Source organism: Acomys russatus, chromosome 8 (assembly GCF_903995435.1).
Source record: "Acomys russatus chromosome 8, mAcoRus1.1, whole genome shotgun sequence".
NCBI classification, from domain to species: domain Eukaryota; kingdom Metazoa; phylum Chordata; class Mammalia; order Rodentia; family Muridae; genus Acomys; species Acomys russatus.
Genome location: NC_067144.1, coordinates 2276083 through 2386277, shown reverse-complemented (window position 1 = coordinate 2386277; position 110195 = coordinate 2276083). Strand labels below are relative to the sequence as shown.

The 110195-nt window shown below is 50.4% G+C and overlaps 6 protein-coding genes and 1 non-coding gene across 7 annotated transcripts; 4 read left to right on the top strand and 3 right to left on the bottom strand.

The window, feature by feature from the left end:
• Positions 1 to 3367: 3367 nt before the first annotated feature.
• Ydjc (YdjC chitooligosaccharide deacetylase homolog) lies at positions 3368 to 5126 on the bottom strand. Its single transcript, XM_051150605.1, has 5 exons — positions 4891 to 5126; positions 4643 to 4802; positions 4331 to 4430; positions 4021 to 4198; positions 3368 to 3835 (listed from the first exon to the last, which is right to left on the bottom strand). Exons 1-5 carry the CDS (start codon positions 5052 to 5054, stop codon positions 3466 to 3468), a joined length of 972 nt encoding a protein of 323 aa, XP_051006562.1. The 5' UTR covers positions 5055 to 5126; the 3' UTR covers positions 3368 to 3465.
• Positions 5127 to 8556: 3430 nt separating this feature from the next.
• Ccdc116 (coiled-coil domain containing 116) lies at positions 8557 to 12991 on the top strand. The gene is made up of 3 exons (XM_051150402.1): positions 8557 to 8663; positions 9534 to 10781; positions 12118 to 12991. Exons 1-3 carry the CDS (start codon positions 8592 to 8594, stop codon positions 12931 to 12933), a joined length of 2136 nt encoding a protein of 711 aa, XP_051006359.1. The 5' UTR covers positions 8557 to 8591; the 3' UTR covers positions 12934 to 12991.
• A 4728-nt stretch (positions 12992 to 17719) lies between these two features.
• On the bottom strand, positions 17720 to 17862 carry LOC127193544 (small nucleolar RNA SNORA28). The gene has a single exon (XR_007831178.1). It is a non-coding gene; the product is annotated as a small nucleolar RNA SNORA28 (small nucleolar RNA).
• Positions 17863 to 20610: 2748 nt separating this feature from the next.
• Positions 20611 to 22855, top strand: Sdf2l1 (stromal cell derived factor 2 like 1). The gene is made up of 3 exons (XM_051150401.1): positions 20611 to 20824; positions 21161 to 21357; positions 22245 to 22855. Exons 1-3 carry the CDS (start codon positions 20638 to 20640, stop codon positions 22524 to 22526), a joined length of 666 nt encoding a protein of 221 aa, XP_051006358.1. The 5' UTR covers positions 20611 to 20637; the 3' UTR covers positions 22527 to 22855.
• Positions 22856 to 32849: 9994 nt separating this feature from the next.
• Positions 32850 to 48908, top strand: LOC127193059 (uncharacterized). The gene is made up of 6 exons (XM_051150400.1): positions 32850 to 33129; positions 33341 to 33464; positions 36371 to 36597; positions 37109 to 37179; positions 37580 to 37684; positions 48618 to 48908. Exons 1-6 carry the CDS (start codon positions 32908 to 32910, stop codon positions 48790 to 48792), a joined length of 924 nt encoding a protein of 307 aa, XP_051006357.1. The 5' UTR covers positions 32850 to 32907; the 3' UTR covers positions 48793 to 48908.
• Positions 48909 to 51745: 2837 nt separating this feature from the next.
• Positions 51746 to 75507, top strand: Ppil2 (peptidylprolyl isomerase like 2). Its single transcript, XM_051150604.1, has 20 exons — positions 51746 to 51865; positions 52836 to 52885; positions 53844 to 53889; positions 59710 to 59772; positions 60572 to 60623; positions 64310 to 64361; positions 66752 to 66843; positions 67394 to 67483; positions 68151 to 68226; positions 69720 to 69880; positions 71199 to 71274; positions 71652 to 71758; positions 72078 to 72167; positions 72416 to 72449; positions 72890 to 73007; positions 73966 to 74022; positions 74639 to 74711; positions 74802 to 74864; positions 75023 to 75159; positions 75398 to 75507. Exons 1-20 carry the CDS (start codon positions 51834 to 51836, stop codon positions 75492 to 75494), a joined length of 1566 nt encoding a protein of 521 aa, XP_051006561.1. The 5' UTR covers positions 51746 to 51833; the 3' UTR covers positions 75495 to 75507.
• Positions 75508 to 79571: 4064 nt separating this feature from the next.
• On the bottom strand, positions 79572 to 97050 carry Ypel1 (yippee like 1). The gene is made up of 5 exons (XM_051150398.1): positions 96846 to 97050; positions 85962 to 86159; positions 83628 to 83671; positions 83190 to 83298; positions 79572 to 80073 (listed from the first exon to the last, which is right to left on the bottom strand). Exons 1-5 carry the CDS (start codon positions 96882 to 96884, stop codon positions 79984 to 79986), a joined length of 480 nt encoding a protein of 159 aa, XP_051006355.1. The 5' UTR covers positions 96885 to 97050; the 3' UTR covers positions 79572 to 79983.
• Positions 97051 to 110195: the final 13145 nt, after the last annotated feature.

Genomic DNA, 110195 nt, shown 5'->3' with positions numbered 1-110195 from the left:
GACTCTCAGCCCCAGGACTGACAACCATGGCCTGCCCTGGAAGCACAGGCCTGGCTTGGAGTCAGTGGTGTCCCTCTCTGGGATTGCATGGCTTGCTCTTCCAGCCCTGCCCTTGAGCAGGCTTTGAGCAAGTTGGCAGGCAGCCCTAGCTGCTCCACAGTGCTGGACCCTCCAGAGAAGGGGAGATCTGTGGAGCAGCCAGCCACCCATCCCTGACCCAAGTTGGCTCAGGAATTCACATCCCCCTGGTTCCTTGAAGTGCCCGGGTCTTGTCCTGCTCTTTCCACAATGGCAGAGAATAGGCTTTCTAAGATGCTGTGACCCCATTCTGTCCTTAATAAAAATGTTCTCAGACACTAGTTTGGATGTATGGGTTTCTTCCTTTGGGGATGGGCATTGCTGGGGACCTATTTGGAGTAGTAGTGCCTAGGTCTCTCTTCTTTCCTCCACTTGCCAGCTTCTAAAACAGGCATGCAGGTGGTGCTGTCCTGCCAGGTAGAAATAGATGGGGTAGTCAACGCTGGGAAAATTGGGAGTCCATGGATATCAAGGAGACTGACACATCACTTCTGTCCTTGTAGCTCCCAAGATAGTGCTGTGAACTGTGTTCAGCAAAAGCGAGAACGAGTCAAAAACAGGGTTGATCAAAGTCTCAGAACTGAAGAGTATGCATCTTAGGCCTTTTGCTTGAATCAGACTTGTCTGGCAACTCCCTGGAGGCAACAGCTGGGCACAGCACCAGTCAGGTCTGGCATGAGCAGCAGATGACGTCAGGTGTACCTTCTCGTTTGGGTCTGCATATCTTTAGGGATGCTTCTGGGGTACTGTAGGCTTTGAACTCAAAGCCCTGTAGTCACCTTTACTATCCCTCCCCACCTTGTTTCCCTTCAAGGAAGTCTCATGCCCCTGTATCGTGACTGTTACCTTCCCACTCCCTGAGGCTCTTCCAGCCAAAGGCCCATGGTTTCCTCACTGAATAAGCAGCTTGTAAGCCGCCCAACTTTTATGTGGTACATCCTTCCCTCTAGTCCGAAGATGCGTCCCCACATATGCTGTGCAATCAAGTCAAGGGTGTAGTCAGTTTGGTTTTTCCTGCCCTGCTCATGTCCATAGTGAGCCAGCAGTGCTACCCTCAGCAAAATGGAGGAAGAGACTGACACAGTGTAACATGGTGCCCAGCCCAGGCCATGCCTGGTGAGTGACATTTCCTGTATGACTAGGGTGAGCTCTCGACAGTGATCCTGGAAAACTAGGCAGTACAGACCACACACCCAGAGTCATGCTCGAGGTCCAGGGAAGGAGGTTTCTAGAGAACCTTCCTTTTCCTCCAGTGTGGCCCAGAGCATACTGACTTCCACCTGTATGCTGGGCAGTATCCCAGCAGAGCAGAACTCAACAAAACCTCTTAGGAGCACTCCAGTGTAGTCACTCCCAAGAGCGGTCTCTACAAACAGGCAGCCGGCAGAATGTGTGCCCAGACCACAGGGGTCAAGGTGAGGCAGTGAAAGGCAGGCAGCAGAACTCTGGACCACAGACATAGGGGTGTTGAGCCCGCCCAAGCCAAAGCCTGGGAAGCTTATAATAGAGCGAATCCTGTAGGGGAAATGAAGGCAAGAGAGAGGAGATCACTTCAGAGAGCCGCAGTGTCCTCCTCAGGCCAGGTGAGAGCTTGCTTCCCTCCCAGCCCCCCAGTTCAGGTTGGACGTAGGCCATGGCAAGAAAGCTCAACGCCCTGCTTTACAATTCCCACTTCTGAGTCTGTAGTGGAGACATGGGACTTGCAAGGGGTGGGGGTGGGGGGTGTAGGCGGGTAGCTTAGTTGATAGGAAGCCTGCATAGCATGCCCTGGGCTTAATCCTAAGACCTAAAACTGGGCGTGATGGTGCACACCTGTAATGCCAGCATTGGGAACTGGAGGCAGAAAGATAGTTCAGTGTCATCATTGGTGATATGAGTACCAACGACAGCCCAGCTGTCCAGCCTAGCATGCATGCGAGAGACTATAGGCTCAATCCCCACCACCAAGAAAAGTACCATGTGGTATTCCACTGTCTTTCCATCCTCCAAAATGACCTAAGGCCATGTTCCACCTTCTACTCCCTGCCCACAGAACATCCATACATCATCAGATTTGGCTGGAATCTTTTTTTGTTGTTGTTTTGTTTTTTGAGACAGGGTCTCTCTGTGTAGCCTTGGCCATCCTGAACTCACTTTGTAGACCAGGCTGGCCTCGAACTCACAGCGATCCGCCTGCCTCTGCCTCCCGAGTGCTGGGATAAAAGGCGTGCACCACCACACCCAGCCTTTTTTTTTTTTTTTTTTTTTTAGATGACTAAAACTATTATTATAGCAGGTGTGTGTGTGTGTGTGTGTGGATTTGTGGCAACCAGCGTGAGAACTTTTGGGAGTTGATTCTTTCCTTCCACCAGAATCCGGGGATCAAACTCAAGCACTTTTACCCACAGAGCCATCTTTCTGCTCCCACAGATAACCTTTTTAATCAAAATTACGGTTATCGTATGACTTCCCTAAACACCCTGAGAGAATTTTTTGTTCCCCTCCCTTATGTAAACATTGCTAGGGCACAGTGATGCATGCTTGCAGCCCCACCTAGGAAAAGGTGGTGTAAGATCCCTTTTGAGCCTAAGACTCGAAGGTCAGTCTGAGCAACCGGGGTAAGACCCCCCCCATCTCAAAAACAAAACACACATGAACCATGAGCCATGGCATGCATGTTACTCACCCACACAAACAAGAGAATAACTTTTTTTTTTTTTTTTTTTTGAGACAGGGTTTCTCTGTGTGTATCCCTGGTTATCCTGTATTCACTTTGTAGACCAGGCTGGCCTGGAACTCACCTGCCTCTGCCTCCAGAGCGCTGGGGTTAAAGGTGTATACCACCACACCCAGCTGAATAACTTTCTTTTTAATTAATTGGAACGTGATTCTGAGCCTCGAAGGAGCTCTCTGTGGGTTTTTTGTTTTTTGTTTTTTTTTTAAAGACAGGGTCTCTCTGTGTTAGCTTTGGCTGTCCTGGACTCACTTTGTAGACCAGGCAGGCCTCAAACTCATAGAGATCCGCCTGCCTCTGCCTCCCGAGTGCTGGGATTAAAGGCGTGCGCCACCACGCCCGGCTCTGTGTCCATTCTTATTTCTGGGAAAGGTGCTTGGACACTTTATAAACCAAATTATTTTATTAACCCACCAACCTCCCCCCACTGCTCCTAAACAAGTGGTTAGAACTACAACATGAATTGCTTGGTACCAAATAAATGCTCAGCAGGTCTCCACGTCCAGATGCCACAGACTGGGCCTGCCTGCAGCCAGACAAGGCTGCCCTTCTGCTAGAGCACCTGGGAACAGGATTACTGGCTTCTCGTTCTAGGAAGTCAGGCCCTGCTGCAAGGCCTGGCTGAACTGGAGCTTCCTCCACAGAGAGAGGCAGTTTGTAGCTGGCCTTTGGTGTCAGCGTGGGGAAGGCTCCAGGAAAGGTTCCAGAGTTGCCTCACAGGGTACCCCTTCTCCCGGCCTTTTAGAATCCAGGTCGTCAATGGCGCAGAGCTGTACTCCATTTTGGGCCAGCCGAGCCCGTAGGGAGGGTGCTGTGAGGACGTGGAGCTCATGAAGCCGCTCCCAAGAACAAGAGAATGCATCGGGGCCCTCACCGCAGCCCCCTGCTGGAGGCACACTGGGGTATCCCGGGTGTGCCATCAGCTCCGCAGTCAGGGCGTGGCCAGCAGGGATTTCTTCCAGTGCTCGCGCCAGGGACCCTAAGACTCGGTGAGCAGACATATGCCGGCCACAGGTGCTCAGACCCACAAAGGCATCGGTCCACCTGTGGGTGCCAGGATAACAAAGATGCTGCCTGAGGACCAGTCGGGCTAGGCAGAGAAGGTCGAGCAGGACGGCAGGTCAATTCCTAACTGTTTTGGTTGAGAAAAGGGCACGCCTGGTCAGGTGAACGCACTGGGGGCCTCTGGGGACACGGTAAGCTTGGAGTTGGGGAGAGGGGGTGCTCACCGCAGGCCGTGGCGGGAGAAGGGGCCCATGGCGGCCCGGGCATCGCGCTCCACAGTGCAGGCGAAGGCGCGCGCTGGCGCTTCGAGCCACGCGCAGCTGCCCACGCCGCGTTCCGCTGGCAGCCGTGTGAAGCGGACCCCGTCCGCCTGCAACGCCTCGGCGAACACCTGACACACGCCTGCTGGGAGGGGCGGGCTCAGAGAGGAGTCTCCCCACCCCACCCGGTAGCACAGACCTCCCTCCCGCCAACCCTGGAAAGAAGCTTCCCCGCCCTCCGCCCCATGACCTGGGCGCTTCAAATCCCGGTTACCTGGGAGCACGTGTACGTGCTGGTGCCCGTCCACGTGCGTGGGGGACCTGCCCAACAGCTCCCGGAAGCGGCTGAGTTGAGCTTCTAGTTCCTCCCTCACCTGGCGGGAGGGGGACAGATGCCTTTGATGAGCTTCTGGAAGCATCCACAAAGCCTGGAGCTCCGTCTGGTGCCACCGTGTGACTGCTCCAGTGTTTGAACTAGGAGAGTATCCAGCGCCCGCTTTTGACCCATCCACTTCCATGATACCCTCTGATTGATCTGGGCTTTGAGGATCAAGATTTGTATCCCCCTGCAGCCACGCCTCCGCACCTGGGGCAAAGCAACGTCTCCAGCCGCTAAGGCCTCCCGAAATCCCATCTTGCCCAGAAAGAAGCCTTCCGGGCTGAGAAGCGACGAGGCGTTGTGGCGGGCCGGGCCCACGGGACGGCCCTCAGACAGGTTGGCGTGGAGGCCCGTGGGAATGCTGTGCCTGCGGGCGGAGCGCGAGAGCGAGCACCGGCTGCCACGGGGCGAGCGGGCCCCTAAGCCCACCGGGTGCTGTAGAGGGACCGCCTCACCTGCGGGCCAGCTCGGCCGCGCTCTCTGCGGCTGTGCCGTTGACCAGTAGTGACACGCTGGTCACAGTTCCTGCCAAGAAGGCCTCCACGATGCCCTCATCGCGCCGCGGGCAATAACCAAAGTCATCAGCCGTGACTACCAGCCGCACACGGGGCCACGCCATGGCTGCCAAACCCTGTCTAGAGACCAGAGGGAATGGGCTGGAACATCCAGACCCCGCCCTTGGACGCTGCCGAGGCCCCACCCGACGCACACGCCTAAATGCGACTGCACGCCGCCATTGTTTTCGCCACCTACAGGTCTTGGAATGTCCTGCAAACGCCCAGGTCCACTGCTCTGCAATATTTTATTTTATTTTATTTTATTGTTTTTAGAGACAGGGTTTCTCTGTGTAGCCTTGGCTGTCCTGGATTCGCTTTGTATACCAGGCTGGCCTCGAACTTACAGTGATCCGCCTGCCTCTACCTCTCGAGTGCTGGGATTAAAGGCGTGCGCCACCACGCCCGGCTCCACTGCTCTGCAAATTTTATTTTATTAATTTTGTTTGCTTTTTCGAGACAGGGATTCCCTGTATAACAGAGCCCTGGCTGTGCTGGAACTCTCTTTGTAGACCAGGCCTCGCTCGAAGTCACCGAGATCCACTTGCCTTTTGAGTGCAGGGCTTAAAGGCGTGCGGCACCACCACCCGGCCTGAACCACGGCCCGGCTGACCTCCAGTCCTTTGCAAGAACAGTTAGCTTTGTTCACCCCTCAGCTATCTCTCTAGATATCTGGAAAAAAAAATTTTTTTTTTAAAGAAAGTGCTTTTTTTTTTTTTTTTTTTTTTTAATGGCGAAAACGAGAGAAATACTCAAGAAAAATTTCGCTTGCTCTTTCTAGTGTTTCCCATCACCAAGTTTCTGGGCACTGTACTGTCCTTCCATATTCTCTTTCTCCCTCTCCCTCTCCCTCTCTTCCTCCCTCCCTCCCTTCCTTCCTTGTTTGATTTGGTTTTTGTTTTACAAGACAGGGGTTCCCTGTGTAGACTTGGCTGTCCAGGACTCACTTTGTAGACCAGGCTAGTCTCGAACTCACAGAGACCCTCCTGCCTCTGCCTTCCTGAGTGCTGGGATTACAGCCATTACACCTGGCTTCCATTATTTTCTTAAGAAAAGAAAAACCCACCTGTCCTTCTCCATCGCTCAAAGATGTCGCCAAGTTATTTCGTTCTTGCAGTGTGGCTGTTCTTTGTTTTGGGTAGTGCCTACCAGCTTTTTCTTGTTATTAGGTGTTCTCACTTAAAAAAAAAAATAGTGTGTTCCTCATTTATTCTAAGGGAAGGCTTTTGCTTAGTAAAAGCACTAAACAGCAGAGCGGATTCACTGGAGAATGCATTAGCACATTTTCCCCTTGCACTTCAGGCAGCTTTTACATCCATCACCTCACTTTTGTTCTTTGTCCAGTAAAGTTTTCTTACCCATGACTTACCAATATCAGCTTGCATTGTTACGTGGCTGTCTAGATATTTTTTTTTGAGATGCAGTCTTATGTATCCCTCACTATTCATTCAGCTAAGGCTAGCCTTGAACAATTTCTTTTATTACTAGTAAGAATAATCATAATAATAATTATTATTATGATTATTATTACTATTTGGGTTTTTGTTTTGTGAGACAGGGTTTCTCTGTGTAGCCTTGGGTGTCCTGGACTCTCTTTATAGAGCAGGCTGGTGAACTCACAGCGATCCGCCTGCCTCTGCCTCCCCAGTGCACCACCACCATCTCCTGGCCTGGGTTTTTTTGTTTGTTTGTTTGTTTGTTTTTTGTTTTTTGTTTTTTGTTTTTGTTTTTTGTTGTTTTGTCTTGTTTTTGTTTTGTTTTGTTTTGAGACAGGGTTTCTCTGTGTAACAGTCCTGGATGTCCTGGACTTGCTTTGTAGACCAGGCTGGCCTCAAACTCACAGAGATCCACCTGCTTCTGCCTCCTGAGTGCTGGAATTACAGGTGTGCACCACTGCACCCAGCCAGCCTTGAACTTCTTATAGTCTCCCACCTCTCCAGTGCTTGAACTATAGGTGTGTGGCACTATGCCTGGTGTATGTGGTGCAGGGACTTGAACCGGTGACTGCCTCCATATTGGACAAGCATTCTGCCATCTGAGAAGCATTCCCAAGCTTGTCTTGGGTTCTCATTATAGAGCAGTTGCTGCTTGGGTCAAGCCCATGCTGTTGGTAGTTTCACTACTGTTTTACAGCCAAGGAACCCGAAGGTTCACATGAGAATCGGAGCAGGAGCCTGCCCTGCCCTTGTTCCCTCTCTCCTACCTGACCAGAGGGGAGAGAGTACACAGTCTGGGTGTAACAGTACCTGATGGTGCTTTGTAAGGCTTGGAAGCCTCAGAGAACCCTTCAGCCAGAGTCTTGGCATAAACGCAGCTTTGTCCAGGCATAGTGATTGTTGAACCATTAGATGTCATCCGGCCACTGTGTCCCCTCTGGGAAGCTGCTCTTAGGGTCTGAGAACTACAGATTGAAAAGAGGGAACTATTAAGTTAAGCACCTCTTGTGTCAAGTATGGAGTTATTAGAGATTAGGGCTGACTGCTTTGACTTCTGCACAAGACAAGCCCGGCGGTGATGGCATGTGCCTTTAATCCCAGCACCCAGGAGGCAGAGGCAGACGGATCTCTGTGCGTTCAAGGCCAGCCTGGTCTATAAAGTGAGTCCCAAGGCAGCCAAGGCTACACAGAGAAAACAAAACAGAGCAAAACAACAAAAAAGATGTGCAGGACAAACTGTGGCAGTGGGAGATGGGCTTGTTGTGAATCTGCTGGGACTTTCTAGCATGGAAGGGGAAAGAAAAAGGTAGAGGTGAGTTTATTCCGAGCTTCCATAGGTGCAAAGTATGTTGTGAGAACATTTTATGTAAGACTCACAGTTGAAGGGCCTTATGAGGGGCTGAGCCACATCAGCAAGAAAAAGCAGGCACAGGAGCTAGGTCTGTGCGGAAACCAGGACTCTTCACTGCTCTCAAAAAGGAAGGACTGTGAAGGAAGATGCTGGCTAGTTCACACTAGAGGAGGGAAAGAGGTTTTAGAAAGAGGACCAGGAATGAGCTGAGAAAGGAGGCGTTTGTGTCAGAGGTTAAGGCTATGGCTTTTGCTCTGAGGATCAGGGAAACGAGCCCCAGATCCAGACCCCTTGCCTGAATAAATTCAAATCTATAAACGGAGGTCAAGTACTGCTTAGCTGCCTTGACAGGGGGGAAAAAAACCCTGCAGGGTGGGGGAGGAGCCAATCTGGGCTCCACCCCCAACCATTGTGTCGGCGAAGGGAGTGAATGAGAGGCCAGATTCTGGCCAATCAGGATGAAGTATGTAAATGAGCAGCCTGGGATGCTGCGGGGCTCGGATTCCAGTGCACTGTGCGGTAGTCCTTAAACGTGTGCTGACTGAGCGAACCCCTAGAAGCACAGCGGAGACTCTGGTAAGCAGGTGGGGGGGGGGGGCGAGCTCCACGGCTCTGGTGTGAACGAAGGAAGTCTGGACACACACCTCAACCCAGACACAGTTGCAAACAGAAGGCAACCATGAGTGGCGGGTCCAAGCAGGGGCCGAGGGAGGCCTGGACCTACCTTTACTTCTCCCTGCCCCATACAGAGGAGTCTGCGTCTGTGCTGTAGAACCTGAGAAAGGAAGCAGAAAACAAAGTTAATTACTCACATCATGGCAAAGTACCGCCACCACTCGGGATATCTGGCTGATGACGAGGGTGGTCACAGCACCTATATGGCTCCGGTAAGTTTGTCCAGCTGACCCAACATTAATGTCTGGACCACATCCCACTGCTTTCTCATTTCCAGTTGTTGTCACCGGGCCACCTGGTGCAATCCTTGTTCTAGCTTTGCCTTTCCCTTATGCCTGCCTGATGAGCCCTGATCCCTCCTTCCCCACTTCCTTTGGCCCCCAGATAGTACTTGGGTGGACTAGGAGTTCCTGAGAAGAGTAGGGAGTCAGCCTGGGGACTCAAGCTGGAGACACAGGCTCAAGCCCTCAAGTGTAGCACAGAAGTGAAGGCAGTTCAGGCCTGTGCTAGAGACAGAGAAGGAGGCAGAGTCGGAAAGGGGCTCTCATAATTGCCCTTTCAGGTTCCCAGCTCAGCCTGGCATATATGAAATACAGGCACTGGGGACCTTCAGGCAACCCTAAGAGACCCCTACATCACAGAGAAGCTCTCAAGGAGGGTTGTTGTGAACACTGTCACACAGCCCCAGGGTAGCAGACCTGGGATTCACACCCAGGAGGACCTGATTCTATAATGTAACTTGGGTGAAGGCATTGAGACTGAAGATAATCTGGGTTCCATTTCTGAGAGCCACAGACTAGAAGGAGAGGACCAATTACAACACCTGCACTGAGGCACACATGTACACATACCCACAAATAAATTTTTTTTAATTAAATGCCATTCAGTGGTTGAACATTTGCATAGCATGTCCAAGACCCCTGGGCTCAACCTCCAGCATCAACAAACCTAAAAAAGAGAAAAGGTTTTCCCATTGTTCAGTCCCAACCAGCTCCTCATAGCCCCCTAGGAGTCCAAAGATAGCACCTCACCCCCTGTAGAGCATCCCGCCTTCTGTGACAAGCCTGTCTGTTCAAATGCAGATGCCCAGGAAGCATCTGTTGCCAGAAATGGGGCCGACCTACAACCTTGGCCGTGTGCCATACCTACCATCACTGAGCCGATGCTCAGAGCACCAGGGGCACCAGCAACCCCTTAGGCCTCCTCAGGCGTTTGGCAGCTTCCTGGATTTTCTCACCGAAGGTCAGGTCCTGGACAGCTTGCAGACGGTTGTGGAGCAGGCAACGGAGCGTGTGGCTGCCATGAAGACAGAGGCTGGAGTGCCACTAATAGATGTACAAGACCCGGTGGAGGTACCAAGTGGTAGGCATCGGGCTCGAGCCAGACTCAGAGCCAACACTGTGGGTCGGCACCGTGCTCAGCCCACCCTGTGCGCTGGACAGCCAAACAACTACCCATCTTGCTCCAGCTCCGTGTCTGACTTCCACAGTGGCGTCAAAGCCGGCGGGCTGGACTCCCACAGCCAGGACAGTGACCCAGGTGCCCGAGGCATAGGGTCACTGCCACCCATGAGGGACAAACTCCTGCTTGAGAAAAACCTCAAGAGGCTACTACAGCTGGAGAGCAAAGGGGTGAGGGGCTTGGTGCTGTGGCTAAGACTGGCGGAGGGTAGGGCTGGGGCTAGGCCTGGTTGGACACTTCTCAGCCTTCCTCTCTCTTTGCAGAAAGGCCTGTATCAGTCCAATTCCCAGAGGGACTCTCTGCTCTGGGACTCTCTGGGTAGCCAGACCAGCAGCCAGTGGACCCAGGAGCCGCCCCTGTCTTGGTTCTCTGGGCTTTTGGGCTCCTGCTCAGCCACCCCTGAAACCTCAGAGCTGCGACTTGGAGAACAGGAGATGATGTTCCTCAAACAAGAGTTGAGCAAAGAGATGAAGTCACTGCTGAGCCAGCCAGCATCCTTCAACCTGCCTACCTACTGCTCGCTCAGGGAGCCTCATCGTACCCTGGACTTCCTGGCTGAGCATCACCTCTTTCCTGCCCTGCAGCGCGTGGTCAGCCAGGCTGTGGACAAGCTCAGCCACGCCTGCCGCCACGATGGCTTTCCCCTCTTCCCCGTTGCCTCAGAGCCCACCCCAGGGCTACCTGTGACCTCCGATCTGCTGCAGCCCAGCTCTAAGGCGTCCGAACCCACCGACAGGGAGGACAGGGAGGACAGGGAAGACTCTCCTACCACAGTCTCCAGCCCTAAGACAGCTCGCAAAAAAAGCAAGAGCAGGCGGGGCTCCCCCTCCACGTCAAATGCCCAGATGTCCACCAGATTCAGGCTCAAGGTGACACCTACAGAAGTACCTAATGCTCGAAGCCCCTCGATTCACTCTATGCAGGAGTCCCCTCACTCTGATCCTAAAGTACAGAAACAAACTGTAGCCCCATGCTCCAACCAGATACCCCAGCCCCTTCATGCTCTGCACCTCACCCTGCCTAGCCCCAGGATCACACTAGAGGTGGCTTCTTACCAGGGCCGTTTCAGGGGCCCGGTCCAGCATCATCTTGATTCCCACCCCCACTTTCCCTCCCATTTCCGGTTCTCTGTGTTCTCCCCACCCCCTCTTACATTGTGTCCAGAGGTAGACTCAAGAGTAGGGCTGGAGGCCTTAGAGGAACATTTGAGGGGAAAGGGCTCCTTTTCCTACCACATCTAGTAGCCACTGTTACTAGCTGGTGCCCAAGGACAAGAGCTCTTGTCCTGCATTGCAAAAATCTCCTGGGGGTAAATACAAGCTGCTGGGAACTAGAAATTCTAGCCTACCAATCCAGGTGCTGTCAAAGACTAATAAAGGCTATTTTTTACCCTGCTTTTTTTTTTTTTCCCCCCCTGAGGCAGGGTGTCATGTAGCCCAGGGTAATCTCAGATTTATTATATACTAGAGTGTGATCTTGAACTCCTGATGCTCTTGCCTCTACCTCCCAAGTGTTGGGGGTCACAGGCATGCATCCCCATGCCTGCGAGTCAGGTGTTTTTAAATGTGAGCCTCAGGCCCTCCTACACTTCTCTTATGGATAGGAGCCTTTTGGTTTGGTTTGGTTTGGCTAGGTTTTGAGACAGGGTTTCTCTGTGTAGTCCAGGCTGGCCTCCAACTCAGAGATGCATCTGTCTTTGCCTCCCTAGTGCTGGGACTAAAGGCATGGGCCACCACATCCAGCCCCATAGGAGTTTTTGCCAAGAGCACAATTCTGTATTCTAAGGTCAAGTGTCCGCTTACCCAGCTGTAGGACTCTCTAGTCTTTCTGCTCAGTTAAGGGGACATTGGTCAGGAAATGAAGACATAGATGGCCTGACCCTTGGAGGTCCCTGGACATCTCTCAAGCTACCATCGTCAGGGATCACAAGCTGGTGTGCAAACTTGCAGGAACACAGCCTCTCTTCAGACTGGTAGGGCTTGCTCTAGACCCGGACAGGTGAGGCCTGTGGAGCGAATGTTACAGCAGAGCAGATGAGGCAGGTCTGTATCCCAGCGGGATGAGTGTGGCTTCCCTGTCTGTGAGGAGGAGGAGGAGGACTGGCACAGCTGCCAAGGAGGGCTTAGCAGTATGAGGTCACTGGGCAGCAGCAGGGCTAACAACAAGGGTTAAAAGTCTCCTTTTCTCTCATTGCCTGTTGCACAGAGCCCCAACACCAAATTTACCAAGAAGAAGCCTCTGCCCTCCATCTCATCTGTGTCCAGCCTGTCCTACATCTCAAACCCCTGGTTTGAGGAACTCACTAACTTCTTGGTTGAGCAGGCAGTATCCTTGCTTGTCTGCAAGTACAAGTTTGAGGAAAGCCTCAGGAAGCAGCTTGGCTTCATCTCTTTTCCTATCACTGAGGTTCTCATGGACATCATTCTGGGCTTCAAGAAGGTGAAGGGCACCCATATCCGTCTGTCCTCGGACATCAACTGGACCTGTCTTCTGCGCAAGCTGGAAGAAGCCGAGTTGGCACGGCAGGCCATACGGCGCGCCTCCAGGCCCGGAGCCTCCCACCACAGCGCCTCCCACCACAGCGCCTCCCACCACAGTGCCTCCCACCACAGCGCCTCCCACCACAGCACAGACTCCCACTCTGCGCAACCCAAGTTTACTGGTGACACCAGTCAGGACCAGACTACAGAGCCCCGCTTCTCCCTCCGCCCTGAGTTGCCAATCCGCCAGCTGCTCAGCCCTCGGGGAGATCCTGGGATAGGCCAGGAACAGATGACTAACAGAAGCCTGTCAGAGGACAGGCCCACGCTGCTCCTCAGTGGTGGTATGGGCTCTAGGCCCTCCCAGTCCAAGGAAGCAGTGAATACTGAAGAGGGTGCGGACGAGGAGGAAGAGGAGGAAGAAGAGGATGGAGGAAGTGAGGAGGAGGAAGTCAAGGATTCCTCTGAGGGTGGGCACACATCTACCCTGCCTGAGCCTGAGTTGGATCTCACTATAAGGAGCTTAAGTGACTCCCTGTGACACACTTGCAAGTCACCCGGAGCACTCCAGTCCTTGTCTTCTCTTGCCCCATCCAAGTAGCTGGCCACTCAGCCAGCCACTGTCCTGGGTTGGGATCAGGATGACTGGATGCTCGGGAGGAGTTCTGCTAATGTTGTCAGGGGAGCCAAAGAGACAAATGGGAATAAATTACATGCCTGTGGACATGGCTAAGTGGACCTGGTGTGAGTTTCTTTCCCTGTACCTGGGTACCCGCCCTTACCTAGCACCTTCAGTGTGAGTCGTCCCTGACAGGCACTAATGATACACCAAAGGGATTTACCCAGGTCCAACTTGGTGACATCACAACTTCATTGAGCCTACAGGAGAATGGACAGGAGTGTGAGTGACCCCCTCCCTAAACTGCTCCATCACAAAAACGTCTCAAAAAACTAAAACAAACAAACAAAAAAGTCTCACCCCAACATGATTCATGACTTTTCCAAAGCTGCGCAGACGGACCCCAACCCAGGCTTCAGTTCCCCACATTGTAAAGACAGTGTAAGTGCGCTCAACCTTCCTAACACCTGAAATTCCTTAATATAGTTCCTCATGTTGTGGTGACCCCAGCCATAAAGTTATTTTCCTTGTTACTTCATAACTGTAAGTTTGTACTGTTATGAATAATAGTTTAAATATCTGATGTTCAGATGGTCTCAGCCAACCCCTGTGAAAACGTTCGATGGCAAAGGGGCATAACCCACAGGTTGAGAATCTACTGGAACAGTATCTTCAGAGACCAGGAGCCCATGTGCACCCTGGGCAGAGTGACCGCTGGGAAGGAAGCACAGGGCGGGGGGGCAGTAACTGTGCTCCCACATGACGCATTCTTCCACTTCTGTGACGGGACATAAGTGGGCTTAATCTTGAGGAGCCCTGTAAGTGGCTCTGTTGAAGACAGTGTCCTACAACGCCTGGTGACAGGCTTCATGACTGCTTTGAACCCAGAGCTGTTTCACTATTTCCTGCCACATTATTATCCCCTACTTGGCAACCTTATGGCTCTTCAAGCCTTTCAGGACACCTAGGTGTCCCTGTGCATCCCAGTCTGGAGGGAGCTGAGAAAGCCCTGAGTGAGCCAAGTCCTGAGTGAATGTGTATTTAAAAAAAAAAAAAAAAAAAAAAAAAGACTTATTATGTATATACTGTTCTGCCTACATGCATGCCTGCATGCCAGAAGAGGGCACCAGATCTCATTATAGATAGTTGCGAACTGCCATGTGGTTGCTCAGGACCTTTGAAAGAGCAGCCCCTTAGCTCTTAACTGCTGAGCCATCTCTCCAGCCCCGTGAATGTGTATTTCTGACATGCATACAGCTAGTCAAGACCAACCAGCCCATGGCAAAACCGCTACACACATAGGTTGGGCTCGAGAGGGCCAGCAAAATTTCCCCGTGGAGTTGAATTTGTTTATGAATGTGTTGGTATATGCAGACACTCTGGGAGAACAGTCGGAGGCCACTCTACCATCTACACACATTTTTCAGTGATCACTGAGAACAGTCAGAATCTCTCTTGGTTTGTCCTAACTACAGTCCTAGCTTGGAATAAGGTCAGGCCAATGGGACGTAGCACCCACGGGATTATGATCACCTCTACTACAAAGAGATCCCTGGTCCACCTACCTCAGGACCTCAGTGATCTTATCTGGGCCACGCCTTCTGCCGGAAGCCTATCTAAGGACAGGGAAGAGGGAGGCTTTTGCTCTTTGCCTGCTTGCTCTTGCCTTTCTAGTAAGCCCATTCCTTCCCTGGCATTATGTGGGGCACATGAAATGTGTGCAACAGTGAGAGCCCAGTGTGGTGGCGCACGTCTTTATTCCCAGCAGTCGGGAGGCAGAGGCAGGCTGATCTGAGTTTGAGGCCAGCCTGGTCTACAAAGAGAGTCCAGGACAGCCAGGGTTCTGTGTAACCAAGAAACCTTGTCTTGAGGGCAAAAGAAAAAGGAAAAAGAATGAAGTCCAGATGTGTCCAAACCCCAAAATCTCAATCTTGAGGCCCACAGGAGTAAGGCTCCCTCCCTCCCTATGTCTTTCGACCCACGACCTCTGCCATCCTCAAGGCAGTCACTTAGCCTGGTAACCAGGGATATGTCCAGCTAGCAGCTGGAACGCCTTCCTCTCTATGCAATGGAGCATTGCTAGCACCTCTGCCCCAGCCAATGATGTATGCTCACCTGATTACTGTATCACTGGAAGAAGGGCAATGTTACTAAAAGGGCTACATTGGCAATGCCTGCAAGCCTGATTCTTCTCTGTCATAGAGCTTGTGCCCTGGCTGTCTCTGATTCTTATTGCAATAGAGAATGTGTTAATAGATTAACTTTCATTTCTTTCTCTTCTTTTGAGGCAGGGCTATCAAAGTGTAGCCCCGACATCAGCTGGGGAAAAGTGAGGTGGGACCTGAATCCTGTGGCTGGCTGGCTGGCTGGCTGGCTGGCTGGCTGGCTGGCTGACGAGCCTGGCGACTTTCCAGGCCGGAACTGATAGTTGTGGCGCCCGCACCACCGCAGTACCGAGTTGAGGGTGAGGGGCTGCGGATTTAACTCATACACACACACACACATACACACACACACAATAACACAGAGGGTCCTTCGTGCTAAGAGAGCAGCAGCCGCAGCAGCAGTTTATTATCCTCGTACCCCTCAGAGTTCCAAAGAGCCTTCTTTTTTGTTTGTTTTTTTGAGACAGGGTTTCTCTGTGTAGCCTTGGCTGTCCTGGACTCGCTTTGTAGACCAGGCTGGCCTCGAACTCACAGTGATCCACCTGCCTCTGCCTCCCGAGTGCTGGGATTAAAGGCATGCGCCACCATGCCTGGATCAAAGAGCCTTCTTATAGGCAGGAAACCTCCTCCCAGGTGAAATCCCTCAAGAGGTGATTGCACACAGGAGGACAAGTCTCGAGGAAGGGAGGGGAGCGTTCTTAGAGCAGTAAACATGACTAGCTAACCAAGATAAACACAGACATGGAAGCTGCTAGAAACAGGACGTGAAACAACAAGACAAGCAAGCAGCCCAGTTGGGCCTGGTTCCTACAGATGGTTACCAGCAATAGCTTCCACTGATGGTGGCAAGCTGGGGCTAGGGTTGATGGCTCCTAGCGGGGGCTAGAGCTGATGGTGGCAAGTGTCTAAAAAAGAAAGGGAAAGAAGGAGAGAAACACACACACACATATGCACATATGAACATGCACACGCACATTTGATGACAGATTCAAGCAGGTAGGTTTCAATAAGCTGCTTCTTCTTTTTATTGTCTTCTCCTTCTTCTTCTTTTTCCTGAGACAGGGTCTCTCTGTGTTATCTTAGCTGTCCTAGACTCACTTTGTAGATCAGGGTAGCCTTGAACTCACAGCGATCTGCCTGCCTCTGCCTCCCAAGTGCTGGGATTAAAGGCGTGTGCCACCATGCCTGGCATTATTATTATCTTCTTATTTTCATCCTTATTCTTATCCTTATTCTCACAGTTTATATACCCCAACAAAATCAAGCAGTACAAAAATCACAATATGTTTACATTCTATTTCTCTATAAATAAATGATCACAATGGATATACGTAGAAAATCATGCCGGGTGGTGGTGGCACACACCTTTTAATCCCAGCACTCAGGAGACAGAGGCAGGTGGATCACTGTGAGTTTGAGGCCAGCCTGGTCTACAAATTGAGTCCAGGACTGTAGCCAAGGCTACACAGAGAAACCCTGTCTCGAAATTACATATTATGGGTGAGAAACAAACATGACTAACAAGTTATTTCCAAGAACCATATACATTTGTACCTAAGCAACTTGTTGCCTATTAACAGAGTATAAGCAAGCAAGGTAATTTCTCAGCCAGCTTTTCTTTATTGACAGGCTGCAATTTCAGTTACAAAGAAGGAATCAATTATAGTAAGAAGTAATCTTATAAAGATCTTAAAAGGATCACAAATCTAAACTCCTATATAAAAAATAATCAGCCACTTCTACTTTAAGTCCTAAAGGTGCTCATCTACTCATTAGTATGTTTTATTTGAGGGCAGAAAAATAGAATAAGCAAATCAATCATCATCACAGTCACCAGCCAATGCTGCTACGGGCCATTGTCCTTGCTTTGCCAACCTCAAAAAGTCCTGAGCTTTACTGATAAGAGTTTACTTTCTCTTAACTTCAATTGTCCCCTAAGATTTCCTGCATCAGGGCCAATAGCAAAAACATCTTTACCTTACTTTGCTAAACAATCTATTTTTCCCTAAGACTTTCTACATCAGAGCCACTAGCAAAAACATCTTTACCTAGCCTTGTCAAACAATCTACTTTTCCAAATCCTTTCTAAGGGTGGTGATCATTGTTGGCAATCTACATCTGCAGGTTGTTTTCAGAGATGGTGGCTGAATCATTAATCTGCTCCAGCACCAGTGCCTGAAAGAGATCAAGCACTGTTATTGCGTATGCCAATGATACTGCCCAGTGAGGGGTTGGGGGCCCCCTTTAAAGTACTCACACAATTCACAAAGTAAAGGGATTATAAGGACCACAAAGGTAACAAGCACCACAACAGCATGATGTCATCAGGAGGGGTAGTTCCTGGGGTTATGCCTCACGGAGACACACCCATCATGGGTTTGCTAACTTGTGGGCCGCGTTCCGTGAGTTCTAAAGATGTTTTGTTGTTCTTCTTGCACAGACCCCAACACAGGATCTCACATGGTCTCAAATCTCCACATGAACAAAGATAGCCTTGGAGTTTTGTTTTTTTGTTTTTTTGTTTTTTTCATTTTTTAAAAAATATTTTTTGAGTCTATATAACGGCTTGTCTCATGAGGAAGAGAACACTGGAATAGGTTAGACTTTTTTGCTATAGCAAGCTCAAATTGTGTCAGACAGGCCCTGGACTTTTTGATTGTTTGTTTTTTGAGACAAGGTTCCCCTGTTCCCTACTTTGTAGACCAGGCTGGCCTCGAACTCACAGGGATTTATCTGCCTCTGCCTCCTGAGTGAGTGGTGGGATTACAAACATCCTTTTTTTTTTTTTTTTTTTAAAGATCTCATTTTAAAAAGATCTCCCTGGGTGTGGTGGTGCACACTTTTAATCCCAGCACTCGGAGGCAAAAGCAGGCGGATTGCTGTGAGTTCGAGGCCAGCCTGGTCTACAAAGCAAATCTAGGACAGCCAAGGCTACGCAGGGAGTCCCTGCCTCGAAAAACCAAACCAAAACAAAACAAAAAAAGATCTCATTTTAGATTTGCCACCCCGCCCCATCTCTATTGCAAGTGTATGCTGTTATGCCTGGTTTACTGTGTTTCTGTGAGCTCAAGGCTTCATGTACGCTAGGCAGCCACTCTGCCGATGTCTGCTTCCTTCACTGTCCTGTGTAGAGAATGCCGCAGAGGGGCCAGCAGAGCACAAGCAGGTAGCAGGTGGTGGGAGGTATCAGAAGAGGAGTGGGTAGCCTGGGTTGGAACAGTGATGGGAGACTTGGAGGAGACTGTATCAGTCCTTGTAGGATAGACAGCCATCCTATCCTGTGGAAGTAGAAGAGGGGTCAGCTGGTGCGACTAGTATGGTGCCCTGCCCTTAGGAGGTAGATGGGGGAGAACCACTAGAAATAGAAGGTGAGGCCAGCCTGGACTACATTTGACCCATCAATACAACAAATAGCAAAATATCAGAGTTGTATTCTTCTTCTTCTTCTTCTTCTTCTTCTTCTTATTATTATTATTATTATTATTTTATTAATTTTTTTGTTTTTGTTTTTTCAAAACAGGGTTTGTCTGTGTAGCCCTGGATTTCTTGGACTCACTCTATAGACCAGGCTGGCCTTGAACTCAGAGATCTACCTGCCTCTGCCTGCCAAATGCCGGGATTAAAGGTTTTAGAATTTTTATTACATTAATCTCTCTCTCTCTCTCTCTCTCTCTCTCTCTCTCTCTCTCTCTCTCTCTCTCTGTGTGTGTGTGTGTGTGTGTGTGTGTGTGTGTGATGAATGGTAGGCACTGCCTTTTTCTGAGCCTTGGCAATTTGAAGAGGAGCAGTTTGAGGGACGAGACACCAGTTCTACCTTAGACACAGCACGTTTCAGCTATCTGCTGACATTCCCGCTAAGGCATCTTTGCGGCATCTTGGACTGTACTGTTAATTTTCCTGGCTGCGCCTAGATTACTTTTTTCCTTTTCTTTCTTTTTATCCACCCCGACTCCTCTTTTTCTTTTCTTTTTTTCTCAAGACAAGGTTTCTCCGTGTAGCCTCGGCTGTCCTGGACTCACTTTGTAGACCAGGCTAGCCTACACCTGGCTTTCTTTTTATTTATGTTTGAAACACAGTCTCCCTCTGTAGCTCAGGCTAGCTTTGAACGCACAGCAGCCCACCTGTGTGAATTGTGGGAGCACTTCTCAGCCCCCCAAGGGCTGGGATCACAGATGTGCACTCGCCTGCTTTTCTACTTCTTTTCTTTTTTCGTTTTTTGAGACAGTTTCTCTGTGTAGCCTTGGCTGTCCTGGACTCACTCTGTAGACCAGGCTGGCCTTGAAGTCATAGCCTACCTCTGCCTCCCTGAGTGCTGAGATTATAGGCGAGCCCCAGTTTTTTGTTTATTTGTTTGGTTTTGGTTTTGGTTTTTCAAGACAGGGTTTCTCTGTGTAGTAGCCCTGGCTATCCTGGCTTTGGTTTGTAGAGCAGGCTGGCCACGAACTCACAGAGATCCACCTGTCTCTGCCTCCTAAATGTGGGGATTAAAGGCATGTACCAATACCATGCATGTTTTTTATTTTTTTATTTTTTGAGAAAGGGTCTCCTGTGGTCCAGGTGGGCCACCAACTCTCTAGGAGGATGACCTCAAACTTCCTCTTGAACTTCCGGCCTCCACCACTTGTGGGCTAATTTGCTAGGGATCAAAGCCCTAGGTACAGCCATTCTCCCAACTGAGCTACATCTGCAGCCCTAAACATAAGCATTACTGAGTAGCTAGCTAATGACGCAGGTAACAGACTTTATCAGCCTCTTAGTAAAGTAGCCCGGAGGCAGTTTCTCCGTGGATGCCCAACATAAGAGTATATACATTATGAGAGCCTCCATCTGTCTTCTGGTGACTCATCCAGCAACCTTGGGATTCTGCCACCGAATGACCAAAGTAGCCTGCATGGCTAAAGGAATTTAGAAACCCGGGGCGGGGGTGGGGTGGGGGTGGTGGTGTCCAGGAGTTGATGTGATTCAGTTCCAATCTGATTAACTCCTGGGGCTAGGAGATTTCAGTAACTTTGGGATCCGTTCACTTTGTGACCATAAACTCTAGTGATTAACACAAGAGCCTGTAGCTTTCCGCCCAGGGTCTGAGGTGGAGGAACACACGACTCAAGTTTAGGGGCCCAGGGGTCAGAACCTACATCCGAGGATCTTTAACTCGGAGCCAAGTGACTAGAGGAAACCAGTTCGGGGGTGCGCCTCTCACAGGCCTCTCCGAGCTGGTGGCCGCAGCCACTGCTCTCTTGGCGTTTATTGGCCGATCCTCGGAAGCGTGGACCGGTCAAAACCCTCCTGGTGTCTCCAGACCCCGCCCAGCGACCCTCCTTGGACCCAATAGTGGCGCAGGAGGAACGCGCGCGCGCAGGCGATTGGCTGCGGCGGGAGGGCGCTGTCAGAGCAGGATTGGCTCGTGTGGAGGACGGAAGCGCAGAAGTCCGGAGCGGCTGGAGTCGGGCCGGCCGGCGGGATGTGGGGCGCGAGCCGCGGCGGGGTGGCGGGGCCGAAGCTGCTGGGGCTGCTATTGGTGCTGTCCGTGCGGAGCGGTGGCGCGTCCAAGGCCAGCGCGGGGCTCGTGACCTGCGGGTCAGTGCTGAAGCTGCTGAACACCTACCACAAAGTGCGGCTGCACTCACACGACATCAAATACGGATCCGGTGCGCGGGGCGGGGGCCGGGTAGTGACCGGGACCGGCGTGGGGCGGGGGCTTAGAGACCAGCTGGCCCTAGCGGGGTCTGTGGGCTGTCAGGGAGGGAGCCGGGTGGTTGCGAGTCGTGGACTTGTTTGCGGGGTCATGAGAGGCAAGCCCCAGGGACTGAGGATGATGATGAGGGTCCACCGGGATTGAGGGTCCGGCCTGGGCTGTGGTAAGCCCTTGGGATCCTGGAGTGATGGGGGATGTGGGGGGGGGGGGGCTTTTTTATTGTTTAAGACGACGGTCCGGAGATCTGTGATTGACAGAGACCACGGTGGGGTGGGCTGTCCCTCTTCAGGCAGCGGCCAACAGTCGGTAACCGGCGTGGAGGCGTCAGACGATGCCAATAGCTACTGGCGGATTCGCGGCGGCTCGGAGGGCGGGTGCCCGCGCGGGCTCCCGGTGCGCTGTGGGCAGGCAGTGCGGCTCACGCACGTGCTCACCGGCAAGAACCTGCACACGCACCATTTCGCGTCTCCGTTATCCAACAACCAGGCAAGCCCCCTCCCGATCCCCGCGCCGAGTCCGCGTGGGGCCCGGAGCCCAAATGGCAGCGGGAGGGGTGTGAGGGCAGGGGTTCAGTCTGAGCTGCTGTCAGTGGGGGTGTTTCTATTCAGAACTTTATGGGGCTTCTGCTCTGGGTCCTGTCCCCAGGAACTTCCACCCCTGAGTTAGGAGAAGGACTGAGAGACGTCAGCGTGACAGCTCCTATTTGGACACAGAGGGGCACCCACACAACAGATAAGCAATAGGAAACTGCAGGAAGGAGAAACTCACAGGCTTCCCTGACTCCTTCCCCGCTGTGGAAGAGATCCTACTCCTGCTGAAGCGCGGGGCTCATTGCAGCTGGCCTGGGATGGGCATGGGAAGAAACTGACAGTACTTTGGGCAGTGTTTAAATTTCAGGGGGAAAATGGTGAAGTTAGGGAACTTGGCCACTGGCTGAGGAACTTGGGGGTGGGGGTGGGGAGAGGCATTGGGCTTTACCGGGTTAGCACAGGGAGCCCGTGGAGAGGAGGCCTTAGTTGCAGGGGCCAGTGGCTACTACACAGACTGATACAAGAGGCTTTATATGCCTGAAGAACCTACAGTGTGTGGGATCTTTTTTTTTTTTTGGAGACCGGTTCTCACTAAGTAGCCCTGGCTGTCCTAGAACTATGTCGATCAGACTGGCTTAAACACCCAGAGATCTTCCTGCCTGTGCCTCCTAAGTGCTGGGCTTAAAGCACTGGCTAGGGTGGGACTCGATGTCCAATTCCACTTCTGTGGGTGCTGAAGGTCAGGGAGAGGCCAGGGTACTAGGTGCAAATATTCCTGGTAGGCATGCAGCTGAGGGGGCTTCTGTGCCCCGTGTGTGACTGCTCTGCGTACCTTGCTCTCAGGAGGTGAGTGCTTTTGGTGAAGACGGTGAGGGTGACGACCTGGACCTGTGGACAGTACGGTGTTCTGCGCAGCACTGGGAACGTGAGGCCAGCGTCCGCTTCCAGCACGTGGGCACCTCGGTGTTCCTGTCCGTCACCGGCGAGCAGTACGGCAACCCCATCCGCGGGCAGCACGAGGTGAGCGGCATGTCCAGCGCCAACGCTCACAACACATGGAAGGCCATGGAAGGCATCTTCATCAAGCCTGGCACAGATGCCTCCACAGGTCATGATGAACTCTGAGAGCCTGGCGGGAGGAGAATCCACGGGGCCATCTGCCGGGAGACTGCAGGGGCCCTCAAGTGCCTTTACGATTACAGAATGTTGGTTTGTGATTACCTTTGCTGCAGCCCTGGGGAAGACCCGAAGGTGCCAGCCATGCCTGTCCAGGTTACCATCTCACCTGTCTCTAAGTACCTGCTCAACCTTTTCTTTCTTTCTTTCTTTTTTGTTTTTTGAGACAGTTTCACTATGTAGCCCTGGATGGCCTGGAATTCACAGAGATCCACCTGCCTCTGCCTCCTGAGTGCTGGGATTAAAGGCATGCGCTACCATACCTGGTCCCAAACTGTTTAATAAATTAAAGTTTTATTACTAGTTGAGTACATGTGATGTGTGTGTGTTGGCATGGCACCTGTGCCTGAGGACATGTGATGTGTGTATGTTGGCATCTGTACCTCAGGACATGTGGTGTGTGTATGTGTGTGTATTGGCACCTGTACCTCAGGACATGTGGTGTGTGTGTGTTGGCACCTGTGCCTCAGGACATGTGCTGGGTGTGTGTTGGCACCTGTGCCTCAGGACATGTGGTGTATGTGTGTTGGCACCTGTGCCTCAGGTGTATGTTGGCACCTGTGCCTCAGGACATGTGGTGTATGTGTGTTGGCACCTGTGCCTCAGGACATGTGGTGTATGTGTGTTGGCACCTGTGCCTCAGGTGTATGTTGGCACCTGTGCCTCGGGACATGTGCTGTGTGTGTGTTGGCACCTGTGCCTCAGGACATGTGCTGGGTGTGTGTTGGCACCTGTGCCTCAGGACATGTGCTGGGTGTGTGTTGGCACCTGTGCCTCAGGACATGTGGTGTGTGTGTATGTTGGCACCTGTGTCTCAGGACATGTGATGTGTGTGTGTGTTGGCACCTGTGCCTCAGGACATGTGGTGTGTGTGTGTTGGCACCTGTGCCTCAGGACATGTGGGATGTGTGTGTTGGCACCTGTGCCTCAGGACATGTGGTGTGTGTGTGTTGGCACCTGTGCCTCAGGATATGTGGGATGTGTGTGTTGGCACCTGTGCCTCAGGACATGTGGTGTGTGTGTGTTGGCACCTGTGCCTCAGGACATGTGATGTGTGTGTGTTGGCACCTGTGCCTCAGGACATGTGGGATGTGTGTGTTGGCACCTGTGTCTCAGGACATGTGGGATGTGTGTGTTGGCACCTGTGCCTCAGGACATGTGGGATGTGTGTGTTGGCACCTGTGCCTCAGGACATGTGCTGGGTGTGTGTTGGCACCTGTGCCTCAGGACATGTGCTGGGTGTGTGTGTGTTGGCACCTGTGCCTCAGGACATGTGGTGTGTGTGTGTGTTGGCACCTGTGCCTCAGAACATGTGATGTGCAGGACGTGTGATGTGTGTGTTGGCACCTGTGCCCCAGGATATGTATGGAGGCCAGAGAACAACTCTTGTGTAGTTGCCCCTCATCTCCCACCTTTTAAATTTTTCTTCTCTCCAGACAGGGTTTCTCTGTAATAGCCCAGGCTGGCCTTTGAACTCATAGAGATCCGCCTGCCTCTGCCTTCTGAGTGCTGGGATCAATTTATTTATTTATTTATTTATTTATTGATGCCTGTCCATGCATTATCACACTTCCATGTACAGTGACCTCATAGCAATTGACCTCAGTTCCCAGGAGTTGATTTTAGGCAACTTTTTTTGTTGTTTTCCCAGACAGGGTTTCTCTGTGTAGTCTTGGAAAATCTGGACTTGCTTTGTAGACCAGGCTGGCTTTGAATTCGCAGACATCCCCCTGCTTGTATGCCTCATGAATGCTGGCATTAAAGGCAAAAGCCACCATGCCTGGCCCCTTAGGCAACTATTCTATTGAGTGGTTTTGGTCTTAGGGCCCTGCCAACTGGGATGGGGCTCAAGCTCTTCAGTCCTCTCATAACTTGCCCAGGACTCCACTCTTCTTGTGGTTGTGGCAGTCTTGAGACTTATCTTTGTTTGTTTGTTTGTTTTTTGAGATAGGGTTTCCCTGTGTAGCCTTGACTGTCCTAGACTTGCTTTGTAGACCAGGCTGGCCTGGAACTCACAGCGATAGTGATCCACCTGCCTCTGCCTCCCAAGTGCTGAGATTAAAGGCATGCGCCACCATGCCCAGCTGAGACTTATCTTTGACTACAGGCCAGTTGAGGATTCTGCCTATCTACTGGAAATTAATACCTCAGGCTCCCACATGCTTTCCCGCCCCCTCCCCCACCTCTTTTTGTTTTGTATTTGAGACAAGGTTTCTCTGTGTAGCCTTGGGCTGTCCTGGACTTACTTTGTAGACCAGGCTGGCCTCGAACTCACATCGATCTGCCTGTGTCTGCCTCCGAGTGCTGGGATTAAAGGCATGCACCTACCCTGGCGTGGTGGTACACGCCTTTAATCTTAGCACTCAGGAGGCAGAGGCAGGCAGATCGATGTGAGTTCGAGACCAGCCTGGTCTACAAGGTGAGTCCAGGATAGCCAAGGCTACACAGAGAAACCTTGTCTCAAAAAACATTAAAATAAAACAAAACAAAAACCGTCCCCAAAACAAAGGCATGTGCCACCATGCCTGGCTTTTATCCACACTCTTGATGGCACTCCTATCTTCTAGGTGCCCACAGTGCGGCACCAAGCCCTCACTAGGACCTTCCAAGGCCTTAAAGAGAGAAAATAAGAGGACTTGGTGGTGGCTCAGTGGTTAGAGCACATTCTCCTCCCTCAGAGGGCTAGGACCTATGTCATGCTCCTCTGATTCCTGTGGGCCCCTGCACACATGTGCACACTCCCATACAGACGTGTAATTTTTAAAAAGAGATCAAGAAGAGCACCTCAAAAGACATCTCAAAGGAAGAAACCTCCCTCCCCCCCTCCCCCAAAAAAACCCCACCCAATCTGGGCAGTCAAGGTTCTACAGTTTAAAGGCAAAAATAGACGGCTCGGGGGTTGAGTTGTGGGACAGTTGGTACTTGGTGTTCATGAGACTATGGGTAGAGCTTTTCTAGCGTGTACAAGGCATGAGGTCCTTTTCCAGCACCAAAATTAGATAAAATAGCGCACATAGTGTGGTGTATGTTTAAATAAGGAAAGCAGGAGCCGAGGCAAGAGGAGGGCGCCCATCAGGCAGGCTGACAGCTCTCTAGTGGTGCGTGTGCGACCTCTAGAGGTGGCGGAAGGAATGACAGATTTCCTGGGTTTGGCTGGGGGGGAGGGCAATAAGGATTTCAGGAAACTGCTGGGCACAGAAAGTGTTGATTTTCTGAGGGCCAGAAAAAGTCCCAAGTGGCTGGCATGACAGTTGGCTAGAAGGGACTTTAAATAGTGTGGGGAGAACAGAGAACACATGGACTTGAGAGATAAATTGACTTTATTAAAGTGTGTGGGACAAGCCGGGTGTGGTGGTGCATGTCTTTAATCCCAGCACTTGGGAGGCAGAGGTAGGCCGATTGATATGAGTTCAAGGCCAGCCTGGTTTACAAAGCGAGTCCAGGACAGCCAGGGCTACATAGAGAAAGCCTGTCTCGGGGAAGAAAAAAAAAGAAAGAAAGAAAGAAAGAAAGTGTGTGGGTGAGAGAAAAGTTGCGGTCACTTGAGTCCTGAGGGGAGGGAATTATATCTTGGACTATTACTGCCACTGAAAGACCCTGGTTTTTCCACTGGCAAGCTTTTACTTATTTGTTTGTTTGTTTGTTTGTTTGAGATAGGGTTTCTCTATGTAGCCATGGATGCTCTGGACTCGCTTTGTAGACCAGGCTGGCCTAGAACTCAGAGGTCCACCTGCCTCTGCCTCCCAAGCGCTGGGGTTAAAGGTGTGCACCACCACCACCTGATGACCAACTTTTATTTTGAGACAGGGTTTTCACCATGTGACTCTAGCTGCCCTAAAACTCACATTGTAGACCAGGCTTGGCCTAGAATTCATAGAGATCCACCTGTCTCTGCCTCCCAGGTTCTGGGATTAAAGGTGTGCATCACCTTTGGATCTACTGCCAAACTTTTTTTTTTTTTTTTTTTTTGGTTTTTCGAGACAGGGTTTCTCTGTGTAGCCTTGGCCATCCTGGACTCACTTTGTAGACCAGGCTGGCCTCGAACTCACAGCGATCCACCTGCCTCTGCCTCCCGAGTGCTGGGATTAAAGGCGTGCGCCACCACGCCCGGCTACTGCCAAACTTTTAAATGTTATTTTTAACAATAAGTGCGCGTGCACACCCTTGTGTGTGTGTGTTTGTGTGTGTGTGTAAATATACACATGAGTGTGGTATCCTCAGAGATCAGAAGAGGGTGTCAGAACCCCTGGAACTGGAGTTATAGATGCTTGTGGGACGTCTTGTAGGTGCTGGGCATGGAGCCTGAGTCCTCTGGAAGAGCAGCCAGCCCTCTCAGCCACTGAGTCTTCTCTCCAGCGAGCCCCATCCTCTTAAACACAGCATTTCCTGTAGCTCAGGCTATCCTGAACTTCTAGCTCCTTTCTGCACTCCACAAGTGCTGGAATTTCAGTGTGGAGAGGCACAGTATGGTAACTGTATCCCTAGCACCACAGAGAAACACCCAGGAGGAGCACCACAAGCACAGGGCTAGCCTAATCTATGCATCAAGTTCCCAGCCAGCCAGGGAGCGGTACATAATGGGCCTTGTCGCCAAAACCTACAGCAGTCTTTTGGTTGGTTGTTTTTTTTTCAAAGATGACGTAGGGACTGAAGAGATTGGGGTTCAGTTAAGAGCACTGCTTGCTCTTCCAGAGGACCCGGGCTCCATTTCCAGCACCCGTGCGCTGGTTCACAGTCCTCTGTAATTCCAGTTCCAGAGGACGGGAGCTCCTAATGACCTCCCTGGACAGTAGGCGTGCAGCGGGTGGCACAGACCAGGCAAAGCACCCAAACACGTAAAATGTAAAATAAGGTGGACAATAGAAGTTCCTGGCGACCAGAAACCAGCTCTGTCTGTTTCTAAACTATTTTCTCTCAGCGGTTGAACTGGGGATAAGGCAGGAGAAGACACAGATGCCAGTTGCAAAAGTGTTTTTTTTTTTTTTTTTTTTTTTTTAAATCTTCCCCAACACACACCTGAGTAGAGCTTTTCAGGTTTGGGGTGCTACATGGTGCCAACGTTTGCCCTTATCAGCCCAGAAAGCTCACTTAAATACAGAGTGGTTCACAGTCTCAGGGCCCGCAGGAGCATTTTCCCCCTCACACGGTGCGTGCGAGGGCCTCCTCCGCCCAGCTGGAGGGTTCCTGATGACACCGTGAAGTCGGACAGGAAAAGGGAAGGCCCCAGTCTTTTCTAAAATCTCATACACAGTAGCGAACAGCCGAGGGCCTATTCAACTGCTGGCTTGGCCTGAGGCTCAGACACTTCCCGGGGACCTCAGGGTCCTCCCTAATTTGGTGAGCTGTGTGGCAAGCACGGGCTACAGTACTTGCGGCGAGGGCTGGGAAAAGGCGGGCAGGGAGCTCTTTTTCCTTACTTATGAATGAGGAGAAAGTGTTTGTAGAACTCATTGTTAAAACTGTGGAGCCAAAACTCGGCGCCTGGCCAATCGGAGCCCTGAGGCTATTTTGAAATCTTTCCAGCAGCAGCCAATAGGTGTGCAGGAGTCGAAGCTTGGTGTTGGCGCAAGCCAATGAGGCTGGCCCTGTGCCTTGAGGCCTGGGGCTCAGCCCTCCGGACTGTCAGGGGGTTAAAGATGGAGCCCAGGGGGAGAGGGCGCCACGAGGTGCGGGCTTGTCTGTGTAGGAATGGGCCTCCGCTGACCAGGATCTCCCACTAATCTTCACCTTGTCTCCGCCGTGGGAACAGGGGGTGTCTTTTCATGTAAGTAGCTGGTCTGGGGGCGTGGGTGCGGTGAAGCCAGGGGTCTCCAGATGGCGCCCCGGCTGTTAGGACAGAGTGCAAAACTCATAGTGGGGGAACGGACCAAGGGCTGGGGCTGGGGGCTCCAAGGGCCTCATCTGCTGGGGCTGAAGCACCCCTCGTATTCTATTTTACGCTCCAGGCTGAAGCAGGATGTAAGAGGGCCCCACGGTGCTGCTCCCACAGCTGAGCACAGGTCCCTGTCCTTTGTGTGGGGAGCCCCCTCAGGTGCACACCCGTCAGCTTTCTCCTGGCAGTGTCTCACCCCAATCAGAATCCTAGTGGGGAAAGTTTAGCTGCCCTGAGGTCCCTAAGACCCGAGAACCACATCCCGGCTGAAAACCCTCCGTGCGCTCCAGGCCCTGGTGTTGGAACTTCCAGCCCTGCGCGTAACTAGGGGCGTGGCCTTTCTGCTGGCCGCAGGTGCTCTGACTAGGTTGCACTACTGTGCTCTGAGAAGCAGTGCAATGGTATTGTCAAAGCATCTGGGACCAGCCTCAGAGACCGCCTCCTCCTCGCCACCGACAATCCCCGCTTCCCAGGCCTGGCCCCTCAGGCCTGCAGGCCCTTCCTCCCCCTGCTCAACTCACTCTCTTCTCCATAGAAACTTGAGACTCTTAGTCGGGCCTCTGTCTCTGGGGTCAGAGGGCACCCTTTGCTCAGGCAGAGGCCCCGCCCAGGTAGGCATGTATTCTAGGTCTCCACCCCCCACCCGGAGACACTAAGCAGGGTTGCTGGATGGACAGACGGACACTCTTTCCCTGTTGCACTACTGAGGTCCCCTGGGAAGCAGTGCAATGATGAAAGGGCATCTGTCAGGCCCCGCCCACCATGCTCGCTACTCACTCACGCCCCGCCCACCATGCTCGCTACTCACTCAGGCCCCGCCCGCCCGAGGAACCTGAGATGCCAAAGGGTAAGTGTTGCCATCAAGGAGGATAAAGGTGGATGCTGGGAATAATAGTTCAAGGCTGGAACTAGTACAAAGGGGAGACCCCAGGTTTGAAAAGGCTCCAGTTTCAAGCTCTTGCCTCCCCCGCCCCAGTTAAGATGGGGGAGTCCACCAGGCATGGTGGCTTATGCCTTTGATCCCAGCACTTGGGAGGCATATGCAGATGGATCTCTGGGTTTAAGGTTCACATAGTGAGTTCTAGGACATCCAGGGCTACACAGAGAAACCCTATGTTTAAAAAGCAAAGGGTGGGGCTGGAGAGATGGCTCAGAAGAGCACTCACTGCTTTTCTGGAGGGTCTGGGTTCAATTCCTCGCACCCACATGGCAACTCACAACTGTCTATAACTCCAAAAGCTGACACCCTCACACAGACATACATGCAGACTAAACACCAATGAATGCAAAATAAAAAAAATTTTAAAAAAGAAAAGGCAAAGAGCAGCTGAGTGTGGTGGTGCATGCCTTTAATCCCAGCACTTGGGAGGCAGAGGCAGGTGGATCCCTGTGAGTTTGAGGCCAGCCTGGTCTACAAAGTGAGTCCAGGACAGCCAAAGCTACACACAGAAACCCTGACTTTTTTTTTAATATTTATTTTTTATTATGTATAGTGTTCTGCCTGTAAGCACACCTGCAGGCTAGGAGAGGACATCAAATCACATCATAGATGGCTGTGAGCCACCATGTGGTTGTTGGGAATTGAACTCAGGACCTCTGGATGAGCAGCCAGTGCTTTTAACTTCTGAGCCATCTCACCAGCCCCTGAGAAACCCTGTCTTGAAAAACAAAAACAAAAAAAAGGAAGAAGAAAAAGATTGGGGAATCCATGCTAGGTATGGTAGCTCATGCCCGCAGGCTAAGACAAGAAGACGGCCTCAGATTTGAAGCTGTCTCAAGAATCAAAATAAAACACAAACAAACAAACAAAAAATTAGGAACTCCAGGAACTTGTAGAGAGAAACAGATGTTCACCTCTGCATGGTAAAAGGTTTTGGTACCTTGCCCAGCCTTGAATGCATCGGGAAGAACAGGGCTGGCCTTCCCTGAAGCCAGAAGCCAACCAAGCTAAAGAGAGACAGCCCCACACCAGGGCACTCACTGCCTTCCGGTTTGGGGCCTGGCAGGCCTGTACTGCTTGGGATGGACGGATGGGCTTGGAAGAGGAAGCCTGCGGAGGAGCCTGCCAACCGTGCCTGCTTGCTCTTTGACAGGAGCGTGTGTCCTGAGCAGGAGGGGCCTGGAGGTGTCTGGCACAGCAGTGTTCAGCAGGGCTGGAGCTGAAGGTTTAAGGACGCCTGACCCTGCCTTTGCTTGCAGGGTTACTTTTAGCATCCAGACCTAGTGGGAAGCTGGGGGTGGTGGCCCACACCTTTGAACCCAGCACTGGGAAGGCATGGGTAGGTGGATTCAAGGACAGCCTGGTCTACACAGCAAGTTCCAGGACAGCTAGGGTTGCAATGACGAGATCTTGTTTTAAGGCCCCCGCCCCCCGCCCTTTAAAAACAAACAAATGAAAACCTAGTGAGAGGTGGTCAAGCCTGTCTCTTTGAGAGGAAGCCCAGGCTTCCAGGTTTGCTTTTGGGAGGAGCCTGTACCCCAGGGTTGAGACAGTCTCACCTTCAGCCCTCCTCCAGCTGTGCAATCCTGGCACCCACAGGGGGACTGTTCTGATATATATGTGGGTCTCAGGCCTGATGGGCGGCTTTGGTGGGGAAGGAGGAGATGGCATCCATCCCGCTTTGTGGGTAGGTTACGTGGGCCAGCAGCAGTTGGTGCAGCAGATCTGTCCCGAGATGTGCAGGACTCCTTACTTGTACCCATCTTGGGTGTGGGCCTGGAGCTCAGGGGTGGTCAGGGCCTCAGAGGACTCAGCTTGGCTAAGTCACATCTGTGAGTTTAAATAGGAAAGCCTGTCAAGAGGCAGGTGAAGACAACCTTCAGAAACATGGCGGAGGGGCAAGAGTGAAAGGACAAAGGTTGGGGATATGGCTCAGGGGTAGAGCACTTGTCTGCTATGCACAAGGTCCTGGGTTCAATCCCTAGTACTACATAAAGGGGGGGGGGAGGGAGGGAGGGAGGGAGAGAGACAGACAGACAGACAGACAGAAAGGGAAGAGCCAAGAGACAGGATGGCATCAAGGCATAAAGCAAAGAAGTGGTCATGGGAAGCTGGCGTGGTGGTGCACACCTTTAATCCCAGCACTTGGAGAGGCAGAGGCAGGTGGATCACTGTGAGTTCGAGGCCATCCTAGGCTACAAAGCAAGTCTAGGACAGCCAAAGGTACACAGAGAAACCCTGTATTGAAAAACAAAACAACAAAAGTGGTCATGGGTCCAGGCATGACCTTTGATCCCATCACACAGGAGGCAGAGTTGTTCCAGATCAGTCTGGTCTACAAGTGATTTCTAGTATAGCCGGAACAATATAGTAAAGAGGCCTTGTCTCGAAAAACAAAACAACAACAACAAAAAAAGTGGTCATGGGGCTGGAGAGATGGCTCAGCGGTTAAGAGGTCCTGCTCTTCCAGAGGTCCTGAGTTCAATTCCCAGCAACCACATGGTGGCTCATAACCATCTATAATGTGATCTGATGCCCTCCTCTGGCCTGCAAATGCACATGTGGACAGAGCACTGTGTACATAATAAATAAAGAAATAAATCTTTAAAAAAAAAAGTGGTCAATCTCCACAGTTGAGTGGAGAGTGGGGTCTGACTTTCACACGTACTCTGGTGCCTCATATTTGACCACGTCCCCTGGATGGGGAGACCTGGTGGCACTCGGAGGAAGGATAGCAGACTACCAAGAAGAGACTTGATACCTATGAGCATATAAAGGGGGAGGAAGTCCCCCTCAGTCACAGTCATAGGGGAGGGGAGTAAGGGGAAAATGGGAGGGAGGGAGGAATGGGAGGATACAAGGGACGGGATAACCATTGAGATGTAATAAGAATAAATTAATAAAAAAAAGTGGTCATGAAGGGGCGTTCAGGACATGATCTGGAGAGGGATGTGTGAGATGCTGCAGAGTAGGACAGGAAACAGGGGGTGCAAAAGCCAAAGCTAAATCCCTTCGGGGGCAGAAGGAAGTCCTTCTGGACATTGTCCTAGTGAACCGGAAGCTAGGTTCAATTACCATGGCCGACTAGCAAGGCTGAGAGAGGGCTCTGTGTTTTGGAACCGAGAGGACCCTGGCTGATTGGTGTCTTCAGAGGTCACGGAGGTGGGGGGCGGGGGGTGGGGGGGGAAGGGGGTTTGGAGCACGCCAGCGCGCATGCCTGAAGAGGTGGGCATTGTCACGTGTACTGGTGCTGGTCCCGCCCCCTGCCTCTGTGGGCATTCCTTGTAGGGGAAGGCCGGGAGGGGGGTGGGAAGTCTGGGGAACTGGAGTTTGCACTACGGCTGTAGGGAGAGAGTGGGTGCGTCCTGCAGGCCCCCACCCCCCCCACCCCAAAGGACTTCCATCACCTTTTGGCACCTGAGTCCTAGCCCTCGGGAGGGTTGCCCTGCCCTGAGACGGTTGCTCCGTCCCCAGGCAGCACCACTCACAGTGAGCCTACCACTCACAATCCATCCCCAATGGAAGTCCTGGACGAGTTCGACAGCGAATTTCCCCAGAGTGTGACCTTCTGCCAGCTCATCTCCGAGGACGACTTCGAGAGGCAAGCAGCGACCTACACGGAGCGCGCGCTGCGCCGCCTCTTCCGCACCTTGGACCGCAACCCAGCTCTGGCGGAGAGGGTCGTGCGCAAGGGCAAGCAGACTGAGATCGAGCAGCGCGGGCTACTCTCCTGCCTCTGGGTGCGGGCGGCGGGAGGCCGCCACCTCCGCCTGCGGTTTCTTAGGGCGGGGCTTTGAGGGTGGGACTTTGGCTGAGGGATGGATGGGGAGGTCATCGAACGGGCGGCTAGGGCAGCCAAACGGGTCTTTGAGAAGCCAAGGATGCCAAGCCTGGGGATGGAGCAGGCGAGCGACTCTCTGGCTTTCCGCCTTTCCTCAATAATTATTGCAGGCGAAGTTTGTCTGCGCTGTCCAGGGGGAACTGAATCAGTGCAACAGCATGGGTGCCCTGGAAATGCATCAGCGCCTGGAGCAGCTGAAGAGGCGCATCCACCGTGTGCATCTATATTCTCAGGGTGAGGCTCTGCTTCTGAAAGGTGCCAACCCTTGGGACGCTGAGCCCAAAGCAGTTGTTCCCATCACATTGCAGTGTATGTTAAGCTCAGGTTGGTGACATCTTACGTGTAGATAAGGTGTCCGCCTCTATTCTCCATGTTGTATTTGTCCTTTCAGATCAGATTTAATGAAGAGTAGGAAAGAGAACCTGGACAGAAAGGAAAGCACACCTCCTAGCAGGATTAGCGAATGTAGCCTGGCATGGTAGCGCGCGCCTTTAATCCCAGCACTTGGGAGGCAGAGGCAGGTGGATCACTGTGAGTTCGAGGCCAGCCTGGTCTACAAAGCGAATCCAGAACAGCCAAGGCTACACAGAGAGACCCTATCTCGAAAAACAAAACAAAACAAAAAATTAGCGATTCTAGAGGCCAATTACTGAGAAGCTGGCAAGGCAGGCCCCTTTAATCCTGGCTTTAGGATGTGTTTTAATTAAAATAATTAATTTGAGACAGAGTACTACTGGCCTCAAAATCGCAGAGCTCCGCCTGCCTCTGCCTTCAAAGAGTGCTGGGATTAAAGACGTGTGCCACCACACCTGGCTCTAAACCAAAATTGTGTGTGTGTGTATGTGTGTGTTCCCACCTGTGGCACTGGTGCGCACATGGAGGGCGGAGGATAACTTGCAGGAGTCAATTCTTCCACTGTGGGATCTGGAGACTCAACTCAGGTTGTCAGGCTTACATGGCAAGTGCTTCTACCCAGTGAGCCAACTTGCCGGCCCCTTAATATTTTTTCTTCTCTCTCTTAATTTTACTTTTTTTTTTTTTTTTTTTTAAAGATAAGGTCTTACTATGTACCTCTGGCCAGCCTGGAACTAACTCACTGTGTAGACCAGGCTGGCCTCAAACTCACAGACCCACCTGCCTAGGACCAAAGCCATGGGCCACCACACCTGGCTCTCAGCTCTCATCTTTCACCTTTGTGTTTTGACACAAGGGCTCTTGCTGAACCCAAATCTCTGATTTGGGTAGGCTGTCTGTCCAGTGGGCTTCCAGAGTCTCTCCATCCCCAGAACGCCAGGATTACAGGTGTGCACTGGCATGGCCTGTGCATATGGACATCTGAACTCAGCCCTTTATGCTTAGGATGTGAGTGCTTTACCAGCTGAGCCAGCTCCTGAGCCCCACCTCCACCCCTCTCTTCTTTTTGTTGTCTCTATTTCTTATAGTTTTTACAAATATTTATGTATGTATATGAGAGCTCCATCTGTATGTACACCTGTGGACCAGAAGAAGCATCAGATCCCAGTATAGATGGTTGTGAGCCACCATGTGGTTGCTGGGAATTGAACTCAGGACCTCTGGAACAGCAGACAGTGCTCTTAACCACTGAGCCATGTGTCCAACCCTAATTCTTAAAAATGTTAAAGCATTTTACTTATTTATTTGTGTGTGTGTGTAGGCACGCGCGCATGTGTGTGTGTGTGTGTGTGTGTGTGTGTGTGTGTTCGTGAGCACGCTCAAACACTTCCCGTTTTGTATATATGGCTGGCTAAAGACAGCTTGCAGAGATTTTGCTCTACCACAGCTCAGGCCATCAGGCTTGGTGGCAAGCACCTTTACTTGCTGAGCCATCTTGTCCGTTCTTATCGTTTGACAAGACCTTAAACTTTTTTTTTTTTTTTTTTTTTTTTTGAGACAGGGTTTCTCTGTGTAGCCTTGGCCATCCTGGACTCACTTTGTAGACCAGGCTGGCCTCGAACTCACAGCAATCTGCCTGCCTCTGCCTCCCGAGTGCTGGGATTAAAGGTGTGCGCCACCACGCCTGGCTTTTTTTTTTTTTTAAAGATTTTATTTATTTATTATTATGTATACAGAGCTCTGCCTGCATGTACCCCTGCAGGCCAGAGGAGGATATCAGATCACATTATAGATGGTTGTGAGCCACCATGTGGTTGCTGGGAATTGAACTCATGACCTTTGGAAGAGCAGTCAGTGCTCTTAACTGCTGAGCCATCTCTCCAGCCCCAAGACCTTAAACTTGTAGTTGGGATTAGCTTTGAACTCCTGATTGCCCTGCCTTTCTCTCTTGAACTCTGGGATCACAGGCATGCACCAGCACAGCCAGCTAGGGAAGTCTTCTGATGGGATGTGTGAAGTGCTTTAACTAAATTAACTGTACTCCCCAGACTCCCAATGCAGTCCATAAGGCCTAAAAGTGGAGTAGGACCTGGCCCAGGGTCCTGCCCAAGCATCACTTACCTTGAACCCACCTTTGTAAAACCTCAGTATGGGTTCTTATAAAAGCAGGACCCTTGCTGGGCGGTGGTGGTGCATGCCTTTAACCCCAGCACTTGGGAGGCAGAGGCAGGTGGATTGCTGTGAGTTCGAGTCCAGCCTGGTCTACAAAGCAAGTCCAGGACAGTCAAGAACACACAGAGAAACCTTGTCCCTGTCTGGAAAAACAAACAAACAAAAACAGGACCCCCTTTCGCCCCTCTGTGCCTCTGAGGCTGGTTTTAGGCTGAGGGCTCACTGTGGGGCTGGATATCTTTGCTGGTGTTGATGGACTCAGTTGTCCACAGTCCCATGACTGAGGGGCCACGGGCCTGGTCCACTCCATTACTCCCATTAAAATACGGGACTTAAAGTGAGACATCACTTTTATGCTTTTATGCAGACGGGATCCGGCTGTGCATGTAAGGGGCAAAGGCTGATAGAAGGCTCTGCTAGCAGAGCTCTTGCCTACCTAGCTCATATGAAGCCCCAAGGTTAATCCTAGGCACCCCGAAAACTGTTCACATACATATAACACCAGCAACTTGGGGGTGGGAGGCAGAAAGATGGCGAGGTTCAGGTGGCCCTCAGCTGCAGAGACCCTTGGATCCTACTTACTGCCCAAGGCATCACTAAAGTATTTGATGCAGATGCCAAGAAGAAGAGGAGGAAGCTGAAACCAAAGAAACCAGATCCCATCCTTTTCCGAGACCGCTCAACCTCCCCAGCCCTGTTACCACCACCGCTGTCACTGCTGCCAGCGCCTCTGCCACCGGCACCACCTACCACCACAGTGGCCTCTGTAGTGGCTGCATCGCCCTCTGTCTACACTATGCCCAGGGTCTTTGGCCCCTTCCCTCCAGTAACGGGCAAGCCGGTCAGTGGGAGCGTGCTCTCCTCTAGGCAGTCCCAGGAGGGTGGCTTCTGTTCACATGTCCTGCAGTGGTTCTCAGGTCTCTGCGGAATGGCTCTTCTCAGACAGGCTTGGGGTATGGATTAGCAGTAGGTTACACAGATAAGAGGGGGCTATCCTGGCCGAGGGCCACAGTGGAGGGGAAAGGCACACGCTCCACCTCTTGTTCTCCGTGAGCCAGCAATCTAGGTATACTTGGCATGTCCCTAAGAACAAGAAGTCTTTCCTCACACCTTTATCCCCATTCCTGGCTCTCAGGGTGTCATCCCTACTCTGCCCCTGTCTGTGTGTTTGGGCTCCTGTTTGTTTTGTGTGTCTCACTTCAGGGGTCCCCTCTCCGGAAGCCCTCTCCTTCCCTGTACCCTTTGCCTCAGCCTCCATCTTCTCTGTATCCCTGAAATAGCTCTTGCTTCCTGTGGAAGGAAGCACTGCTATTCTGCACGGGGCAGTCCCCTCTGTTTTTCCTTTCTTATAGATAGAGAAACCGGATGTTTCAAGGTCTGAAGTGAAGTTAAACTGGAACGGTCTTTCATCAACTTCAAAGAGGTAGAAGAGATTTATTTACTCAGCTTGAAGGAAACAAAAAAATTTGGGGGCCATCTTGGAAGCCAGACTTGATGGTTATTGATTTATTTACTTTGGTTTTTCAAGGCATGGTTTCTCTGTGTAGCCTTGTCTGTTCTGGACTCGCTTTGTAGACCAGGCTGGCCTCGAACTCACAGCAATCCACCTGCCTCTGCCTCCCTGAGTGCTGGGATTAAAGTCATGTGCCACCACGCCCCACCTTGATGGTTATTTTGTCCCACCCACTTAATTATCATAGTTTGGGGTTGTGATTGTATTCCATTCCAAGGCAGAGTCTGGACTCTGATGGACGGATCCTGGCACCCAGGCTGTGAACAGGCCCAAGGCTAACATCCTGTCTCATTTCTTCCATCTTTTACAGCCACATGGTCGATCTGACCCCGTTGGTCCTCAACCCTGGAGGCTTCCATTTCTCATATTTGGCAGGAAACAATGCACACAAGCTCCATTGTTCTGGCTTCTCCTGGTGAGTATCTGTACCTTTGTGACCCTGACCCCTGGGCTCTGGTCCAGTGACACTGTCCCTGCCTCTCAAAGGACTGCGATGGTGTGCTCAAGGGCAAAAGAGAACCTTGGTCACGGTATTTCTTTCACGCCCAGAAGCCTCACACGTACTCAGTGTTTGCAGTGGTAGGAAACGTCAGTGATTGGCCAACCCAAGCCCAACAGAAAGGAGACAGCGAAGGGGCGGCCTTGGCAAAGCAGAGTTCACGGAATGTAGATTTTTTTTTTTTTTTCGAGACAGGGTTTCTCTGTGTAGCCTTGGCCATCCTGGACTCACTTTGTAGACTAGGCTGGCCTTGAACTCACATCGATCCGCCTGCCTCTACCCCCCCCCCCCCAGTGCTGGGATTAAAGGCGTGCGCCACCACGCCCAGCTCCGGAATGTAGATTGTTAAAAATCACTTGTAGAGGGACTGGAGAGATGGCTCATAGGTTAAGAGCCCTGACTGCTCTTCCAGAGGTCCTGAGTTCAATTCCCAGGAAGCACATGGTGGCTCACAACCATCTATAATGTGATCTGATTACACAGAGAAACCCTGTCTCAAAACAAACAAGCAAATAAAAAGAGCTAAATGGCCAATCAACATTTACAAAAACAAAAAATCACTTGTGGAGCTAGCGATGTATGTACCTTGTAATTGTAGCACTTGGGAGGTGGAAGCAGAGGCATCAGACATTCAAGGTCATCTCTGTGTGTGTAGTCATTTTGAAGCAGTTTCAGCTGCAGGAGACCCTGTCTCAATGCGCCACCTGTTCAGCCTTTCCTAAACTCCTGGCACTAGCGGTGTGGGATGTGTGCGTGCGCATGTGTGTGCGTGTGGATTCTGGCTTGTGCACATGTGTGAGGGAATAACACAGTTCCTTATAGAAGGTTTGCCCAAAGGGACTTGCAAACAGGCAAATCTGTAAGAAAGGTCTTAGGCTTCTCTATAGCCGAGGGACATACATCCTAGAGTGCTAGAATGAATGCTGTAGATTCATCAAAAGTCAGAAATAGAAGCTGGGCGTGGTGGCACACACTTGTAATCCCAATGCTTTGGGAGGCAGAGGCAGGTGGATATCTGTGAGTTCGAGGCCAGCCCAGTCTACAAAGTGAGTCCAGGACAGCCAGGCCTACACAGAGAAACCCTGTCTTAAAAAACATGGGGCTGGAGAGATGGCTCAGTGGTTAAGAGCCTGAGTTCAATTCCCATCAACCACATGGTGGCTCACAACTATCTATAATGTGATCTGATCCCTCTTCTGGTGTGCAGGTGTACATGCAGACAGAGCACTGTATACATAATAATAAACAAATAAATCATTTAAAAAAAAAAAAAAAGAAAAGAAAATCTGAAACATAGCCAGGTGTGGTGGCGCACACCTTTAATCCCAGCACTTGGGAGGCAGAGGCAGGAGGATCACTGTGAGTTATAGGCCAGCCTGGTCTACAGAGTGAGTCCAGGACAGCCAGGGACACAGAGAAAAAAAACCCCAAAACAAAAACAAAACAGAGAAACTGTCTCATAAAACGAAAATTAAAAAAAGAAAAACAAAAAACAAAACAGTAAGCAAAAACGAAAGCAGGAATGACACGCTAAGGGAGTGGAGACAAGAGCTTGCTGTGGTGGCTGAGCACTGCTTACATGCGCAGGCCAGTCCTCTGCCTCACCCTCCTTCATGATGGAACTCCAGGTGTGGACCACTAGGCTTTGTTCTGATGGTTGATCCTGTCGGCTTCACTGGACTGAGAGAGACCTAGGAGAACAGCAAGGCATGGATCTGTGATGGCGTTTCTGGAGATGACTGAGTCTTGAGGGCTTGGACCTATTCGGTGCCTAAGGGTCTCCACAGAGGCAGCGGGTCAACGGGACAGGTCTCTCGTGCTGACTTCTTGGCACTGAGCCTTGTCCACTCCTCTTTGTTTCCTGGCTGAAGTGGGCAGCTTTATTCTTCCATTTCCTTTTGTGGTGATGTTTCTGCCTCACTCTCGGTCTGAAAGCCGTGGAATTAGCAGATCATAGACTAAAGCCTCTAAGACTGTGAGCCAAAATCAGCTCCCCTTCCTTTTATTTTGAGATGATCTCATTATGCAGCCCTGGCTAGTCTGGAACTCTCAGAGATCTGCCTGCCTCTGCCTCCCAAGCGCTAAGATTAAAGGCCTACACATCTTCCCCTTTAAATAATTTCTGTCAGCTTTTGTCAGTGACAAGAAGGCAGGTGGATCTCTGTGAGCTCAAGACCAGCCTGGTCTACAGAGCAAGTTCCAGGAAAGCCAGGGCTACAGAGAAACCCTGTCTTGAAAAACAAAACCAAAACCAAAAACCAAACAAACAAAGGAGGAAAAAAGAAAAAAGGAAAAGACACTATATGACTATCTGTATCTAGACTTGGTTAATTCTGAGAGACACAAAATTGAGTAGTGGTTGGGTAGCTGGAGAGGTAGGTAAAGGGGCTGGTGCTTATGGGTACAGAGTTCTGTTTTGAGTGACATTCCAGAAAGAGTCACTGAAAATTTTTCAAAAGGACGCTGGTGCTGTGTGTACTCAGTGACAGGGCCTGTGCTTGGCATGCATGGATCCCAGCATTCTAAGAGAAATGGTTAAGATGGTAGGTTTGGAGCTGGGTGTGGTGGCACGCTCCTTGAATCCCAGCACTCGGGAGGCAGAGGCAGGCAGATCGCTGTGAGTTCGAGACCATCCTGGTCTATGAAGAGAGTCCAGGACAGCCAGGGCTACACAGAGAAACCCTGCATTGAAAAACAAAAACAAACAAACAAGATGTTAAGTTTGGGGATTTAGAAGATGGCCCAGTTCCCTAGCAGCCACATGGAAGCTAGGCATGTACACCTGCACACCAGAAGAGGGCACCAGATCTCATTATAGATGGTTGTGAGCTACTATGTGGCTCCTGCTTCTCCACTTCTTTTCTTCTTTCTTTCTTTCTTTCTTTCTTTCTTTCTTTCTGTGTCAGGATTTCATTGTGTATCCTTGGCTGTCCTAGACTCGCTTTGTAGACCAGGCTGGCCTTGAACTCACAGCGATCCACCTGCCTCTGCCTCCCGAGTGCTGGGATTACAGGTGTGCGCCACCACACCCGACTTCCACTTCTTTTCTTTTTTTTCTTTTCTTTTCTTTTCTTTTTTGAGACAGTGTCTTTCTGTGTAGCCTTGGCTGTCCTGGACTCACTTGGTAGACCAGGCTGGCCTGGAACTCACAGCAATCTGTCTGCCTCTGCTTCCCGAGTGCTGGGATTAAAGGCGTGAGCCACCATGCCCGGCCATCCTTTTTCTTAATTTTTATATTATTTTTATTTCTCAAATGTGAGTATTTTCCTGCATGCATGTCTCTGCACCATATGTGTGCCTGGTCGTGTGTTGCCCCCCCCCTTCCCCACCGCCAGTCAGAAGAGGACATGGGTGCCCTGGAAGTAGTTACAGATAGCTGTGAGCCACCATGCTGTGTTCTGGGGGAGCTGTGAGCCATTTTTCTAGCCCCTTCATCTCATTTTCTGAGACAAGGTTCTCTCGCTGAACCTTTGCTTGGCTGGTTGACCTTTGAACCTGCCTAGTGTGGCAGTGTGACCGATGATACATGCTGCTGTGCCCAGCTTTTAGATGGGCTCTGGGGATCAGAACTCAGGTCCTTGTGCTTGCACAGCGACCTTTTTACTGTGAGCCTTCTCCCTGGTTCCTAATCTTGTATTAGCATCTGTGCATCGTTATGGCTACTAGAAATAATGCTCTGGGAAAAGGTTTAGTGAGGCCACAGCTTTGACCTGAGTAGACATCTAGAGTATATGCTAACTTTAATGTATATATAATGCCCACTGTGTATGTTGTATGCAAATGTGTATACACACATACATGTCTATAAATTTTTTACAGTGTTGGTGATGGAACCCAGGACCTCACACATGCTCGGCAAGTACCACCCACTCATATTCAGAGTCCATGTTTACTATATTAAGAAGCTGCCATATTCTAAAAGTGGCCTTGTATAGACCCGCTAGACATGTATTGAAGGTCCCTTTTTTTCCATAAGCTAGAAACACTCTATTCTCATGAAAACAGTCACACTTTTTTATTTGTGTGTGTGTGTGTGTGTGTGTGTGTGCGCGCGCGCACGCATGGGCGTGCATGAGCATGTGCACCACGGTGTCCCTGTGGCATGCCTGTTAAAGTCAGAGGACAGCACGAAAGGAGTTGGTTCTCTCCCTGTAATATGTGGCTCTGGGGATCACACAGGTCACCAGGCTCAGCAGCAAGTGCCTTACCCACGGACTCACCCTGTGGTCATGGCAATGCTTAGTTCTTAGCATCTTTTTAAAAAATTTTACTGTGAGACATGCCTTGCTGTGTAGCCCTGGCTGGCCTGAAGCTCGCTAGGTAGACCAGGCTGGCCTTGGGTTTTGGGCCTTCCTTCTGCCTAGGCTTCCAAGTGCGTGGACTATCAGTATACACCACCATGCTTGGCATGCCTTTATTCATTTGTTTGCTGGCTTATTTGCTGAGACAGGGTCTCAGAATGTTGCTCAGGTGGCCTGGAACAAACTATGTAAATCAGGCTGGCTTTGAATTCACAGAGACCTGCCTCCTTGCTTTCTCTGAGTGCTTTGGTTAAAGGCATGTGCCTCCACACACTACATTTTATTTTATGTTGGAGGGATCAGGCTTAGCCCTACTAGGCGAGTGCTCCTTCTCCCACTTAGGCTTATCTTTTTCTTTTCTTTTTTCCTTTTTTGGTTTTTCGAGACAGGGTTTCTCTGTGTAGCCTTGGCTGTCCTGGACTCACTTTGTAGACTGAGCTGGCCTCGAACTCACAGAGATTGGCCTGCCTCTGTCTCCCAAGTGCTGGGATTAAAGGCATGCGCCACCATCGACTCTGCTGCTATTTCGAGAGGGGTCTCACTGTGTAGCCTGACTATCCTAGAACTCACTATGTAGACCAGGCTGGCCTCAGACTCACGGAGTCTCCAGAATGCTGTGGTTATAAGTGTGTGTCACTACAGCCAGCTAGATTTTTAAACTTCATGTATGTGTGTGTCTCTGTGGTATGTGGTTGTGAGTGCAGGTGCCTGCAGAGGTCAGAAGAGGGCACCAGATCCCCTGATTCACCTGAGGGGTGCAAGGAAGAGAACTCAGGTCCACTGCAAGAGCAGCCAGTACATGAGTCGTATCTCCAGCCCTGTTTCTTGATATTTATAAGTCTCTTATCAATTTGCAGATATCTTCTCCAATACCTTTTTTCTTTTTTCTTTTTTTAAAGATTATTGCCAGGCGTGGTGGTGCACACCTTTAATCCCAGAAGGCAGAGGCCGGCAGATTGATGTGAGTTCGAGGCTAGCCTGGTCTACAAAGCGAGTCCAGAACAGCCAAGGCTACACAGAGAAACCCTGTCTCGAAAAGAAAGAAACCAGACAAAAATATTTGTAGTGTTCTGCTTGTATGTACACCTGGACACCAGAATTTGGGCACCAGATCTCATTATAGATGGTTGTGAACCACCATGTGGTTGCTGGGAATTGAACTCAGGACCTTTGGAAGAGCAGACAGTGCTCTTAACCTCTGAGCCATCCTTCCAGCCCCTCTTCTCCCATTCTTTTCACTTTGAAATGCAAAGTTCCTCTTTGTTATTAATATTCTGAGATTTAGTCTTACCATGTCGTCCATTTGACCTTAAACACATGAATCCTTCAGCCTCCACCTTCCTGAGTGCTGGGAGTATAGGTTCGTACAGGGGTATAACCAAGGCTTTTTTTTTAACCATAGAGTTTCAGAGAACCTGGCTGTGTAGATGAGGCTTGCTTAGCCTCAAACTCCTGATCTTCTTGCCTCCACTTCCTGAGTCCTGGTGTATTACAGGGGTGCATACTGTGCCCAGCTTTGTCCTGGTGTATTACAGGGGTGCATACCATGCCCAGCTTAGTCCTGGTGTATTACAGGGGTGCATACTGTGCCCAGCTTTGTCCTGGTGTATTACAGGGGTGCATACCGTGCCCAGCTTTGTCCTGGTGTATTACAGGGGTGCATACCGTGCCCAGCTTAGTCCTGGTGTATTACAGGTGTGCATCTGTGCCCAGCTTTGTCCTGGTGTATTACAGGGGTGCATACCATGCCCAGCTTTGTCCTGGTGTATTACAGGTGTGCATACCGTGCCCAGCTTTGTCCTGGTGTATTACAGGTGTGCATACCATGCCCAGTTTTGTCCTGGTGTATTACAGGGGTGCATACCGTGCCCAGCTTTGTCCTGGTGTATTACAGGGGTGCATACCGTGCCCAGCTTTGTCCTGGTGTATTACAGGTGTGCATACCGTGCCCAGCTTTGTCCTGGTGTATTACAGGTGTGCATACCGTGCCCAGTTTTGTCCTGGTGTATTACAGGTGTGCATACCATGCCCAGTTTTGTCCTGGTGTATTACAGGGGTGCATACCGTGCCCAGTTTTGTCCTGGTGTATTACAGGTGTGCATACCATGCCCAGTTTTGTCCTGGTGTATTACAGGTGTGCATACCGTGCCCAGTTTTGTCCTGGTGTATTACAGGTGTGCATACCATGCCCAGCTTTGTCCTGGTGTATTACAGGTGTGCATACCATGCCCAGCTTAGTCCTGGTATATTACAGGTGTGCTTAGTCTTTTTCAAAGACTATCTTTTCAAAATAGGTCATGAACTGTAAATGTTCTCAAACTCAATGAATTGGTTTTTGTGATTAATTGACATCTTGGAAACCGCCCCCAAAGCAAAGGTAAAGCGAGGGCTGGTATACGGAGGTAAGTGGCCTACTACAGCCCTGTAGCCTCAGCCCTCTCTGTGCCTTCTGAGTCAGCATCCCACTGTGTTGCTGAAGATGACCTTGAGCTTGTGATCTTTCTGCCCCAGCCTTCCTAGAAGTGGGGCTGTCATGGACTCACACCCCTCAGAGAGGGGCCTTATGAGTATCATAACTTTGTCTGTTATGCTCATGCAGAAAAGACACTTTTATAAAACTTTATGGTGAGCCGGGCGGTGGTGGCGCACGTCTTTAATCCCAGCATTTGGGAGGCAGAGATAGGCGGATCACTGTGACTTCCAGGATAGCCTGGTCTACACAGCGAGTCCAGGACAGTCAAGGCTATATAGAGCAACCCTGTCTTGAAAAACCAAAAACCAAAAACCAAAACAAACAAAAAACCTTTATGGTGTATCAGTTAAAAAGAGGACATATGGCAGTGCATAGTGTCACACCTTTAATTTTAGCTCTGGGGCAGCAGTGGCAGGCAGATCTCTGTGAGTCTGAAGTTAGCCTGGTCTACATAGTTCCAAGCCATCCAGGGCAACATAGTGACAACCTGTCTTCAAACCAAACCAAACCCAAAACCAAACAAAAAAGCACTACTACCACCAGCAGCAAAGAAATCCCACAGGAGGAGACATGAATCAAGGCAGGATGGTAATTGTCTTAATTCCAGCACTCATGGGGTTGAGGCAGGAATATTGTTACAAATTTGTGGTCAGCCTGTTCAAGGAAGAAAGTTATAGAAATCCAAGCCAACCAAAGCTATGAGGGCTAATATAATGAGACCTTGTAAAAAAAAATCTAGAAAAAAATATGCATTCATGTACTTATGGAATATTATATGGCTAGTCAGGTTATACATAACTAGTTTGTATGGCTTTCCTGGGGAGATTTGAGCAAATGTCTGTTCCTCTTAGATAATATGCTGATGACAGATCAAAGCAAGGATTCCACTCAGAGTTAGCTTGGTGAGGGAGTGTGTTTAGTGTGGTCACTTACAGGAGTGAGGGCCGCTCTGTCATTTGGATCACTGAAGAGCTCACCCTGTGTGGTGTGGCAAAGTGTGGTGTGGTGTGGTGAGGTGTGGTGTGGTGTGGTGTGGTGTGGTGTGGTGAGGTGTGGTGAGGTGAGGTGTGGTGTGGTGAGGTGTGATGAGGTGTGGTGTGGTGAGGTGTGGTGAGGTGTGGTGAGGTGTGGTGTGGTGTGGTGTGGTGTGGTGTGGTGAGGTGAGGTGAGGTGTGGTGTGGTGTGTGGTGAGGTGAGGTGAGGTGTGGTGAGGTGAGGTGTGGTGAGGTGAGGTGAGGTGTGGTGAGGTGAGGTGTGGTGTGGTGAGGTGAGGTGTGGTGTGGTGTGGTGTGGTGTGGTGTGGTGTGGTGAGGTGTGGTGTGGTGAGGTGAGGTGTGGTGTGGTGTGGTGTGGTGTGGTGTGGTGTGGTGTGGTGAGGTGTTGGTGTGTGAGGTTGTTGGTGAGGTGTGGGTGGTGGTGAGGTGTGGTGTGGTGTGGTGTGTGGTGAGGTGTGGTTTGTGTGAGGTGTGGTGTGGTGTGGTGTGGTGTGGTGAGGTGTGGTGTGGTGAGGTGTGGTGAGGTGTGGTGTGGTGAGGTGTGGTGTGGTGTGCTGTGCTGTGGTGTGGTGTGATGAGGTGTGGTGTGGTGAGGTGTGATGAGGTGTGGTGTGGTGTGGTGAGGTGTGGTGAGGTGTGGTGAGGTGTGGTGTGGTGTGGTGTGGTGTGGTGTGGTTGTGGTGAGTGTGGTGTGGTGGTGTGGTGAGGTGTGGTGTGGTGAGGTGAGGTGAGGTGTGGTGTGGTGAGGTGTGGTGAGGTGTGGTGTGCTGTGCTGTGGTGTGGTGTGGTGAGGTGTGGTGTGGTGTGATGAGGTGTGGTGTGGTGTGGTGTGATGAGGTGTGGTGAGGTGTGGTGTGGTGTGATGAGGTGTGGTGTGGTGTGGTGTGATGAGGTGTGGTGAGGTGTGGTGTGGTGAGGTGAGGTGTGGTGTGGTGTGTGTGGTGTGTGAGGTGTGGTGTGGTGAGGTGAGGTGTTGGTGTGTGTGTGGTGTGGTGTGGTGTGGTGTCTGTGGTGTGGGTGAGGTGTGGTGTGGTGAGGTGTGGTGTGGTGTGTGTGGTGTGGTGAGTGGTGAGGTGTGGTGTGGTGTGGTGTGGTGAGGTGTGGTGTGGTGAGGTGTGGTGTGGTGAGGTGTGGTGTGGTGTGGTGTGGTGTGGTGTGAGGTGTGGTGTGGTGTGTGGTGTGGTGTGGTGTGGTGTGGTGAGGTGTGGTGTGGTGAGGTGTGGTGTGGTGTGGTGTGGTGTGGTGAGGTGTGGTGTGGTGAGGTGAGGTGTGGTGAGGTGTGGTGTGGTGTGGTGAGGTGTGGTGTGGTGTGGTGAGGTGTGGTGTGGTGTGGTGTGGTGTGTGAGGTGTGGGTGGTGTGGTGTGGTAGGTGTGTGTGGTGTGGGTGGTGTGGTGTGGTGAGGTGAGGTGTGGTGTGGTGTGGTGTGGTGTGGTGTGGGTGTGGTGTGGGTGGTTGGTGTGGTGAGTTGTGGTGTGGTGAGGTGTGTTTGGTGTGGTGAGGTGTGCTGTGGTGTGGTGTGTGTGGTGTGGTGAGGTTGTGTGGTGGTGTGGTGTGGTGTGGTGTGGTGTGGTGTGGTGAGGTGTGGTGTGGTGAGGTGAGGTGTGATGAGGTGTGGTGAGGTGTGGTGTGGTGAGGTGTGGTGTGGTGAGGGAGGGTGTTGGTGTGGTGAGGTGTGGTGTGGTGAGGTGAGGTGTGGTGTGGGTGGTGTGGTGTGGTGAGTTGTGGTGAGGTGGTGTGGTGGTGTGGTGTGGTGTGGTGTGGTGTGGTGTGGTGTGATGTGGTGTGGTGAGGTGTGGTGTGGTGAGGTGTGGTGTGGTGTGGTGTGGTGTGGTGAGGTGTGGTGAGTGTGGTGTGGTGTGGTGAGGTGTGGTGTGGTGTGGTGTGGTGAGGTGAGGTGTGGTGTGGTGTGGTGTGGTGTGGTGAGGTGTGGTGTGGTGAGGTGTGGTGAGGTGTGGTGTGTGAGGTGTGGTGAGGTGTGGTGTGATGAGGTGTGGTGAGGTGTGGTGAGGTGTGGTGTGATGAGGTGTGGTGAGGTGTGGTGTGGGTGTGGTGAGGTGTGGTGAGGTGTGGTGTGGTGTGATGAGGTGTGGTGTGGTGAGGTGTGTTGTGATGAGGTGTGGTGAGGTGTGGTGAGGTGTGTTGTGATGAGGTGTGGTGTGGTGTGGTGTGGTGTGGTGTGGTGTGGTGTGGTGTGGTGAGGTGTGGTGAGGGCTCATGAACTCAGAATTTCCTCCCCTTAGGAATTGTTTATTGCTTCTATACCTTCAGTGAGGCATTTAGCAATCTTACAGGTTTTCTTTTAGTGTTTGGAATTTTCTTGAGTTTTATGCACTTTTCCCCAGGAGGAAATGTTTCAGTCTAGAGGAAATTGTTGCAAACATGTAGCTACAAATTTATGTTCCAAATGAAAGTATTAGGAAGACATGGTGGCGCACGCCTTTAATCCTAGCACTCGGGAGGCAGAGGCAGGTGGATCGCTTTGAGTTCGAGGCCAGCCTGGTCTACAAAGTGAGTCCAGAACAGCCAAGGCTACACAGGGAAACCCTGTCTCGAAAAACAAAACAAAACAACCCAAAAAACAAAGTGTTAGGAAGCTGTGAGTACATGCTACAAACGCCTATTCACACGGGTGTGTCCAGCTGGAAGTGTTAGGGAGCTGAGGGGCACAGCAAGAAGGGCTTGAAAGGATGGGCAGACAGGTGGCTGGTTACAGGCACACTCCTCTAACACCTGAGAGGCTGAGGCAGGAGGATTACTGCAAGTTCAAAGCCGGTTTTGGACCACATAGTTTGAGGCCACCCAGTCCTCAAAATAAAAAGAGAAACAACTCGAAAGCCACTGGGGCGTTTTTTCTCCTTTAACTAGCCACAGGACAGCCTACTGGTGGTTCACACTGTTTCCTCTGTTATTCATAGGCATTTAGATTTGTTTCAGCTTTTCCACAATCATAGACAGTGCTATAATGCACAACACCGAAGAGACCCAATGGGAGAGGTTTCTAGAAGTAACAATACCTCGGGAGACACCTGTCGCCTGTGTCTTCATCACATGTATGTCATGTGTCACACCTCTCATGCAGCACGGCAGCCTGCAGCGGACCCACCAACACTGATGAGACTCCGTCTCCTGTGGTGAAAGCATCCATCTTCACGCCGTCCGTTCTACTCAAGTTCCAGCCTGTGCCGAGACCTAAAGATGATTCCGAGACTGAGCCTGGCAGCGCAGAGTCCACCTCTGCCAAGAAGAGCCAGTAACCTCGTCCCTACAGACCATGCCCCAGGAATGAATAAAGTTCTCACAGAGGCGCCTCATGCTGTTGGGCTCCCCAGGGCTTGTACAGCCTCTCTGAACTTCCATCTGAAACAAATGGGGGTACAGCGACTTGAGCTCCCAGCCCAAAGTTGCCTATAATGTGTATAGTATGTGGTCAGCTGTCGGTGGCTCATGCCTTTAATCGCAGCACTGGGGAGGCAGAGGCAGGCAGGTCTCTGAGCTTGAAGCCAGCCTGGACTATAGAGAGAGTTTTCTAGGACAATCAGAGCTACACAGAGAAACTTTGTCTCAAACACCACACCCCTCAGATACGGGTAGTATGTGTTAGGGCAGTACTGTAAGACTGAGACTTTTAAAGAGATCTCTAGTCTATTCCCAGAGTCCCCAGAGAGAAACGGAGTCCGATGTCGATGCAAGACACACAGGAATTTTATGGAGCCGATGCTTCGGGGGTCTGTTCAGCTCTTTTAAGCTGCAGACATCCTAAAGCAGGAGCAAGTGCCTTTTTAATATCTTTTTGCAAAAACAGAATTTAGCAGGCCAGCAGGGAGGGGTTAGTACCTTTCAGGGGCAGTGGAATATTTTTAGACACAGCTGGTTGTCCTTGGACGCTGGGCACAGACTGAGACCTTGAGTCAAGTTGGACTTTTTATTATCTTTACACATAAGCTAGCTGTCCTTGGGACAAGCTGGACTCCACAAGGGGGCCAAGTAGCTCTCCCTCATGTCCTGGACGCACAGTGATCAGTGATTTGATACTGGTACCTTGGTTCAATATTGATATTGCTTCCTGGACCCTCCAGTACCATGCCAGGGCCCCAGATTTGCACGCCAACAAGCAACTGCATCATGTTTGAGAGAAGCGGGTGGGAGATGCTCCTCTTCCCTCCCTGGTGCTGACCTTTGGGGTTTTTCCTTTCTGTGAGTTGCAAGTATACTATCTTTTCCCTGCATGTGTTCTCTAAACAAGCCTAGTTTGGTGGGTGTGTTTACCTGAAGGGATAATGGGTGGGTCTGTCCGTTTCCAGCTTGGCCCTTCCCTGAGTTTCAGAAATGCAGTTCTCATTGTGACCTCACATGGTGGCCTTCAAGCCTGTTCTCCATGTCAGATGGGCATTAGTGGATATACTTACCGAGTCATGGTGGATGGGCATCGTCACTGGACATTAGTGGATATACTTACCGAGTCATGGTGGATGACCGTACCTTGCTTGGGACTGTAGATCATAAAAACCAAAACATGGAGGCTGGGTGTGGTGGTGCACGCCTTTAATCCCAGCACTTGGGAGGCAGAGGGTGGTGGATCGATGTGAGTTTGAGGCCAGCCTGGTCTACAAAGTGAGTCCAGGACAGCCAAGGCTACACAGAGAGACCCTGTCTTGAACCCCCCTCCCAAAAAAAACGGTGGGCAAAACTACTATATAATTATAAATTGTGATAAATTATGAGTGGCATGGCCAAGAAAGGCTATTTTTTCTTCTTTTTTTGTCGGTCCCCACCCCCACCTTTGGTTTTTTGAGACAGGGTTTCTCTGTGTAGCCTTGGCTGTCCTGCGCTGGCTTTGTAGACCAGGTTGGCCTCAAACTCACAGTGATCTGCTTGCTTCTGCCTCCCGAGTGCTGGGATTAAAGGTGTGTACCACCACGTCCAGCTCTTTTTTTGTTTTTCAAGACAGTGTTTCAATGTATAGCCATGGCTGTCCTGGACCAGGCTGGTTTCAAACTCACAGTCATCCACCTGCCTCTACCTCTCTGAGTGATAGGATTAAAGATGTGTGCTACCACGACCAGCTTTGAGGTTTTTTGGTTTTTTGTTGTTGTTGTTTATTGTTTTTTTTTTTAATAGCCCTCAAACGGCAAGGCTAGGGGGTTTCCAGTCTTTTATGTTTCTGTAGAAATTTGGCAGAACATTTCAAAATTATTTGGTTGAACATCTCAGGGTTTGGAACATCAAAGTGGATTTGGAACAGAGGACAGGAAAGGTGATAACTCTTTGCTCAGACATGTAGGCTAGACCTTGACATGTAGTTGCCCAACTCCAGTGACCTGTCTGGGAGAGTGGAAGTGGAGTTTAAAACTACAAGCTTAAGCTGGGTGGTAGTGACACATGCCTTTAATCCCAGCACTCGGGAGGCAGAGGCAGGCGGATCGCTGTGAGTTCGAGGCCAGCCTGGTCTACAAAGTGAGTCCAGGAAAGCCAAGACTACACAGAGAAACCCTGGAGAGAGAGAGAGAGAGAGAGAGAGAGAGAGAGAGAGAGAGAGAGAGAGAGAGAGAGAGAGAAACCAAAAAGAAACACACATGCAGGCAAAACACCAATGCACATAAAAATATTTATATATAAACAGCACTCAGGAGGCAGAGGCAGGCAGATCAATGTGAGTTTGAAGAAAGCAAGGTTAACAGATAGAAGCTGCACAAGCCTGGCAAGAACCAGCTCCTGAAACTTTTGTCTACATGTGCTATGGCACCTACCTGACCACACAATTTAAAAAGGAAACTCAGGAGAAACTCGATAGGGTCTTGAGTGTAGACAGGATACCCAGACCAAGATCTGGGCCCTAGTAAGGAGGCAGAAGGAGACATAGGATCAGGGAGTGCTTACGAAGGCTTCGTCACCAACCCTCTGATGGGCCTGGAGGGCGTGGGCACTGAATGAAAGAAGACGGGTATGGTGGAATGGACAAGGTTTTGGAGAAGGGTCGAGGCTGAAGGCCTTTTGAGACAAGGGAGGGCGGGGCAGGTCTGAGCGAGTCTGGTTAGCAAAGAATGGACTAGACAAGTAGCCAGACATAGAGAAGTTGGGGCGGCGGCGGGAAGGCGGACGCAGTTTGGTGGGAGACAGGATAAGTGGATGCTACCTGGCCCCCCCCCACGTATCCTGAGCACCCGGAAACCACAGCTCCCAGAATGCCTACTTCAAACTTCCGGTACCGGGTGAGTCGCGCTCCGGAAGTAGTTGAGAAAGCCGAGGCGCCAGAGTCTTAAGAGTCGGCTGTGTTTGTTTCGGGTTCGTCGCCACGATGGGGAAGCGACAGCACCAGAAAGACAAGATGTAAGTTGGGCTGCATCTCTCGTCTCAGCTCTCACAGGCGCCGTATCGTCCCTTCAGCGCGGCCTCCGCGGGCCAGAGCGTTCTGCTGGCCGTCCTAACTCGCTTCTGGGGTTCGCCCCTGCCGCCCCCTGTTTCTGCCCGCGAGCTTTGCCCCTGAGTTGGTTGGCTGTCCTGCACAGCCAGCCCCGCTTCGTCCTGGCTCTCGCCTGCCAGCCTGTACACAGGCGACAGCCTTGTAGTTTAAGACTAGCAGGCCGTGCCCCATGTTCCCCTCTGTTGTCTCTGGAAACTAGAAACTCGTATAGTAAATGCCCCAGGCCCCCGCGCCAACTGCTTGCAAGGAAGGATACCTTTGACTTCCTGGATTGCCACATCTGGTGGACACCTTTCAGTCTTTGGACTTCTTTCCTGGCCCTTAGTGGGATCTTACATGCGCTTTGTTTTCTATCTGCGTCAATGATACTTTTTTCCCCCTCATTCCTCGTTGCTGGGCGTCCCCTCCCCTGATCCCAAACCTCCCAGGTATGCCCTTAATTTCTGATCTGTTCTAATAGTCTATAAGTAAATCTCGTTTGCCTTGTCAGCTGTTTAGTCAAGTCTCTGCTTGGAAAACTTAAAAGCTTTCTCAAAATTAGTATGTCGAAAGGGAACTCTTGGTCGATTTAACACCTAAGCCTGCAGTGTTCCTGTCCTACCCCATTGGTTACATGGTTAGTCCGTGATTTACTACACGTAATCTGAAGACATTTGTCACAGTAGACAATAACACAGTAGAAACATTTACACAGCAACCCGAGCTTCCTATCACACTGAAGACAAATACAGAGTACTTTCCCTGATCTTTAAGACTCAGCGGGGGCTCAGCCACTGCCCTTGCTTCCGCCTGTCAGTAGCAGTTCTGCGGTAAGTTACTTGTCCAGCTTCGGTCTTCTCTGTGATGGGAACTAGTAACATCCTCTGTCTTCCTCAGGTACATCACTTGTGCTGAGTACACGCACTTCTATGGTGGCAGGAAGCCAGGTAAGGAGATGCGGTCTTCCCTACTGAATGATCTAGAGCAGTGAATAAGAGGCAGGACGCTGACATGACAGTAGATGGCTGGTCTGAGCGCATGGCTCATAAAAGAGGACATGTACTCAACATAGTACATGCTGACATCTTAGAGGAGTTTGTTTGTTTGTTTCAAAAATATAACTTAAAACCAGGCCGTGGTGGCTACTCCTTTAATCACAGCACTGTGGGAGGGGGTGGGGGAGAGTAAAAGGCAAGAGGCAGAAGGATCTCTGTGAGTTCAAGCCCAGCTTGGTCTACAAAATGAGTTCCAGGACAGCCAAGGCTACACAGAGAAACCCTGACTTGAAAAGGGGGGATATATATAAATAAATAAATAAATATATATATATATATATGATTATATATATATGTATAATTAAAAATGACCTTTAGGAAGTGCTATAAACTTTTTGTTTGTTTTTTTTTTGTTTTGTTTTGTTTTGTTTTGTTTTGTTTTTTATTTTTTCCGAGACAGGGTTTCCCTGTGTATCCTTGGCTGTCCTGGACTCACTTCGTAGACCAGGCTGGCCTTGAACTCACAGAGGTCCGCCTGCCTCTGCCTCCTGAGTGCTGGGATTAAAGGCGTGCACCACTACTGCCAGGCAAACTTTTTCGTTATAGGAAGAAAAAAAAGATAGGTAATACCCAAAGTTGCCAAGGTTGTAGAAAAAAGGACACAGTCATAATTTTTGTTTGGTTTTCAAAGCAGGGTTTTTCTGTGTAACTGCCCTGGCTGTCCTGGACTTACTTTGCAGACCAGGCTGGCCTCAAACTCACAGAGATCCGCTTGCCTCTGACTCCTGTGTGCTGGGATTAAAGGCGTGAGCCACCATCTCCGGGCTTAGTAATGTAGTTTTGATGGTATGTATACATAGATGAAATATTTTCTGAATAAGGTTTCTGTGTTTTATTTCATTTTAAACAGATATCACGCAGACAAGTTTTCGACGCTTACCTTTTGACCACTGCAGGTAAGACCTTTTAAAGCCTTCTGTATTCTTTTGGTTGAGTACTATTTCTTCCAAAATATGTGTGTGGGCTGTTTTTAAAGATTTATTTATTAATGCATATACATATTAATGCATGCCAGAAGAGGGCATTAGATGACATTATAGATGGTTGCGAGCCACCATGTGGTTGTTGGGAATTGAACTCTGGACCTCTGGAAGAGCAAGCAGTACTCTTAACTTCTGAGCCATCTCTCCAGCCTGTGTGTGGGTTTTTTTTGTTGTTGTTGTTGTTTTATTTTGTTTTGTTTGTTTGTGGAGACAGTGCTGGACTCACTTTGTAGGCCAGGTTGTCCTCAAACTCACAGATTCACCTGCCTCTGTCTTTTGAGTGCTGGGAGTAAAGGTGTGCATCACCACGCCTGGCATGTATGTGTGTTTTAAAACAGTTTAACTCTGTAGTTTGGCCTAGCCTTGGGCTCCTGATTTTCCTCCTGTTACCTCCCAATTATTAGGATTATAGAGTATCATACTCTATATGGATCTGGAGTATATTTGCGTAGACAGTTGGTCTGAAAATCATGCTTGGTCTGAAAACCAAAATTTAAAAATATCCAAAACTCTTTGGAGCCTGATGTGATACTAAGAAAATTAGAGATTGGAACACTTTGAATTTTCAGTTTAGGGATGCTTAGCATGTACCATCTGGGTGAACTTGACCCTTCAGGATGCATGCAGGGATTTCTCTGTGTGGTATCTGTCAAGATACTGTGAACTGGAGAAGGTGGACCCAGCCATGAGGACAGGGCATCAGTACTTCCTGGTTATTGTGTCTATGTTTACCAGTCTTAGCTTTCAGCTTCACTCATACCTTTTAGGTTGGGTAGACCCTCTTAAGTTATTTTATGGCTGAGAGGCCCACTACCCTGGTGTCTATCCGGGGAGTACTGCTGCTGAAATGCGGCCCAGGTGGCCTGACCGACCCGCAGCCATGCCACTAATGCTGTATTCCTGCTCCAGATTGTAAGCAGCAGCAGTAGCAACAATAATGATTCTGGCAGGCTTGTCTTCCCTCCCTTGGGGACTCAGGTACTGGTGGGAAGGGGAGGGCAGCCTGATGCAAAGCTATCAAGTGTTGCTTTGGGGCGTATTGGTGTCTGGGCAGAGGGAGTACTGTGAAAGCATGTCTAGCACTCAGCAATCTCCACATCCTGCTCCTCCCAAGGTGCCGTGGGGAGGAAGGAGTGCCATAGGGTGGGAAGTCTGCTGTGGTTGCTGTCCCTTTTCTCCCAAGCTCTAACTCTGAAGATCCGATGACTCAGTTGCGCCCTGTCAGCCAGATGCCACAGTGCTGTGAGAAAGGGAGAAAGGCTGCAGCACAGGGAGCCAAGGGAACAGACCACACTGCAAGACGTGGACGTAGTTGTTTTATTCTAGAAACTGGCCTCCCTGCGTCTGCACCCCCAGGACACCCTGTTCTGTGCTCATGGAAGCTCAGTAGCATCTGCTCAGGAAGGTGAAGGAGTAAGGTGTTACTGGGCAGGGAGTCTTCCTCTGTTGTTCCTGGGAGGGTCATCAACTCTGATGGGTGAATATTCTCCGGTTTAGATTGATCTTTGAGAAAGCATTGCTCCCGGACGCCTCTGACCCCACTCGTCCCTTTGGGTGGAGAATTTAGCTCTTCAGGATGTGCTTGGAGCAAGCTCTCTACTATACTCTGTAGAACTTGCCTTGCTGTCTCTGCTCCAGCCACTTACTGGCTTGTAGCTGTGAGCGTTTTCACCCGTGCCCCAGTCCCCCAAAAATGACTCTGAAGCTTATTACTTATTAATGAACCTATACCATAAGCTTTGGCTTGTTATCCGACTAACTTGTAACTTCTTATCCTGTCTGTACTGAGTTCAGCTATATGGCTGGCTACCTCTCCTCCACTTCATACGTCCACTCTCTCTCCCATCTCACTCTATCCCAGAGTTCCTCTCTCCCTGCCACAAGTCCTGCCATCTAACCCTCCCTCAGCTTACTGGCCAGTAGACTTTTATTGACAGGTGGTTTCTACACAGAGCAGGAGAGACTATCCTTATATCGCCCCGTTTCAGGCCAATGAAAGGTTCTTTTTCTAATACCAATAGACTGTATACAATAAGAATAATTATAAAAACTATCAGATGGGCTGGAGAGATGGCTCAGTGCTTAAGAGCACTGTCTGCTCTTCCAAAGGTCTTAAGTTCAATTCCCATGGCTCACAACCATCTATAATGAGATCTGGTGCCCTCTTCTGGCATGCATGAGTCACATGCGGGCAGAACACTATATACATAACAAATACATCCTTTTGTTTTTTTGTTTTTTTGTTTTTTTTTGGATTTTTGAGACAAGGTTTCTTTGTTACACAGAGCCCTCTTTGTATACCAGGCTTGCCTTGAACTCACAGAGATCTGCCTGCCAGAGTGCTGGGATTAAAGGTATACACCACTACACCAAGCTAAATACATAAATCTTAAAAAAAAAAAAAAAACCAAACTATCAGGTAAGAATTACTTTCACAGTAGCCAGTCCATATGCATTTGGCAGTGTTGGAGAAAGTATTCTACTACTTGGTGAGTTCAAAGTTCTGTACCTAAATAATTTTCTATCATAACTTGCATTTATCAGCCTTTACATATCTTTTTAGATCTTAAAGCATTTTCTTTTTCTTTTGTTTGGGTTTTTGTTTTTGTTTTTGATTTTTAGTTTTTTGAGACAGGGTTTCTCTGTGTAGCCCTGACTGTCCTGGACTTAATTTGTAGACCAGGCTGGCCTAGAACTCACAGAGATCCTCCTGCCTCTGCCTCTCAAGTACTGGGATTAAAGGGGTGCGCCACAACTGCCTGGCCTTAAAACATTTCTTTCTTTCTTTTCTTTTTTAAAGGATTTTATGTATATGAGTGCTCTATCTGCATGTACACCTACACACCAGAGGAGGGCATTAGAGAGTATAGATGGCTGTGAGCCACCATGTAGTTGCTGGGAATTGAACTCAGGACCTCTGGAAGAGCAGACAGTGCTCTTAACCACTGAGCCATCGCTCCAGGATTTAAGTAAAACATTTCTTAAATCCTAAACAACTTAGACTTAATGTGAGACTATAACTATCTAGTCTTCACCCCATCAGAGTCCTGCAAAGGATAAATATTACCTGAGTAAACAGAAAGTGCAGAACAGACAACTCCCAAAGCTATGGAAATGACAGAAACAGCTGGGGCTACCTGGACATCACCTGAGATTCTTCTGCTACGTTGGGACATCATCTTCAGCCTTCTGGCCATAGATATCTGACAGACATTTTTGTGAAGCAAGAATTGTGAAGGGCTACCTACCGTGCCTATTATGCTGTCTGTAGTTGAGGCAAGGGCGGTTTCTCGCCCAGTGGCTAGCACGCCACATTTGAAGCGAATTCCATACGGAGGCTCTTCGGTGTCTGTCATTTTCTTTGAAGTATAATGGGGAAGCTGCCAAGAGCAGCCATGTCTCACTGTCTGAAAGGCTTTTTATTAATACAACATCGTTAAATGCCGTATTCTTAGATCTCTGAGGTTTTTGAAGACCATCTGTCTGTCTACAGTATATCCCAATAGGCAAATATTGCTTGTGTCTATTCAATCTGGAAAACCTATTTCTGTAATTAAGTAAACTAGTACCTAACACGACCATAAGTTTGATTAACTATTAACTTGCGTTTTAAAAAAATTATCTTATTTTATGTATATCGGTGTTCTGCCTTCATGTAAATCTGTGTGAGGGTGTCAGATCTCCTGGAACTGGAATTACAGACAATTGAGAACTGCCATGTGGATGCTGGGAATTGAACCCAGGTCCTTTGGAAGAGCAGCCAGTGCTCTTAACTGCTGAGCCATCTCTCCAGCCCCTAGCTTGCTTTTCTTAATTATCCTGTTATTCCTTTATCCCCCCCAACTTCTTCAGCCTAGATGGGGTGCGTTCAGGGTGGTATGGCCTTACACTCCCCTCATCCCAGCCCTTCTCTCCCAGCCTTCCCCAGCACTGGATAGAAAAGAAAGAAGGACAGAGGAGAGAAAGGGGGTCCCTGAATCCAACCTCCTGACCAGGACCAAAAACCACCCACCTCATCTTTTGGTAATGGGGTGTCATTCTCTAAAATTGCTTCCTGCTGTCTGGTGATGACATCTTTTTTTTTGGGCGCCCTAAGATTAGGATATTGGCCAGTCTTTGTTTTTTTGGGTGGTGTTGTTTTCTTTTTGTTTGGTTTGGTTTTTGGTTTTTCGAGACAGAGTCTCTCTGTTACACAGATCCCTGACTGTCCTGTAGACCAGGCTGGCCTTGAACTCCGCAGAGATCCACTTGCCTCTGCATGCTAAGTCTTGAGGACTCTGTAGCAATAGGATTTGCTGGCTGTGTTTGGCTGTGGATGGAGACATGCATGTCTCACGGTTTCAGAGCTGTCCCCATGGACTTCACCTGTCTTGCTCTTCATGTGTGCAGCCTAGCTCTCAGGAGGTCTCCTCCAGTCAAGTCTAATCCTTAGTGATTTAGATGGAATCCATAGCAAAATTTTCTCCTGTGGAAACAAAGTCAAAACTTCTTCCCCAATGCAACACAGTTCCCGCCTTCCATTCTAAAGTGGGACATCCTTAAAATAGATAGGTGGTTCTTATTCAGAAGTTTTTTTTTTAACATTATGCAGTGTCCCTCGGCAGCTGTTGTTTTTTTTTTTTTTTTTGCTCATTTGTTTAAAAAAATTTTAAAGTCAATAAAGCACTATGAAATCTATCTTGGGGGGGTCTTTATTACTCCTTTTTGTTTCTTAGCATCTCTCTCCATTTATTTATTTATTTATTTATTTATTTATCTTTGGTTGTTTGTTTTTGTTTTTCTTTTTTGGTTTTTAGAGTCAGGGTTTCTCTGTGTAACCTTGGCTGTCCTGGACTTGATTTGTAGACCAGGCTAGCCTCTAACTCAGAGCGATCCATCTGCCTCTGCCTCCCAAGTGCTAGGATTAAAGGTGTGTGCCACCACACCCGGCTCTTTTTTTTTTTTTTTTTTGAGACGGAGTTTCTTTGTGTGGCCCTGGCTGTCCTGGACTCACTTTGTAGACCAGGCTGGCCTCAAACTCACAGAGATCTGCCTGCCTCTGCCTTCCAAGTGCTGGGATTACAGGTGTGTGCCACCTTGCCTGGCTGTTAAGCATCTCTTTTAAAGTACAATTAGATCTCTACAACTGCTTGTTTTATATGATGTTTTATAAGATGAACCTGCCTCATCCTCCTGAATTAGCATTAATTAATTAATTAAATTAATTAATTAAAGACTTGAGACCATCACAAGGAAGAAAGAAAAGCAGTGGCACGGGCAGTGCATCAGATGCAGACCCCACATGTGGGAAGTGGTGTGGTAGCTGGGGCTCTCTCCATGTTTTAGAAATTCCCGAGGATCCAGTTCTGACTCAGCCATGTTCCCTGCACACATCAGGGTAGTGTGCATGCCTTGTAGACACAGTAGCCACATTAACCCTTGGCATGGGAGAGGGTGGGTCTTGGGATAAAAGCTTAGTCAGACTGCTGTGGGAGGCTCTGGACAGGGAATCTCAGTCTTGCTTCTCAAGGCCACCATGAGGGACTTCTTTCTGACTTCAGTCTGACAACCAAATCTTACAGGACATAAAATGGGCCTCTGCTGCATCTAGTACTGAGACAGCTCCTGGGTCAGTGCTGTATTCTCAGTGGTGTGGTGTTGGGCAGAGGGTACTTGGAACTGGTGGGAAGGCTGTGGGAACCGTAGCATGCTCAGTGTGCCTAGAAGCTGACCAGGGATCTCTGTTCTTTCCAGTCTCTCTCTGCAGCCTTTTGTCTACCCAGTCTGCACCCTGGAAGGTGTCATCTTTGACTTGCTGTGAGTTTTCTCTTGAATTTTAAAATTTCTTTTTGTGTGTTTGTAGGTGTGGGGGTATGTGTGTGCATGCATGTTGACATGTGAGTGACATGTATGTGGTATTTATTTATGTGCAGTTGTGTTCAGGTGCATGTGGAGGCCAGAGGTTGACCACTGGTCTTTCCTTTTTTTCTTTTCTTTTTAAGGTTTTTCAAGACAGGGTTTCCCTGTGTAGACTTGGCTGTCCTGGACTCACTTTGTAGACCAGGCTGGCCTCAAATTCACAGACATCTGCCTGCCTCAGCCTCCCAAGTGCTGGGAAGGCGTGCATCACTACACCTGGGTCTTAAGATGATGATGATGACGATTATTATTATTATTATTATTATTATTATTATTATTATTATTATTATTATTATTATGGTTTTTCAAGGCAGGATTTCTCTGTGTAGCATTGGCTGTCCTGAACTCTCTTTGTAGACCAAGCTAGCCTCGAACTCATGGAGACCCGCCCAGCTCTGCCTCCTGAGTGCTGTGATTACAGGTGTGTACCACTACCACCTGGCTTTAAGATTTATTTTTATCTTACGTGTGTGGATGTTTTTTGCCTGCATGTCAGTCTGTGCAGCACATTTGTGCAATGCCTGTGGAAGCTGGGAAAGGATATTGGAGTCTTTGGACCTGGAGTTACAGGTGGCTGTTAATGCTCGTCATGTGTGCACTGGGAGCTTGAGTCCTCTGCAAGATCACCGAGTGCTCTTAATTGCTGAGCCATCTCTCCAGCATCCTGGTGATATACTTTTTGTTCTCTTCCTATCAGGAACATTGTTCCATGGCTTAAGAAGTATGGGACCAACCCCAGCAATGGAGAGGTAGGTTGCTGTGAGAGCTACAGGCTGCCAGGGAGAGCTGTGCTCCTGTCTTTGCAGTTAACACATTCTCGGTGGTAGAGAACTGCTCACAGGGTCTGGGAATGACAGTCCTCCACTTTGTAGGAATGCTGCCTCTGTGTGTACACATATGTGCATGTACAGGTGGCCCTCTGTGTGTACACATATGTGCTTGTACAGGTGGCCCTCTGTATTTGAAGGTTCTACTTTCCTAGATTCAATCAACCATGGTCAAAAAGAACTATTTGTGAAAAAGTTTTATTTGAGCTGAATACTATTACTTTTTTATGTTGCTGTTTCCTAAACAATATCAGAAAAAAAAATATTTGAGTAGCATTTAAATGGTAATAGGTAACAAGCAGTGTAGAGACAGCTAAACGTTGATGTGAGGACGCACATAGGATCTGTTCAGCGCACTAGCGTTTTATGCGAGTACTAGGGACTATTTGTGGCTTCTGGTATCCTGAGCGGCCTTGTCACTAATCTTCTGTGACTGTGCAGCACTGTATATATCTGTTTGCTTAGACTGTGTCCTCACAGCAGCCCCGCCTCAGCCTCCCTCTGGCTGGATCATAGTGGGTGACTCATCTGCATCCTGCTCTGTGCTCTGCAAGGTGCTGGGGAGTGTCAGAGGTGTTAGTGCCAACAGCCTCTTGTGAGGCTGTGTCTGTCTTAGTGCCTGTGCTGTGTAAGCTTCGATGTACATCTGTGTGGGTGCATATGCCGTGGCCCAGGGTCAGGAGACAGTTTCAGGGTGGTGAGCCGTCTTTGCTCTTGTGTCTGTGGCTGAACTTTACTGAGTCTTCTGTCATTTGCCGTTGCAGCAAACGTGTAGGGAATGGCCCAGTGTGCATGTCTGGAGCACACAGGTATATTCTTCTAGGACTGCTGAGTCAAAAGTAGATGCATTGTCAGTTTCCACAACTACTGGCCAACTGCCCTTCAAGGTTGTAGCATTTTAAGCTCTTAAGAAAAGTGTACAGCCGGGTGTGGTAGTGCACGCCTTTAATCCCAGCACTCGGGAGGCAGAGGCAGGCGATTGCTGTGAGTTCAAGGCCAGCCTGGTCTACAGAGGGAGTCCAGGACAACCAAGGCCACACAGAGAAACCCTGTCTCAAAAAACAAAAAAAGAAAGAAAGAAAGAAAAATGTACAGAGAAAATGCTTCTTGCCCGTGCCCTTGACAGTTCTTGGAATTGTCAGTTTTTTTGTTTTTGTTTTTTTTTATAGCACATACTTTTAAAATCAATTTTATTGGGTTCCTTATGCCTTTACCTTCCTTCACCACCCAATTCCTTCCAACAACCCAACATCAGATAGGAGTGAAAGAAAGTTAGTGGGGAGAAGGGCTGAGTTCTCTTTAGCGACTTCTGGCATTTTAGCGTTGTTGGGTTCTTTGGGGCAATACCAATTTCAGTCGTCAGGATATCCAGCAGTCCAGCAAACAGCAATGGAGCCAAGAGCCTTCTTCCTTCTCTGATCATCTCCCTTTATTTTATTTTAGAAAAGATGTATTATATATACAGTGTTCTGCCCGCATGTGTGGCTGCAGGCCAGAAGAGGGCACCAGATCTCATTGTAGATGATTATGAGTCACCATGTGGGTGCTGGGAATTGAACTCAGGACCTTTGGAAGAGCAGACAGTGTTCTTAACCTCTGAGCCATCTCTCCAGCCCCACAATTTGTTTTTTTTTTTTTTTAATGGGCAAAAAGAAAGTTGGATGTACATCAGCTAAGCCCCTTCCCATGTGCCCTGCACACAGGTCCAGTACTGGGCTTCGGTGCCGCTCAGGAAGAGTATTTCAGGCTTAGGTAACAGCTCGTTCCCTCACCTCACTTTTTATACATTTTAATCGGCCTCTGGTCCTTTGGTCCCTTTGCGTGGCAGAGGCCTGTTTCCTTTCCTTCTGTGGCCCTAGTTCTCCATCTATTCACTGAATTCCTCTTAAGAAGGCATCAACTTGTGTGCGGGGTCCCAACCTGGGAGGGGGCAGTCAGGTTAGGTGTGTCACTGAGCTGACACAGAGGGCTGCTGAGGAACGAGGGAAGATAGATGGCCGAGGATGTCTCTTAGGAGCTACTGCTGTGTTCAGTCCTGAGGACGAGAGATGATGACATTGAGATGCCATATTGGGGAACCTACCCGGCCCTGGACATAGTCTGGGTGGGTTGGACACCCAGGTAGGGTCATGGTCTGACCGTGTTAAGGACAGCTCTGGTGTTCTAAGGAGCCTGCTGGCCCCAGGGAGAGCGCTCAGGAATCATGAGAGGCGCTGTGTGAATTTGGGCTAGCCTGCAGGCAGAGAGAAAAGAGCTGTGGAGACTGGGCTGGCCGGCTGTTCAAGGATAGAGTGCTTCTGTCCTTAGCGCAGTGGCGGTCTCAGCAGGCGCCTAGCACAGTGGTGTGTTGGGGGCAGGTTCGGTTCAGTGAGAGCTTCCTGAGCAGTTGCAGTCAGCCCAGTTTCAGGACCGGTGGCCAGGCCGATTCCACTGCTGGTGGAGCAAACTTGACTACCTCCTTGAAGTCCAGTCCCATTCACAGGAACATTTTCAACCCAGATCTAGGGAACTCTTTGTGGTTTTGTTTTTCGAGACAGGGTTTCTCTGTGTAGCCTTGGCTGTCCTGGACCCGTTTTATAGATCAGGCTGGCCTCGAACTCACAATGATCCACCTGCCTCTGCCTCCCGAGTGCTGGGGTTACGGGTGTGCCACACTGTGCCTGGCTTCCCTTTGCTGGCTTGTTCTCTGCCAGCCTTTGTTTCCGAGCTGCCGCCTCTGGTTTCTTGTCTACAGTTGCCCTTGTGACCTTTGCCTCTTTCTCGGTGGGCACTGTTGTTAGTGCCACCTGGGTGCTTCTTACGCTTGCATTCTGCATCCCAGGTGCTCTTTGGGCTATCAAATCTTGTCGTTTGGGTTATTTTCTGCAGCTGCCAAACTACATGCATCTCTTACTTTGGTTCTGGCTAGAAGCTGGGGCCGTTTTGCTCATGGAATCCCATGGGGGATGTTTTATCATAGCATTCCAAGGCTGCGGCATGGTCTCCTCTCCTTCCTTACCTTGGTCCTTACCCGTGTTAAGCACACACTCTACCACCGACCTTCTTCCACTTTCTTTTATTCGGGGGTGGGGGTGGGGTGGGGTGGGGTGGTGGTGAGGTGTGTTTGGAGACAGGGTTTCTCTGTGTAGCCCTGGCTGTCCTGGAACTCTCTTTGTAGACGAGGCTGGCCTCGAATTCACAGAGATTCGAGTGTCTCTGCCTCCCAGTGCTGAGACTAAAGGCATGCGCCACCACACCAGGCAAGGTCCTGGTTTTGGTACCTGGCTCCAGAAAGACAAATTCAGACATTGTGGAAATACACACCATTCCTTCCACGGCCTCATCGCTTAGCTCGCTGACTACCCGTTACATCTGGCAGTGCCTGTGTGTTTACAGATCTAGGCATCTTTTCACACTGGGCTTTACAGTCAGTAACACTGCTGGGGCTTGCCATTCCACTAGCCTCGAGCCCTGCTGTGTCCTGGAGACTTCCCAGGGAGACTTTCACTCTAGTGTAAGCTGCAGGGGGTCAGCTGGGCAGAGAGCTCTCTGTTCTGTCTCTGTCCCTCCTGACGTGGCGGCCTCCATGTTACTTCACCCTTTACTCATTATTGTTATGTGTCTTCCAGAAACTTGACGGGAAGTCCTTGATCAAGCTGAACTTTGCAAAGAACAGTGAAGGTGAGAGTCCCTTTCATAGCAGCTGTAGGACTGGTCCACAGACGCCCGAGCGCCTTGTCTGTCATCGGCTTGCCTTTCTTTCTTGTGGTTGGAGATTGAACTTGGAGCCCCAAACATGCTAAACAAGTGTCCTACCTTTGAGCCACCTCTCCAGTCTCACTCTTACTTTCTGAAAGGTCCAGGTAGTTTAAGTAGGGTTAGGTGGATCCCACAAAGGCAGTTAGGCTGTTGTGAGGTGCTGCTGCCATAGCTGAGCCCTGTGCATGTTCGGTACTGGCTGTAGGTGGAAGTTGCTCGGCCCAGCTGAGGTGGTGGGTGTTGGGGAGGCATTTCCAGTCTGCTCTTGTGTAGACCGTCATCATCGTCACTGCTCCGTCCGACCTCTGCCCACTTGCAGCCTCCTGCTCTAAATCCTTCATGGCCTCTCCTTGCCTGCCCAGATGATGCAGCTCTGGTTCCAGCTGCCCTGCCCCGTCCTGGGGTCTGATCTCGTGCAGGTTCTTTGTGGTCTTGGCTAAGGGGTCTCCTTTCACTTTGGTGCAGATACCACAGGTGAGCTTGCTGTCAGTGCTCACTGGGTGTTTTCTAGGGAAATGTTGCAAGCATTGGCAAGGCAGGCATCTTTCTTCATTGTCTGATATATAGCAGCCTTGTGTTCATAGGTTATGTGTCTCATACTGAGATCTTCCCGTAGTGTGTGCAGAAAACATGCAGGTGGGGTGACGTGTGTGTGTGTGTGTGTGTGTGTGTGTGTGTGTGTGTGTGGTGTCTGTGTGCTTGTGTGTCTTTGAGTGAGAAGAGCTCTGGTTGATGGGGAGGCATTGAGGCAGGAAATGAACAGTACATCATATTAGACAGAAGTAGAGGAAGAAAGGGCCAGCAGGACGCCCAGTGAGGGCAGCAGACAGGAGCTGAGAGGAAACGTGCTGAGGGAGCTGGGTGAAGATCAGGGAAGAACATTCTGGGCAGAGCAAAGGCAGACATGCGCTCAAGGGTGTTGGGGCACGGCAGGAGTCTAGCCCTGTTCAAACCATGTAAGCAACGGGTACAACCTGGGCACTCAGAAGGCAGAGGCAGGCAGAGCTCTGTAAGTGCAAGGCCAGTCTGCTCTACAGAAGGGAGTCCCAGGACAGCCAGGGCTCCACAGAGAAGCCCTGTCTCGAAACAAAACAAAACCAACAAACAGAAAAGATAATGACTTACATCTTTGCAATAGCATTGTGAAACTTTAAAAAAGTAAATGAACAGAAATTCCCTGGTCACATCAAATATACACCTAGTGGTATATGGTTAAATTTCCTGTGTGTGTGATTTCATTTTTATTTTGAAACAGTTTTTTAAAAATTTATTTATTATGTATGCATATGTGCCAGCAAGCCAGAAGAGGGCACCAGATCTCATTATAGATGGTTGTGAACCACCATGTGGTTGCAGGGAATTGAACTCTGGATCTCTGGAAGAGCAAATAGTTGCTCTTAATTGCTGAGCCATCTCTCCAGCCCCCCCCCCCTTTTTTTTTTGAGACAGGGTTTCTCTATGTAACAAGCCCTGGCTGTCCTGGACTGGCTTTGTAGACCAGGCTGGCCTCTAACTCAAAGCAATCAGCTTGCCTCTGCCTCCCAAGTGCTGGGATTAAAGGTGTGCGCCGCCACGCCTGGCTGAACCTGAGGTGTTTATGTTAGTCTATCCAGATGCATGTGGATCTCTGTCTATTTGCCCTCCCACCATCTGTCTGCCAGGACTCACTAGGCAAGACCTCTGCTGATGGGAGATCATCTATTGAGGCAGGAAGATGGGCATGCTGGCTAGCTGGCATTTACCACAGAGAGCCAGTTGAGGAAGGCCAGGGTAGTTCGTGGTGGGTACCCTGGATATGAGAGATAGTGAGCAATGGAGACAGGGCCTCTGGAAAGATAAGTCACCTCCTGTCTGGCATGGCTTTATGAGGAAGAGATGCTCACCTGAGCCAGTCTGGAGGTGTCAGACTGTTCTTCTGAGTCAGGAAAACAAGGGCTTTGGTCTGGTAAAGTGAGTAGGAATGTAGGTGTGGAGCTTGAATGGATGCCAGCCCTGTGGGTCCCAGGTCTTGGGAGCTGGCCTAAGGTTCCTGTCAACTTGGGAGTGAACGCAGGGTTAGCACACGCTGGGAGCAAATGCAGGGTTAGCACACGCTGGGAGCAAATGCAGGGTTAGCACACGCTCGGAGTGAATGCAGGGTTAGCACACGCTAGGCAGACTGGACCGCCCTGAGCCCCCTTTGTACACTTTCACTTTGAGACATCTTGTTAATTGTCCAGTGGCCTTGTGCTCTGTTCTTCTGCCTCAGGCTCTAGAGTTACAGATCGGTAGGTGCTGATCGCTTAATCAAAGCTCCTGTGTGCTCTCTCTAGGGCAGTACCACTGTCCAGTGCTGTACTCTGTGTTCACGGACAACACCCATATTGTGGCCATCCGGACAACTGGCAATGTCTACACTTATGAGGTAGACCCCCATTTCAGTGAGTGGGAGTGTCTGATGTTGGGCCCTCAAGTGTGCTTTGAGAATATTCCAACAGCCTGGCTGAGTGCTGGAGGTGAGCCAGGAACAGTGACCATTCCTGTCTTCATGGGCTTTATAGCCTCCAGCACAAGACACCATCTCTGACTAGATAGCCCTCCTACTTTATGAGGGCTTAAAATAAAGATAAGGTGACTCTGGAGGTCTTTGGACCTGAAACCCAGGCAGGCAGTTTGGGCTGCCTGAGCAGGAACATGGGAGTAAAGGGCGATCAGAAGAGGCACAATTCTTAGGAAGCGGGAGGTGCCGAGTTGGTGGAGGGACAGGAGCTGTGTCCCTTCCTGGCTCAGTCTAGGCCAAGGACAGGACATGCGCAGGAGAGCACATGTTGGAGCTCTGGCCTGAAGAAGCCAAGTTGGTTTGGCTAGTCTCTGCCAGGAAGAAGAGAGCACTTGGACTTGTGCACCCCGGGTGGCCCCCTCTTAGCTCCATGCCCAGGCTTAGATGGGACTGTGGCGTCTCTGTCCTGCTGTAGGCAGTGGAGCAGCTAAACATCAAGGCCAAGAACTTGAGGGACCTGTTAACTGATGAGCCCTTTTCCAGGCAAGACATCATCACCCTGCAGGTGAGTAGCCTCCCCCTGGCCCTCCCCTCCCAGCTCTGCTCACCGGGCCTGCTGCTCTCCTGTACCATAGCATCCTTGGCTGCTGCTCCCCAGCTATTGTTTAGTGCCACACCCCTCCCCACAGCCACCATGCTGCCTTCCAGTGCTCATGGCTCCCGTACCAGGGGCCTGCATCTGCCTGTCCCCCCACCGCCCCCAACCCCCCATCGTAGGCTGCAGGACACTTAGGCTGCTCAGCGTATCCCACTCCACTCCAGAGCAGCATCTGGCACGGCTGTCTCCATGGTGGTGGGTGAAGGGCCTGCATGGATGGAGCATTGGCTGAGACAGGCTTAGAGGACTCTGGGGCTTGTGCCTTTCTGATTGACGCCTGGCCCCATAGCTGCCCTGTCCACATCCTGTGCTACCTGGCAGCAAGCCTCGCTCCTTATTTTTGTGCCCTGGAGGCAAGGCATACTGCTTGATGAACAGCTGGGCAGTCTGTGCTTTGGACTCACACCACCTGTGCTTGTCACCGTGTCAGGCACAGCCTCCTTCCCTGCTAACTCCCTAACCCTCACAGCTCACTGCAGCCTCTTCCCCTGGAGGCACCTGTCCAGCCTCTGACGCCTGAAGAGATGCTCGGCTCAGCCCCGGCTGTGCTTCTGAGTTTCTCTTCTTGCCACAGGACCCCACCAATTTGGATAAATTCAATGTTTCCAACTTCTTCCATGTGAAGAACAACTTGAAAATAATAGATCCAGGTATGGACAGCATGGCCGCTGTGAGTATTGTATGGGTGCGTGCTTATGTGTGGGCTCAGACACTGTGGCTCCAGAGTGGCTTTTGATTAACTAGGCTTCAAATTTCTTTATTTTGGGAAGCCCTGGCTGTCCTGAAATGTCCTGTATAGATGAGGCTGGCCTCAAATTTGCAGTGTCCTCCTGCCTTTGCCTTCTAAGTGCTGGGATCACAGGCAAGAGCCATACCTGTCAAGCGGTTAGGGAAGCAGCTGACTGTAGCCTTGGAAATACCAAGACACTCCCTTTTCCTTAGCTCTGGTGACCCTGTGCTTTCTGAATTCCTGTTGGCCGCTGCACCTTTCAGGGCACAGTGATAGAGTGTAACATCAGACCTGCCTAGGGGCAGGCAAGGCTCTGGGTGACATCAGACCTGCCTAGGGTGCAGACTGGGCCCTGGGTCATCCTGCTTTCTGTGGTTGGCCCATGCTCTTGAGCACACCGTAACATACTACGGAGTGGCTGAGCACACCGTGACATGCTATGGAGTGGCCGATGTTTCTGGTTTTCTTTCTTTCTTGTTTTTTGTTTTTGTTTGTTTGTTTTGAGACAGTGTTTCTCTCTGTAGCCTTGGCTGTCCTGGACACTCTTTGTAGGCCAGGCTGGCCTCAAATTCTCAGAGACCCACCTACCTCTGCCTCCCTAAGTGCTGGAATTCAAGGCATGCATCACTGTGCTCGGCTATGGCTGAAATTTCTTTTTCTTTCTTTCTTTCCTTCTTTTTCTTTTCTTTGTTTTTGTTTTTGTTTTTCGAGACAGGGTTTCTCTGTGTAGCCTTGGCTGTCCTGGACTCACTTTGTAGACCAGGCTGGCCTCGAACTCACAGTGATCCCCCTGCCTCTGCCTCCCGAGTGCTGGGATTAAAAGTGTGCACCACCACACCTGGCTATGGCTAAAGTTTCTGAGCTCACTTGTTCCATACCAAGGAGCCAGCTAGACTTATGCCCAGAGCTTAGCTGCCTCCATCTTCACAGGAAGCAGGACTCCTGACTCAGTATTGATTAACCCTGTGGACCAGTCAGGATTTAGAGACTTAAAACACACTTCTCAGGGATAACTGAGCTCAGGAGACCCAGAGGCCAGGCCTAGGGATGCTCACTGCCTAGCAGACAACATGTGGCATAGAAAAATTGCAGTGTGTAGGTAAATACAGAGAACAGGAGACACCTACATCCAGACCATCCTGAGATTCTCATTGGCTGTATGAAGGGCATGCCTCCAGGGCTGGAGCCCAGCACCATGATGTGTGTTCTGTGCGCTCCTACGTTGCTGTACCTACTGGCTGCTGCCAGATGACCAGGGGCAGTAAGTATGGCTGTGCTATGGCCAGAGAGCTGTGCCCTCATCAATCCACTGTGGCTTCTGCTCATGTGGCCAGCTCCATCTCTATCCCTGTTAAACTCATCTTGAGACCCTGTGTGGCCTTGGCTGCTCAGGGCCTGTACACTGTTTTGTAGATGAGGAAAAGGCCAGACAAGACCCATCTTACTATCTGAAGAACACAAACGCTGAAACCCGGGAGACGCTCCAGGAGCTCTACAGAGAGTTCAAAGGAGATGAGATTCTAGCAGCCACCATGAAGGCCCCTGAAAAGAGGAAGGTGGACCAGCTGAACGCCGTGAGTGGTTGTCCTGGCTCTGGGGAAGGTGCCAGCAGGGCCTGGGGTGCATCTGGAAGTGCTGGGACTAACTAGTGCAGTCTTGGTAATAGGGGTAGTAGTTGCTCAGCAGAAACAGGGCTGCCCTGTGCCGTGGCCTTGACCCAGGGTTTAGTGGCCAAGCTACCTGCCGTCTCTGGCATTCCATTTCAGGGGAGGGGCAGAAGGGCTTGCGGATCTGTGATGGTGGCGAGGGCTGTGGTTGCTGGGGCTACCAAGGTCTCAGCGCTCACCTGGGCCTTTCTTGGGGTGAGCATACTTGTCTGCCCTTGGCCAGCCCTATCTACAGCGGTGTCACTGGGATCTCTTCAGCACATTTAGCTGATAGGTAGTGTCTTGTCTTTCTCCCATTTAGGCAGAGTCTGGAGAGCCTGAGCTGTGGTCAAGCATCCCACATGGGGAATTATCCTGGGAAATTAGATAAAAGTCATTGTTTATCCTTTCCCGATCTGAACACAGCCAGGCATTAGTGTCTTGTTGAGCAATCCTGTTTTTTCTCCCTCCTACATGACGAAAAAATACATTTGTTCCCTCTCCCATTAAAGAGCTCGTGGTTACTACAAACTATGTAAACTGGGCTAGAGAGACGCATCAGTGGGGAAGAACCTAGGTTTGTCTCCCACTCGCAGCTATCCAGGGGATCTGACTGTCTCTTCTGACCTTTGAGGGCAGCAGACATGCGTGCTGTGTATAGATGTACACACAAGCAGAACACTCACACCCACAGTCCGTTTCTTAGTTTTCAAGACAGGGTTTCTTTGTGTAGCTCTGGCTGGCCTGGACTCATTTTGTAGGCTGTCCTCGAACTTACTCTGTCTCCTGAGTGCTGAGACTAAAGGTGCATGCTACTACACTTGTTGACATAATTGTTTTTTTAAAAAATTGTGCTTGGTGGTGCACAGTTTTAATCCCAGCACTCAGGAGGCAGAGGAAGGCCGATCTCTGGGTTCTAGGACAACCTGGTCTACAAAGTGAGTTCCAGGACAGCCAAGGCTACACAGAAGCTCTTATCTTGGGAAAAAAAAAGAAGAAAGAAAGAAAGAAAGAAACTTACAAGTGCCTTTGTATTCTTATCCTGGGAGAAGGCTACACTTGTGTGGGTGTTCTTTCTGTCTTGACTTAATATTGTTAGTTGCAACCTATTTGAGGCCTTGGGCCCTGATTGCCTCTTGGGACCAGTAATCTGGTCCTCAGGACTCCGCCAGCTCTCTGTGTGGGCTGGGCACTCCCTGGGCTGTGAGGGAGGCGATGATGGTGTGAGCACATGGTTTCCTTGCAGGCCCACTACTCCACAGGGAAGGTCAGTGCCTCATTCACCTCTACTGCCATGGTACCTGAGACCACGCATGAAGCAGGTAGCTGCCTCTGTGTCTTAAACCTGTTCAAGTGGGGCTTCCTGCTTGCTTGCCTCAGCAGCATCCCCACTGTGCTTTTACTTGGAGTCTCTGGTGGTTGTGGTGTGGTGGGGACTTCTCTGCAGACGGTGTATGTTGAGTCAGGAGGCTGTGAGTACAGGCTGCCAGAAGACATCCTTACCATGTGCTCTTGTCTTTTGTCCTGAAGGGCCTGTTCTCAGGCCCCTCGAGCCTCCAGGGCTGGGTTGTCCTGGATATGGTCCCCTTAGCCTCTGGCTCCTGCACTCTCTTAAGGCTGGGTCCTCATTGGTGCTGATCTTGTGGCAGGCCGGAGGCCTGAATGGAGCAGCTTGCTGAGGTACAGGGCTTGTTTTCAGCTGTCATCGATGAAGATGTCCTGCGCTACCAGTTTGTGAAGAAGAAGGGCTATGTGAGGCTGCACACCAACAAGGGCGACCTTAACCTAGAGCTGCACTGTGACCTGGTAAGGACGGTGGCTTTCTCTGGGTGGTTTCTGGGGCCATTGGATAGTCATGTCTTAAATGTGGAGCTACAGTTAGTTTCCTTTTAAGAAGTCTTGCCTGACTCCAACTGAGAACCAAAGTGTCCTTCCTTCCTTCCAACCCAGCACACCTCCTGGGCTGCTTGGGAGGTATATGTTCAGATCCCTGGAAAGGGACCTGGCTCCCTCTCTGATCTGTTGCTTATCTTTTGGAGATAGCTGAACCTAGGTCTACAGACAGGTATCTTCCTGTGACTGTTGTTGACCGTTGTGCCTCATAGAATGTTGGGATGTTTTGCAGACACCAAAAACCTGTGAAAACTTCATCAAGCTCTGCAAGAAACAGTATTATGATGGTACCATCTTTCACAGGTCCATCAGGAACTTCGTGGTGAGTGGTCCAAGTTGGTGCTGGCTGTAGATGCTTGATGATTCGGGCAACGCCCAGGAGCCACAGCCACTGAGTTCAGACTGCATGGACAGGGCAGGGGCTTCAGGGGTGTCTTGTGCCAAGAGGACTTGGGGTCAGAGAGGAGGTCCCTGTCCCCCCTGCAGCACACGCTTTTGGGGAGCCTGTTCAGAGCATTAGGTGATAGGGACCATGAGAACCAGTGTCCTCACTGGGTTTTGTTTTTGCAGATCCAGGGTGGTGACCCCACAGGTACAGGCACAGGTAGGTTGGAGTAACGCATGTGGTGGTTCTGTGGAGCCTGGTAGGGAGTTGGGTTGGAAGAGCTTTGTATGTGCAATCTTTCAGACTTGGGAATGTGGGGTGTGGGGGTGGCTTGCTACTCAGTGGTTGGCCTTCCGGGCCGCCTTGGGCATTACCCTTAGTTTTCCCACAGTGAGGGTCTGGATCCTACCATAACAAGACAGAGGGAGCTATGTGCTCCTCAGAACCCACTTCTCATGGCTCTACAGGGCATAATAACTTCTCCAAGCCTTTAGCTATGTGGCCAACTATAACTTCCACCCATGTGTTGGAGTGACGCCTTGTAGCTTTAGCCCTTCAGCCCCTGGCCCAGAGGGGTCAGCTTGTGTGAAGGCACTGGCATCTGGGGCTCCCCGCCGCTGCTGACGGGGCTCCCGCTCAACGTGCTCCTTTCGTTCCAGGCGGAGAGTCGTGCTGGGGCAAGCCTTTCAAAGACGAGTTCCGCCCCAACCTTTCACACACAGGCCGTGGGGTGCTCAGCATGGCCAACTCGGGGCCCAACACCAACAAGTCTCAATTGTGAGTCCCAATTGCTCAGCTGCTGGGAGTTCTTCTCCCCTAAAAGTTGTGCCAGGCTCAGGTCAGAGCAAACAAGGCACTGCACGCTCACTGAGGAGGCCAGGTCAGCTGCCAGAGTAGCACGCTAGCTGAGGGTGGGACTTACGGGCAAGTCCACAAAGGCCTCCTGGGGTAGTATGTGGCACACACCTGTGAGTTGGAGGCACTAAATCAATTGTCATCCTTGTTTCCATAGTAAGTTCGAGACCAGCATAGTCAAATGAGTCCTTGTTTGAACAGCAGGAACAAAAATGATGAGTCCAGACAGTAAGAAGGGTTAGGCTAGGTGTGCGGGCCTGATGTGTGGCCTCCAGAGTGCCCGCTCCCTGGGTGATGCGTGTTCACTGCAGACTCAGTCTTCTGTGGCTCACGGAGAGGTGTGGGCTGTTGTCCCAGTAGGACCGTGTCTACCTACCACTCTGGGTAGGATCCTCAGACTGCCTGCTTTCCATTTTATTTAGAGATGAGATCTGTGCAGCTCAGGCTTCTGTGCTGGGATGGCAGGTGTGAGCCCCACACCCACCTGCGCTTCCCTCCTGCTTACAGTCTAGTCTAGAGCTGCTAAACAGCACAAGTCTGGGCTGGTCTACTTCACTTTGGAGGCCTGATTCAGTGCTCATCCCCTGGCAGGGCTCCTGATGGGGTTGCGCCATCCTCCAAGGAGTCTGATAGCCAGCCTCCAGCCTCCAGCCTCCAGCCTCCAGCCTCCAGCCTCTCCTGCTTGGATCCATGTGAGGTTGGCAGCTGAACTCTGGGCTTTGTCCAGGGATGTAGCTATGTGCCTTGGCTGAGACAGACAGTGGGGAGGATCACACAAGGTGCAAGGAAGCTGCCAGATGGAAAGCCAGGCAGCTTCTGCTGAAGTGGTCATTACGGGCGGGCGCCTCCTGCTTCCCTCATCTTCTGTACTTTCCCCTAGCTTTATCACGTTCCGTTCCTGTGCTTACCTGGATAAGAAGCATACCATCTTTGGACGGTAAGTGCAGATGCTGTACAGACTGGAGTGCACTGTGGGCCTTCACTACCATCCCCTAGACCTGCCTGTTACCCCTCGTACTATCCCCACCAAGGACTTATTTCTGTGAGGGAGGGTTGGCTCCCTAGGCCCACAGTTCTAGCTCATGCTCCTTCTCAGGGCACCTTTTTGGACGTCTGAACTGCATTCCTCCTTAGTCTGAGGGTCAGCAGATTTTCCCAGGAAGGTGGGTGGACCAATCTGTACTGACAATTCAGTCAGAGTTGTAGGGGGAAAAAGAGCTTGGTTCAGTGGTGGTCCCAGCTCTTGAGAGTTGGAAGCCTAAGGATTAGTAGTTCTTGGCTTCTTTTAGTTACTGAGTTCAAGGCCAACCTGGGTTAGTAAGACCCTGTGTCAGCAAACTGGGGGAAAACAGTATGGGAGCAAGGACTGTGATGTCTTCCAAGTAACGCTTTAGTCAGCAAGCCGGGCTGGGTATGGCTTGCTGCTTCCTTCCCCGCTGTGGCCCATCCTGTCCTGCCTGGTGACTGGTCTGACCTTGGAGGCCCTACACTGTGTGCCAGTCCTCTTTGGTGAATCTCCGCTCTGCTGTGCTCTGCTCTGTTCTCTGCTGCAGGGTTGTTGGGGGTTTTGACACACTGACAGCTATGGAGAATGTGGAGAGTGACCCTAAAACTGACCGTCCTAAGGTATGTGCCTAGGGAGAACAGAGCACCACTGCCTGCTGGGTGCTGGTTGGGGGAGTCTGCTGCCTGCTCATGAAGCCTTTCTGCCACCAGGAGGAAGTGCGTATATGTGCAACCACAGTGTTTGTGGACCCCTATGAGGAGGCCGATGCCCAGGTGAGGCCTGGGGGAGGGTGCCAAGGAAGTCATGTCCTTGTTGGTCGAGAGCAGGAGGGCATACCCTGAGGCTCTGGATCAGCCACTGCCCTCCCTCTAGCTGGGGGTGAGAAGACTCCAGGCTGGGGCTCTGTCTCAGACACGTTTCTACCTCCCAGATTGCCCAGGAACGGAAGAAGACACAGCAGCAAGTAGATCCAGAAGCCAAGGCCAAGACGAGCCAGCCCCAGCCTGGGAGCCAGGGCCCACAGACATACCGCCAGGGGGTGGGCAAGTACATCAGCCCCACTGCCACGTGAGTGTGACTGATGGGCGGCATCCCCTTTCTCTTCCTAGTGCTGGCAAGGGCACCACAGAGCAGACAGGAGCCTATGGCGCATGGGTCCTGCCTCATGAGAGTCTCGACAAGGATGCTTAATAGCTGGACGGTGGGAGCAGCTCTTTGGAGAGATAGTGCTTCTGAAGGGAAGGCTGCCTGTGAGCAGTTTCCCGGCTCTTCTGTGGCAACTGGCATATTTTTCTTCCTGTCTCAGGAAACGAGCAGCTGAGGAAGAACCGTCAACCAGCACTGCTCTGCCTGCGGCCAAGAAGAGGCCCAGCCGGGGCTTTGGGGACTTCAGCTCCTGGTAGCAGCAGGCTGTGGCTTCCAGGTCTGTCTGAGCTGTTAGTTTGGGCTATGAGCCAATAAACCTGTCTGTGGCCTGGGTCCAATTTTGGCCCCTGGAATCCTTGGTGTCCCCATCCTCATCTTTTGCCAGTGGTCTGGAGTTAGTGAGGAAGGTTGTGTCCTTCCCCCACCCCACCCATCTCTGCCTCAGGATGGCTGTGTCCTCAGCACTGTTCCTGTTCAAATGCAGATTCATAAGGGGCTCCTATAATTCCAGCATTCAGAATTCTAAGGCAGGACTGAGTGTTCAATGCCAACCTAGGCTATATAGGGAGGCTGTTTCAGAAGAAATCTAGAGACTGAGACTGGTCCTAAGACCCTAACCCAGATTGTGAGGTGCGGCTTGTACTCCCAGGCCTCCTCCCCTTGACCCACTTCCAGAAGCATGCTCACTGTTCTGTCTGCTCATTGCCTATCTTTCTGCCTCAAGTGCTTATGCTGTGTGACGAGAGCCAAAGGTCCTTTATAAAGAGGTGGCGCACGCCTTTAATCCCAGCACTTGGAAGGCAGAGGCAGGTGGATTTCTGTGAGTTCAAACTTCAGGACAACCAGGGCTACACCAGAGAAACCCTGTCTCAAAAAAACAAAACAAAAGGTGCTCCCCCCGCTGATTCTTTTCCCTGGCTAGTCACCAATTCCTTGTTTTGACCCCCCCTCCATCCCCCACCCCAAACAGGGCTTCTCTGTGTAGCCTTGGCTGTCCTGGACTGGTAGACCAGGCTGGCATGGAACTCACCTGTGCCTGCATCCTGAGTGCTGGGATTAAGGGCGTGGTGACCACACCTGGCTTTGTTTTGTGTTTTGAAACAGCCCGTCTATATACCCTTTTGGCTGCCTTAGAAGTCACTATGTAAGACCACGCTGGCCTTAAACTCAGATTCACGTGCCTATGCCTTCCCAAGTGCTAAGATTAAAGGTATTTTCCACCATGCCTGGCTTACTAACTCCTTTTGATTCCAGGACAGCTGTCTCTGTGTATCCTGAAAAGGGTCCATTGGCCCTTACGTGTCCAACAGCTATAGCCAGCCACCTGTTGTTCATTGTTTTCCTCCATCTTCAACCTTCCCCCAGGCATTTCTTCAGAAGTGTGGGCAGATTCCCCCCCCGCCCCCCAGAGGCGGTCATGTCGCTAATCAGTTGATGAGTAGCTTGTCTAGGGCTCTCTTGTCCCTGGGACACCACTCCTAAGAGTGTGTCACATTAAATTGTAACTTAGGCTTGATTCTTTTTTTTCTTACCCCAAACTGTGAATCTACAAAATCTCAAAAGTTCTTGGTTCTGAATGTGACCTTTTGTATTTCTGGGAGAAAGGCAGAATCTTCTTGCCTCACTACTATGCCTGCTCCATCACATACTTGCAGTTGCCGTTGCGTACGGCTGCTGCCTGTCCCCGGCTGTTCTGGAGGCCACACTTTTTCAGCCCAGTCCCCTACAGCCACCTGCCCGGGGGTCAGCTCAGGCCCCGGACTGCACTGCCCTTCCGCCCTGCCTTCCTGCCCCATCAGGCCCCTCTGTTGAGTCCTCTGGTTATAGCTCACAGTTATGACAGGTTATAAGTGGGGCCAGATACAGTGATACCCTGTAGTCCCAGTCTTGGGAAGCAGAGGCGGGAGGATTGATGCACATTCTAGGTCAGTCAGGGCCATATACCAAGATCCTGTCCCCTAAAATAAAAACAAAAGAGGTAGATGGTGAGACCTTATCAAAAAAAAAAAAAGAAAGAAAAAGAAAAAGAAAAGAAAAGAAGGTGGGGGGAAGGAAGGCAAAACAAGCCAGAGCTACAGAGTCCGGGCTCTCTGGACAGATAGAGGCAGTGGTGGCCTAACTGTATTCTTACACTTCCCTCAGGCCACACGTAAAAGCTCCCTACAAGGCGGTGTCAGAGAAGCATCAGGACAACAGAAGTCTTAGGTCCTCTGAAACCCTGACACACCCTTTGCTTCCAGTGGATGCTGCAAGGAACTATAGGCCGTCCTCCAACATGGCCTTGTCTCCGAGACGGCGAGCGCTATGGAAACCTTGCTGTTTGACAACAGCAGCTTTATTTTTATACCTGACACAGACATGCCAACAAGGGCTGACAGTTTTGGCTGGGAGACAGGGAGGCTGAGGGCTCTGTGTGCTTGAGCTTGGTGGTCCTGGCACTCAATGGTGAACTCCCCGTTGCTTCCAAGTTACTGTCCAGTGGGCCTTGCTCAGCAACTGACACTGGCCCAAAGGGGGCAGCTGCATCCTCTTCACTCTTGTCCCCCACCACAGAGGACAGGCCACCAGGCTTGCATTTCCACAGGCTGTCTAGAGCTTAAATGGTATCTTTTTAGACAGTAAAGTGGGGTTTGGAAAACGGCCTAATGAGGTCATCAGAAAATAAAGGACTTTTTTGAAGGGGGAAATAATCTCATTTCTGATCTTTTCAAATACAAATACCTGACAGATGCCATCAAGAATAAGCATTAAGGTATAAAAATACTATGTATATACTAACAAGGTGGCAACAAAATAAACCACATTTCTAAAGCAGAGTGGTGTTTGTCATCTCTTACCACCTTCCACTGTTCTGAAGAAATAAAAACTGTTCACAGAATGGCGCAGCCTAGAAATGCAGGGAGGCGAGCCAGCGACAGCTCACCTGCACACCTTTGTGTGGTCTCGAGTCACTTCCCCTGAAGCCAGCTCACGGTCAGTTCTTTTGGTTTAAAAAGTTTATATTTCACAGAAGGCCAACACAAAATCAGAAAGAACTTCATAAAAGTTTTGTTGGTATCCATGACCCCCCAATACAAAATAAGTCATAAAGAGTCTAGCAAAAGTTCCCAGTCAGTGCTGTCTATCACAAAACACAATGCAAAGTGCTCAAGTACAGGGGCAGAAAGAGTGCCCAGGACACAAAAAAAAGCTGTGAATAGTATATACAAAAACTGGTTAGGAGAATTCTCGAAAATTCTTCTATTTAAGCGAAGCGTCATCTATAGGGATAGACCCAGGGTGCCATTTCCTCCTGCTGGTGACATCAGGTCTCCTGCTTCTCAGCCACCAAGTTCCCACTTAGAGTTAAAAACTAGCCAGGGTGACATGTCCACTTTGGGCTGGCCGTCTGCTGACTAGTGTTCATTCCTAGATAGGGCCCTCTAGGTTTCACACACACTACCTCTGCCTGTCCTGAGTTTCAGCAGTTACCTTACTGGGTGGAGCAACCTTGCTATGGGCCAGCCTTAGTCTGGAGGGAGCCCCGAAGTAGTTGGGGAGAAAGCAGTTCAGGCTATGACCAGGCAGAGAGGTTCACAGGCCATGCAAAAACGTCTCCCAGTTGCAAGGGCATTTCTTGGCTAGCTACGCTTTCAATCTTGGGCAAAGAAATGGCACCAGTGTCAGTGTGGAGTGGGCAGTGAGCTGCGGCAGCTGACTGAGGTCTGGGCTGGCCAGAGGACCTGGACTGAGAGGGTTGGTTTGGGGCAGTTCAGCTAACCACACCCTAGCAATGGGGCTGAGCGCTCTCCTGGTATGCTGTTCGCGAGGCTCATGGGCTCTCAGCCTTCCTCAGCCTTATTCCTGCTCTTCTGCCCTGGGTCTGGGGCAAAAAGTTGCAGTTTACCCGGGAATAGTTCTGGCCCTCCATCTTCTGCGGATTGGCCACTCCCTGTAGATGCGTGGGGGATGATGGGTTGTGGTTTAAATCTGAGAGATCCAGGGCTTGCGGGATGGGCCCAGACCCTTCCCTGTCAGGTTGTGACTGAGGTGACTCCAGGCAGGAAAGGTAGCTCCCACACTAAACTAACTCTTACTTTATTATGGAAAAAACCTTACGGTTTGAAGGTCTCCCTGCTGGCTCTGGCCTCTGTATGTATGACTAACTACTTCAAGTACATCCAGGGTATATATGGAGCCCTGCCTGCTTCTCTATGACAGGGACCAGCCCTATATATGAGCCACCGTGCGGCTGCCGCAGCAGAGCTGAGCCTCTGCAGCAGGCCTGGGACAGCACGCTAGTCACTGAACGCTTTCTTCCATAGTTTCTCTAACATGCCAGCAGTGGCTGCTCTCAGTGCTTGAAGCAACATCCTCCACATTTCACTCTGTTGACTACTGCTGCTCACTACACCTTTGCTTGTGAAGGAGACGCTGCTTCTGTGCTTTTAGGGACTTGGTTTGGTGAAAACACAGCCACACTATGTTGAAGGCGTAGGGTAAAAGACGGTATTAACTCAGGTGAGTCATCAGTTGGTTAATTCTTTCTCTAGAACTTAAGTTAGAAAAAGAATGCAAACTTCAAGGGACAGCAGTGTACATGAAGGGGCAGATGGGGCACCTTACCCGAGTGGACAGCCTAGAGAGAGGCCTTCAAGTGTTCAAACTGGCCTGCGAGCTTAAGTTCAAGAAGTATTGTCGGCAAGAACCTAGGTCTTACTTCTACCCAGCTTCCATGACAGCGTGCAGACGGGAGGGGGCGCTTGCTCACTCCCAGCCGTTGTCTTTGATCATGTGGGCGAGTTCAATAATGAATTTCCCTTCCTTGTACTTCTGACTGCTCTCAAAGGCGTGTTCCTGAGGGAGAGGAGAGTAGGGGTCAGGACACTGTGTTCTGCCTTACTACACTTGTGGGAACCGGCGACAGGAGACTCGCTGTCTCTGAGCTGGGCACTGACCCACTTACAGTTGTGAGCGGTGTTAGCTCAGTTCTGTCCCTAGGGCTGGGGTGTAGCCTGGTGTGTGCTGCTTAGTATGCCTGTGGCCTGGGTTGCCCCCTCAGCACCACAAACACTGCTCACGTGGCAGTGACTGTATGTGGGTGTTTCAGGTCTGAAGACTCATCATTGGCACACAGATGAGGCTGTGCTGTGCATTTCTGTGTGTGCAGGCCAGAGTCTGAGCTGGGGCATTTTGATTGTCCTATGCTTTGAAAGTTTTATTAATTATTATTATGGAATGGGGCAGATGTGTGCCATAGCACATGTATGGAGCCTTCTGGAGTCTTTTCTTCTTCCATCATGGGTTCTGCAATGTCACTTAGATCATCACATCTGTAGCGAGTGTTTTCACCTGCTGAGCCATCCTGCTCTTATTTTATTTAACTATTTTGGTTTTTTGAGACAGAGTTTCTCTGTGTAGTTTCGGCTGTCCTGGACTCACTTTTGTAACCTTGAACTCACAGACAGCTACCTGTTTTTACCCCCCCCCCCAATCTCCCGGGAGTGCTGGGATTACAGGTGTGCACTTCCTGGCTCAACTTTATAATTTGTATGTGTATGGGTGTATTTGCATGTCTGTGAATCACACATGTGAAGTTCCCATGGAGGACAGAAGAGGGCGCTGGATCCCCTGAATTGTGTGAGTTGCCTGCCCCATGTGGGTGCTGGGATTTGAACCTGGGCTCTCTGGAAGAGCAGATAGTGGTTGTTTTTTGTTTGTTTGTTTTAAGATTTATTTATTTTATAAATACTACCTGCATGTACACCTACATGCCAGAAGAGGGCATCAGATCTCATTATAGATGGCTGTGAAGCACCATCTGGGAGCTGGGAATTGAACTCATGACCTCTGTAGTTCTCAGCCATTGCTCTTTGCTCTTAACCTCTGAGCCATCTCTCCAGTCCCGCAGCTGGTGTTCTTAACTGCTGAGCCATCTCTATTCTCCTCTCCATTTTATCTTTTGAGACAAACTTAACCTGGGGCGCACTGATGAACTAGGCTGGCTGGCCAGTGGCCTGTTCCTGCCTCCTCACCACTGTGGACACATGCTCCTCACCACTGTGGACACATGCTGCCACACTTTGCTCTTTACATGCACAGCCGTCTTCCCAGCCCAAGAGCTGACCCTCTATGGGAGTTTGACCATGGCTGTTCCCTTGGCATTTTACATAGCACAGGCCTGGGAGGTGCTGGGCACACATTTGTCAGGGAGGAGGCCTGGCTCAGGCCCAGCAGGAGCCACAGCGGTGAGCAGCATGCTGCAGTGACCACAGCAGGGGTAAAAGAGGGCCAACTAACTGCAGGGCTGGCTCTCCCAGAGCTTCATGCTTTGTGGGGTTGTGTCTGGTCCTTTGCAGTAGCTCATGAGGACTAGAGTTTGCTAAAGCCATGTGTGAGCAGGTCAGGTGTGGCAGCTGCCTGTGACCAGAGTTTAAGGAGCCGAGAGGAGATTCCTGGATCAGGACGGCTAAGTTAAGGACAACCGGATTCGGCAGTGCTGGATTTGGGAAGAGCCTGCCTTAGCAAATCGGGCAGATGTTGAGGAGACGCCTGACCTCAGCCACTTCCAGGCGCACACATGGGGACATGCATGTGGAATATGCACATCACAAACACATGCAAAAAAACCAAAAAAACAAACACAAAAAACCACACACACACAAAACAAAACAAAACAAACAAAAAAATCCACAAGACAGGCCATGGATGTTTGGATGCCAGTCAGCGTGCGCCATCACAGATGGCCTGGTGCCTTCTATAAAATCAGCTGAAGCAGAGAAGAAATGAAGAGCTGCTCAAGCCGATGTCCACAGAACCACAGCAGGCTGCAGACCCAGGCTGGCAGTGGATGGCGTCTAGCCTTCGCAGTAGAGGGGTGCTCAGACCCCAGGTTGGAAGTAAGACAAAGGCCAAGAGTGATAAATTGGTCATCTTTGAGATACCAAACCAGCATATATACGTGCTGAGGGAGCACCTGGGGACACCATGGCCCTGTGCTGAGGGAGGACCTGGGGACACCACGGCCCTGTGCTGAGGGAGGACCTGGGGACACCACGGCCCTGTGCTGAGGGAGGACCTGGGGACACCATGACCCTATGCTGAGGGAGGACCTGGGGACACCATGGCCCTGTCCTGAGGGAGGGCCTGGGGACACCATGGCCCTGTGCTGAGGGAGGCCCTGGGGACACCATGGCCCTGTGCTGAGGGAGGACCTGGGGACACCACGGCCCTGTGCTGAGGGAGGACCTGGGGACACCACGACCCTGTGCTGAGGGAGGAGGACCTGGGGACACCACGGCCCTGTGCTGAGGGAGGACCTGGGGACACCACGGCCCTGTGCTGAGGGAGGAGGACCTGGGGACACCACGGCCCTGTGCTGAGGGAGCACCTGGGGACACCACGACCCTGTGCTGAGGGAGGAGGACCTGGGGACACCACGGCCCTGTGCTGAGGGAGCACCTGGGGACACCACGACCCTGTGCTGAGGGAGGAGGACCTGGGGACACCACGGCCCTGTGCTGAGGGAGCACCTGGGGACACCACGACCCTGTGCTGAGGGAGCTTCAGTTTGGCCTGAACAGTGGCACTGGTGGAAATGGCATGCTTCGTCCTGTACTGTTGAAGGGAACGCTGGGAGCTTGCAATCTTTGCAACAACATCTTGTTCCCCAAGAACTTCTGAGCCATATTCCCACCTCTCCAGTGCCCACTCGTGTTTGTTTATTGTCTTTAAACTGTGTGTCTGTGCGTGTGTGTGCTGTGGTGCTCAAAGGAAAACCAGCTCAAAGCAAGAGCTTGCTCTCTCTCTCTCTACCATGTGGCTCCAGGGACCAGACCCAGGTGTCAGGCTCGGCCGCATGTGCTGGCCAGTTTTCTGCCCTTGTAGGGACAGAGCTCGGGGCTTTTATGTGTGCTGGGGCAGCTCTCCCCTCATGAGAACCTGCTGCATCCCTTACAGCTCCAGGCACTCACGTATTTCCACCCGAGCGTAGTCTTGCAGTTCTCACAGTAGATATCAGCCACGGCATGTAGCCCGGTTAGAAGGACTCTCTCCTCAGCAGGGCCACAGCCCACATTCACCCTGCAAGACACGGGGTAACTGTGCCAGAGGGTCCCTCACCAGTGCCCTTTCCACTCCCCCACACCACTGAGCGCACCAGAGACAGACTTCCTGGTCATCCCAGGCTTCTCCGCTCTCCCACCCCCACCTGGGGTCTCTCTCCTCCATGCCGAGCGAGCACTGTACTACACAGCCCTACCCAGCCCGCATGGGAATCCTCAACTCTGACACACCGGTGCTTTCGGAAGCACAAACACAGGAGGCTTGAGTCTCCCAGCTGATGAAGGCACTGTCTTCAGTTACACATTTCAGGCAGAGGGACAGACACTAGAGAGACAGCGCGTACTCACACAGAGTTGAAGAGGTAGGCTCGTCCCTGACTTCCCTGAAAGGACTGCAAAAAGAAGACAGAGGAGAGAGTGTTAGCAGGGGGTCAGGCAAGGCTAGCCAGCTCTGCTTTCCGGATGTTGGAGGAACAGGTGCAGTCACCCCCACAAGCGCAATTCCAAAGCTATATTGTGCACCTGCTGGGACAGGTTACAAAAGCACAATTCCAAGAGACAATTCTGCATCAAGACTGCATCGTTACCACTGTGCAAGCGGTGCACTATCGAGTCACAGCAAACCAGAGCTGGGCACTGGGGCACACCTGCAGCGCCAATTACTCAAAAAAGGCTGAGGTAAGAAAAATGCTTCAACTTGGGTTTTAAGAATGGCCTGGGCAGTAGCCATTTGGATAGATGGCTCTCAGCTATCTAGTTGCTGTGTGTGTGTGTGTGTGTGTGTGTGTGTGTGTGTGTGTGTGTGTGTGTTATTCTCTGTGGCCTTCACAGGCATCAGGTACGCAATAGATACATGTAGCCAAAACAGACAAAAAAAAAATCTTGTTAAAAATTTTAAAAATGGGGCCGGTGTGGTGGTGCATGCCTTTAATTCCAGCACTTGGGAGCTGGAGGCAGGCAGATCTCAACATACTAACATCTTAGTGGAGGGGTTTTTTGTTTGTTTGTTTGGTTTGGTTTTTCAAGACAGGGTTTCTCTGTGTAGCTCTGGCTGTCCTGGACTCACTTTGTAGGCTAGGCTGGCCTCGAACTCACAGAGATCTGTGCAGCACATGGGAGACAGGCAGATGGGGCCGATTAGGTTGTGTAGACGCCCCCCCCCCCTTTTTTCAAGGGAGAGGCCTTTGTGGACCAGAGGCTTCTTTGTTAAGTGGGAGACACAGGCACAGACTGCTGAGCTCTCTGGAGTGGTCCTGTGTTCCAGTGTGCTGCAGTCTCCTTCCGTTGGGTGTGCCGCTTGGGTTCAGGACCACTCAGGACAGAGCTGGCTATGGCTGTTGCTGTTGCTGGATCCTGAGTGTTCTCCAGAGGCCCTTGTGGGTCCTAGGAGTGCCACTACTGGGAGCCAAGGAAACCTTAGGAGGCAGGGACACTGGGAGGAAGCTAAACCTCCCAGGTTACTGGGACACTCTCTTCCTTTCTGCTCTCTCTCCTCTGCCATATGCTCCTAGCATGGGGGAAGGGGCAGCTGGGCACACATGCAAACCTGAAACCGTAAGACAAAAGTTTTTTCTTTAAGCTGTTTGTACCTTGTTACAGGAACACACAGAGCTAAAGGCACCGTGTCATCCTGAGCTCAGGTGCGAGGTTCGCTGCCTCTTGGCGGTCTATGTATTTTGTTTGTTTGCTTGTTTGTTTTAGTTTTTTGAGACAGGGTTTCTCTGTGTAGCCTTGGCTGTTGTGGACTCACTTTGTAGACCAGGCTGGCCTCGAACTCACAGCGATCCACCTGCCTCTGCTTCCTGGGTGCTGGGATTAAAGGCATGTGCCACCACGCCTGGCCAGTCTATGTATTTTTTAAGAAGTTTATTACTTAAAATGCTTATCGGATGCAATGGGTAAGTTTCTATTTATTTGCTTGTTTGTTTATTAGTTTTCTGAGACAAGGTTTCTCTGTGTAACAAGACCTGGCTGTCCTGGACTCGATTTGTAGACCAGGCTGTCCTTGCAGTCAGAGATCCACCTGCCTCTTGAGTGCTGGGATTAAAGGTGTGCGCCACCATGCCTGGCTCAGCATGAGTAAGTTTCAAATTAGCCATTTGCTAGCACGCTTCTGTGCTTCATGCAATTTTGAAAACAAGCAACATCAAAACCATTTCTCAAGATTCTTTTGTTCCTCTTGCCTCGACAGATGGGCCTGGTAGTTGCAGAAAAATGTGCCTGGCTCTGACTATTGGCTCAGGTGACAGATCTTGGCACATGGCAGTTGTCACCAGGTTCCCGTTCCCAAAGCCCTGCAGTTCCTAACCAGTTCTGCATGTCATCAGACTCAGGAATTTTAATTTTAATTTTTTTATTTTTTTATTTATTTTATTTTTTTATTTTTTTTTGGTTTTTCGAGACAGGGTTTCTCTATGTATCCTTGGCTGTCCTGGACTCGCTTTGTAGACCAGGCTGGCCTCGAACTCACAGCGATCCGCCTGCCTGTGCCTCCCGAGTGCTGGGATTAAAGGCGTGCGCCACCACGCCCAGCTAATTTTTTTATTTTTTTGAGGCAGGTCTCACTATGTACCCCTGGCTGGCCTGGAACTCGCAGAGATCCTCTTGCCTCTGCCACCCGCGTGCCGGGACTAGAGGCGTGCGCTGGCCTCCGTCCATGAGTGCTAAGTCCAGACCACTTGCCTTGGAGATGAGCTCGTCATGATTGGCCAGATGGGCTCTGCAGTGGATGCAGCTGTAAGTGCGGTGACAGTGCGGCAGGTAAGCTTGGAACGTTTTGGACTTGGTCATTTTCACCATGTCTGCTGGGCGCTCGCCACTCAGCTCCGGGCCAGCTCTGGAGGAGCTACGGCTCTGTCGGACTCTCTGACAAAAGAAACACTGGAAAACACACGCAAGAGCCGTTGCTGATCTGAAGGGTGTGTGATAGCTGTCCACACACTGGGGCAAGAAAAAAACCAGTGCAACCTGCAAGCAAATCAGACAGCCCTGGTTTACACTGACAGCAGCAGATGTGGGAGGAGGGCTGCCTAGGATGCAGATACTTTGGAAAGCAGGGCAGGCCTAAAAGTTAAAGCTCTAACCCTTTTCGTTTGATTTTGCAGTGCTGGGGTCAGGGCCAGTGCCTGTCCACGGGAAGCATGAGCTAGTCACTGAGCTCAAGATTGCGTCTGTTTTTTCAGACAGGGTTTCACTCTTGCCCAGGCTGGCCTTAATCTCCTCTCTCAGTCTTCTCTGAGACTTTAGTATTTAGACATACGTCAAACAAATTATCTAATGTTGTAAGCGTGCTATTTCAGAAACATAGGCTAGGAACTGCCTGCAACTCCAGATCCAGGGGGCCCACCTCCACGGCTTCCACAAGCACTGGCCACTCACGTGCGCATACCCATATATACATGATCAAAAAGATGATCTTTTTTAAAGATGAAAGTAAATGGGGCTGGAGAGATGGCTCAGCAGTTAACTGCTCTTCCAGAGGTCCTGGGTTCAGTTCCCAACAACCATCTACAGTGGGATCCAATGCACTCTTCTGGCATGCAGCTGTACATGCAGTCAGAGAACCCATACATTACAACACAAAAGTAAGCCGGACATTGTGGCGCATGCCTGTATCCCCTGCACGCAGGAAGCAGAGGCAGGTGGATCTCTGTGAGTTCGAGGCCAGTCTGGTCTATGGAGTGGGTCCAGGACAGCCAAGGCTACACAGAGAAACACTGTCTTGAAAAACGAAACAAAACAAAACAACAAGAACAACAACAAAAAGAGTTTAATATATCAAAAGTCAGCTTTTAATCTGAGCCTATGACACATCACTGGGACCGACCCTCCAATGGAGAAGTTCCAACTTTTGACGGTTCAGCCGTCTCTCGAGCGCATCTTTTTTTAAAAGTAAGAGACAATGGCTTTCACCCTTTCCAGTTCTTCTGAACTCTGGCTGGCGGGTTCAACTCAGCTGCTATGGCTCAAATGCCTCTCCAAGCTGACTGATTACATCTGGCTTCTCTCTCAGGTTCTAACTGAACTGCTCTGGGAGCCTCAAGCTAAGTCTAGCAATCATTTGTAATCTTCTGGCTCCTGCTCACTCTCCTGCCGGACCTGTCATCAGCTGTCTCTGTACAACCATCCAGGTAAAACTGCCTCTGAATTCCACATAGTGAACTGCTACCAACTCAACTCCATTGCCCTGCCTCTCAGTTCACTGACACACCCACACTGCCCTGCCTCTCAGTTCACACTGCCCTGCCTCTCAGTTCACTGACACACCCACACTGCCCTGCCTCTCAGTTCACCGACACACCCACACTGCCCTGCCTCTCAGTTCACTGACACACCCACACTGCCCTGCCTCTCAGTTCACTGACACACCCACATTGCCCTGCCTCTCAGTTCACTGACACACTCACACTGCCCTGCCTCTCAGTTCACTGACACACCCACACTGCCTCAACAGAACTCAGCGAGATTTCACGCCTCTGCCTCCCCGGTGCTGGGATTAAAGGCACTTAGTTCTACCACGCCTGGAACTAAGCTTTTCTTTGCCTGAAACTTGCTCTACCCATCTGGTCTTGAACTCAGATCTACTGGGATTAAATGCCTGTCTCTATCCAGCTAGGTCACACAGACCTAGAATGTCTTTGGATGTGATCTGTTGCAAGACCAGCTGTGTTCTGAATTAAAATTCCTCTACACGTGGCTGTGATTAGAGGCTAATCACAAAAAAATGGCAGGCTGGACTTGACTGCCTGGCTGCAGCTTGTGAACTCCTGTTTTTATGACATTAGCAATTAGTTCACTCAAAAAATACTTACTTGGTGTGTACAATAAGCTAGAAACTGTATCCTAACTCTAAATTATAAGTGCTAATGTCTTTTGAAATGCAGCAGTAAAGGACAAAAAAAAAAAAAAAAAAAAAAAAAAAATCCTTATTCTTAAAAAAGACAGAGACAGTGATCTTGCCATTTAGACCAAGTTGGCTTTGAACACACTCTCCATTCTCTTGTCTCTGCCATCCAAGTCGCTGGGATTTCTGGGACCCACTACACCTAATTCGGGCTGTTTCCTTAAAGCAACAATGTGATGCTAAAACAATGATGGATGGCTAGACGCTGTCCTTGCCAGCTGGACCCTGACTCTGGGTTGAGCATGGTGGTGGCGTTGCTCTGAAAGCGTGTGGCAGAACCTAGCACTGTGGGTGGCTCCCCGCAAGCCAAAGACGGGCTGAGGTGTGCTCATGTTACAGGGCAGTTAGCACAGGGCGGCCCTCATGTGAACTCACAGCCTCCAGTCCCAGTCAGAAGGTTTCAAGAACTCCCAGTAGATGGGCGGTTGCTACAGCAAGGCCCTGGAGCACCTGGCAAGGCAAAAGCAAAAGCAAGTATATACCTAGTTTAGAGAAAAGTTCCTGTGTTCCAGTCCTGAGAAATCCCCAGAGCAACAACAATATAGCCATGGGCTGGCCAGGCAGGGTCTTCATGGTAGGCGAGAACCAACTCCTACAGGTGGCCCCTGACCTCCCCTCATACACTGTGGCAAGGCCCGACTCCCAGTGGATCAAATAGTAAATGTAACAAAGTAATCAAGGGGGCGGGAATACGGCTCAGTGTGGTGGACCACGTGTCTAGTCGCCCCACCCCCACTCCACAGTCAGGAAAACAAAGCGCTAGCACCAAGAACAGGCCCAGACCCCTGGGGCCTCAGGAAGGTTCCATGTTTGAGTCCTTGGACACAAGTAAGGACCTTCTCCTGTTCCATTTACAGAGACACGTGAGGGGAAATGGCCTTGCAGATGTGGGCCTTGACATAAAGAACTAGAGAGAAAGACCATTACCACAGTGGGACACGAGTCAGCAGACTCAAGATGACTCAAGGAAAACAATGACGGTGTTTCCAGGATTGGAAGTGTCTGAGCTAAATTCAAATCAGGAGAAACGAAAATAAAGTCACGACCAGACACAGAACAAGGAAAAGTGGAGAGCACCAAAGGAGACAGGGGAAAGCCACGGACTTTTCCAGACAGCAGGGAGGGCACTAACTGATGACCGGAAGCATGTCCATATAAACAGTGGATCTAGACAGTCATCAAGAAGGTGCCATTAAGACTTTGGAAACAAGCTGGATGTGGTGGCACAGGCCTTTAATCCCAGCACTCGGCAGGCAGAGGCAGGTGGATCACTGTGAGTTCCAGGCCAGCCTGGTCTACAGAGTGAGTTCTAGGGTAGCCAGGGCTACACAGAGAAACCCCGTCTGGAAAAACCGGAGTCAGGTGTAGGCTCACATCTGTACTCCCAGCTCCCAGAAGGCTGAAGCAAGAGGATCCAGAGTTCTGGGCCAGCCTGGGCTACCTGACAAAACTCTGTCCTTCCCACCACCCTCTAATAAACAAACAAACAAAAAGATTGGCAAAATGACACTTAACACAATGTAAAAGTTTTACTGTAGTAAAATATTAATAAAGGATCCAGGCGTGGTGATGCACACCTTAATCCTAGCACTCAGGAGGCAGAGGCAGGCGGATCGCTGAGAGTTCGAGGCCAGCCTGGTCTACAAAGTGAGTCCAGGACAGCCAAGGCTACACAGAGAGACCAGTCTTGAAAAGCAAACAAAAAAGATGCCCTTATGCTTACTAGGCAGCATAGTCTTACGGCAGTCATCATATATGTAGCCAACTAGTAGCCAAAATGCCATTATAAATTACATTAAAAAAAAACTGGGCTGGAGAGATGGCTCAGAGGTTAAGAGCACTGTCTGTGCTTCCAAAGGTCCTGAGTTCAATTCTCGGCAACCACATGGTGGCTCACAACCATCTATAATGAGATCTGGTGCCCTCTTCTGGTGTGCAGGTATATATAGAGGCAGAACATTGTATATGTAATAAATAAATAAATATTAAAAAAAAGAAAAAGAAAAAATGTATTTATTTACACATATATTTATATATTATATATTTATTTATTATATATTACATATTATATATATATTTTGTTTTGTTTTGTTTTGTTTTGTTTTTCAAGACAGGGTCTCTCTGTGTTAGCTGTGGCTGTCCTGGACTCACTTTGTAGACCAGGACGGCCTCGAACTCACAGCGATCCGCCTGCCTCTGCCTCCCAAGTGCTGGGATTAAAGGTGTGCACCACCATGCCCGGCTTACATATGATATATTTATTATATATAAATATATAAGAGGGCACCAGATCTCAGTATAGATGGTTGTGAGCCACCATGTGGTTGCTGGGTCTTGCACTCAGGACCTCTGGAAGTGGTCCTAACTGCTGAGCCATCTCTCCAGCCACTATAACACTTTGATTCTGATGAAGGGTACCTGATGAAACACCTGTAAGAATAAAAAAGAAGTGTATAATTTCCAAACCCACTAAGAGACACACAGAAACATAGTAAAAAAGAAAGGTCTATCTAAGAGGACTCAAGAGAGGAGAGAAAAACAACAAAAGGAATAGGAATCACATACAGATTTAAATCAATTATTCATCAGTGCTTATACTAACTGCAAATACACTAGAGTCTAAGGTTGCAGACTAGATCAGATCACCTATAGACACCGTTCACAAGAGATACATCTCCAACATAAAGACAATGAACCTGTTTCCGGGGGCCACCGTGCTTGAGTTACAATTTTTTTGCTAACAGTACATTTGTTCTGTGATTCACAATGCAGAAGAAATTAAAACGGACAACTATTCCTAAAGACACTCTATACTGGAAATAAAAGATGAAGGGCTGGAGACTGTAGCAGAGAGTGCATAGTGCTTTTTTCAGAGGACCTGGGTTCGATTCCCAGCATCCATGTGGGGCACTCATAGCCACCTGTAAGCACAGCTGTGCACTCATGTGCGCACTAGCACACCCAGACAGACAGAAAGGGGGTACCCTGAGATTCACCAAGAAAAAGTCAGCTTCTGGAGGGTTGGTGGGTGGCTGGGGGGCCACACAGTCCTCCAAAGCATCAGTGCACAGCCAGGGGTCCACCAGGAAGGGGTCTCACCTCTACAGATACAGACTTTCTTAGCTGACTGGTGGGAACTGACAGTTCCAAGCTGAGGGCTGGAGAGCTGTACAGTGACTAACACTCGCTGCTCCTGCAGAGGACCAGGGTTTAATTTCCAGTACCCACATCGGGCAGTTCATAGCTGTAATTCCAGTTCCAGGAGATCTGGTACTTTCTTCAGTCCTCTGTGGGCACCACACAAATGGGGTCCATAAAGACAGGAGTGCACGCACACACGCGCACATGCAGGTTAAAAATATTTTCCAAGCAGGCAGGCAGGCCTTCACAGCTTTCAGAAGCTGCAAATTCTTTTTTTTTAAAAAGATTTATTTATTTATTAAGTATACCACGTTTTGCCTGCATGTACACATGCATGCCAGAAGATGGCACCAGATCTCATTGTAGATGGTTGTGAGGCACCATGTGGTTGCTGGGATTTGAACTCAGGACCTTTGGAAGAGCAAGCAGTGTTCTTAACATCTGAGCCATCTCTCCAGCCCCAGAAGCTGCAAATTCTTGAGTGGCCAAACCATGCCAATACCCTGAGAGGTGAGGGACTCAGGTCTACTGAGTGCTGTGCACGCGGACTCCCCGTCAGCCAGGAGCACGATGGGCCTCCCTGCTGCTCCCAGCCTATACTGCACACTCACCTTATTTGGAGACTGTGATGGTTAGGTTTTATTGTCAACTTGACTCAAGTTAGGTCATCTGGAATTCTCAATTGGATTGCTGTCCAGATCAGACAGGCCTATGACCACGTCTCTGAGAGACTGTCTTGACTGATGAAGTGGGAGGGCCCAGCCCATTGGGGGCAGCACTGTCCCCAGGCAGGTAGGGCTGAGCTGTATAGAAGAGATAGTTGAGACTGGAGAAATGCCTCACTTGGCTGCTCTGGCAGAGGGTGTGGGTTCGATTCCCAGCACTCACATGGCACCTCACAACTGTCTCTAACTCCAGCTCCAGGGAGTCTGACGCCACCTTCTGGTCCCCACAGGCACTACACGCATGTGCAGGCAACACCCACAGACACAAAACAAACAAATAAAATCTAGCTGAGCGTGAGGAAGTCAGTAAGCAGCCTTCTTCAGTAGTCCTGCCTTCCCTGCCTCAGTTTCCCTCAGCGATGTGCTGTGACCTGGAAGTGTAAGCTGAGATTACGCCCATTCCTCCAAGCTGCTGTTGGTCACTGTGTTTATCACAGCAACAGAGAGCAAACAACGCCAGCGGCTTCACTGTGTGCTCCTGCTCTCAAGGTGGCCTTACCTGAAGGGGCTGTCACCTGGACGCCTCAGCTGGCCTCAGACGCTCCCGACAGGAAGACAGGAAAGTTGACTTGACTGGTGACACCCATGGGAGCTTCCGACCAGGAGACCCCAACACACACCAAACCCGCTAGTGTCTACCACATCCAGTCTGCAGGGGAATCACCTGCAGATGGACTCTTCATCTTCCAAGCTCCCCAAGCACCCCCATGCCACACGCGCAGCCTCCACCCCTGCAGCCCTGGCACACCCATGCCACATGCGCAGCCTCCACCCCTGCAGCCCTCATGCCACACGCGCAGCCTCTACCCCTGCAGCCCCGGCACCCCCATGCCACACATGCAGCCTCCAACCCTGCAGCCCCCATGCCACACGCGCAGCCTCCACCCCTGCTGCCTGAGCACCCCCATGCCATACGTGCAGCCTCCACCCCTGCAGCCCCGGCACACCCATGCCACACATGCAGCCTCCACCCCTACAGCCCCGGCACACCCATGCCACACATGCAGCCTCCACCCCTGCAGCCCCGGCACCCCCATGCCACACGCACAGCCTCCACCCCTGCAGCCCCGGCACACCCATGCCACACGCGCAGCCTCCACCCCTGCAGCCCCGGCACACCCATGCCACACGTGCAGCCTCCACCCCTGCAGCCCCGGCACCCCCATGCCACACGCGCAGCCTCCACCCCTGCTGCCCGAGCACCCCCATGCCACACGCGCAGCCTCTAGCCCTGCAGCCCCGGCACCCCCATGCCACATGTGCAGCCTCCAATCCTGCAGCCCCCATGCCACACGCGCAGCCTCCACCCCTGCAGCCCCGGCACCTCCATGCCACACGCGCAGCCTCCACCCCTGCAGCCCCGGCACCCTCATGCCACGGCACAGCCTCCACCCCTGCAGCCCTGAGCACCCCCATGCCACACACGCAGCCTCCACCCCTGCAGCCCCGGCACCCCCATGCCACATGCATAGCCTCCACCCCTGCTGCCCGAGCACCCCCATGCTGCACGCGCAGCCTCCACCCCTGCAGCCCCAGCACCCCCATGCCACACGTGCAGCCTCCACCCCTGCAGCCCTGAGCACCCCCATGCCACAGCACAGCCTCCACCTCTGCAGCCCCAGCACCCCCATGCCACACACGCAGCCTCCACCCCTGCAGCCCCGGCACCCCCATGCCACATGCATAGCCTCCACCCCTGCTGCCCGAGCACCCCCATGCTGCACGCGCAGCCTCCACCCCTGCAGCCCCAGCACCCCCATGCCACACGTGCAGCCTCCACCCCTGCAGCCCCGAGCACCCCCATGCCACAGCACAGCCTCCACCTCTGCAGCCCTGGTACCCTCATGCCACACGCGCAGCCTCCACCTCTGTAGCCCTGGCACCCCCATGCCACACACGCAGCCCGCCAGTTGTTCTGGCTAAATGGACAAGTCTGCTTCCAGAGATGCCTGTCTGCTCTTTTAGTTTCCATTAGGCCTGATCTAACGGCTGGCCTATGGCAGAGTCCCCAAAGCAGCTCCTGCCAGGCTCGCTCTGTCCTCTGTATCCCCTTTGACCCCTTCCAGGGCAGCTCACAAGCTCTCCCTCTCGGCCCAGCAGTAGTGCAGTGGCAGTTCTGACAACCATCCCTGAAGGCGTGGCATGGTGCTCTGTGTTAGCTGAACTGGGCTTTCTGTTAGAAGCCATGCAATGGAAAAACAGCGGCAAGACCTAACAAGCAATTAGGAACACTGTGAAGTGACTGGCAAGCCACCGACAGCCAGTCTGCTGGGTGGTGATGCAGTCTACAGAAAGGACAGGAGTCCCTGAGTGTAAAGGGTGTCCATCTCCATAGTGACACTGGGCTTTGTTTTTTTTCCCCTTCTCCTTAGCAAACCAATATACTGGGTTCCAGAAGTTTCTCACCTAAAATAACCACATACAATTATTTTAAGAGTTTAAGTACACGTGGTGGCACACGCCTTTAATCCCAGCACTTGGGAAGCAGAGGCAGGTGGCTCGCTGTGAGTTCGAGCTGGCTTTTGGTGGCCCCTATTTCTTTCCTCATAGCCATTGTTTGCATACTTGAATCATGGGATAGAATTATTCCCCCACACTCCCGTGTCCATGTCTGCTATGGACTCCCACCTTCTACTCTCTCGGGACCTGGCGTCTGGCACCTCCATACCCCGTGTTCCAGATACCTCTTCCATCATTGGTGGACAAATTGAGTCCAGAACAGCTAAGGCTACACAGAGAAACCCTGTCTTGAAAAACAGACAAACAAACAAAAAAGGGCTGGAGGGATGGCTCAGTAGTTTAGAGCACTGGCTGCTCATCCAAAGGTCCTGAGTTCAATTCCCAGCAACCATCTATAATGAGATCTGATGCCCTCTTGTGGCCTGTGGGTGTACATGCAGTAAAGTGTTTATATACATAAATTAAATAAATCTTATTTAAACAGAAGACTGCATTAAGAGGACTACCCAGCCCTGCTTGGGTGCTTGTGGGACTGAAACAGACAGCAGAGCAACACTGGTGCTGACACAAAGTGGCACATTTACCAACTTTGCTTCTTTAAAATGCACAGAGAATCAGGACCTCCTGAGTTGCCTAATTTGACCAAGTGCACCGTGGTAATGGAGGGTGGGGTGAACTGGGCGTGGGTTTGGTGGGACTGCCAGAGTGGAGACAGGAACTTTTGTGTGTGTAGCAGGGGGTGAACTGAGGGCCTCACACATGCTAAGCACATGTTCTGCCACTGAGCCACACCCCTAGTCCTGCTGCAACATTATGTCAATCTAAAGTTATTCTAAAGTGAGGCTGTTTATAAAATAGAGCACTCCCAGAAGCAAAAAAAAAATTACAGACTATTATTCAGATTGGTCACTGCCTTGGTGATTGGTTTACTTCTAGTGTTTCGTTGGCCAGCGCTGGGACCTGCTGTGTATCTGAAGTAAGGCAGGGATTTGCTCTAATCCCTAAGAAGACATGCTAACCACGTAGGCCACTGGCTAGAAACACAAAGGCCTGCAGATCCTGGCCACAGTGATCCTCAAACATGCCACGCCTGTCTCTTTAAGAGCCCACAAACAATGGCCGGAGAGACATTTGTTGCTCTTGTGGAGGACCCTGGCAGGATTCCCAGCATCCACACGGTGTCATCCATATCACTTCAGCTCTGCGGGATCTGATACCCTCTTCTGGTGTCTGGGGGCACCAGGTACACACATGCTGACTATACATCCCACGCATGCATGCATGCACACACATGTACACAGCACCCACTGGACCCGCTCATAGCCCTAGAAGGAACAGCTTCAGGTACTCAGAAAGCGTTTGTTAACAAGTCTACTAGAGCACAGCTAAGGTAACGGGAAGTGGGTAAGGGTGGCTTGTTCAGAAAAAGGTTCTGGAAAGGTTCCCCAGGGTAGGTAAGCCTGGCCTTGGGACCTTTAGCAGAGCAAGGAGCCAATGTGTATAATTCTTGGCCAAGACACATCAGGTTAAAGTAAATAAGGCAACTGAATTAGAAAGCCCTTGGAATGAAAAATGGTATTTTCTTTCTCTTTTTGGTTTTTCTTTTTGTTTTGTTTTTCGAGATGGGGTTTCTCTGTGTAGCCTTGGCTGTCCTGGACTCGCTTTGTAGACCAGGCTGGCCTCGAACTCACAGAGATCCTCTGCCTCCCCAGTGCTGGGATTAAAGGCGTGAGCCACCACCGCCCGGCCAAGTCAGGGTTTCTATGTGTAGCCTTTGGTTGTCCTGGACTTGCTTTGTAAACTAGGCTGGCCTCGAACTCAGAAAAATGGTATTTTCAACATCTATTATCTATCCCCAACAGAATCTGTCGGTTTTCTATCCTGGAGCTCAGCACGTTTGTGCAGGTATTGAGGAGAGAAAATCTTATTTAGTTGCTACTGTTGGCAATTTACATTAATAAAGCCTAGAGCCACAAGTGGGAACCAATGAGGACAATTCCTTTTAGTTTTTATTCTACAGGCAACTTGAAAATGCTACCCTTTTAATTAATATTCCTTTATTGGAGATATCTTCTGTATTTATTACCTTTCCCATTTTTTTAAGGTAGGGCAAAAACAATACGGAGGAGAAAGAGGGTTAAAAAAAAAAATCATAAGACCGAGGTCTTGCATTGTCTTCCAAAGCGAAATGAACCAAATACCAACACATCGGAAAATCGGAACAAAAAGTCAACGCGTCCTCCGCGCTCCCGCCCCGCCCGGCCGCGCCTAACAGGTGCCTCCCCGCCCTCCGGGAGCCGCGGATGGAGCACCCGCCCGAGGCCCGCCCGTACTCACGGCCGCTCGGCGGTCCGCGGCCCGGTCCGCAGCGCCCATCCGGCCCAAGCTCGGTCGGCACGGGCTCGGCTCTCAGGCGGTCCCGGTGGGGCCGGGGACGCGATCTGGCCGTTGGCGCCCTGGCCCGGCGCCAGGCATCCTCCTGCCGCCGCCCCGCGGGCTGCCTGCCCTTTGTTTTGGAGCGTGGGCCCGGCCCAGCCGCCATAAACGGCCTCGGAGCGCGGCGCCGGCCAATCAGTGCCCGCGCCCCGCCCCGCCGCGCGCCCCGCCCTGCCCACGCGTCCACTCGCGCTCCGCTGCCCTCCGTGGACTCGGCGTGAGCAGCCTGCCGCGCCTGAGATCGCCGGGGTCTCCGCTGGGCGGGGCCAAGCGAGGAGCCGCCGTGGGCAGCGGGGATACCCTGGGACGCGAGGCCACCAGGCCGAGCTTTTCCACGTGTTTGCGCGTTAGGCGGCACGCAGGGAGACCTCTGCAAGCTTCTTGGCCCTCTCCATACCGACCACTCTTAACCCTCAAGTCACCACGTGACTTGGGCTGTGGAACCCCCCACATCAGAACTCCTCCCTGCAAAAGACAGGCAGCCTGCACCCACTCTCCACGTCCACGTTTGCGCTCTTCCATACGCGTTATTGTTTTCTTGGTCTCTTTAGATCGATTGTTAAATAAAAGCACAGTGCTGCGGGCGGGTGGGCACGTTTTAGAGCGTGTTAGTTAGGATTTATTATATTAAGAGTGACCCTAATTGATTAGATTGTGGCTTTTGTGGCCATTTACTTAGCGACTCTCCCAAGTGATTGATCACTCTCTCCACTTCTATATTCTTCCTAGCTAGAAGATGGACTCGCGTATATTTTGGTTTTTAATTCTAATTCAAGCTGGGCTCAACTACGTATGTAGCCCACGAGTGATACTGAACTTTACATTTTAAACGTATTGTTGAGTAAGTGCATGCTTGTGCAAATGTGGCACGCTGCCGTGGAAGTCGGAGGTCAGCTCTGGTTCTCGCCCACCACTGTGGGGCCTGGGGTTTGAACTCATGTCTCCAGGCTTGACAACATGCACCCACTGAACCATCTGGCTGGCCCGTTTATTTTTATTTGTTTGGTTGGTTTTCCAAGATAGAGGATTTAATAGTTTTCAAAGTTTGTTTTTTATTTACACATATGTGTATGTGTTAATGTGTTCCACATATGTACATTCCTGTGGAGGCCAGAAGAGGGCATCAAATCTTCAGTAGCTGGAATTACAGGTGATTTTTGGGCCATCTAAAGGGGTTCCTCGGACCCTCTCCCCCGGCCCCCCCCCCCGACCTTTTAAAGTTACACAGGGTTTCTCTGTGTAGCCTTGGCTGTCTTGGACTCACTTTGTAGACCAGGCTGGCCTCGAGCTCACAGCGATCCACAGCGCCACCATGCCTGGCAGAACCCTCTTATTTTTGTTGTGCGAGCGCGCGCGCGTGTGCGCGCGCGCGTGTGTGTGCGTGTGTGTGCGTGTGTAAGACAAAGACATGGAGAGACACACACAGACCTATTGCTTTTAATCCTGAGTGGGAGGTTAGTTACTGGAGCAAGGGCAGTTTACCAGTGTGACTTCGCTGAAGACTGATTGTGCAGGCATGGCGGTGCACATCTTTAACCCAGCAGAGGCAGAGGTGGAGCTCTGTGAATTTAAGTCCATAGTGAGTTTCTGCCAGGGTTACAAAGTAAGGCCTTGTTCCAGAAACAAGATGAAAAAGATTTTATAAGGTTAGAGCAATGGCTTTGGGGTTTGAGAGTCCTTGCTGCTCTTGCAGGACCCAAGTTCAATTTCCCAGCACCCACATCAGGTACCTAACTGGTAACTTCAGTTCCAGGGATCTAACCCTCTTCTGACCTCTATGGCATCTACACACGCAGGCGCACACGCACACACAGAGGCAGACACAATTTTTTGAAACAGAGAAAGATTTGGTATCCCCAGCAACTATTCTAACTATCAGGATCCTCCGGGGGAGGGTGGGGTCTTGCTAGCTCCTCCCACTCCTCCGGTGAGGGAGTTCCTGAGCGCTGAAACCACACCCTGTTCAGAAAGCTGTTTGAACAGACTCCTTCCCACCCTCCGGTGAGGGAGTTCCTGAGCGCTGAAACCACACCCTGTTCAGAAAGCTGTTTGAACAGACTCCTTCCCACACTCCAGCCACGCAGGGGGCTAACGCAGATGTCCTGTTTAGGGCTGAGCATTCAACTGTTTTTGTTTCAGCGCTCTAACCAGTTATGACGTTCACTGTTGGCCACTGCAAACCGAACCCTCCCTGACCAAGGCTGGGAGCAGCACTCACTCATCTGTGCATGGTTGTGAACATGAATAAACAAACAAACAAACGAACGAATGAATGACTAAGGGGTTGGAGAGATGGCTCGGAGGTGAAGAGCACTGGCTGTTCTTCCAAAGCTCCTGAGTTCGTTTCCCAGCAACTACATGGTTGCTCACAACCATCTTTTTAAAAGATAGATTTATTTATTGTTATGTATACAATGTTCTGCTTGCATGTACACCTGTAGGCCTGAAGAGGGCATCAGATCACATTACAGATGGTTGTAAACCACCCTGTGGTTGCTGAGACTTGAACTCAGGACCTTTGGAGGAGCAGGCGGTGCGCTTAACCACTGACCCATCTCGTCAGCCTTCATTACCATCTATAAAGAGATCTGGTGCCCTCTTCTGGCTGTAGGTGTACATGCAGGCAGAGCACTCATACATTAAAAAGTACATTAAAAGGTTTTTTAATTAGCTTACAAAATAGTAGATTTGCACGTAGCATTTTCTTATTTCCTTAGCGTTCTTCCAGCCTTTCCTTTCCCACACAGACCCACGTCCGCTTACCTTTCCATCTCCGGCGCCCACATTCACACCACGCGAATCCCACTCTCCTCCCACGCCAGTGCTTTTCCAGCTTCCTGGCCTCTGAAAACACTGCAGAACAAACACACACAAATCTAAACATTTTAAGCAGCTAGAATCCATGTGTCATTTGATACTTGAAGAATTTTTGTGTCTTCCGGGTGTGGTGGCGCCCCTGGGGATGGGGGTGGGGGGTCAGAGGCAGGTGGATCTCTGCAAATTCAAGGCCTGCCTGGTCTTTATAGGAGACCTTGTTTTAACAAGAAACAAAGGCAAAAGACAAACATCAGCGCCACTCTTCCAGAGTCTACGCAAATCCGTGTCCTTCCAATTTTAGTAGATGTGCTGAAGGGAGCTGCTGGGCTCATTGGCGTGTGCCACGCTGCCCACCTGCTCTCTCTGCTGCGGAGACTGACCACAGAGCCTCAAGCATGCTATGTGAGCCCTATACCAACTGACCTACAGCCCCAGGTCACTGTCATTTCTCCTTTTTCCTTACAAAACTTTAAAGATTCTTCCATCTTATATAAGTCCTATTGTTTCTGCTAAACTAAAAATATCATTTCTGGGGGGGGGGAACCCCTACTTTTGGCAAGATTTGGACATAAAGTTCTGACTCTTACATAAAGTCCTGGACGTGGCAATGCTCACTGGGCTGTGTGTGCACCAGGCATCTAGGTACCTCACACAAGTGGGATCAGGGTCTGCCTTTTTGTGACTTCATGTGTGTATGCGTGTGTGTGTGTGTGTGTGTTAACATCCAAGGCGCATCCATGCCGGTGTTAGAATTTCTCTCCTCTCTAGGGAGGTGCACCATTCTGTTGCCAGTAAGTCCACTTACTGGTCTGTGCTCTCTGGGGCTGCTGTGAACAATGTTGCTATGCACTCAGTGTACAGATATCTCCTCTAGACCTTGCTACTTTTAAATTTTTTTTTGTTTTTTTCCCCCCCCGACAGGGTTTCTTTGTGTAGCCTTGCCTGTCTTGGAACTTGTTCAGGCTGGCCTCGAACTCACAGAGATCCACTTGCCTTTGCCTCCCAAGTGCTGGGATTTTACAGGCATGCACCACCAAGCCCAGCTAGCTAGGAGTTTTACTGGTAGCCTTTCTCCAATCTTTGCACAGAAGGACCTACACTAGGGGGAAGGAAACAATCAGATCTTCTAGGGTCTACTGGACATTGATTTCAAGAGACCCTGAAAAGCACTGTGGCCCTGTGGTTAAAGTAGGTGTTTATGGAGGTGATTCATGGAGCTTTAGCTGAATTCCAACTCACATTCCAGTGGATCCCTGAACTTAACCCTGTGGTATTTTCCAAGTCTCAGAATATGTAATGGGAAACCGGGCTCAGTGGTGCACACCTGTAATCCCAGCACTCAGGAGGCAGAGGCAGGTGGATCTCTGTGAGTTCGAGGCCAGCCTGGTCTACAGAGTGAGTCCAGGACAGCCAAGGCTATACAGAGAAACCTTGTCTCAAAAAGCAAGCGAAAGAAAGAAAGAAAGAAAGAAAGCAATTGATCCAGCAAATGCCCTTTTCTCGGTACCTGACCTTACGGACCACCAGAAGCAATTTGCATTCAGTTGGCAAGGCCAGCAGTATACACTCACAGTTCTTTTTTTTTTTTTTTCAAGACAGGGTTTCTCTGTGTAGCCCTGGCTGTCCTGGAACTCAACCCTGTAGACCAGGCTGGCCTCGATCTCAGAGATCTGCCTGCCTCTGCCTCCTGAGTGCCGGGACTAAAAGTGTGCACCACCACCACCCAGTGTAATTTACAGTTTTACTCCAAGGATGTATTAACTCTCTAGCCTTCTATCATAACTTAGAAGGGATCTCAATCATTTGTCTCTTCCATGGAGTATCACATTGATTTACTATATTGATGATATTGTGCTGACTGGAACAAGTGAGCAGGAGGTGGCTACTACTTTGGCTTTGATATGTGTGCATCAAAAACTAGGAAATAAATCCACCCAAATTCAGGACCTTCTACCTCAGTGAAATTCTTAGGAGTGCAGTGGTGTGGGGCATGCAGAGATATTCCTTCCAAGGTGAAGGACAAGCTATTGCACTTGGCCCCTCCCACCACCAAGGGGCACTGCAATGTTTAGAGGGCTCATCTGGATTCTGGGCACAGCACTTTCCTCACTTGGATGTGTTACTCCAGACTCAGAAAGCTACCAGCCTTGTGTGGGGTTTGGAACAGAAAGAAGCCTTTTCACTGGGTCCAGCTGCTGTTCAGGCTGCTGTACTACTGGCCCATATGACCCGGCAGGCCTGATGGTATTTGAGGTGTCAGTGGCAGACAGGGGTGCTGTCTGGAGGCTTTGGCAGGCTCCTATAGGTGAATCACAGAGGCGACCTTCGCGATTTTGGAGCAAAGCTCTACCATCATCTGCAGACAACTAATCTACCTTTGGGAGTCAGTTTTTGGGCTGATATTGGGCCTAAGTTAAAGCTGAAGGGTGACAATGGGCCTCCAACTTTCCTTGTGACCTGAGCTGCCCATTATGATCCGGGTGTTATCTGACCCATCAAGCCATGAAGTAGGACACACACAGCAGCAATCTATTATCAGATGGAAGTGGAATACATGTGATAGGATCCAAGCAGGTTCTGAAGACACAAGCAAGTCACATGAAGAAGCTGCCCAAATGCCTATGGTTTCTGTTCCTGTTACACTGATGTCTGCTGCCAGGCATGCACCTGTAGCCTCATGAGGTGTGCCCTGCAACTGGTTGACTGAGGAAGAGAAGACTAGGGCCTGGTTTACTGATGGTTCTGCACATTATGCAGAGCCCACCCAGAAGTAGACAGCTGCAGCATTACAGCTTCTTTCTGGGACAAACCTGAAAGACACCGGCAAAGGGAAATGTTCAGTGTGCAGAACCTCGGGCAGTAAACATGGTCATGCATTTTGTTTGGAAGGAGAAATGGCCAGATATGCGACTGCTCACTGGCAATGGATTGGCTGGCTAATCCCGAGTGCTAGGATTAAAGGCGTGAGCCACCACGCCCGGCTAGCCACACATTATCTTATGTTCTTTCCAAATAAAAACATTTCCAACGTTGGGACCGAGAAGAGGAAAACTCAAGAGCAGAGATGAGATTGTTACTGATGGAAGCAGTTGCCATGGCACTCACTGTCCTTGGAGCTGCCAGCTGCCAGTGATTTCCCCATTCTTCCTGTAAATGGAGGAGCGCAGGAAGCTAAGCACCTGCCGCCCACTGTGAGGGAAAAAATAAACTATGTATTTTAATTAGAAAGTTAACCAATGGTGGGAATTTATGTCTTTAGAGTGACTATGCAACCAAGGTACAGGACTTCTCTCACTTACACAAATCACTAGATGATTTTGTTAAAAATGCCAACACTAGCTGGGGCAGTGGTGCAAGCCTATAATCTCAGCACTTGGGAGGCAGAGGTGGGCAACAAACAGTGAGATCCTGCATCATTTTTAAACTATAAAATACAGGGGTGTGGTGGCCATGGTGGAAAGATGGATCAGCTGAGCAAATAAGAGCAAAGGCTACTCTTCCTGAGGACCAGGGTTCGAAACCCAGCAACTACATGCCAGCTCCCAACAACCTCTAACTCCAGTCCCAGGGGACACCATCTATCCTCAGTGGGCATTGCATAAGTGTGGCACACAAATATACATGCAAGACAAACAAGCACACATAAAAATAGCTAGTGAAAAATTAAAAAGAAAAATATTAAAAGGAATCTAGATCTATAACACAGAATGTTACTATCTTAGCCCCCTTTTCTCATCTATCCCTCAACTTGGTATATAGCCAAGGATGACCTTGAACTTCTGATCCTCCTGAGATATATGCCACTATATGTTGTTTATTCTGTGCTAACTCAGGGCTTCATGAATGCATTTTACCTACTGAGCTCCATCCTCACTCCGTTGTTTTAGAGACAGGGTCTTGCTATGTAGCCCAGCTGGCATGACCATTACTAAGTGCAGAGCAGGGTTGACAAAAATGTGTTTTCCTTTTTGGTGCTGGGAATGGGCCTGCTAGGCAAGTGTGCCTTTGCTGAGCTGGGACACAGCTCAGCGAAAGCATTTTTCTTCCTTCAAGACTGAAACTCTACTCCAATTAGTTAACACTTACCCTCCCATAGCCTGCAGTGGTGACTGGGTGTGGTGGCATGGTGGGAACCGGTCTGTGGGCCCAAAATTTGAGCACCGGGCTTTTTTACTTAGAACCATTTTTGGTACCCGAACCTGAAAAGGGTAGCAGGTACTGTGACATGCACAAATCAGTGTTTTTGTGAGAATCTCCTGGTGGGTGGGATGAGAGAACAGGTAATGTGACTTCAGACCTCAGAAATACGGCTAGGATCCATATAGTGCAGGGATACACAGCTTTAATTAATGCTTGCTCCAGTTATGAGGCACCAAGAGTGTAAATGCTTAGCTCAGGATTTGGGCCTTGGGTGGTGGTCAGGGCAAACTAAAGCCGACAGGGTGGAGCTGAGGAAAGGCGGGGACAACACAGGCTCATGCCACATGCAGCCCTGTGCTGCCTGGAGACTCTGGCAGGAGTTGTGTCCTCACCAGCTTCCACTCTGCTGCACTGGCTTGCTGAGGTTGCCGGCCTGAGGGAAAGCTGACACGACGCAGCTTTTGGCTGTTATAAGACCACCAGCTAGTGTCAACGCCTTTATACATGCCACCACCATTTTCTCTTTCATTATTGTCAAGGAATATCCTAGAGATGGCGTCATTGACTGAATTGAAACTCAGTTCTCAATAGGCCCAGGCACCCCAGCCTGCCAGATGCGCTGCACAGACGTCTAGTGCTATCGATAGTGCCAATACCACACTCCTTCTCCTCTTCTGGTTTTCCAAGACAGGGTTCCTCTGTGTAGCCTTGGCTGTCCTAGAACCTCTGCCTCCCAAGTGCGGGCACTGAACATCTCATCTCAACTGTGTTCCTGGCCATCAGTGCTGATGGTGAAGAGCAGCTTTGCTCACATAAACACACTAACACCCTCCTTTGGCTGTTAAGCTGGAAATGAGGCAGGTGCCTGTGTTTACTTTTCTTAACATTTTGTCTCCAGCTCCATGAGCTCTCTGCACTGTTGTCTGTGGTGGCTTGTGTGAAATCAGAAAAAGATCAAAAAACCAAGCCAAGCCATACTAACAAAGCCAGGCCAGGAAGGATGGTTCAGTGGTTAAAAGTGCTTTGCCATGGAAACCTGATGACCCCAGTTTCATCCTCAGACCCCATGGCAGAGGGACAAATATGGAGGACAAAGGACAACCTGTAGGAGTTGGTTCTCTCCTTCCTTGTGGGTTCCAGGCATTGAATTCACTCAGGCCATCACCTGGTGGCATGAGCCTTTAACCACTGAACATCTAACCATTCATCAACAGGCAGTGTCCTTCCTGTGCAGCTTTCGCTATTCTGCAATCCACAGAATCCGCCCGCCTCTACTTCCCAGGGGCTGGGATTAAAGGCGTGGGCCTGGTCTCTTGCTCCTTTCTGGACAGGTTCTCTGTGGCTTGTGATCCTTGTGCCTTAGCCTTGAGTGCTGGGTTTAATAGGCCTAGACCACCATGTTTGGCTCGAGGTCTATGTAAACAGAGCATCAGTGGAAGGAAGATGGTAAAATAACTTTTATTTCGAGACTGCCCTAGAGCCAGTGTTTCTCCCACTTCAGCCTCCTGACTTGCTCTCTAGCATGTCCTTAAAGTTCTTTCTAGACTTAACAGATTCACTTTTCTTACTGACAGGGGCATAAAGCAGTAAGTCCTTTTTGCTAGCATGGGACTGTAGCCTGGTGGCAGAGCATGTGCTAAGCATGGACATGCCCTAGGCATCTCTTGGAATTTTGCATCCTGCAGATGTCCTGGCGCAATGGAGACAATCCTGATTAGCTATCCCAGAAGCAGAGATCCAATGGGTGCAGCTTGGGGAGGTCTTGGTCTCCTCCCTAGGAGAAGACTTGGCTTTGTGTCCTGCCTTGAGTGATTGTAGTTTGCAGCTTCTTGAGTGTGAATTCACCACTGAGACTGGCAAAGGGCCCAGCTCAGACCTGTGTGAGTGCTTGCTGTTGCAAGAGATGGAGGTAGGGATGTCTTGGGTAGGCTGGGGCCCAGGGACCTGACATGATGTGTACAACCGAGGGGGAAAAATCTGAGCAAGCAGGATACAGGAGAGGAGGGAAAGGATGTCAGCAGGCCTTTGGGGGTAGGAATGGTGAGACAGAGCAACATCAAGTTAAGACTAATTTGCTGGAAGCTACCCAGTCACCACCCAGTAGACCAGGGTCTAGATGGGCCCATCTGAGTTCTAGGTGGAGTAACTTTGGTGTGCCAGCAATCAGTACTGCCTGGCTCTGGATGCCAAGGTGTCCCAACAACGGCTCCTGATGGCCAAGGAATACCTGTTTTCTTCTGAGACACTTGTTTTCTGATCTCTAGTGGACAACATCCTATTATTGCTGCCAACTCTTAAGTAAAGCAAATATGCAACCCCCAGTGGTCTCTAGAGGGTGGATCTGTGAGCCCATTCTAGGGTGATGCAGAGCCAAGTCATCCAAGCCTGTCATCCAAGTTCCTGACCGGCCAGATCGGCATGCAGCCTGTGCATAGGCCACTTGCTTCCTCTCTGCAAACGAGGACACACAAAGGGGACAGGCCAGGAGCATGATTTCTCTTCTTTCATGAGGTTTCTTTCAAAACCTAAGCAAACATTTAATAAAATGCTTTGTGTGGTACACACATTAATGGCTGCAGGAAATAAATACCTCTCAGGGGAATTCACTTTGACAGGTAAGCTCAACACCCCCAGCCTTGCTAGACACCCTTTAATTGCTATGCTCCAGCCTGCCCCCTAGCATTAATCCCTTACCAGGAATTACTTCCTTTAGCCTTCCCTTGAGGTGGGAAGGCACCACTAAAAGCACCACTTCCTTCATTTCAATGTTTTGGTACTGCTTTTCCTCCCCAACTGAAACAAATTCGGATGTGGCAGCTGCTTTGACATGTAGACATTTAAGAACTTAACTTAAAAGCAAAACAAAAGAATCACTTCATGTGTCTGAGTAAATGCAAGTCAGTCCTAAGAATCAAAGTCAATATTGGCGACAAATGCCTTTATCTCTGGAGCCTTCTTGATGGCCCAGATGAAGCTTTGTTCTCTTAGAAGTGGTCAGCAGTGTTGGGCATGGGCACTTTAATCCCATCGCTCAGGAGGCAGAGGCAGGCAGATTCCTGTGAGTTCAAGGCCAGCCTGGTCTACAAATCTAATCCAGGACAGTCAAGGCTACACAGAGAGACCCTGTCTCAAAACAACCCCCACCCCACTCCCAAAAAAGTGGTCAAGCTGGGCAGTGGTGGTGCACACCTTTAATCCCAGCACTGTGGAGGCGGAGGCAGGCAGATCTCTGTGAGTTCGAGGCTAGCCTAGTCTACATAGCGAGTCCAGGACAGGCAGGGCCACACACAGAGAAACCTTGTTTCTAAAAACAAATGAGTAAACCAAACCCATGGCCTTTAGGTCTTCAGTTCTTGCCCACCTCCCTCCCTATACCTATATCCCAAAATGCTCTGCTTTTCTCATCTTCCAAGGTCAGGAGGATGGACTTGCCAAACAGGCTCTCAACTAGGCATGTTTAACCTTCTGACCATGTGACATGTTGGCATCTACAAAGTTGACACTTGGGAACTATGGAATCGAGTTACAAAATACTCTTGTGTCTTGAGAAAGCTAATGGCTTTATGTTGGGCTTAATCTATAGCTGTTCCAGCTCACAGGCTCCTGCTCCATCTCTGTCCACAGTGGACAGCTGTTACTTTATCTGTAACATTTGCTCTTCTATGGCTTCATCTTTAAAAAAATTACTTTATCGAGTGGGAGGTAGACAGTTAATGATAAGACTCTAGCTCCCTAAAGGGCACCAGGGAGAAAGGCACCTGAAACTTAAGAACACAGCACTGTGGACTTTGCTCATGTATCCCAATTGGCCAAAAGTAACTTAGTTTTTTTTGAGGGAGTGTTTCTGTGTAGCCCTGGCTGTCCTGGAACTTGTTCTGTAGACCAGACTGGCACTGAACCCAGATCCATGTGCCTCTGCCTCCCGACTGCTAGGATTATAGGGTGCATATCCTCAAGCCCACCTGTTAGTACTTTAAAAAGCCAGAGTACCTTTGGGTACTGGGCCTCTTGTATCCCACTAAGCTACACCTCCAGCCCAAGTCAGCTTGGACACACTGGCAGTGTTCACACTTACCCACTGTGGATTTTTACTTTTTTTGTTTTTGGGGGGCAGGGTTTCTCCATGTAGTCTTACACTTGCTTTGTAGACCAGGCTAGTCTCAAACTCACAGCAATCCACCTGCCTCTGCCTGAGTGCTGGGATTTAAAGCTTGTGTCACCACACCCAGCCCACTGTGCATTTTTTGGTCTTACCCCAGTGAACCCCCACTACCCCCATTCTGTATAGTCCTAAGACTACATTTTGTGGTCTAGAAGGCCTTGCCAAGAACCCCACTCACAGTTGAGAATACTTTAGTGTTGAAAAGGGACAAACACTCAGGGAAAGGACCTCAGGAATTAGGTGGTGCAGGCTGAAAGGAACAATGACATGGCTCCAAGCTAAGAGAATGGGCCTGGGCTCCATGTGCCAGCCTGTAGCACATCTTGTCCGGTCCTGATCCTAGCACCCCAGGCTGCACACGTACATACCTACCTCCAGGTAGACAGATCCCCACTCCGGCTCCAGGAGGCAGCTTCCGCTCACCTTCCACACATCTGACTGGCTTGTGAACTTCTGGACCTACTCTAAAAAAGCTGGCGGCTTTCTTGGTCCCCCTCATGTGGCCGCCATGCCAGAGCTGCAAGTGAGTGAAGGGCACCAGTGGGTCCTGCTCATGTTCTTAGAATGCAGGAAAACGGTTTTTAAGCAGCGGTCACTTTCAATCACAGTCTTCCCTTTAGAGAGCATAATTCATCAATCTCCACAGAGGAACCTACTAAATCTACTCCAGGCAAGTTTGTTAGTGTTCCTTTTTGGAGAGATGAAGCCAGAATGACTTGCTAAAGACACCAGTGGTGCTGAGGCAGCCAGCTGCCGGCTTTGCAGGCCACAGCAGGAGTTCAGGGTTTACCTAACTCAGTGGAAATTAGTGACCCACAACAACAGGCACACAGACAAGGGCTTTTCACTAGATGGTTTTTGTTGTTTGTGCTTTTCTGAGACAATGTCTCCCTAAGTAGCCTCAGCTGGCCTGGAATTCGCTCTGTGAAGACCAGACTGGCCTACTCTCACGAAGAGCCACTGGGCTCTGCCTTCAGAGTACTGCAGGTGTGCCACCATGCCTAACCGCTGCTGGATGACTGCAACTGGAAATGGAGTCTCTTCACTACTCAAAGCAATGGTCTCCTCCATAGACCCAGTAGAGCTTCCTGAAGAGAGATGCTCTATACTTAAAGAATGTAGACACAAGGGAACCTGACCCCTGCCTCCTACACCTCATCCTCTCTGTAGTGTGTCCACAGCACACGGTCTTTACCACAGCCCTTTGGGCCTGGCCTGTGGTTGGTTTTCTCACGAAGCCACTGCTCCATTGCTGCCTTAGTGCTCTGCGTTGCCCACTGAACGGCACCGACCAGTGGCAGACAATGTTCCTCTAACTCCCACTTCCCACAGAGGGTCTTCCTCACTACCAGCATTCATCTTCACCTCACCAGAAAAGACAATGAGGAGGCCTGATGGCGCAAATTCCTCCTTCCCACCTGAAAAACTGCTGTCTTTAGGCATTCTTGGTACCAGAGCCAAGGAAGCTGGCATCTGCTGTCTTCTCCCTGTTGAGGACGTACAAAAGCCTGTCCTCTGTGAGCCTCACCACTCTACCCTGCTCCGCCTGCATTAGACCTTCAAGGAGGACATCTGCATTTGCCTCCACCTGCTGTGACTCCCTGGAGATGTCAAGATGATGGTGGGTCACTGCTGTTAAGGATGGAGCCCGTCACTGGTGATGTGGGACACCTATGATGACAAGCTTCAGCACTCAACAAGGAAGGGCTTGTGACACGGGAAGTGGTTCAGTTTAGGTGGCATCAGCCCCACGTCCTGAGTTTTCAAAGCAGGTTGTCCTCACCGATGGACAGAAGCAGGGATTTACTGACAACACCTTGCAACAACATGCACTGACATCAAACAGTTAGCAGGTCTTGGCATTCAGTCAATACTTCCTGTACAGTATGATGATGATTACTTGGGGAAAAAAATCCCCCCCCCCTTCAAGACAGGGTTTCTTTATGTAGACTTGGCTGGCCTGGACTCACTTTGCAGACCAGGCTGGCCTCAAACTCTGAGATGCTGGGATTACAGACACGAGCCCGTCTAATGTATTTTTATTCCTTTAGCATGCAAGGCAAGTGATACTGACTCCCTTTCACAGCTGGCAGCCTGCTGCAGAGACTGAGCACAGAGAAGGCTAGATGCAG

Excerpts from the sequence above, each read along its gene's own strand:
- Ydjc (XM_051150605.1), bottom strand. The coding sequence starts at position 5,054 with ATGGCGTGGCCCCGTGTGCGGCTGGTAGTCACGGCTGATGACTTTGGT. Across the intron at positions 4,199-4,330 it reads GCACGTACACGTGCTCCCAG|GCGTGTGTCAGGTGTTCGCC; the intron begins GTAACCGGGATT and ends CCCTCCCAGCAG. Across the intron at positions 3,836-4,020 it reads TTCTCCCGCCACGGCCTGCG|GTGGACCGATGCCTTTGTGG; the intron begins GTGAGCACCCCC and ends TGGCACCCACAG.
- Ccdc116 (XM_051150402.1), top strand. The coding sequence starts at position 8,592 with ATGGCAAAGTACCGCCACCACTCGGGATATCTGGCTGATGACGAGGGT. Across the intron at positions 8,664-9,533 it reads ACAGCACCTATATGGCTCCG|ATGCCCAGGAAGCATCTGTT; the intron begins GTAAGTTTGTCC and ends GTTCAAATGCAG. Across the intron at positions 10,782-12,117 it reads CCACCAGATTCAGGCTCAAG|AGCCCCAACACCAAATTTAC; the intron begins GTGACACCTACA and ends CCTGTTGCACAG.
- Sdf2l1 (XM_051150401.1), top strand. The coding sequence starts at position 20,638 with ATGTGGGGCGCGAGCCGCGGCGGGGTGGCGGGGCCGAAGCTGCTGGGG. Across the intron at positions 20,825-21,160 it reads CGACATCAAATACGGATCCG|GCAGCGGCCAACAGTCGGTA; the intron begins GTGCGCGGGGCG and ends GTCCCTCTTCAG. Across the intron at positions 21,358-22,244 it reads CTCCGTTATCCAACAACCAG|GAGGTGAGTGCTTTTGGTGA; the intron begins GCAAGCCCCCTC and ends CCTTGCTCTCAG.
- LOC127193059 (XM_051150400.1), top strand. The coding sequence starts at position 32,908 with ATGGAAGTCCTGGACGAGTTCGACAGCGAATTTCCCCAGAGTGTGACC. Across the intron at positions 33,130-33,340 it reads GGCTACTCTCCTGCCTCTGG|GCGAAGTTTGTCTGCGCTGT; the intron begins GTGCGGGCGGCG and ends TAATTATTGCAG. Across the intron at positions 37,685-48,617 it reads CATTGTTCTGGCTTCTCCTG|CACGGCAGCCTGCAGCGGAC; the intron begins GTGAGTATCTGT and ends CCTCTCATGCAG.
- Ppil2 (XM_051150604.1), top strand. The coding sequence starts at position 51,834 with ATGGGGAAGCGACAGCACCAGAAAGACAAGAT. Across the intron at positions 60,624-64,309 it reads CCAACCCCAGCAATGGAGAG|AAACTTGACGGGAAGTCCTT; the intron begins GTAGGTTGCTGT and ends TGTGTCTTCCAG. Across the intron at positions 66,844-67,393 it reads GCAATGTCTACACTTATGAG|GCAGTGGAGCAGCTAAACAT; the intron begins GTAGACCCCCAT and ends GTCCTGCTGTAG.
- Ypel1 (XM_051150398.1), bottom strand. The coding sequence starts at position 96,884 with ATGGGCGCTGCGGACCGGGCCGCGGACCGCCGAGCGGCC. Across the intron at positions 83,672-85,961 it reads ATGACGAGCTCATCTCCAAG|TCCTTTCAGGGAAGTCAGGG; the intron begins GCAAGTGGTCTG and ends TTCTTTTTGCAG. Across the intron at positions 83,299-83,627 it reads GCCTACCTCTTCAACTCTGT|GGTGAATGTGGGCTGTGGCC; the intron begins GTGAGTACGCGC and ends CGTGTCTTGCAG.